This window comes from Caloenas nicobarica, chromosome 1 (genome assembly GCF_036013445.1).
Source record: "Caloenas nicobarica isolate bCalNic1 chromosome 1, bCalNic1.hap1, whole genome shotgun sequence".
NCBI classification, from domain to species: Eukaryota; Metazoa; Chordata; class Aves; order Columbiformes; family Columbidae; genus Caloenas; species Caloenas nicobarica.
In genome coordinates, this window is record NC_088245.1 from 200,716,485 (window position 1) to 200,860,663 (window position 144,179).

General features: G+C 40.7%; 2 protein-coding genes across 2 annotated transcripts; one reads left to right on the forward strand and one right to left on the reverse strand.

Moving 5' to 3' along the window:
- Positions 1–7,860: 7,860 nt before the first annotated feature.
- Positions 7,861–47,760, reverse strand: CEP126 (centrosomal protein 126). The gene is made up of 11 exons (XM_065655791.1): positions 47,666–47,760; positions 46,636–46,761; positions 34,703–34,848; positions 33,259–33,364; positions 30,231–30,429; positions 18,032–20,162; positions 13,728–13,846; positions 13,339–13,426; positions 12,616–12,885; positions 9,864–9,928; positions 7,861–8,032 (listed from the first exon to the last, which is right to left on the reverse strand). Exons 1-11 carry the CDS (start codon positions 47,758–47,760, stop codon positions 7,928–7,930), a joined length of 3,450 nt encoding a protein of 1,149 aa, XP_065511863.1. The 3' UTR covers positions 7,861–7,927.
- A 4,299-nt stretch (positions 47,761–52,059) lies between these two features.
- On the forward strand, positions 52,060–65,224 carry ANGPTL5 (angiopoietin like 5). The gene is made up of 8 exons (XM_065651579.1): positions 52,060–52,211; positions 53,912–54,059; positions 54,997–55,100; positions 55,648–55,741; positions 56,657–56,757; positions 61,530–61,650; positions 62,712–62,897; positions 64,096–65,224. Exons 1-8 carry the CDS (start codon positions 52,113–52,115, stop codon positions 64,413–64,415), a joined length of 1,173 nt encoding a protein of 390 aa, XP_065507651.1. The 5' UTR covers positions 52,060–52,112; the 3' UTR covers positions 64,416–65,224.
- Positions 65,225–144,179: the final 78,955 nt, after the last annotated feature.

The following is a 144,179-nucleotide window of genomic DNA, read 5'->3' on the forward strand; positions in this document are numbered from 1 at the left end:
CACTCTTATAAGCAGTGCTAATTACTAAGGATTAAGAATTTGTTTATATATGCCCTATATGTCCATCCTTCTAGAAAACAAACACACATGTGTAATAAGATCACTGAATTGGAAGGCTTAGTTGTGCCTGCAAAGGCGTATTGTGTGTGCAAAGCCTCTGTGTCCCACAAGACCCTCCAGCACATTCTGCTTCAGAAAGCAGATCCCTTCTGACCATCTCAGTCAGAGAGAGGGACTCCATCACAGGGTGGGGGTGGTGCAGTAATTTTGAGAGGTCTGAAGGACATAATTACTTTCACATTTTCACCCAGCTTTCTAACAATCCAAAGAAAAAAAACGGGGAGGGGGAAAGTCTTACTATATTTTTTACTGGCTTAGGTGCCATATGGAAATCCCAAGCTCACTTGTCAGCTCCACCAAATGCAGGGCATTATGTACTTAACATAAACGTATGATCTTTCTGGTCAGCCAAGTCACCTTTCATTCCTGGTGGGACTCAGTCTACGGGAAGGCTCTGCTGGAAGGGGAGCAGGTTCACCCCTAGCAACCTGTGGTCTGTCTCCCCAGTTCTGTCTGCTGTTAAGAGCAATATAATGGAAGACGTGTAAATATTCATCCTTCCCCTTGTAACCCTGACAGCTGAAACCTCCCTGTGCTGGTCTTAACTGTGGAGAACATCCGTGTTGGTACGGCTACAGCAGCCGTGTAAAGCAGCGCTCTACAGCTCTGTTCCCCAAAGGGAGACTGTGGGCACAGGCTGATGAGAAACACAGAGGTAAGTGTTGTAACATGAGTAACTAAGAGAAAATAAGTCCATCAAGCCAACCATGTGGTCTCTGAAGGCCATTTTCTCTGGTGCCAAACCCTTTTACTATAGCTGAGAACAGAGTTCAAACCTCTTGAATAGATCATGCAAATATTTTTCTGATTTTAATTAGGAGGCTAAGCTGAGAAATCGGAAGGGGAAATAATTACCACTTGCAAGAAATTATCAAAATATTTAAATAGACACAAAACTAAACTTTTCAGATAGCTTTTGACTAATCTGATTAAGCTAAATTTAGTCTCAAAGCCTTATCTTGAACTGAAAAGTCAGTATTTTAAATATAAACAGAAATATTTTAACTTTACTGATTTTTTTGTTTGTTTGTTTGACCAAAACTCATTATAGGAGCATTTCCTTGTTTAGAAATAAATGTTTTCATTTATTTCAGCTTTCTTAATGGCACAGTCCTTCAATGACCATCAAGTAACAGACGTTGGTCCCTTCTATTGGCATTTTTACCTAACTGCATGATGGGACAACCTTAAAGAGATTCAGCATCTTTTAGAGTCCTATCCCAGCACCAGCAGGAAAGATTAAATGTGAAGAAACATTGCTGAAAATGCGACCAAAGGCGTATGAAAGTGTTTTTCTCTTTCTTCTTTTTCTTGTCCTCTCCTCTCCTCCCATCTTTCTCTTTTTCTTTCTCTCTTTTTCTTTCTTTTTCTTTTTCTTTTTCTTTTTCTTTTTCTTTTTCTTTTTCTTTTTCTTTTTCTTTTTTATTCTTTTTTCTTCCTTTTTTTCTTTCTTCTTTTTCTTTTTCTTCTTCTTTTTCTTTTTCTTCTTCTTTTTCTTCTCCTTCTTCTTCGTCTTCTTTCTTTTTATTTTTTTTATTTTTTTTTCTGCCACTGAAAGAGCATGAACTATTGGTTGCAGATTAAATTAAAATGTTGAACAATTCCTTCCTTCTCTAAACAAAGTTAATATTACCAATAATAGAGACTATATATGTAGATTTGTGCACCCACGGCCACTTCTGTCACCTGGATCATTGCCACCATTGTTGCTGGCTTAGGATTTATATTCAATATTGAAGGAATCCTGCAGCTACTATTTGAAATGCAATTCCAAAACCATTGTGGAGTCATCTGTAGTTATATGGGGTCAAATTCACTCTGGGTGCATTCTCTTTCAGAAAAGTAGTGGTGTTAGAGCAGGAATAATTATGAGCCAGACTAGTATGAATATTATGATGAGGACAATTAAAGGATATGGAACCTTCTGTCTACTTGATCAAGCAGATTTAAGTATTTCAGTGTATTTGGTGACAAGTGAATCTGATTATTCCCACCACCAACAGCCACATTTTAGATGTTGCTCCTCATATTCACTTTGCCCATATTTTGCTGATTTTTCTAATGTGCATTGTCATTCCCATTTTGTCTGCAGAATTTGACAGCATCGGTCAGGTTCTCCTCAGTAGGAGCTTTACCACGGCTTCTGTCACACAACTCAAGACTTGTGTACTAAATACTGGCCTAATACAGATTTCAGGAGCATCTTTTAGTCCCAAATGCTTTGAGGTACCCTCAGTCCCAGTACCCGGTGGTTATACAGAATGTACGTGCTCACTGCTGCAATTTTACACAAAAGTTGGCTGCCCCCAAACACTGTCATGAAGTAAAGGTTTACTTGTGCTCCTTTTGGCTGCAAAACATGCTGTTCAGAATGTTTGAAACACGGAGTACAGCTGTCAATAGTGGTGCTGCAAGGGCTTTCATCCCTTCACAAGGCTGCAGTTCTGTTTTCCCGTGAATCCGGTATCTACAGAAAATACTTTTTCTCCATGAAAGCAAATTGGCCATGAACAGTGGCTGGAGGAGGAAGGAGGAAGGAGGAGGAAGGTCTCTGGCATCTCCCCGTCGCACTCTTCCCTCCCATTACCACTGCAGTTCTTCTCACCACCAAGACCTGGCTGGCAGAAGGCTCCAGAAGAGGATGGAGAGTAAGAGTCTTGTCCAGAAACCTTGGGCTGCTATGGCAGCTCCAGCTGTAGCCCAGCCAGCCCTGTCTCCCTGCCTGTCCCCACTGGCACTGAGGACATGGCAGAGTCTCCATGGGGCTGAAGTTTCACCCACAGCACCCTCATGCCTGTCACCGCTGCCGCAGTGCCAACAGTGGGCAGGGGCCCGTCCCACCCTGGCCTGGAGGCCTCAGATCCATTGCCTGCTCCACCCCAAAGCCTTGCTGCAGGTGCTGTGGGGGGTGGCTGTCAGCCTGTGGTGCCCTCCCCGATGTGGAGGTGGATAATGTTCTCCCTGGCAGTGGAGGCTGCTGCATAGGAGGTGCAGGAAAGGGTGGACCTTGGCAGGGGTGCTTTCACATCCTGCAAACCCCTGATGGGGGGTAAAGATTGTGTCAGTCTGAGCCCCCTTCTTCTAACCCTGGCCTTCTCCTGGCCATGTCTGTGCTGGGGAGGCCATTGGCAACGACACCCTCCTCTGGCTCTGCGCTGGTGCTGTTTGCAGCCCACTTGGGACGTTCTCCCTGGCTGGTGCCTTGTATTAGCGGATGGGCTGAACACAATGCTGTGTCTACACCACTATTGTGACTTTTCCTGAGTACAGCTGGAATGGGCTTGTCACTACACACGCCATACAGCCACAGAGGGGTTGTGGAGATGCCATCTCATGCTGAAGTCTTGCCTTCGTTTGGCCCTGGAGACTTACTGCTTGTTTGCAGGCCTCGAGTTTGTTCAGTGTTCATCACAATCACGTTCACCAGGGCACTGCAGTAATGTAAGTAAAATATTATAAAAAAATAATTTCTCTTATAAATCCATGATTTATAGATGGGCCAATTTACTGAGTGTGTCAGCTCAAGTAGCCAATTAAACTAGGAAGGAAGCTGAGTGTAAAGCAACAGCAAATTTCCTTCCAGGAAGAGGAACATATTTGCTTTCTTGAAAGGTGGAAGTTTAGTCTTATCTATGAAAAATTCATTTTGTGCTCTAGCTCTCTTGCACGACTTCAAGTGACTGTTGGCCATTAGCCTTTTGCTTAAAGTATACCTTGCCACATGGGGAAGGATATGTACTGAGGACACATGGTTATTCTTTGGGACCATTTACATGACAGTCACTGCAGAAGCAGTGAGGTGCAGTTGTACCTGAAACCACCTCTGTTGGTGTTCAGTCAATTTGAAAACCAGGCACATAGGTGCCTATTGAAAGAAGCTGTGTGGGGCTTTTGCATTTGGGCTTGTACAGGGCAGTGTAGGGGAAAGGGACCTGGGGGTCCTGGTGGACAGCAGGATGACCATGAGCCAGCACTGTGCCCTTGCGGCCAAGAAGGCCAATGGCATCCTGGGGTGTATTAGAAGGGGGGTGGTTAGTAGGTCGAGAGAGGTTCTCCTTCCTCTCTACTCTGCCCTGGTGAGACCTCATCTGGAATATTGTGTCCAGTTCTGGGCCCCTCAGTTCCAGAAGGACAGGGAACTGCTGGAGAGAGTCCAGCGCAGGGCCACAAAGATGATGAAGGGAGTGGAGCATCTCCCTTATGAGGAAAGGCTGAGGGAGCTGCAGCTCTTTAGTTTGGAGAAGAGGAGACTGAGGGGTAACCTCATTCAGGTTTATAAATACATAAAGAGTGTCACGAGGATGGAGCCAGGCTCTTCTCGGTGACAATCAATGATAAGACAAGGGGTAATGGGTTCAAACTGGAACATAAGAGGTTCCACTTAAATTTGAGAAGAAACTTCTCAGTGAGGGTGACGGAACACTGGAACAGGCTGCCCAGGGAGGTTGTGGATTCTCCTTTCTGGAGACATTCAAAACCCGCCTGGACGCCTTCCTGTGTAACCTCATCTGGGTGTTCCTGCTCCAGCGGGGGGATTGGACTAGATGATCTTTTGAGGTCCCTTCCAATCCCTAACATTCTGTGATTCCGTGTATTGGAAACCATAATTTTAACCTGGTTTTCATGTTTTCTTTCCATACTAAAATTTTAAGGTAGAAAGAACATGGATTAATTTCTTTTAAAAGCCACAAAAATGGTAGGCAGAATGAAGAGTTTTTGAAAGAAATCTAAACCACACATTTTAAGATGTACATGTCTAAACCAAACTTGTTGATTTTAACATAGTCACTTCTCTTCATACTTCAAAAATAAGGTTAAGCTACTAAAAAAATGTTCTGAATTTCTGTGTGATGAATAGGAAAGCCTGGAAACACCAGTCTGAAGAATAACCATCAACTAAAGGGATCACTTGGGTCCTCACAAGTGCTCAGAATCCAGCAGCTGCCTCTGGGCCCAGTATTGTATTGCACACTCCTGATATCCAAGAGCCATGCTGTTTAGACACCTAAACAAAAACTTTACTTTAGTATTGTCAAAAGAGTCGAAGTCATCTAGGAAACAAGGTTATTGTCTTTGAGGTGAAGCCTGGAACCTTAAATCAAATAACCCATTTGAAAATGTTTTCCTAGAAACTTAAATGCAGGCACCTCTCTTGATGTAATTAAGAGAGGAAGCTGACTCAAGGTCTTTGCTTTTACCACCTAAACCGATTAACAGGAGAAGAAACCTCGTTAAGCTGGTGCTCTGGCTTGCTGACGAGCAGGGTTGGTTTTGATCCATGGCCTCTGGTATTTGGATTATTTGCTTTCCCCTTTCTTAATCTCTGTGGGGAAACTTTAGGTCACTATTTAAATATTAAATCCTTGCCATACTGGAATGTCACAGTGTACTGCATACAAACAGAGATGTAGGCTCAGTATTTTCAGTGCAAACCAATTTTGAGTTCCAACTCAGAAGGCCTTTGCTGATTTGCTCTGAGGATACAGGCACGTCTTTTGCTGGGAATTTTACATGTATTTGAGCACCAAAGACCCACTAAGTACTAACACACATTAGAATCCTGTAAGCTCATGGACTGCTGCTAAACCTTCCCCTTTCTTACAGCACTGCCAGGACAGATGGCAACAGCAATCATAAGACACCAAGTTTCTACAATTTTGACGTTTAAATACAGTTTGTCTCAAAAGGCTCCAGAATGAAGTCAGCCCCTTTGAGCCTACCAGATTATTCCTCCAAAGATGCTGCAATGCCCAACTAGAGGAGAAAGGTAGCATTATTCCATTCTTCAAAACATCATTTTGAAAAAAATAATCTTTCCCTAAAGCTCCTTTGTGAAATTTCAGTTGCTGACTGTTTGCTACATACGTAGCTCACCTTAATCTTGGCTGACACCAGGCACCAGCAGGTAGCTCTAATCCCCTGATAAAGTGCCCATCGTTATGATGGGCACGTTTTCCTCTTCTCTCCTTTTTACAGGCTGGTTGCCTCTTGAGCAATGACAGCACTTATTAAAGATGATTGTGGTATGATGGGTAATAACATAATTTTAAAAACACTTTTGCCAAATAATAATTTGGTTGCCTCTTTTGGGAAGACGCATTTTTTCCAGATAAATGCCAGTGTCCCTCTGGGTGCAAGTTCCCATGGTTGCACTGGTGCAGCACTGAGCCCGCTCCTGAAATACAACTCTCCTGAGCTCCCATAGACTTCAGCGAAGACGAGCAATAGCGCTGCATGGGGTTCAGGCACAGTTCTGGTGGGAGCACTGTGGTGCTTAAATCCCCAGACTAACCCCACAATTCTTACTGTATAGCTATGAACAGAAAAACCAGGCATCTAATACAGAGTTAAAAATCCAGACATTTAGTAAATAGCCTTTATTGCTTCTTGAAGCTAATTATCAGCTTAGATTTGTTGACTGATTATGTGCATTGTACATACCTTCTACAGCTTGTTTCAATGTTTATCACCTTTGTACAGAAACAGCAGAGGAAGAGTGAAAGAGAGAAGTTAAAAAGTTACCACTGCCTAGCAATTAACTAACTTCACAGATTTAGGTATCATGCTAATTAACTAAGAAAAGGCCTTTAATCTAGAACTGACATAACAATGCAGACAGGTTTATCACCAAACTTGTGAAATTTATTGATGTGTTAATCGTCATGCTACAGATGAATTTAAAGTCGAGGAAAGAGTGCACAGTCTGCCAACCCAAGACTGCCAAAACCAACCTGCCTCTCCAAAATAAACACTTGCAAAGACAAGTGCATCTAGCTCTGTAGAAAGATACTTAGATGTGTTTCTACACTATATATGCTCTTATGCAGAATACTTGGCTCCATCTGGGTATCTGAATCACAGGAATGGAGTACTCATCTCCAGGCATGTTGTCCCCACTTTGCTTCCTCTTATATAGAGATTGTGTAATATGGATTACAAAGGTAAAGCCTATCAGGAAAACCAAACCCCAGCTTTTTCTGATGAGCTAACTCGCTGCTTATGGTTTTGTGTTTCTAGAATACTTGTTTTAAACTAAAGCTGACATTGACGTAGAGAGGTTTCCCTATGTGCTTTGGTGAATCTACGTACCATGAGTTGTACCTTTCCTTCCACAGCACCTTTCTTTCTCATTCCCTGACAGTTTCTGCCTGGGGTTCTTTTTGTGAAGAGCTGAGGAAGAATTGCTTTTTAAGTGCAAGTGTTGATAAATGTTTTTGGAAAAATCTGGAAAACAGGAATCTCCAACAGGCTGAACAAGACCTGCAGGAGCACATGTTAGGAGAACTATGATGTTGGGAGCACAGTCAGTTTTAGAACCATTAGATGTAGCTACTGAATAAGGGCAACACATAATCTGCAGTAATTTGTAATAACACCATCAATATAAAGATAAAAAGTGAAACCCCATGTATTATTTACTTATAATTAAATCACTTTTAAAATATATCTTTTACAACTGTAATAAAATCTATTAGTAAATCTTAAAAAACTAGAGAAGTTAGGAAAGTAGTTTACTTATAATCTAAGTACCAAAATATTATTTTTTCCTTTCACTTTAATGATGGGTACAGGAAATTTACACAACCAACACAAACACTAAAAATGTGAAGTATTTTAATTCTTGAAATTTTACAATACATTGCATAAAAAATAGTCTTAATTGTCCTAAAAATGCTTCCCAGTCAATTGACATGCATTATCTGAGCTACTGCTTTCATCTTTATTTTGTTGCTAGTTTTATAGTGTCAAATAGTATACACATCACATAGAAAGTACGTAAAGTTGCAATATCCTGGAGCGGACGATGTCAGTATCTCCTGTACAATCGCAGTCGATTGCTGGCCAAGGCATTCTGGTGCTGCTGTGAGGGTATTGTGTTCACCAAAGTGGGGGATATACATTGCTGAATACTCTATAAAAAATTGAGAATAATGAGATATACATGCATATAAACAGAAACGTGATTATGTATAACATTCAAGAAACATCATTTTGTGATATCATGTGAATTGTTTTCCATTATATAAACAACTGCGCTCCTTCACCTGGATTTAGAGGTTGGTATGACAGGGTACAATGTCATTCACGTGAGCTACTGAATGAACAGCCATACTTTGTTTGGGTGCTCTGAAACTAGGAGACCTGAAGCAGGTTGTTTTCTTGGTGAAGTAAAAGTTTCTAATCCCATCACTTCTCATAGCAGAAGATTTGATGAAATCTTGGTCATATATACTTTTTCTGCAGCTGGAAACTTGTACGACAGTTGTTCACTCTTACCATCAAGGCGAATTCCAAGCCAGTGCCTGAGATCTGAATGTGTATCTACAGCTGGACACATGTTTAAATGCTTAAGTACATACTTGTAGGGAAAGAAAGGTCTTAAATGTCCATCAGAGAACTTACAGTTCCAGAGACTGGACAGCCTGAGTGACATCTAGTGTTTACATCTTATTGATGAAACAAAAATCTTGTAGATAAAGACATAGTCAGAGAAAGCTTGAAAGCTTTGGTGTGGACCAGCCAGCCAAGAAGTCTGACTACTGAAAGCCAGGAAAATGCATTGGTGGGGGAAACAACTTTTTATTTTTTTTTTAACTTTATTTTTCTTCCTTAAGTAGGACTGGCTATAAAGAAAGCCCTAGAGAACATACAAGCTCAAAAATGCTTTAGTAAAACACAGATCTGATAAAGGTAGCTATGCTACACTAATTGCTGAAAAATAGAACATTTACATGTTGTTTAGGCATAAAGAATTAAATTTGTAAGACAGGAGGCAGAAGAGAAGAATCTGAGTTTCCAAGTCACACCTACAACTAGAATTCACAAGAAGAGAGGTAATGATGTGCTCTGTGTTCTTTTCACATCCCCACTTCAAAACCAGGCAATCATTCTGAATTTAGGAGATTGGATACTTTCTGGGGTTTTACAGTCTCAAACTCAGTAAGTGGCAAGAACTTTCTGAATAAAGATTATTTTCTCTAACATTTTTGGTAGCAGTTTATCCAGTAAAGTATATGAAGTATATGACAGTATATAAAATATTTGAAGTATACAGTCATCTGTCTATATTTTTTCCTTGGTACAAATATATAGTAAAGGAGGAGAGTGACAGTACAGAACTATAAATACTATTGCATTATAAACCGAACATCAGAACCATAAATTTTGTACTTCGGACATTTATCTGTCTGTTCAGTTCTTTTTATTCCAGGTATCATGACCATTTTGTTTCAAACTGACAAGATCTAGAATATATGAAACAAAATAAAAACACTTACTGAAGGTAATACCTATCACTTATGGAACATGACATATCTGCAGGTCAAAGTAAGAATTGATTGTATCACCAATTATTTTATGTACTACCACGCATCATTCCCCCTTTCATCTCTACATTATTAAGAAATACAAATTAATTATGAGCCAGATATAGTTCAAATGGACCCTGCTAAACTGCTGTTCCTTAAAAGTTCTTGGAACTTGCTGGACTTTGCAAGTGTCTCAAGATTCCAAAAGGAAAATTAAGCCAGAGGATGAGGCAGTCTCGTATAAACTGTTAAAGCCTGTTTACAGTACTATAAAGTTCATATGTGTATTTTTTTTACATAAATAGAAACCTGAAAATCTGGCAAGCCAGTTGAGCAGATTGATGTCAATATTTTCAATCATATTTTTACTATAAAATAAGCCATAAGGTCAGTTTGTAGTAATTAAAGCTGAACATATTTAAAGTAAATACTTACTAAAGGGGTGATATTCTGCAAAACATTTGAAGCAGATGGGTTTCTGGTAATGGCTTCTTCAACATCTAAAATTAGCATAAAAGTACATCATAAACATTATGTAAAACAAATACTACAATAGAAATACATTTCACAGCCAAATATTCAGTGCAAAACTTCCCAAATAGTGTGGAAATGTACTTCAATAGCACTGTTCTTTTTTACCCTACCAACAGCTGCTAAAGTATATGCTGGATCTGTATTTTTTAAATTTGTAGCTAGATATTATTATCTGAACAAAAAATTTAGTGTCAGTAAAGAAATATAAAGCTAGAGAAAAGAATGGCAGCTACTCTAGGCTGGCAACAACATTTTTCCAGACTTAGACTGGTTAGTGACTAACTGTTATTCACTCAAAAGACCACTGTGAAGGTACACAGTTTTAGTCACTTCATTTGGTAACATGTGAAAACAAAGCCAAAAAAAGGGGTTGGAAAGGTCATGGTTTAAAGGAAACAATTTACATACATGACATTAAGTACTTAAAACATTTTACTTACTTACAGGTACATACTTGCATGTACTTACATGTCCTGTAAGTCTACCTGTAAAATTTCACAGCTTCTTATTACCAGTTTTAATTTCCAAATAATTAGGTAAGCTAATTAAATTTGTAAGATACATATATATAGTACATCAATTTCAATTACTTAATTTACCATAAGTTAACTCCTATCATTCTTTCATTGTTTCTATCATATTCCTTATGTAATTTTCTTACAGTTTTCACAGAATCACAGAATGTCTTGAGCTGGAAGGGACCCACAAGGATCATCGAGTCTAACTCCTGTCCCTGCACAGGACAACCCCGCAGCTCACACCGTGTGTCTGAGGGTGTTGTCCAGTCTCTTCTTGAACACTGTCAGGTTGGGGCCGGGACACCTCCCTGGGGAGCCTGTTCCAGTGTCCAGCACCCTCTGGGTGAAGAACCTTTTCCTAATGCCCAACCTAAACCTCCCCGACACATCTTCCTGCCATTCCCTCAGATCCTATCATTGGTTGCCATAGTTTTCCTTTTCACACTTTGCAAACTTCAGCTTTCTTGCTCCCAGTTCTGTTGCTGCATTTACCTTTGCCTCTATTTCTTTGTTATTTCTCTGTTATTTATTTTCTATTTTCTTGCATTCCTCTTTTCATACCTACTTTCTTAACCCAAGCACATCATACTAAAATGCCTCTCTGACAAAAGATGGAATTCTTCACTTCTATTTGCCTGGAAGCAATAACCATGAAGTATGATGTAATGAAATTCTGAACCATTGTTTGATGGGAACAGGAATTGTAAGCTACTGCTGCAGAAAGTTTCTAAGCAGTTCCAAAGAACTTTCATTCTGCTGTTGTAGTTTACAGGAAACCGAAGCCTTTTTCCTCAAAGTCAAGCAATGTGCCATTTGATGGAGAAATGTATGGACAGTGTTCAGGAGATTAATAAGCCCTGGTTTAGTTTGATTCCAGTCAACAGGGAGGTAAACTTGGGTAACCTGACCGTGAAATGGTGCAGTCCACAAGGAAAAGAAGTAGAATAGTAAAATAAAATCAATGGACTTCAAGAGAGCAGACTCTTATGAACTCAAATAATTGGCACGTAAAATTTTGTATGACAAAAGTCCAAGGAAAACATAAAATTCAGGAGAGCTGGCAGTTCCATAAAGAGGAAAAATGGCAAGCAGAAGTTACTTCAATAATATGGAAAGGCAAACAGTCCAGTGAAGAGACCACGGCCACTAAGGCACAAGGTCCCCGTTGGTTTCAAATACAGGACGGAGCACACCAAGGGCAAATGTCAAACTAATGAGAATTCTTCTGAAAGACCTATATGATCATGTAGGTCAAAGCAAATACTAACCATGAGATATGGAGCAAGAGACCCCAAAAGTAAGTCTGTTCTACAAATATTTTAGTTACAACAGGATGACGAATGAAAGTGTTGGCTACCCAATCACTGGAGAGAAAAAGTCATCAAGTATAGACTTCTTCTTCTCCACATTCTTCAATAAAATGTCAACTGTGATGGGACAGCTCATCTAAAAAGCACCAGTATAAAGCAGGTAAGAAATCAGCCTGGCATAGAGAAAGAACAGGTTAGAGAATGCTCAGGTGAGTCTGAAATTTTTTAAATGGTTGTGCAAGAGATATATTCACATAAACATTCAGATTTGGCTGCAGCAACCTCAGAACCGTATCTGTGATCTGTAAGAATTCATAAAGAAGAGGAACATCCTAAATGACTAGAAGGAAATGAAAAGCCATTCATTATAGAGGGTTGTATATGCAAAAATATATGGTGTATAATATAAAGAGTAATTATTTGCAAAAATAATTGCAAAATATCAAGATAGACAAACACTAGAACAGATTCCTAAGAAAGGCTGATACATCTGTATCTGTACACTTTAAAGAACGGTTTTGATGAACATATATTAGAAACAACAGCTACAGTTGGGCTGAGACAGTTTGTGAAGGTGTCTTGCAGTCATATTTTGAATGATTTTTTTTGACCAAGGCAAAGCCACCATTATTTTAAAATAATTTCCTTGACTCTAAGACAGGTTTCATGATTTTGATCTTCTTTTTGCTACATTTAGTAAAGAAAAATAAGCAGAAACATATTTCTAACACAGGATTCGTGTTTTAAATCCAAACTAATCCATGACAACAAAATATAAAGTTACTTAATCACTTGATGTAGGATCCGATTTGTTATCAAACTTACTCTGCAGCCTTTGATTGAGACGGTCAAGAGACTGGATAATCTTCTCTTCTTCTACGGAAAGTGCCCTCACGGCTGGGCAGGGAGCCGGGCTCGGCAGGGGCTGCTGCTCGCCTTCCAGGGCTGCCAGGATCTCAGCTGCTGCAGCGTGTGTTCTCACCGGTTCTCCTGCTGTGAGAAACGGAACAGCACTTTCTGAAACCCAGGAGATTACAGGGGTAACTTCGGATGAGAAGAGGTCCTGACATTTAAATATGCTGCTCACTGCCGTTACTGTAAGTCAGTGAAACACAAAAAAATCGCATTAAAAGATCAAAAACGTGACAAACTCAAGAAACTCACGTTAGAAAATGACATAATTTTAAGATCACTAATGCATCTTACAGTTGCAAGTTCCTACAGAGCGAGTTCTACTGACTTTGGAAACATACAGTGATAGCAAGCAATACCTGTCTGTGTCATCCAGATATGTATGATACAAAAACACAAACAGGAATGGAATGAAACTTGACTATATGTTGTAACGCATTTATAAAACCATCACTATAATGACACATGGTATCTCATACCTTTCTTTTAATAAAAAAAAAATAGGTCTACACAACAAACTATGCTTGCTTGCTTAGAATCACTGATGCCAAAAGAGACAAGTTATGTTACACAGTGGATTTATGATGTCACTACTTTTTGTATAACAAAGAATTGAAATGAGATGTGTTGCTGTACCTTCATCAGACTGAAAGGTGTTTTTCATATTTTGTACCGGATCAAATGCAGATTGAACAGGATTCAGCTGGACAGTACAAAACAAATTCTATCAAAAACATTGTAAAAATATTTTAAGTGTAATTTAAGGTAACTATACTACTTCCCGAACATATTCATTTATTATTTCATATTACTAAATGTTTTCAAGTGCAAAAATATTAGTGTGTACTAATACAGTAGATGTAGTATAGTTGCTTTTAGTATTTTTATTAGTGGTTAATAGCAAGGTGACTAAGCACATTTATTCAAAATATAGTGACACTGGAAAATTTTTTTATATTCTTGAAACTCTCAATTTTGAGGATAAATAAGCTTTTATTATTTTTTAAATAGTATTTAATATTTACCTGTGCATGATGACCAGGCTTCCATCTTTTAGAGGCTACAATTTGCCTTCTGTATTCTGAAAGGTGTTCATTTTCACCACTGTCAAAAACCTGCTTTTGTCTTGTAACAGGAACAACACCTTAAATGAGATGCATCCAAAAATAAACCAAAAATGTGTGAAAACATGATAAAGCTACTAGTGCCCAAACCAGTAATAGTGAGTAAATCTCTCTGTCCAAATTTAAATGTTTACCTTGTGTATCTTTACATCTGATCTTGCTAAATCTATTTTATTATAGTGAAAAGAGAGAAACTGGCACTTCTAAGTCATATTTAATTTCATGTTAGGATAGGACTATAAAATCCAGATGTGGATTTTATGTAGACATTTATAAGCAGGTTAAGTGAAGCCTCACTTTGAATCCCAGTTAATAAAGGTGGTCTGTACAAATATATAAGGTGGTCTTACAAAGTGAGGAGAACGAACAGGCAGTGAACTATGATAGAACAAATACCAAATAATGTGCCCAAAACTAATGTTTTAGAAAATTAGTTACATTTAGAGAATAATCCCAAAGTCTAACTGTCCAACACAGCAAATGTCTGTTGCCAAGATGCTTTATCTTATACCTTAAAGGATTAAACATTTATTAAGAGTATCACATAGAATCATAAAATACTTTGGGTTGGAATAGACATTTAAAGGTCACCTAGTCTAACCCCCCTGCAAAGAGCAGGGACATCTTCAACTAGATCAGGAGGCCTCATCCTACCTGACCTCAAAGAGTATTTTGTGCCATGCAGAAAACATGTAATAGTTCACATGGTTTATCTGATTCACAGAATCACAGAATGGCTGAGGTTAGAAGGGACTTCTTGAGGTCATCTGGCTAAACCCCCGTGCTCAAGTGGACCATCTAGAGCTGGTTACACAGGACAACAGCCAGATGGCTTTCAAATATCTCCAAGGAGAGAGACTCCAGAAAATCCTTGAGTAACAATGTGCCAGTGCTCCATCACTCTCACAGTTTAAAAAAAAAAGTGTTTCCTGATGTTCAGAAGGAACCTCCTGTGTTGCAGTTTGTGCGCATTGCCCCTGGTCTTGTCACTGGGCACCACTGAGAAGAGCCTGGATCCCTCATCTTTGCACCCTCCCTTCACGTCTTTATGGACTCGATGAGATCCTCCCTGAGCCTTCTTTTCTCCACGCCAAACAGTCCCAGCTCTCTCAGCCTTTCCTCACAGGAGAGATGCTCCAGTCCCTTCATCATCTTCATGGTCCTTTGTTGGATTCTCTCCAGTTTGTCCGTGTCTCTCTTGTGCTGGGGAGCCCAGAACTGGACACAGTCCTCCAGGTGTGGGCTCACAGGTGTGATTTCAATGTAAAATCATGGGTTAAAACCTTAGTTCTACAGTTTGGGATTTTGTAGTTAATCTTACTAATTTATACAACTAATATACTAATTTATACAACTGTATACTAATTTTAGTGAAGACAGTACTGCTGTATTTTCCCTCAGCTAGAGAGGCCTAACATAGACACTGTACCTCAACTTTATCTCAGTTTTGTCTCATGCATACAACATTTTCAATATTAAAGCATCAAGTTTCAAAATCTAAGTTCTCAATTAAACTTTCATGTATACAAACTGGACATGCAAATCAGCATTTTAATGTGCAAGTCAGGAATCTGCACATCCAAGGAGATATTATATTCTCATTTGTAAATGCAGCTACTTGATTTGTAAATGTAGTTACTTGATTTATACTTGAGATGATAAATTACCTATTTACCTAAAAAATATTTACATGTGCAGTTTAATGTACTGTTCATGATTAGACCAAGAGGTCCTTTATTGAATTTAAAATAATTTTATTTATTCAGTTGCTATTACAGTGATATTTTACAAAGCAGAGCTCTTAGCATTTCTGGAAAAATAAAACAATTCATTCATCCTAGAAGCAGATTTGAAACTACTCATCTGGCTGCTGCCATCAATAGTAACAGGGGACACATTAGCTTTAAAAGGTTGCCATTTAGTTGTGTGTGAATTATGGTAATGTGACACATAGTGCTGAATAGCACCTGAAAAGGAAAGGAAATGTGAGCATGTTATACAGAATATGGGGGCAAATTTAAAAAGAAGCAAAGAAGAACCACCTTGTTGTATTAGTAATCAAATAACATTTTTCTGAAAAATAAAATGCAAAGTTGCTCTATTGATACGCATCAACATTTAATTTAATTAGTTTGAAAGGCGTGCTATATCTATGCCAAGGAAATAACTCCTTCGGGAAATCTAAGACAAATGTAATAGGCAGTAGTCTCTTTAAGGGCATGAGATGCTGAGCAGTCCACCCCTGTTTAACTACAAGCCTGTGAATGAGCCCTGTATGTGTCACGGGCTAAACGTTACACACATTTCTAAAGCATTTTACTGATTGATCACCAAAGGGCCTAAAATAAGTCTAATATCTAGCTACAGAGAATAAGGTGTCAGTCATAAGATGTACCACTTGATGCCTGGAAGCCAAAGTAAAGGAAGATCCTCATGGACAACAATTTTATTTATTCATGTTGTTCTCACTTATTCTTTCACTAGCATACATTTGGCCAAGCATTGCAAGAGATCACATTTTCTACAGGGTCCTTACAGACCCCCTTCAGCTCTGTAATAGTGCCACAGCAGATATTTTACTCAAGAACAATGCGGTATTCAATCTCTCATAGCAAGCACTTCAGGACAAAGACTGTGATCTATGTGCATTTGCAGGCAATAGAACAAATAATAGCTGGTCATTAAGAGTTATTGAGAGTGTTAAAGAAGACTTTCAAAACACAAAAACTAAGCGGATACTGAGAGAGGGCCACCCCCCCAAATTTTAAAAAGGGGTCACTCAGCTCTTCCTCTCAAAGAGCTGGAGCTGTGTGACACTGGGGACGCAGCATTTGAAGCTGCAGTGAAGGCAGCATTTCCAGTGCACACAGCTTTGCACCAGCGAATTTCCCGATTCATTGATCTGATGTGCAAATAAGGACATCAAGAAGCAAAGTATCTCTGCCGGAGGCGAGGCACGGTAATGCAAGACTTCATTCATCTCCAATGTAAAATCAAATGGGTTAACTTCAGTCACACGTATCTCAAGCTCATCTGTTTGACTTTGAACTGGAATGGGCAAGCAGATAACATTTCTCATTTCCCGCCCTTGCTTTAGGCCAAGAATATTCACCCACCGCTGCTCTTACACAACAGAGCTGTTCTGAATCACTCCATAGTTAACACTGTGCATTTCTGGAGATAAAACTAGAAATGTAGCTTTTTGAGTGATGGGAATTACTTATTTTGCTAGAAAGTGTCTTTGAGCTGCATGGCCGATCCCTGGGTTGATCCCAGTGCGTGAAGCCATCTGGGTACTGCTGCATAATCCCTGACGGAGGGTCTGCAGGTCCAGGAGCTCTGCAGGTCCAGGAGCTCTGCTCCAGCTGCAGCCCTCGGCAGGCAGCACACAACATGCACCTTACGGGCACAAAGATGCCAACAGTGCCCGCAGAATATAGCTCGGCTGCGGAGGAGAAACAAGGCACACCAAAAAGCATGAAACATGGTTTGAAATGTAAAGACCAGGAGATTCAAGTTTATTCTCCCAAAATTTCTCATGCATCTTTCCTCTGTCTTACCAATCAGGCTCTGCATCACATTGTTCTCAAGGTTAATTTTTAATAGAATGCAGGACTGGTCCTAAAATTTCTTATAATTTTTTGTAAATCAGACATACTTTGCAACACAGCAAAATTTGTCTGGTAGAGCTCTTTATTTTTAACTTTATTTTTTTAATACATTAGTTGCATTACTGGGACTAAAACTTAATAATTTTAGGCATTTACAGTGTCAGCTCTTTAAAAACATGGTAGATATAGATTTCATTCACTCTCAGGTGGCAGTGACTGCTGGACAACAAGCTATGACTCCCAGTTACCTTGTAAAACTTGCTCGTATAAAGCTAGTCACTTCCTCCTATATCATTATTTAGACCACCTGTCACATCTGCTCATTAGTTCAGGACTATAATCTCAGGGAAAATACTTCCTTTTCATTTAATATTGTAGAGAGCTATTAAAGATGGGGATGGATGTTTGAGAGGCCTCTGGGCACCACTAGAATAGAAATGACAATGACAAATGATGAAAACTTGTTGAAACTTGCTGTGTTGTGTGAATGCATGAAAGGCTGGAGGTTTTAACTGAAAACAAATTCGTGATGTAATTGAAAAAGACTTTTGGCTGAACATCCCCGCACCCCAAACCCAGAAACATGACTCTCACCAGCAGCAGAGCCTTTCGGAGCTCGGGCAGCATGTGCTCCTTGCCAGGAGGTGCTTGTTTTCCCAGCTGCTGGGATATGATGGAGACGTAATCCATTTTCTGCCTTAACAGGTCTTCTTTCAGCACAGATTACTGGATGATCTTGACAGGCGCTTGTCTGAACACTATTTACAGAACAAGTATTTTTTGCCCAAGGTTCGCGTTTGGCCGTGCTGTAGCCAGGTGTAGACATCGCAGTGGCCAAGTCCGAACTACAAGCACCCTCACTGTTTTCTGTGCCGTCGCTATTTAAAAGCTGGTCTGCTAACAGAACGTGCCTTTCACTTAAATCGTTCCTGCTTGCAGCGGGAGCGTGAAGACGCGAAGGCAGCAGCGGCTGACACCCAGGGCTGGCCGTGTTTGTCCCGCTCCTGTCTCCCGGCAGAGGTGCGGATGGTGGGTGAGGTGCCACCAAGGTCCCTGGAGCTCTCAGCATTTTGTTGGCTTCGGCAGCTGACTGCGGTCGGATTATAGTGCCTATTCTCTTCTTGGGCATAAAACCTGGCTGGGCTTTTACAGATCTTGGTCTTCTCGTCATTTTGGCCTTATTTTTGAGATGATTAACATCATTAATTTTAGAGTTATTGCTACATACCAGGGGTTTACTTTCTTCATCTTTTGATACCATCCAAGTTTTTTTAGCAGAAAAGGATCCAGTTGACATAAACAGATTCAGAGACGTGCAGTCTTTATTTGATTCTTCTGTATTAACATTTGGTTTTGATATATGAGTGTTTTCCTGATGATTTTTTATGAACTCGGGGTTTGAAGGTTGAGCAACAATACTTAAATTAATCTTAGGAGCATTATTTGTAGTTTGAACATATTGCAGCTGTGCAGAAGATCTTTCACTGGTGTTTTTCTCATAGCATTTTTCATTAGTTTCTACTGTTACGTGGTTAATTTGATCACACCATCTTAGCTTCCTATTGTATTTTTCATTTTCTGCACGTTTCTTTTTTATTTTTGCCAGTTCTAAACTGTCTCTGATAGAAGACACGGGTTGAGTTCCAGAACTGATCCCGTGGTTCACAACCACAGCTTTGAAATGACTGGTTTCATATTTAGTTTCCTTCTTTAAGATACTCGTGAATAATCTTGCTCTTTTTCTTTCAAGAATATTGTTTTTCAGGGTTTTGTGCTGTGCAGGAGTGCTAGGATTTAACTCCGTATCAGACACTAGTGACATAGTTTCTACCATATTTCCCTTTTCTTCCTCTCTGTTATTCTGTTGCTTAAAATCACACAGAACAGAGGCATTTGGTATGTCCTGAAATAAAGATGATCCTCGATTAATGTCATCAACACATTTAATATTTTCTTCTTTTGCTTCAGTCTTTTTTCCTGGGGTATTTTTTAAAAACACTGTACTGATGTTTTTGTCCTTTGGTAATGTATCAGCTGTGCTGGGAATGTCAGTGGAACATCCCTGATTAGGAAATAAAACTATAGATGTTGCAATAGGTTGACTGAGGTTTTGCACAGATATAGTTCTTTTTTGTGGGGTCATTTTAAAACTCCGATCTTGCATCAGATCCTGAACTCTTTCTCCTGGAATAAAGTCAGGGCTGGCCCAGGCTTTGCTAGGATTGAAAACAGGATGACCAGTGGCTGGTGTGCTAACAATTCCAGAAAATGGCTGGCTTCTTTCTTCTTTTACCTTTTGCAGGAAAAAAAAAGCATTTTTTATAGAGCTTTCTTGCTTACTAGAGGTAGAGAACTCTGCAGGTTTTTTCCCAGATTTGTGGGAAGCATATGATTCCTCTTCTGAATTGTGCACATGCTCGGCAGGAGTTAGAACATTATGTTTAGCTAAAAAATCATGAATAGGTAAGTTGTGGTTGTTTTGTGAATCTGCATTTCTCAGACAATTATTTAGATGCACATTTTTAGAAGTACTTTGAGCTGTATAAAGCAAACCATTATTCCTAGCCTGCGATCTTGCTGGATTGTACAGGGCACAGTCACACTGTGTAGCCAAAGATGATTCACTCGGTGTTGTGTAATTTCCATTTTGTTCTCCAGCCTCAAGACTGTCAAGGCTTGACAAGCTGTCTGAATCATCTGTTTTCTTGACTTCTTGATGAAAATTCTGAAATACAGGCATAAAATCAGACCGTTATATTTAAGATTTTTTTTTGTCTGATATTATTTTTTCATTATTGACAGCTCAGGCTAAAATACAATCCATACTGAACCTGGTGTTTTTACACCTTGGGTGTTTCCATCAAGTCAAAATTTACCCGTGTTCAATTGCAAAAGAAAATTATGTGGTTTGGTCATGAAATTCAGAGGAAAGAGCTGCAACAGATCCTAAGTTTTTATATCAGTTTTACAATATCAAAAAAGGAACAAGATTTGTCTAAACAGCACTACAGTTTCTGGATTGCCCTACGGCACAGAATGGTTTTTGCAGTCTAACACATACGGGAGTTTACCAAATGAAAGAGAATCCATAAAAATGCAGATTTGACAGTGAATCTGCCTTAAACTGGATTTTTTCCATAATACTAGACTGAATATTTTCATAGAAAGTGCCACAAGTGATGAAGATTTAATCCTTGTCATGGCAAATACAGAAAACATTTCTCCACTACCACAATTACAGTGATTAACACCTCCCCGCAGCAAACCCTCTTTTCTCATCTTTCAGAAAGAAGAAAATATCATCTGTTCTATGAGGATGGATCAGGTCTAAGAGCATATGGGAGTCCCATCCACTCCCCCAACTTTTTCATTAAACTTTAATGTAGCGATGAATAAGAGCGACTGGCACCATCTGAATCACCACTGGGACAACTTTATGTATGTTCTATACAGGCATTTTCTTCACTGTTACTTCTCCATCCAAACACTGCCTGACATGGTTGAAAATACCCTTTTCAAGTACAAGATTTCAAAAGACGCACAAACATGAAGGAAAACAAGCATATCAACTATTTTCACAATCTCGTACACCATCTCTCTGCTGTTAAGTTCATTTCCACACCACTGAGCAGTGAAGTAATTTTAAACCATATGTTGGAAAAAAATGGGATGAAAACCTAAGCAGCTGCATTAAATATGCAGCCTTATGCAATCAAGATTTTTTTTTCATTAGTGACTTTAAATGAAAAATATTTCAATTAGCAAAATCTGTTAACCGAGGTAAGTGATTATATATACCTTGGCAATTACAATAGAATTAACATTTTGAAAACTTACCAAAGAACGCATAAGATTAACTAGTGAATAAGAACATATTTTTGTAGCAAACCTTTTTAAAAATTTTAATAAAATTGTTATACCATAATATGGCATAGTATATAACGGCACAAATATTTTAAATTGCAGAATAAAAAGCTTAGTGAGCCCTGAAAGACTTTTTATTACTGTATTAAATCTTATCTTGCACTAAGTGTTCAGAGGTTGGTGTGGCCTTCCATTAGAGTTATGATCTGAGATAAAGAAACTAAATAGAAGAACAAAGAACCGAGTGTAGGGAAAGATCCCTTTAGGGAACATTTTCAAATGAAAACTATACAAATCAGTGTCTTTCTAATAGAAAAGAATAAATAATGTTTCGTTAGTGATTTATTAACCTTTATGTTTGGCTAAACTAGATTGTTAACCTCTGTTTGAACTTCACCAAACAAGGAAAAGGTATATGCTCAGAGTTTTCTGTACCAGGCCAAATTTAAGAACTAAGGTTGAAATTTTCAGATGGGAAGAAAACAGTAATAAGAAATTATAGGTGTCAGGCTTATTTCTTGTCTAATTTGGAAACTGCACCTGTATAGCTGAACTTGTGTTTCTAAAATGACTATGTTAAACACACAGATAAATTTTCTAAGGATTGATTTTAAAAACCCTGTTCCAATAGCAGGCTGGCTTAAAGTGGTAACTCTGGAGGGTGCAAGGAAAGTTGCAACTTTTAAAAAGTGAGATCCAAAAAATTTTACTCAGTTGTGCTCCAGAGGTTGAAGATAGACTTGGTCCTGCATTATATATAATTTTACTCTCCTTGTAAAACAAAACCTCATGGGAACACAAAATCTCAGTTGAGACAACATCCAGAAATAAGTTACGAACTGAAGAATAAAGAAGGATTTTTCATATAAACACATACATGCTTCTGCTTAGTTCATGAAAATTTAGTTCATTTACATTTATTTTGTTGCATCATACAATTTCATCATTTCACACATTAAAGATGCTTATCATTCTCATTAAAATATTTACAGATTTTATTTCCCTTTCTAGTCTACTCTAATGAAAATGAATGTCACATTTTCTTGTAAAAATGCATAACTAGAACTACTTCTACACACCTCAAAAAACATTCAACAATTATTCTTTCTTAGTGGTCAATAGCTAGAGGAAAATAAACCTGGAAATCCCAATGTTTTAATTGTATTTAATCTGTGAGAATATTATAGGATGATACGGAAACAAAAATATTCATGTAGCGTACATACTTTTTATTTTCTGGGTTTGGGTATTGTTTCTGTTTTATAAGTACAATTTCTCATCTTGCCTGCATTATCTTATGTCCGAACACATGAAATCTAAATCCAGCCCGTCCACAAACTTGGTATTCTAGGAGAGGGAACACTTACAAGGAATTAAAGAAGCCACTTAAATGTCTTAAGACTTAGAACAGCTGTGTTGAGCAATTTCATTTCAGTAAAGCACTAAAACAAAGAGAAAACATGAGCCTAAGTAATGTTTCATGAGGCCAATGAAAGAATAACATTGCAACAAGTAAAATTTTAAGAGAACCCGACAAGTGAATTTTCTGCCAAAGAACTGTGTCAGAACGCTGTTACACTAAAGAGCTGCTTTATGTATATTTGACATTTTCTGCAAAAGAAGTGCTGACTGTTCACAGTCCCAAGAGGTGAATGGGAACACTCTTCTGAAGATAAATGCTGGGAAAATGCTACCTCCTCTGAAAACCCAGGCCCCTCACATCTCACACTACTTGCTATTTTTTATAATTTCAACTAGTTTATTTATGGGGCTTTGTTATATGTGGGCGCATATAACATTATACTTCACATTCGTTGTGAAGTAAAAGACATCAATGTTCATGCAGATACAAAGCTACTGCTCAAAGTCAGGTATCTAAACACCTTCACTGATTTTGAATTTACCAGCTATGGAATGGGAAAGTCCTTTATCTTTCTATGCAAGTTTGGAAAACATAATGTACATGGCACCACACAATACTGATTTCACAGAAGATTTGGGCAGACCCAAGAAATCCAATATCACTGAGAAAGGGTTTTGGTGCTTATATTACAGAAGAAATCCATTATACTGTGCCAAACCCAGCAAAGAAGCTGTGGAGGTGTAGCATGACCAGAGAAATGCTTCCTACCAACACCCCTGTCTCTTTCCTAGGGTTACTCCTTGGTGCCCAATACGCCCCCAAGCTATCTAGGCTACAGAAACTATTATAGCTATACAGAAACCACTATAGCTATCTATGAACACGAGTATTCAAAAGAGCCTAATTTGCCTGTTTGGGAAACCACAGGATGCTAGAAACACAGGCTCAAACTCCTAGGTATAAAAAGGAGTCAAATTTCCAATTTTGTGTGCACTCGGGCTCTCCAGTAAGCCACACTGCACGGAAGGATTTCTAAAGTGATCTGAGCACTGAATATCAGGGTTTCAAGTTCTGACTTCCAGTTTTAATGAAGTCCCATTGCAAATGTACATAACTGTGTAGGAAATAGGTTTTCAGCTAAGTGTTTGTCTCTGTTGCTTTCTATTCATTAATTTAGCATCTCCGTACTCAGAGTGTAGCTTCTCAGGATTCCTGTTCCAGGTGCCCAGCTCTCACAGACTAACCCAGCCATTCAGCTCCAGAAGTGGAGTTAATAATGCTATTAAAATTATTAAATCATTAAATGTTGAGGTATTGAGCACCACAATGCACTGGTCCCTTTTTTGTTTCTAATCCTTTAGTGAATTTATTTTGAGCCGGCACCATCTAACCCGTACATTTAAGAGATGAGGTCATGTAAAAATAGTATGGGACTGCATAAGTGAAAACTGTCATAAGGCAAATGGACACGGAGAAAAATTTGGTGTGCATATATTATATTAATATAATATTATATATATTAATTATTTAATAATTAATATAATTATATATATAATATAATAATAATATAATATAATATAAATTTTAGAAATTTCTAACGGCTTAACTAATAATAATTTCGATGTTATATATAAAATGCAATGACATAATATAATGAGCAAATTCACCGGTATTTACAATCTATGTGACATTCAATGTCATTTTGGTTATCCCAAGAAAGGAGAATAGAGATCAGCTCAAACTTATCAATTTTCACTTCATTGGCATTTTCAAATTGTAGGAGAAATGATGTTTCAAAACATATTTCACAGATGAAGCCATTTCTAGACAATACTTTAGAGACAGAAATGAAAGGGAAACAATGCTCAGAGATTTTTCCCATTTTAAAGCAAAGAAATAATCCTCTCTCTCACTGATGGTTAAGGTCTTACTGACGATACTCAAAGCCCTGAAATCATAATTTTCAGAAAAGCTTTCCAACAAAGTCTGATGTATGGGGAAGAAAGAGAAGAATAACTGATGGAGGAAAGTATTTCTTTGTCTTCTAGAAAACTCCAGAATCTGTCTTTCTGGTTTATTCTTATTCACAAATACACAAATAAGGCAAAGCATTGGGGTTGACAGATTTCAATGAACTGGACCTGTAGCATCAGACAAATTATTAATACTATTTGAGCAGCACACACCTCCTAAAAGACCCACAACCATACAGTGTGTGAATATAATTTTTGAAATAGTCCGAAGTTCGGCTGAGGGACTATCCTACCAGATCTCTCTGGCTTGCTAAAAAATTAGTATACATTTTTGCAGTGTACAAAAAGCATTACTTTTTCTTTTAGCAGTGTAAATACATTGTGAAGATGGAACAGTTTTTAACATATTTTAACTCTATCTTGTGCACTGCACAGCAGCAACTGAGGCAGAGGGTGGATTAATATTAGGAAATCCTCAAGGTCAGATACAGAAATACTTTTAGAATCAATTCCTGAGTTGGAAGGGACCCACAAGCATCATCGAGTCCCAAGCCTCACTCCACACAGGGCAACCTAAAAGTTAAACCACGTATCTAAGAGCATTTTCTAATAATATATATTTATACCTCTCTAGAAATAAGTTTATCTAATGAAACAGTTTTATGCAATTGCCAACATTCACTGCATGTTTCATTAATATAATCACTTGTCTTGAAAAAATACTCAGTGACTGTTACATGTTACCTGTTTTACAAATTCAGCTTTTCCGATCAGATATTTTTCAAGACCTACATTCCTCTAAAGAATTTTACAGACAAGATTTATCAGAATATGTACAAGATGTCAGCATCTATCTTGCCCTAAACAGCCTACTGAATTTAAAGGCTGGTATTTTGGTTTTTTTCTTGCCACTGTTTGAAACAGCGTAATTCTTTAAGCTGGTTGTCACAAGATCTTCCAGTCTCCTGGGCCCCAGTTATTCCCTGCTTATTCCTGTCTCTGAATTCTGAGTGTCTGGTTTAATGCTTTATTTCCGAGTTGGTGAGCCATTCTTCCTTATGGAGATAGACCAGTACCGAGCACGAACTGCACAGCAAAGCTCAAGCTACTAAATCCCACAAAACTGCTGCTGGGGATTTATAATAATTAATGCAGGACAAAATTGAAAAATAGTGACTAAGTATCTGTGTGCCAAGGCTACCACGAGCCTGCTAGGACAGAAGCAGAATACTGGAAGAAAAGAGTAGTTAAATTATGTTTTGCTTTACATTTCACAAAGAGAAGTTTATCTCTTAAAAAACCAAAACACAGCTCTGCCATCTTCAAAGGGATAGAATTGCTCTGGACAGCGATACTTTAATCTTGATGAGAAAGCAGTAGATTTCCTGACATCCCCTTGAGACATTAGTATATACTATCTCTGACAATACCAAGTTATTATAATATAATATAGCATCCTGGCAGCGCAATGTGCACAAACTCTTGTATCTTCCACTCCCTTCCTGCAAGCAAACCTTTTATTATTACTATAACTGCAGTGAACTAAAGATCAGATACTGCTACTTTTTACTCCATTCATCTCCTTTACATTTATGAACAATTTGTTCTGTTCCAGTAAAACGAATCACTCAAAATAGCTATGAAGTATGGTAGAAATAATTTAATGCATAGCTACACATAAATATTTCATATATCCATATATATATGGATATTTGTATATGAATGTAAAACCAACAATGGAATCATGTTAATATGTATGGTCATTCTTATGAAAAAGTATATGCTTGTAAAGGAGAAGCAGGTATATATTAGATGCCAGTTCTCAGTTTCCCTGTTTCTGTGGTTTGCAAGCTACGCTGTTTGTGTAACTACCCGAGTTTACCCACAGGCAAAGCCTTATTAATGTATTAACCTACCTGAGAAACAAACTCGTTTGCACTGAAAATGCTGCTTCAGCTTCAATGCTACATTATCACCTGTTCAAGCAGGGCTCTGAATTGAGGCAAGACACTCTTCAAATGACTGAACATCCAGATTGCCAGATATGAGGTTGTAATGCCAGTTTATACAGCACAGGTGTGGAATAAACCACTATTTTACATAAAAACCCCTACTCTTGAGGAATACACAATCAAAACAAGTTCCAGTATTTGGGAAAAATAATTTAGTCTGGAGATACATTTCAATTTGCCTTTATTGCAAATGTGAATTATGGATTAGTGAAATAACATGGAAGATAGTGGTATGTCGAAATATTGGTTGAAAGCTAAAAGAACCTGAATCCCCCGATCTTGCCAAAAGGAAAATGAGCAGGGAAATCACTCAAGTTTGTCATATAATTTAAGTGGTCAACAAAAGAGATGTTACATTCACAGTTGCAAGTAAAAAACGGCCAATGTTTCTTGTTGTAAGATGACCACTGAAACCTATTTCAAATCTCTGAATGGTCTCTTCAAAATCAAGTCTGACTGCAGTTCCAATGTCACTCTATCCTAACCCTCCCCTTAATCATCTCTTTCCCCACTAACCAGCCCTGAGCCTTCTCCAGGTTGTTGACACTTGGCAGAGACCGTACGCGGACACTCCTCTTTCCATGCTGGTCTTGTCTGTGCCTCACAAGAGTTGGAATGATACCGTACGCCTAGCAGAAGGTTATTTAACTCTTCCCAGTCATACTACAAACGCACTTCAAAACTAATTCATTTTTTCCATCAGTTACCCGAAACATCTCTATTTCACAGAGTTCAACCTCAAAAGCACAGTAACACAAACAGCTAATATTCCACAGCTCAACTCATCAAGTCAGGCGATGCCCTCGCCCGTGTGTTCGCAGCTCCTGCTGCTTTCATTCAGTGTAACACCACCTAGAAAATATTCAGCGTTATTTCTCAGAGATTTAATTCTATATGTAATATGTGTGTCCCTGCTCATTGCAGGGACTTGGACTAGATGACCTTTGAAGGTCCCTTCCAGCCCAAACTATTCTATGATTCTATATAAACACACACAGAGTATAATAGGATACAAAATTTTATTGTATTTGAGATAATATACCAACAACTCCGACCTCATGGCTTGAGTTGTAGTTTATGAGAAATAATACCTGTGTTCCACCCCATTTCAATAAATATTGAAGCATATTTTGCCAAGGGGAACGGTATCCATAGAAAGACCGATACTGAGTACTTCAACGGCTGCACAATATTCTTGGAAAAAAAGGAGAGACAAGGTAAAATTCCTGCTTGAATTCAGTCAGAAAGGGATTTAAATTTTGATTTCATGGATACCATTTGAATAACCCAGTTATGGTTATATAAAGGAGGTAAGAGGAAAATACAATCTCCATGTGGTAATTTATACCTATTTTGTCTGTGAACTAGCTTTTGCTTCCAAGCATTTTGTTTAAAAAGTGAAACAGTGGAGATAAAATGTTACATCAATCAAACAATTTAATTCAACCATAATGTATTTTTTCTGGAAGAGCATAAAAATATTGTACTGACCAAAACAATTTTGCATGGCCACCAAACTAAAGAGGTAATGAAAAGAAAAAGACAAAAGATATAGGAATAATACTATTCCTTGACACAGTTGAGCCATTTTAATGGAAAATTTCTAAATTATTCAGTTCAAGGCACGTGCTGGAAATGGAAAATTCAACATAAACAGTTAGTATTTGGAAGAAATGATAAGCACTTGGAAGTAAGGTCTTATCATGAAAATCTGCATGCAGCTTTAGCTAAAGACATTGCTACCAGCTCCACCTTAAAGATTTTATTTATTCCTGCAACAGAAACAGGAAAGAACTGTGCAACAAAACCTTTAGTTGCAAATAAAGTTAACAATATTAATTTCTTCAAAATGGAACATACTTATGGACGCATAAAAAATAGTAATTTGGTTTACTGGCTCAGACGTAACTGTTGCACAGAATCAAGTCCACTGCCCTCAATATTTTAAGCAAAATAAATTTGGAAAATGATAGAAGGGTCACTAAAAACCTTGGCTTACTGCCGAAACTATTATACACACATTTTTAGGAATGGAAAGCAGGGGACACACCAAATCTATTGGTGAGGGTCTACAAAGAACATTATTGCCCTGTAGGAAAGAAAAGAATTTTAGGAATCTTTATAATCCTACAGGGCCTGTAAAAACAGAAACAAAGAGAGGTCAAGGGATCTCAGTGGACGAGTAGACTGCAAACTTTGTGCACAGTGAAACACTTTAACAGTTTCAGAAAAGCAAGTGCTGCTGAAATGACTGGACAACAGACAGTAAGAAGACTACTGCGGCCTATTCATGTCAGTAAGAGTATTATAAATAACCATAAATTATAAATTTTATTAGCAAGAGTATGACAAATACTACTTCACATCACAGGAAGTCACAATGCACATGCTCACCAGCACAGTCCAAGTATTAAACTTGCAAAACTCAACCCTTAGAACAATGACAGTAACTTTCTTGACTATTTTTCTAATCAGAGTCCAAAGCATGTAATTTCAAGAAAGAAAATCCAAATGTTTGAAGTACAAATACTTATAATTTGAAATGATTTATCAGAGGGAAGAAGCTGAGCAACACCTAGTGGTAGCAGAAGAATACATTCTGGAAAAAACAAAAGTTTTTTACAGGACAAAGCGTTTAAAAATATATTAATTTTTAAACACAAATTCCTGTATTATATGCAGTGTCCAAAGCTGAATGATAACATTTAGAAAAAACTACAAGTAAAAAATCATGCACGAATCACATCAGTTTTTCCCTAGAATTCAGTAAGTATGTAAAAATTGTGTTGGATAAAATACTCTACAATATAGCTGTCTTACAATATACTAAGAAGAATATTTTTATAGATTTTTCTCAAAAAGACTGCATTTTTAAAAGAAATTACTTTGGAGCTCAGTTCTTCTTGATTTCCACTGTGTTTCTAACGTGACTTTTCAAGCAGATTTGGGGTCCAAAACTTAGTTCAGGCAGAAAGTTCATGAGATTGTTACTAGAACACCTGCATCTATTCCAAAGATGACAAAAAAGGATCTCAAGAGATTTGAAGTCTATCCCTAAGAAATCACCACACGCTGGGAAAAAAAAAAAACAAAAACCAAACCAAACCAAAAAGCAAAAAACAAATCAAGAAACTACAAAAAAACCCCCGACATTGGATCTATTGTAATTATACTGCTATAGCAATTTGTGCTGAGCTGTAGCAACCAATGAAGCAGAAATTCAGTGTGAATTGTGAGCCGCCAATTTAAGCGTGGAGGTGGCACAAGGCTCCTGCGACAGACTAATGTCTGGCTACTGCAGAGCCAAGCAGTCTGACACACAAATTTTACGTTCACAGAAAGACAACATGACAGATATCTTTGAAGAATTCATGAAAATATTCTTCCACCATTTTGAAAGATCTCTGGTTTCTTAATTAAAAAGACATGTAATTTTACTACAAATAATCTCTTAGTAAGGCATAGTACAGTGTGCCCTCAGGTAAAGTGTGCTTAACAGACCTTTCATTCTTATCACACTCAAGAAACTTTCTATTACATTTAAGAAGCATCATTTAATGAATCACATGAAAATATCATACCTCCAAGTTGCTGAGATGCTGTTTTTCAAGGAGTAGTTGCATTTCTTTCAGATTTTTCTGGAAGAGAAGCTGGTTACTATCCATGTTTGTTCTACTGCTCTCTTGTATTGCTTTATCCCAGCCAACCATTGCTGAAATCTGCTTCTGATGGAAAGAACCGTTTCTAGATGCTGATGAGGATGAAGTGTCATCTGTGGCTCTTGATACAAGCAAATAACTTATTACTTTGGCTTATTTCTGTGCACTAACCGTACACTTTTAAACATGTTCCTCTCAAAAGTATACATCATCGATAAATGCCTGGCAAGTGAAGGACATCTATACTATATGTGACTACAGGTGGTGCTGTTAGTACTCTCTAAAACCGTCCAACACTTTCCATTTTAAATCCTCTGTTATTTATAAGTAGTCAGACTTTCCTGATTGGGTTGTTGGGTGACTGCCTCAGGCTGAATTACTCTGGAAAATGTCAGCCAACAGTATGCTCATTTACAGAAATGGATCATGGAGGTTTTTTTTGTTTTTTTTTTTTTTTAAAAAAAAGGCAAAATGGCTTTTATTTTTCCATAAGCTTGGCTTATATAGAGGATAACTATATATCGATGTTGTCAGATATTCCCTTACTTCAAATAGCGAGAAGGCTTTTTAGTGTATCTAGAGAGCTCAACTTCACTGATGGTGTGCAATGTCAGTAATGTGGTACATTAAAGAATTTGTATTTGCTACCCGAGGAAAAAAAAATCTTTGGAGTAGCTAGTGTAGGTGGGTACTGTGGTCAGGGTGAGCCCAAATTAAAATAGAGGAAACTACAGGTTTCTACAGGATAAGAATTGGCAAGAACCATGGGGCTGGTTGGCACCCAGGAACCAAAGAAGTCGAGAACCATGTGAAGCCAAATGACAAGGAAAATGTGCAGTCAGAGACTAGGAAGGTAGGAAGTGCGGAACAAGGTATGTTCAAGAACAGAAAGCAGATGGAACTGGAACAAGGCCGGGTAAGATCACTAGGAATAGGAACTAAGCTTCAGAAAACAAGAAGCAAGAATTAGGTAGATATCAAGGATGACAAACCCAAGAAACAAGCAGCTTTAACCAATACAAAAGACCTTAAAAAGGGCAAAAATAACCCACACACCAAAACCCACCAGCTCATAGGTAGATGAGTTCTTCTGGAACTGTAACTATGACCAGGTTGGCAGCAATGCTTGACTGCCTGGTGGAACAGCTTAGCGAAGGACACTGATCCTGTTTTTTAGCTACAACCTGGTTCAAGGGCCCTAAAATCCCTTAGTCTGGCACTTAGAGAAATCTCTCACTAGACCCAGGCTTTGAGTTCTCACATCTGTTCAGCTGAGCCAGAACACAGTTGATTAGAAAGCCAAGCTTATGTCTCGCTGGTTTAGGATCAAGTATTTGTTGTACTCCACAATGACTACAAATGGTGGCAGAAGGAGAACAAATCTTGGAAACAGATTATCAGTATAAACTTCCAGTGCAGTTATTTGTAGAATGGGTATACCTTTACGAAAAAGGGGAGATCCAGCTTTTATTTTACCAGGTTGATTACGTCCAATGCTTGAAACGATACTTTTATCTCAGCAATCGCTGGATTTTGAGTAACAAACCAAACCTTATTGTCCATTTAATATGCAGATGCTTTCTAACGTTCCCAGGATGCATGTCTCATATATAGTTCCTTAGCAGTATCAACATGATCCCTTAAATATTGTTCAACTAGGTGAAGTTGTTTAGCTAAATTTGTGGCAAAAGGAAATGGTAAGTGTCCCGAGAGAAAGCTGTGAGCCTTTGAGGCACAAGGAGCAGTTTGAAGAAAGATGAAAAATAAAGAAACAAATGATAAAGGCAGTAGGAAGAGGCACTCAGCTGCTGTCCTTAATCGAGCCTATGAGTGAAATGACACAAACGATCAGGAACCTTGAGACAGGGTTCAGAAATATCTACAATTTTTTGCCATACTTTCAATTTCTATTTAGCAGGTATATTTTTGTTTGTTTGTTTTTATGGCTGCAATCCTCCTTTATTATGTCAATCCAGTGTAGTAGCTGCAGCCCTATATGCATGTTAACTGGCAGATAGTGTAAGTGTTTAGCTCTAAGAGGTATGAAATATTTTCTCAATTGTCCAGTTTATCAGCTGCAAACATGTTTTAATCAGCAGTAGAAATGTAATCAAACTACATATTAACATCACAATGAAGAACACACTGAAGGTCAAGAGTAGGGAGACCCTTTTTAGACAGAGTTTCTCTCTATTCCGAACATCTGCACAATTTACAGCATGTAGAAAATAATTATAATAATAGTAATAAAAGCAACAACAACAGAAATAAAACCCTGAACTGAAATGTTAAAGAAATGAGAGATTGGGAAGGGGATAATCAGGAAGGAGTATCAAATACAGCAGATAAACTATGCATGAAGAAACATTCTGTGATCAGTCAAGATATCTTAAAAAAGTGCTTGGCTAGAGTGAAAACTATGCAATTCAAATTGCACATGATATAAAATCAAATTGCAGGCTAAATTGTTATCAGGATGCTCAAGATACATATAGAGGATCAGAAATTTAAAGGAATGACAACTGGAAAAAATAAGATCGTGGGATGAATATATGAATGAAACTACCCTTGAATGTCAAAAGGAAAAAATCTGGATGAGAATAAGAAATCATTTAGACAGAAAACTTTATACTTCATGGAACAGCGGATGGTTTGGTAACTATGGTAGTGTGAGTCGGGCAATAACTGAATGGGGGCCGGGTTAGCCCCGACTATTCCCAGAGTTATGCTGAAGTGAAAAGGTTTGTGTCATCTCCTCTTTGGTTTTACCAAATGGACACAAACAACTCAAAGAAGATTCATAATGGTTCATTGGATCAGTTAAAAAAAGATGCTTTCCTTGCCACTAGAGAAAAGGCCTATAATTTCTTAAAGAGGAATTGTCTGCTGTTTATTGAGTACACCAAGCAATTTACTTCCTTTGATCATCAGAGTAAACAGAAATGCTTACCTGAAGTTGGTTTTATTTCTGCTGGGCAAGTACAGTCCTGGTGTTAAAACTGATCCTTTAATTTGTTCAAGAGCTTCTTCTAACTGAAAAGCTTCCTTTGTCTTGACTAGAGGGTTTAGAGTAAAAAACACAATGGATGATTTTTTTTTTTTTTAATTTGAATATTTTACCAAAAATGGTTTGGTTAAGTTTCTGAAGTTTGGAAGCCTAAAACCAGACTGTTACAATAAACTGAGTGGTTTAGCATCATTAGACATGCTGGAGCAACTCTAGTTCCTCTGAAACCAACTCCCAGTCTATTTAAGTGTTTAGAGTAACACACGTATTCAACAGTTTTGCTACTTGTTTTTAGACTGCACTGTTGAAAAAGCACGCGGTTAAGCAATCCAGCATTAACTTTGTTTTTATATCATGATTATTCCACTCATTCCCTAAGCCAAAGTTATGGCCTGCGGATATTTTATAGGGGCCAAATTGTGACTTAGTAATTGAATCACTGGAGAAAGAAAGAGTCCAGACAGGCACAAGTTGTTGCCTCTTTCAAGTAAGCAAAAGTAGGGTAGAAAGTGGCAGAGACAGAATTGCTATAAAGGATAACCAAGGAAAAAAAATTGTGATGCACTATATTGCTACACAGCCTGGGCTGTCAGTAGAGCTGTGAAGAAGCCCTAAACCAGTACTGTTCCATTTTGTTATTTTAATATGACATTTGATCTTGAAGTCAGAGACATTACCTCACAGCTGGCGCAACTGCAGTTGGGAGAGTAAATCTGTTAAAGAATACCTAAGTATTATACCATATCTTAAGAGTTTCAACGCTGGAAAGTTGACTGGAAATCAGACTTGGCTGATGCTGTTAAAAACTCCTGCCAATCCGCACTGATTCCAAGAAAGCAGGAACTGAGTTGAAGTGATCATTACTTCCCAGCAGCAAGAGAACAGCTTAAAAAGCTGACTAATTCAGCAAAAGTTATGTAATACATTAATACATGCTACCACTGCTCTTACTTAATGATAAACAAATGCATATTTGTGAATATTCAGAGGTTCAAATAGCGGATCATTATACTATCCTAGTAACTTCCAGTGTCCGTGTAACACCTTGCACCTGGCTGTGAAAGCAATGTTGTAAGTGATAAGCACACTGCAGTGAAAAAGATGGGGAAAACCCAGGAAGCCGTAATATCCCAAGGAGGTGATGTACTTACTGTAACTGGAATACAATGAAATATCTCACAATAGAATTTTAAGGAAAAAAAATTTTTTTTAATTTCCTCTACCTACTTTTGTCATTTGTATCAGACCTGAGCTTCTGGTCAGTTACGTTTAACTTATAATAATGAATTCAGTTAATCTGCTTGAACTGTTCTGTTTGCCTCAACTATATTCTATTAATAGAAAACCACTTGCATTGTGAATAATGGCTGAATTTTCATTTACGAACCTATCTGCTTGTGCTGAGAAAAAGGCAGATGAGCCCGCTGGAACTTATCAGTTGCTTCCTGGAGTTTAATTTTCCTCTGCTGCAGAACTCGTTCTCGAAATCTTTGTTCTTTTTCTTCTTCTCGTTTCCGTCTTTCTTCAAAGGCTCTGTATTTAAGAAGCAAAAGTAGACGATCCCTACATTTTCTAATTACATTTACTGAAATATTAGTAACTTACTTGCTTATCAATTTGAAATTTTAGTAAAAAAGCTTGCTTGACCACAAATTAAATACTATAAACTTCTGCACAGCTGGATTGTTATGCTGTGTCTGAACATATATGGGACAGCAGGTGATCAAGAAGAGACACACCATAATATTTTTATCTTTTAGCCTCAACCAGAGATTTGATTCTTATACGTGAATTAACATATAGACTCAACCAGTTCTTGCCACCGATGTGACTTTTGCTGCAGTTTTTACGTCACCATGTAAATGTATCACAGTGGGCAGATCAATAAGGCGAACTGCAAGTGCTCTGTGTGTGTGTGTGTCTTTGACAAGCTGTCAGGGAAACAGTAACAATTTAAAAGTTCTGATTCAGAAATAACACAAAGGAGCTACAGCTATTCAGAAATAACACAAAGGAACTACAGCTTTTACCTATAAATATTTAAGAGTTAGTATCAATTTGTAGTTCTTGAGAAGCTTACAGAATGACAATCAGATTAGCGGCACAAAATGAGATAAAACAGTAACGCGAAACTATGATTGAGAGAATCAGTTGTTAATATCAAATATGTTAAATGTGTCCTCCTACTGGCTGGAAAGCAACTCAGGCTTTAATCAAAAACAAGCATCATCACAAAGCTTTCCTTTGGTAGGCACAAGCTTGATGAAGCTACATGGAATTTTTATTCCTGCTGACAAAATCATCAACTCTTGCTGACAAACTTAAATTAGCCCCTTGAGTGAAATATACCCTCTACCAACGAAGTTATTAGCACAGTGCCTATGTAGAAAAAACAATACTTAATACATAACTCATCAAGTATAACTTCTATGCCTCCCAGGTAAGGATCAGTACAACTGGAAGCTTTGTCTCTAAAGTTCTCTGTGTGCTAGAAATGTGATTTAACAGGTCACTGGCACACTAGGTAGGGTCCCGCTCCCAGCCAGCATTAGTGGGAAGGTAGCGGTGTTTAGCCAGATGTTCTTTGTTTCTCTCATCACAATAAGATGCCTTCCCATAACTTTAATCACAGTTGCTTCACAGACCTTCTTGCTTAAGGGATCAAAGCTGCTACTTAACAGAGCTACTCCTTAACTCAAGCTATTTTATTTATTCTTTCCTTTTCTTCTCAGGGGAAAAATTCAAACTGAACTATTCAACTTGACCCTCCCTAGTATCCCTTCAAAGTGCTGACTGATCACCTCTGAAAACAACCGGAAAACTAATTTGAAAGAGGTACTTTTTATTTTAGAAAGTCTAAAGGCTGTAATTGCACAATAATAAAAAGTAGGAAAACAGCCAACTAATTCCCAAGTACACACTTTTACAGGAATATCCACCGTAATCCACTTGGAAGCCAAAGCGTAGCAGACAGAGACATAAAGAACTTTCACTATTTTGAAAATTCATATATACATCTTTGTCAAAACATCTTGAAACTAATGACTGAGATTTCTCAGTTTTATGGACAAATCATCGCATTTGATTAATAGAAAGTGAAGAGAACATATATACGTTTTTGAAGTGGAAATGTACTCACAGAACCCATGCAGCTATTCAACACTTAGATCACAAAGACTACATACTTGCATTTCTGCCGTCATTGAGTGGACCTTAAAACTCCTCCCCACATCATCAGGGGCAACTGGACGTTGTGTTCCACCTGATCTCCCTTTCTTCAACACTGCATCTCCAGTACTACCTAGGTTAACCTCAAGAAAGACAGTGGCGGAGCATATGAAAGGAGACAAAATATGCAAAGGATCCACTGCTTTTGCTAACATATATAGCACTCTGCAATGTTAATGTCCTCCAAGGTCAGAAATCAAAATTCCAGTGAACAACATTATCAATTACTGCTTCTACTTTGGAAGTACATTCCCCTCAGCTGGCTCCATGTTTCCCAGCAGCAATATTCCTCACAGTTGTCTCGGATCATAAGAACTGCTGAGACCGCATCCTGTAATGTTTACAGATGGTCACTTACATTTTATTTTAACAACCTATTTATTGCAAATATTAGAGAATAGATGACACTTAATCAGCTACACTTTCAAAAATTCAAGTTAATTTCTACAATTCAAAGTAATGCTTCTTCTAGAGATGAAGTTATAAAACTCTACAGTTTCAAATGAATGATAAGACAGAAGATTGACTTATGCAAAGAGAAACAATTAAATTAAAATATGATTCCAACACTACAAGATTCATTTGCAAACTTCAGTTTGTCAGTAAGCAAAAATAGCTTCACTTGAGGCATGAGGTGAAGGCAGACAAGCAGTTAACCAAAACAGAAAAATTCTGCAGAGACCTCTATCCACATAAAGTGTTTTATTGCAATTTGCTTAAAATTTCACAGAAACTTTAATTGTTCATACAATCCAGAAGTTAGAACTAAAAAAGTAGGACTAGAGTTAATTGCCAACTTCCAGTATTCCTGTATTTCTCTTACCTTAAAATCTGATGCAGAAATATGTAGTATTTTACATATTTATCCTGACTAAAGAAATAGGAAAATCACTATGGAGGAAACAGACCTACTTATCCTAGTAAGTTCTTCAAACACATTCTTCTTGATCCCCTTAGTATTTCTAGAAGCTGCTCAAGAAGGCCTTTAGTTGAACTGTAGTTGTTAAATTCAGACATGTGGGAAATTCTACAACTTTGCGCCTGGAGTGATTCCAGAGCATAACTCCAAAAAGGAAAGAGTAAATTCTGACAGAGCCTTTACTTATTTATTTATTTTAAAAATGATTTTGGTGTAGGCCTTAGCTGTACTCTTCCACATTCTTAAGAACTGGCACAAAAAAAGGACTCTTGTTCCACGTTCCATATAGCTGGAAACAGGAAAGTCCAAATGCTGATGCAAGAGATCTTTTTCACCACAGCTCATCACAATCACTATTTGGTTTGGATTAAGACATGAGGGAGAAAAAGAATCTAATTTTAAGTGCAAGGAAATGCATTAAAGATAATCAGTGAATCATTAACTTCTTGACCTCATAGAATGTAAATTGTGACACCCAGGCGTGTTATGTAAAATAAATAATTTTACAAATGCACATCGACATCTTACAGAAAAACAGTTAAAGCAAATGTTTGTTTGTTCACTCTCCTTAAGCCACCAGCTCAGGTTCGTATCACAGATGTAACATTGGCAAAAGAGTATGGCTTTAAGATGGAGAGTCAGCAGAAGAATTTCCTGACTACTGTTTTTTTAACCCAGTTTTTCTGTCTACTATAAACAACCCAGCAGCGCAGCAATTTTTGAAATGGCTGCCAAAATGTTTATAGTGAATTTGGAATACGAAACTTAAAATATTTAGCAGTTTCACATATACAGACATTATGTGGAAGGCATTTTTATATTAAAACCAGTATGAACAGATGGTGGAACTATTTTCTGGTTAATTTTTTCAAATTATCTTCACAGTGAAGTGATGGATGCTACACTCCCAGGTGGACCAAATGCTTACTACTACCTTGGATGAAAATGAAATAGGAATGTCTACAGTGCATTTGGAAAGTTACGAAATGAACCTTTTGCTAATTACGTTATATTATTCATCCATTGACATATCATGTTTGCAAAACAGTGCACAATAAATTTAAAATTAAGGTAGGAGGGTACTTGTGTACTTAATGACTACAGGAAGATCAAGAAAAGGCTAGAATGGCATGCCACATTCAAAATCCCTTCATGGGCAAACAGCAAATACACCTTACATCTTAAAATGATCTGTGGAAGCTGCCCATAAATCAATTTTTTTGTTTGAGATATTTAGCAGGACGATAGGGACGCATATTAAGTTTACTCCCTCTTCCTCTCTGAATGTCAAATGCTGAAGACAAAAGCACGGCCCCAAATTGCAGTAACGGCTTCAGAAGGACTGACCCTTACAAGGCCACAGGGGCTTACAGAGGGCTGTCCTCCAAACCGCCCCAGAGGGTCACAGCAGGGCTGCCTGCACTATCCACCCCTTGTTACGCTCCCAAACTTATTCACAGGCAAAAAGTAAGCACACCTTACATAAAGCAAATAATGTTTTTGGTTAGTGTAATTAAAATCTCAAGAGTGTATCCCCTATTAATCCACATGTAACGGTTACCAAAAAGTAATAATACAGTTACAGTTACTTCTATACAGAGAAAGCCTCAATAACAGTGATAATACAGTTTGAACTGTTGTTCGCACACTGAGGTTCTACCCCTTCTCCTGACGTTCACACTGTCACTGCTGTTCTGTGTCCCAGAGCTGGTTGTTTCACTCTGGTGGTGCTGAGGTGTTGGGGTGAGCTGTCAGCATCTGGAGTCCCTTCACCAGGAGCAATACGATATTCATGTTAGTGCTTCCTTCTTCACCTCAGGATCCACTTGGAGTCATTTTTATGTTTGCTAACACACTTTTATACCTCGAATCCTGTGTTCAGGTTTGGGCCCCTCATCACAAGGACATTCAGGTGCTGGAAAGGGTGCAGGGGCACGATGAAGCTGGTGAAGGGTCTGGAGCACAAGTCTGATGAGGAGCGGTTCAGCCTGTTCAGCCTGGAGAAAAGGAGGCTGAGGGGAGACCTTATCGCTGTCTACAACTGCCTGAAAGGAGGTTGTAGCATGGAGCAGGTTGGTCTCTTCTCTCAAGTAGCAAGTGATAGGACAAGAGGAAATGGCTTCAAGATGTTCCAGGGGAGATTTAGATTGGATATTAGGAAAAAATCCTTCACAGAAAGGGTTGTCGGGCATTGGAACAGGCTGCCCAGGGAAGTGGTGGAGTCACCATCCCTGGAGGGGTTTCAAAGATGTATAGATGAGGTTCTTAGGGACATGCTTTAGAGCCAGAATTAGGTTATGGTTGGACTCAGTGATCCTGAGGGTCTCTTCCAACTGAAATGATTCAACGATTCACAAATCTGCAGCTCTACAGTACCTCCAAATATTCCATGCATGGTGCCTTTTACATGTACTACATATTATTCCTTTGTTTTCTTCGTTACCTCTTGTCCCGTCCCAACAGATGGGATGAGGGATGAGTTAACTCTGAACATGACACACGCCCTGACTGAACAGATGAGATCAGGTGTGAGTTAACTCTGGGTTAATTCTGCGTGGTTATGTGAAGTGAATGACAGACAATCACTTCAGGGGTCCAATTCAATTATGAGTTTTACTAGAAGTACATGCTGGTATACTAGTTACAGCGAATAGTGGTTTGGCAAAAGTATAACAGCAAAAAGTCCTTCTACAAGCAATGTATTGGCAACCATTAGTAGCTATAATACAAAATTTAACAAGAAGCTGACAGCAGAGCGTAAGATGATGTTACTCTTATATGTTGAAAAGGAAAAGAGAGAAAGAGAGTGGTAGAGAGGGAAGGAAAACTAAGGTATGAGAGAGAGAAAGATATAAAGAAATAGGGGTATAGAAGAAAAAAGAGAGAAGGAAAGAGCAGAGGGAAAGGAAGAAAGAAAAGGGTGAGGGATCCAGCCACTCTTACGGCTCCGCAGTGTGGCTGACGAGACTCGTATGATGATGTGTGGCCCCGGTGTCCCACGGTGAGGATGCTGGGGTTTGTAGTTCAGGAGCGCAGCGTCCTCCGGTGTCTGGTCCAGTTCCCGCAGCGAGGCTGCTGGCTGGAGGGTCCTCAGGGTGGTGGCTTCCCTACCAGTGCTGTTTTAGGTGAGCTTTTTTATAGCTCTCTGAGTAGAGGAAAGTTTGGGGGGAAGAGATGATTGCGAAAGATCGACAAGTCCTGGGCCATGTTGAAGGGTCTCAGCCTTTCCCCTTTGTGTGCCAAGCTGGGCACATCAGAAGATGGAGCTGTGTGCCCTCCAGCACATCCCCCACCTCTGGTGTTGGCCAGCCAGCCTGGGCTGTGGCTCGTTAGCTTGTTGTTGATATGTAAATTGCAGTTCACCCTATACTGAATGTGCCATCTCCTGCTACAATGTTTGAGGCATGATGCCTGTGACAATCCTGGGGCTGGAGGAACTAGTTTTGCCACAATGGTTTTGGCCATGATCTTTATCAATACACAACACCTCTAAAGCCAGTTTTGTCAGATCACAGAATCACAGAATGGTTGGGGTTGGAAGGGACCTCTGGAGATCATCTAGTCCAACCCACCTGCTAAAGCAGGTTCACCAGAGCAGATCACACAGGAACGTGTCCAGGTGGGTCTTGAATGTCTCCAGAGAAGGAGACTCCACAACTCGCTGGGCAGCCTGTTCCAGGGCTCTGGCACCCTCAAAGTAAAGAAGTTTCTCCTCAGATGGAACCTCCTGTGCTTCAGTCTGTGCCTGTTGCCCCTCATCCTATCGTTGGGCACCACTGAAAGGAGTCTGGTCCCATCCTCTTCACACCCACCCTTGAGATGTTTATAAACACTGATGAGATCCCCTCTCAGTCCTCTCTTCTCCAGGCTGAACAGACCCAGCTCTCTCAGTCTCTCCTCATATGAAAGATGCTCCAGGCCCCTCATCATCTTTGTAGCTCTCTGCTGGACCCCCTCCAGTAATTCCTTGTCCTTCTTAAGCTGGGGAGCCCAGAACTGGGCGCAGTACTCCAGATGCAGCCTCACCAGGGCAGAGCAAAGGGGGAGGAGAACCTGCCTCGACCTACTGGTCACACTTTTCCTAATGCACCCAGATCTAGGTCTGCATTTCTTTAACCAGCTACCAGTGAGTCGCTTATGGCCATGGGGTCTCCAGCGCCCAGCCTGTGCCCCATCTCTCGCCACCCCTGCCTGTTCTCTGCTGCGCCGCATCCCGCACCCCCAGCTCTCCAGCCCCCGCGATCGCACCGGGCCTGCACTGCCTACGCTACAGCTCGGCGATAGAGTCGTAACTGCTTGTCACTGCTATCAACGTAAAACTACAGCCATACCACACAAAGATACACAAAGGCAAAATAAATTAGCCACAGACACCTGGTCAATTAGAGAAATTGCTGTTACAGCTAAACGAAGCAAAACAAAGCTGTGGGCGGGTCAGAAGTTCAGTGAGAGCGAGTTTGGAAAAGCTCTGGCCTAGGGCCTGGCAAACCCGGCACAACCCTGCAGCCCTGACCAGAAACAGCAATGCTGGATCGCAGGTCTGCCCGGTCACAGGGACCACTACTCTTCACAGCTTCATTATGATGTAGAAAGCGACACTGTATTCGTAACACTTTGCCCTCCCTGTTTACATAGCGCTAATGTTTTCCTCCCATTTCTGGCACTAGAATGCTTTTTGCTCTGCATCAATAACACTGATTAATACCTTAAAGAGCTTATATTAAATAATCAGTGATAATCAGCCAGTAGGTGGAGCACAAACCTTGTGCATATGTTGAAAATAAAACATTTCTGACAAATACAGCAGCAATGTGAATCCATTGGAAATTGATATAAACTGGGAAAGCGTTTCCTTCCCCAGTTACAACAGATGGATTAGCTATTCAGATTTCAAGGTAATTTAAAACGCTGAACCAATATAGCTGACTGTAATGTTTATTTTAAAAAGCACATAGACAACTCTATTTCCAGAATGAACCAACGACCTGCAGCCAGTAATGCCACAGTAAAATGAGAGAGACATTTTGCATTGAGCAATAACAGCAGGATGGCTGCAGTCCCCAGCAAATCGGCAGCTGGCATTTAAAAATATTGCAGTATATAATCACAAAATATGATATCCTACTCATTTACATCAAGTATGTGTTTAGGCAGTAGCTCTTACTTCCAGAATACTGTTATTTAAACAAAATATCTCTCAGGTACTGCCCCAGACCATATTTAATTCTTAAACTGATCTTGAATTTGCAACTTCTTGTATCAGTGAGACAATATAGGAAGGACTTTCCTGATACTAGGACAACTTCCATACAAATAACCAGTAGGCTAGTTGTTCACTGTGTTGAAGCACTGCTGTTAACAAAAAACCAAGGAGCTTGGGCAATACAGGAGATGCCAAAAAAAAAATGATGGCATCAGATATGAATACGGGTTCCTCTAGTTATTCACTATGAAAAAGATCTGTGACTTAAGTTACTGTGACTTTGCTTTCCAAAGCTATACTTGCCCTTTTCTGTGCAAGTATTGGTTTTGTCTTTTACCAATTAACCAGTTAACTGAGCACATCTTGTCAGAAGTTGAGTATTTTTAATGCTGAAGCTGCTGTGTTTCAGAGGTATTGACAACAGATCAATACAACACTGTCAGGGAAAATTTCATTACAAATACATTTAGAAAAGGTTGAAAACATAAGAACTCAATCTGCAAGCTCTCTGCATATGCAGTTCTCATTAGCTGGGTACTAGGGGCCATCAGACTTGAACTCAGCCTTAGTATAACCTTGTTTAACGGTAGGCTGGTGGTGATTCTTCAAAACATACACACACACAAAACATAACAAAAAACCAAACAAAACCAACAAAAAACTACAGAAAAGTTTTCCTCCACAATGCAATGCAAAGAGGATGAACCTAAACGCCACAAGATTGAGAACAGCGCAGAAGCTCTGATATATCTTCCCCAGATCTATTTGCTAAAGGAAATTCACTGCTATTACTTTTCAGCAGAGGCTTTATAAATTTAGGGTTGACATTAAATTTGGTCATGTTTGACCAACTTGATAAACTTCTTCGAAGAAATGACTGGCCTGGTACATGAGGGGAGAGCAGTGGATACTGTCTATGTGGACCTCACGAAGGACCTCATTGTGGACCTCATTGATACTCTCTGCCATAAGATCCTCATAGACAAGCTGCTGATGTACAGGTTGGATGAGCAGACAGGGAGGTGGATTGAAAAGTGGCTGGATGGCCAGGCCAAGTGGTGATTAGTGACATGAAGTCTGGTTGGAGGCCAGTAACTAGTGGTGTACCCTAGGGGTCAACACGGGGCCCTGTCCTATTTAACATCTTCATTAATAACCATGGATGATGGGGCAGCGTGCACCTTCAGTAAGTTTGCAGATGACACAAACCCAGGAGGAATGGCTGATACATCCAAGGGTCCTGCTGCCATCCAGAAGGACCTTAACAAGCTGGAGAAATGGGCTGGCAGGAACCTCATGGAGTTCAACAAGGAGAAGTGCAAAGTCCTGAACCTGGGGAGGAACAACCCCAGGCACCAACACATGCTGGAGGCCACCTGGCTGGAAAGCAGCTTTGCAGAAAAGGACCTGTGGGTCCTGGTGGACACCAAGTTAAACATGAGCCAGTAATAGGCACTTGCTGCAAAAAAACCCAAATAGTACCCTGGGCTGCACTAGGCAAAGCATTGCCAGCAAGTTGAAGGAGGCAATCCTTCCCTCTACTCAACACTGGTGAGCCCACACCTGGAGGACTGTGTCCAGTTCTGGGCTCCCCAGTACAAGAAAGACACGGACAAACTGGAGAGAGTCCAACAAAGGACCACAAAGATGATGAAGGGACTGGAGCATCTCTCCTGTGAGGAAAGGCTGAGAGAGCTGGGACTGTTTCAGCCTGGAGAAAAGAAGGCTCAGGGAGGATCTCATCGAGTCCATAAAGACGTGAAGGGAGGGTGCAAAGATGAGGGATCCAGGCTCTTCTCAGTGGTGCCCAGTGACAGGACCAGGGGCAATGGGCACAAACTGCAACACAGATGTGTCCCCCTGAATATCAGGAAACACTTTTTTTTTTTTTTTAAACTATGAAAGTGACTGAGCACTGGCACAGGTTGCCCAGAGAGGCTGTGAAGTCTCCATCCTTGGAGATACTCAAAAGCTGTCTGGACACAGTCCTGGGCAATGAGCTCTAGGCGGCCCTGCTTGAGCAGGGGGGTTTGACCAGATCACCTCAAGACGTCCCTTCCAACCTTCGCCATTCTGTGTGAAGGTTAGAAGTAGAAAACAAACTGTCATATTTCTACTCTCCATATGTTGAAAGGAAAAAAAAGTGAGAAACAATTTCAGCTTTGAAATTATAAAACAGCAGTGCAAAGAATAACTTCTGGTACATGCCTGTAAGCCCTGTCAGGGTGAATGTAGGGTGCTGCCAGGTAAGAATGTGGAGCTTAAGGATGTCATGCTACCCCTGACAAACCATCATCATAGCTAACACCTTTACATGTGTTACAAAGCTAATAGATCTTGGCTCACACACAGATTTGAGACATGAACTGAAGGCTGATCCAGGCAGATAAATCACTGCCTCCCTGTATAACTGTCCAGAAAAAAACCACTTAATTTCAAGGAACTTTTTATTTCCAACTTACTTTCCTCCATGCAATGACACTTCATTTTGAATTATATTTCACAGCTTATTAATGCTATATGCACTTATTACCTTTCTAATACTAGACAACTAACTCCTTCTCAGTTATTAGGGTAAGACTTGTCACCACAGACTTCCATATGAACCGCTTACTATGCTTATAGTTATGCCACTCTCAATTATCACAAATGGAAACTATTTCACTTTATGAATACCACACCTAAAATTTTAACTGGCCCACCTGAATAACTTGAATTGATACTGTGTTTCTTAAAGCTGCAATGAAACTCATACGGAAATGTATTTATGTATAAATGAGTATTAATTTAACTATACCAGTCTATCAAAAATACGGAGGCTGTCTGGTATTTGCTTTTACATTGGAGTATAATATTTCAAGACAAGTAATACAATAGACAGTGTTCATCTGAGAGGGGTAGTGTTACAGTGGTATTGTTCCAGAAAACTAAATAAGATATTTAATCTTTCAGCTGAGACTCAGTTTATTATCTGTGATGGTTGCACATGGTCTTTAATCACTCCCAGGTGATTATACTTCCTTTTCCATTTTTCTTTGCATTTCAAAACATATACTGACAGCACATCTGTCAAGCTAAAATGGCAGTATAAACAATATCTACTGCCTCCCTTATGAGTTATCAACATATTTCAATAAGTAAACATTACACAACAGAAATCACGAGATACGGCAACTACAGGGGGTGAGCATTAGTGAGTGAACGCCGGGCAGGGGAAGCTGGTCTGAGGCTGGGGCTTGCTCCGAATTGTCTCGGGGAGGAACGCACCTGCCTCTCCTGTCTGCAGAGCCCAGGCTCCTGTACTTGCAAGTACCACTTCCCTGCCAGGGAAAAGTCCCCTGTGCCTACTAAAATACTCACAGCGCTTCACTGAAACATCTCGACGTACAGTTTATTTAATCCTTTCGTCACAGAATGTTTCATGACTTTGCATTGTCATGTAGGCAGAATACTCAAAGCTCCATTTAGTATGTCAGTATACAGGATAACTTAATTACAAATATAATCCTGTACCAGAAAGCCTCTGCGTTGTGTTTATTGGGAAGTGGGAGCACCAAGCCCCCCGCGCAGGGAAGGCCGTGTGGCTGTCATGCCGTGCCGATGGGCAACCAGACCCGTCAGGAGGCAATGGCAGCGGCCGGCCCGCTGGCCCATCCTGTGCATGAGAATAATACAAGAAATGCAGATCCATTAAACAGCAGCACTTTAGGCAAGGTGGCTACAGTGAGTTCCCAAAAAGTAGCGAGTAACTCAGAACATTGTTCTTTTTATATTTCACTTGTCCCATAGCAAGAAACTGGATCGGTGAAACTTTTCAGCCTAGATTTCTCTAGAAAAGAGCAGTGAGGCTATTTAACAACGTGAATGTGCAAACAGGAGAAATATATTGCGTTGTTCCAAGGTTTTGACTCACTTTTTTTTTTTTTTTTAATTTTTACAATCTCCCACCAAAGGAGCCCTGGTTCCTTACCTTCTTCTTCTGTTTGTCTCTATCGAATATTTCTGTGCCCTACTCCGACATATTTTTTGATCTTCTTTCAACGCCCGACGTTCTTCTTCTAAATCCCGTTCAAAATGAAATGTTAAAGCTCTGTTCCTAGCATTGTGTTAAGGACAATGGCATCTGTACCAAACAGCTCATTAAAAGCCTGTATGATTGACTTTACATACCTATTTGGGAAAGGGCAAGCTTTACCCATGAGATACAGAACACTGATATGCCTTTTGATTAAGTACACAACAGTTGGTCCAACAAATGTAAATTGTCGTCATACTTTACGTTTACCCAGGAAAAAATGTAATTGCATTTTACTGTTTACAGTGATTTTGACAGAGGCTTTGCACTCATCTCTCATGGTATGACCAAATGAAAAATCTCACCTTTATTATGTCTATTTGAAGATAGATCTTTCTTTTATTACTTTAATCTGTAACACATGGAAACATCTATCACACGGAAAATGTTTCAACAGGGAGGCCCCTCCTCTCGCCCCAGTCTAAAGGATTAGTTGTTTGCACTGAAATTGGTTAATATCGCCAGATAAACGCTGCCCAAGTGCAAGATCAGTCCTGCCCCACCTCAGTGCTGTAAGCAGCACTGCACAGGCGCAGATTAGAACTGGTGTCAGTATGGCTTAGTACCTAAATGAACGAAAATAAGGATCCCCAAGTGAGGATGGAAAATACAGTTCCCAATGGAAGTATCCCTAAGAGCGAAAACAAAGAAGAAAACTCCAAAGTTGCGTGAGAAGCCAACTTTTCCACACCGGTTGAAGAAAAACAACGCGCCGGTTTCATTTCAGGCCGCCCCTGCGGCGACCGCTCCCCAGGGGACGAGCCGGGCGGGGCTGCACCGACACGGCCCCTTCCCCCCGGCCCCGGGCAGCGCCGCTCCCCGCGGCGGGGCGCAGGGCGGGCCCGGGGTGCGGGGCGGCCGCTCCGCTAAGCCCCGCGGGCAGCCCGCCCCAGCCCCCTCCGCGGACGGATACGCGGAAGGATACACAGCGGAGATCGGGCTCCCCCCCGCGCAGTCCCGCGGCACGCCGGGGCGCTTCGGCCCCCGCGCCGCCCGGCCGCGCTGCTCGCCGGGCTCCATCCAGCGCCCCGGGCCCGCCGCCCCTGCACCGGAGGTCAGTGCCGAGCTCTGCGCCGCGCCGCCGCCATCGTAGCAACCGGAGACGCCGCTTCCTTCGCAACGGGGCGGGGAGCGGCCGAGGGGCGGGCGGGGAGCGGCCGAGGGGCGGGCGGGCAGCGGCCGAGGGGCGGGCGGGGAGCGGCCGAGGGGCGGGCGGGCAGCGGCCGAGGGGCGGGCGGGCAGCGGCCGAGGGGCGGGCGGGCAGCGGCCGAGGGGCGGGCGGGCAGCGGCCGAGGGGGCGGCGGTTTGTCGGGCGCTGCCGGTAGCGGTGCTCAGAGGCGGCTCGAGGGGCGGGCGGGTGTCTCCGCTGCGCGGGGGCCGCTCTGGTCTCCGGCCCGCGGGGAGCCCCGTGTGCGCGCCGCGCTGCGGGCGCCCCGCTGCCCGTGTGTGCCCCGCTGCCCGTGTGTGCCCGGCCCTGCCGCACTCCGTGAGGCGCCGTGCTTCGCTCCCACCGGGCTTTCCGTGCTCTCCGCGGTTTTATAAATAATAGGATGCCTTTTTTTTAAAATTTAAAAAAACCCCTGGTATCCGAACAGACGCGTTTCTCATCAGTTTTGCAGGGCCAGCGCAGCAGCTCCCTGAGCCCGTTGCCGCCTGTGGGTTTGCAGAGCTCTCTGCGGTGTCTGCTGCATCTGTTGACGGGAAAGACTTGGAGTTAGCAGGAGAAACATTTCTTTTTAACCACTGGGTGCAGAAATCACAATGCAAAAAAAAAAAGTTAAACGGTATAAGATTTTATACAAAATTATAAGTATATAAAATGTAAATAAAGTTACTCAAAAAGAAAAAAAAAGTAATTATGTAATTTCTTTGACTGAAAAACTTCATTTTTTTTTTCCAGGCAAAGCAGGGTGTGTTGCCTTGCAATATTGCCATGCCTTGGATGAGCTGTCGGCAAAAGGCTAAATGCCTTGGTGATTTCCTGGCGAGACGGTTCTTGGCTGTTGTATTTGAGTTTAAACCAGTTCTTCTCTTTTTCAGTGTGCAGCTGTTCTATGTCTTTGACTAGGGGGGTAAAAATAGTACTCAGCATTTGTAGAATATTTTTCCCCACAGAATCCCCCACATATTTGTAGCACAGCTTGTGAAGCAGGTGCAAATAATACCATTTTACAGTCAAGACCACTGATACTCAGGTTGCCAAATGTGCTTAATATTTAGAAGTGTATTTAGAAGACCCTAAAATGGAAGTCTTTCACCTCCAGTTCAGAATACTGACCCCAAATTCAACTCTTTGCCCAGTCTGAACTCCTCCATGTTGCAGATAGAAGACTGGTTGTCACTCTGCCACCTTCCATGTGCTTTTCAAGCCACAGACACTTTTAACATCCCAGTCTGGCTGTTGAAAAGCTGGGTTTCATTTAGGATACAGTAGAAGACTTTATCAATATGGGGAGCTGAGTCACCCAAACCGGACAGAATCAGAGCTGGGGAACAAGGGCAGAATTAGAGCCCGTGTCACACCTAGGACGAGCCAAGTTCATGGTGAATTTACAACGACAGAATCTGAGTTTTTTCAGACTTCCAGTGCAACTTCCAGCCTCACCTTAGATGCCTTCTGAAATTTAGAATGAAAAATAATTTCCTCCCTCCCTCCCTCCCTCCCTTCCTTCCTTCCTTCCTTCCTTCCTTCCTTCCTTCCTTCCTTCCTTCCTTCCTTCCTTCCTTCCTTCCTTCCTTCCTTCCTTCCTTCCTTCCTTCCTTCCTTCCTCTTTTCCCTTTTTCCCTCTTTGTTTTGTTTCTGTTTGTTTGGTTTTGCGTGTGGTTTTGTTGTTTATTTGTTTTGGTTTGGTTGATTTAGTTTTGTATAGCCCTCCTTTAGGGTTACCTGGTGTTTCTTCTGTTTCTCCTGCTGGTGTTTCTCCTCCCTCACACTGTGGAACGAGGACCACATATTTCAGAACTGTATGGTTATTCTGGGACAGCAAGCAACATGACTTCAAGTGGTTACAAAATGGAAGGTCCCACTCTGGCTGCTGCTTTGAAAGAAGTTTCATAAATTTTACTGTGGGCTAGAGACTGATATTCCAGTGAAGCATAAAGATCAGCTCTTAAATCTGTGGGATAGATTCCGAATTTATTTGAAATCTTATTTGAAGGCTGGAGCATAGCTGTGCTGCGGCAGAAACACATTTTTCTTCTTGTTCCAGGGAGGATTAAGCTGCTAATGACCTTTAGCTTTCCTCCAAGCTTCAGTTTAACTATGTGGGTGACTGCACGGGAGAAAGAGCTCAGCCAAAGTTCTGATCATCTAAACCTTTCCTTTCTGAAATTTGTGTCCTCTTCCTATTTCTGTGCATAGGAAGAGGAATAAAAGTGTTAATTCCCCCTTAATGTTATCCTCTCCCTCTACTCTGCCCCGTTGAGGCTGCATCTGGAGTACTGCGCCCAGTTCTGGGCTCCCCAGTTTAAGAAGGACAAGGAATTACTGGAGGGGGTCCAGCAGAGAGCTACAAAGATGATGAGGGGCCTGAAGCATCTTTCATATGAGGAGAGACTGAGAGAGCTGGGTCTGTTCAGCCTGAAGAAGAGAGGACTGAGAAGGGATCTCATCAGTGTTTATAAATATCTCATGGGTGGGTGTCAAGAGGATGGACCAGACTCTTCTCAGTGGTGCCCAATGACAGGATGAGGGGCAATGGGCATAGACTGAAGCACAGGAGGTTCCATCTGAATATGAGGAGAAACTTCTTTACTTTGAGAGTGATAGACACTGGAACAGGCTGCCCAGGGAGGTTGTGGAGTCTCCTTCTCTGGAGACATTCAAGACCCGCCTGGACACATTCCTGTGTGATCTGCTGTAGGTGAACCTGCTTTAGCAGGTGGGTTGGACTAGATGATCTCCAGAGGTCCCTTCCAGCCCCAACCATGCTGTGATTCTGTGATACGGGTAGCTGTGAAAATCTTCATTTCTTACCTCTTTAAGACTATACTATGGATCACAACCTGCACATTTTGAAGAGAGTATCAACTAGTGCAGTAGTTAAACATCCTGGAAAACCATAATGTGCCATGTGGTACTTTAGAACAAATTAAAAATTTAATTTTGAGAGATGCTGAAGAACCAAAGTTCTTAAAAATTTCACAGGCAATTGAATGTGCCCCTCTCAAGAAACAGATAGGTCCAGGTGCATAGTGCCCTTTAGCTGTTACTTTGGAAATAAAACATTGGATTGAAAACTGGATTAAAATCTGAATCTAAAACTGTATTAACCCCACTCTCCCAATAGCAAAAGTTATTTCCAATATATTCCATCTTCAGATGGGGATGAAAATGAACCACAGTATCGAGACAAATTTGGAATGTTGTCTGGATTTACCAGTGTAAGGTGATGTTGAACAGTGTATTCGGACGGTCCTTTAGACAGCCTGTCTCCCAGGGGTACATTAGAAGCTGAGGTTTCATTTACTCAGCCAGATCACAAATAATTTAAATTCTCTAATGCGCAAGAGGAGTTGAAAATTTATTGGACCTTTATGGACTTTCCCAAGTAAACTTTCCAAATAATTTGCTTTTTTTGGTTAAAATGTCAGATCCAGTTTTTAAGATACAAAAATAGTGTATCAGAATGTGTGAAAACTGTAAGTGCCTGCTATATAGCTTTAATTAAGTTTCTGCGGACTACATTTAATCATCTACTTTTTCAGGACGTTTTCTTGTACTATGTCATTTTTCAGGGTAAAAATAATTGTATGTGAATGATTGTCCCACTCTCAACAGCTCTGCTCATAAGGATGGGCTACCAGTGAGACCAAGAGAATGTTATTGTCCTCCTGCTAAACAATTTTCAATGCAACACAAAGTATATTTTAAAGTAATATTTTTCAGTTTTCTATTTTGAATTTGCTTTTAAGATATATTCTAAAATGCCTCCACAGCCTGTTCTAGTGCACTAGCACCACACCAATGTAAATGACTTCATTTTAATGATAAAAACCTTTGTAAAAAGATGAAAACATCGATTAATACTTATTTTTCAAGTAGCCCACACTACTCAATACCAAATATATACCACTGCTCAAAAATAGTGTATAAGAAAATCTGTCACAGTGTTATCACAATGAAAAAAGTGTTTGATGTGTTATGTAAAGGTGATAAGCACTAATTGCTCTCAGGATACAAGCAGTAGTATATAACATCTACTGTGCAGTTGAAATGTGGTTTATTAAATCCAGGCATTAAAGGAGTGATGTGCTGGCTGCTCTTCGTGCTGTAGACATTCCCGAATAGTTAGCTCAGGACTTCATAGTGTATAATCCTTTCCACAGAAATTTGAAACCCATGAAAACATTTGCATTTCTTCAATTCAAAGATGAACTGCTTCGGGGTAACTTCATTGGTTTGTCTTAATATTTTTTTGTTCGGCTGGGGAGAGACTATCCTAAGTAATGTCAAGCCTTGTTCATCTAAGGTAAGATTTTAAATTACTTTGCTTAGATAAGATAATGGATGTAACTGAATGATGTCTCAGAAAAGTGAGATGTTTTTAAAATGTAGATTGCTTCGTTCAGGATAGATATGAAAATAAAGAAGAATCAGGTACTTTCAGATAGAGAAGAAATTACATTGAAATTGGAGGAATTCAGTATATCAGGACATTTTTGTCTTCCTGTCCTTCATCACAGCTCAGTTGTTAGATTATATTTTAAATCTCATCTGCATGACTGTAAATGCAGAGTAACTGTTGTGTTTGGCAGAGTCAGAGTTTTTGCTTGAACTGCCGAGGTCAGGTTTAAGTGCCTGTTTCACGTTGGCTTTTGTTAACCATAAATATTGGTTAAAAATATTTGCTTGACAGTATTTAATTGAACATCTGGCGAGTAGCTGTGATAAAGCCCTGGAACAAACCATAGTTTCAAGTGATCTGTTTATAACTCTTGTAGAATTTTTTTTCATTTTGTGGTTATTTCAAAATTAAAGAAACATATTCTTTTAGTTCTCTAGCATTTATATCTAGACACAAAACGCAGTTACAGTAATAATTCAGAAACCTTTTTTTTAAAAAAAATCATCTTAACAGTTTTATGTAATTTTTACTTTCACTTTTTAAAGCAAAAATCAGGAAAAAACCGGTTCAGTATTTTGCCAGTGTTGTGCCAATATCACAAAGAGAAACCTGAAACAGGAAAGGAAAAAAAAATCTTGACGATACATGCAAGTCTAAATAAGTTTTCTTTTTCATTAAAATTTTTAAGTTTTCTAAGGGTCCTATTTTCATTTGAAGATACAGTCTGTGAACATACTACAATGCTTTGCTGAGATTATGGAATCAACAAACAGACTAAACTGAAAATACATTTCTTAGCCATTTTACAATGACACATAGTTCAGGAATTGCTTTTAGCATTTCTTCAAGTGAGGAGTCAGAGGCATTCCCTTATTTTATGTGAAATAGCACCATGGAAGAACAAATATTAAATATGACAATATTATTGTAAAAGAACATTAACAGGTGTAACTACTTTTACCAATGCTTTTATTGCTACTATTTCAGATAACTGTATGCCTGTGAATAGTATCCCTTATTCTTTCCTTTATAAGAGCATTTAAAATATTTTTTTAATGTTGGGTTTGTCTGCAAATCTGCTTGGGATTGCTTGTGTGCTTAGATTAATAACTTGTGCAAGTATTTCCATGATCTGAGTCTAAGTAATTAGAGACTTTTAAGAGTGAAAGTGTTTTGCTAATAATGCGTGGTAAATCCAAAAGCCCGCTCCTTTCCAGTGGAAATCACTTCGTTAGCATGTGACATGTCTGTTGGGTGTGGTGATTCCTAAAATGTGAGTTTCTTAAATGCAAGATTTGCAAGTTCTTGCCTCCAGTTCACAGTGCTCACAGGTAGAATACTTTACCAGAAATGTTGTTGGAGTTTTTTAAATTTGTAGAGCTTATTGTTTACCTCTGAAACTCTTTATTTGGTGAGGTATGGCTAAGTAGAAGACACCTAACAGGCTTTGAGCTCAGCTCTGTCTATTATAACTTGATAACGCTTTAAAACCCCAGGTTTTGAAGGAAGATCCATGGAGTAATCTACTTCATTTTGGCAGATGGAGCTATTTTATTTGTGCTTTATGATCAATTTATTTCCCCCTCCATTGTTTGGTACAACAGGGCACAAGGAATGTTGGAGCTGTGGAGGAACCACTCAAGGCAGAAGAGAAAAATAAATCTGCAGATATTTCAAAACAAAAAGAACAATGCGTTGTACCGTGTGATGTTCAAGCTAAAATTTTACGAGGGGAAAAGCATTACATGTGCAGTATGTATTCATAAAGAATACTCTCAGCGACAAGCTATGCCATGCCATGCTATGCAATCCTCTGCTACGCTACGCTATGCCGTGCTCATTTATTTTTATATCTTCTTGAGCAAATGTGACAGCCTTTGATCCTGCTGCCCAGCCTGAGTCCTGTTCAGCTAATTTGGGGTGCTGTGTTTTTGGGGTGCAGCTGCTGTGACCAAGTTAATGATGCTCGTTTCTCTCATCACGGATGAGGACAGGCAAATCCAGGCCTGGGTTACCCTCGGAATGTGGGTAGCTCTCTCCATTAGACAGAGAGAGTAGGGTGTCTGTCCATCATTTAAGCATCGTACTTATGTGTGTGAGAGTTAGTTGAGAGGAAATCTATGCTTCAGCTTGCCTCTTATAGACAGGACATTGTCTATTCACTGCCTTGACAACCTATGCAGCAAATGATGTAATCAGCCACAGAAAAAATTGTCAAAATTCTTGTCTTTCCCATATGGTTTTTAATCTGTATTGTTAATTACCTGACAAGTTTACTTTTTGTATTTTTAACATCAGGGCAAAAAAGCAGGAGCATGAGTAAGTAGCAGAGTGAATGGGTAAATGTAGGATAACCAGAAACATTATGTATTTGTCTTTTATCATTTACATTTGCATTTTTGTGGTACACATTAACTGGTTATCCAAGTTACTCAAGGAAAACATGAAATTCTTCTTCAAATTTTAAGAAGATACATTTCTCCTTAAGATGTCTTCACTGCAACCAGTGAGGCTGAGGTTCTTAGCATTTTGGATTTAAGCTATGGTCTCTGTACTACTTTCATTTAACTTTTAGGTACCCTGAGGTTAAGCACCTTCAATATCCACTTATAAATAAACATGTCATTATTCAGTCAAGAATACTTCTAGATTTATGATAACAAAGTGCACGAACATCTTTCTTTTAAAGGAAATTTGCAGAACTCTCTTGTTGAATATGCAAGAAGTACAAAAAAACTGATAAGAAACATGATGGATGATCAACAGTCTTCCTTGGATTATCTTTCCAACCAGGTACATTTTTCTTTATCATTAAGATTTTTAATATTATTTATCACTAGAGATACTGTGTAATTGAGGAAAACAAAGCATTTATATTGCCATTAAAACCATAGCTCGGGTAAGATATGAGTTCCGTGTCTACAAGGTGTGATTAGCACCACCTGGTCCATGACTTGGTGGCCTGCATTGCAGTAGGGCAGGTGATGGGCCATTCCTCCGCACTGAGTGCTGCCTGCAGTGCTGTCGTGTTTGTGTAGATGACATTTACATTATCGTGAACTCTGATAGTAGTTTACAAGCACTGTGCACTCACTCAGTACAGATAAAAAGCCTTAATCAAACTGAAGGACTTTTCCTGGATCAACCGGAATTGTGTCTAAAGATGGTTTTGGATGCAAGAAGTAAAAAATTTGGCAAGTTCACCTAATGAAGGTATGAATCACTAACCCATCACAAAAATTAACTTCAGATTATATTTATTAGGAATCAAAAAGAACAACTTTAGAACGTAAAATTCCTCATTACATCCTATTTAAAGACGTTTTATTTGAATTTGCAGGTAAACGAACTCATGAACAGAATACTTCTTTTGAATGCAGAAGTTTTGAGAAAGCATTTGGATCCAGTTTCTTACAAAGCAGTTCAATCTCATGGTAAGTATTTTTCAGGTTTAGTCTTGACCTCTTCTGCTTTTTATCTTTGTATCTTGATGAAGAACTAATTAAAGCAAAAGCAAGCCATTATAATAATTACAGTATTTATTTTGTGGTGGTATGCACATATAAACTCTGGAAAATTTGTGAACTGTTTAAGAATGTCATCATAAAGACTGCTTTAAATCATTTGCAACTGATGATTTTGGGTGTCTTGCTGATTTTTATGCAAAATACCAAGTATGACCATCAGCTTACAAGCGGTCTGATGTTGCTAGATGGGACTTCCTTTTGTAAAGAAATAAAGTGTCCTCAACATTTGCAATACTGTTCTTCAAATGAGATTGAAGTCAGTTGTGCACTGGACAGTTAATCTTTGTAGTGTCCACCCCAGCTAAAGGAAACATCACCTCTAAGCAGTCCTACTGGCCGGAGAAACTGCTTGCTTGAGTATGGTTAATGCAGACCTGGTTTAACACTTAGAAGCAAATGGGTTTTTATGCATACATGATGCTATAAATGCTTTTACAGGTATAAACACAAATATTTGCAGGACAAAGACATCTTTCCCCAGATAATATGTCTTTTTACTCAGTACCAGTGTTACCCAAATAAAGTCTGTAAAATAAGACCCAGATAAATAATTTTCCATGTCTGTATCGTATCAGTTAGGAGTAGAAAGAACTTTTCTCTATACAATGTAACTTATGCTTCTTTCTGAGCTTAATGGAGTTCAGGGAATTTTCATTTGTAAGGTAAATTCATGACAAAACATTATTTTAAAGTTTGCATGACAAGAAAACGTGATATGAGATCATTCATACATTACCAAGAAAAGTAATATTCTATGCTTAAGCTGTATTTATTTTTTAATGTATTTTGCTAACAAACTTCATCAAATACTTTATTCTCTAGGGTTGGATTGCACTCATATTAAAGATACTGTTGGTTCAGTTTCAAAAACTCCAACTGGTCTGTACATTATCCATCCAGAAGGATCAAATTATCCTTTTGAGGTAATAAATTTATCTCTCGGGGTAGTCACAATTTGCTTGAAAATATGCCCTTAGAATCTATTTAATAGATTTAAAATGTTTTCCTTGACAATTTCTCAACAGATGAATAAGAAATGTATTAAATCATCCAAATGTGTCTGCCATTACTATAATTTTGACAAGTTTCTCAGTTTCTACAAAGAAATTTAAGCTTTGTAATAAGATCCCATCATCAGTTTTCACATACAGTGAAAAATGTACCAAAGAGGAAAACCAAAGATACTTTCCAGCACCCCTTTTGGACATTGAGAAATGCTGTTCTTTTCTATTTTAGAGTTGGAAAACTGAGGAGCCAAGAGACTGATCCACTTGGCTCCTAAAATGGGACCTTTGGCTTTTTGAATTATTCTGCTGGATGACTATGTAGCGTTGCCTGCTCTTGAGAGGTGACTCTGCTGATGCCTATAGCTTAGCCCATGATATCGTATAAACATCTAAATATAGGTGCAGATGTATATTAGTTTGAGGAGTAAGTGCTTAGTTCTTGCCTGAGCATCATTATAATTGTCTTGATGCAAAGAGGCATCTAGACTTTTAGTCTTTATACCCAGTTTGCAGGATGTACATTCTTCAGACAAAGAAGACGAAAGTCAGCATGAAGTGCAGCAGTCACCACCAGCTCGGAGTTGCTGTAATTGCTCAGAATTATAGTGCTTATCTAGGAGAAGAGAGTTTTGGGTTAATTTCCTCAGGCTCAGGACATTGTGATCCATGCATAAACAAAATACTTCGTTTTGTCTGTTTATTTCCTTTCAGGCTGTTCTACTTAGGGAAGTCCTTATGCATAGTGGAAAGACAGATATGGCACTTTCAAACCTTTAATTTTGCAGCACGTGCTGGGTCTTTAGTTTTTAGAGAAAAAATGTGAAGTTTAAGCCAGCTAATAAATAGCAAAATTTAATATCTAACTTTATAGTCTTCCTTTATATATAACAAGGGATGAATCCTTTATCTCTAGCCAATTGGAACCCTACAAAATGCTACAAATAAAAGACCTCAAACTGATTATGAAAAGGCTTCAGGAGTATGCTGGGATCTCAAAAAAATGAACCTTATCATTCTGTGAGCTCATGGAAAAGATCTGTAACTCATCAGCAAGTTCCTTCCAGGTAAACAAAAGGTAAAGACAGGTAGAAGTGTTCACAGAACAATCGTATTTATGGTACGAAGAAAATGCTGCCTGCCTCACCCCCAGCTGAACCATAGCACAAAATGTATCTGTTTAAGAACTTCTCCTGGATTGAGGGGGATTATGTTGAGGAAATATTCATACCTCACCCAAATTACTTTTCCTGAGAGATGATATGACTAATCTATGTGAGAGAAGTGATTTCTCAGGTCACTTACAGCTTTTGGCAAATAAATGTGAAATTATAAAACTCCTTTTACTTCAAAAGTGGTTTTGGTACTTTTCCACATTTAAAGGTACTGCCAGAATCTGAGAATCAGATATGAGTGGAAAGGTTCCTTAAGGAGAATGAGAAACAAAAGGAAAAATCATAATAATTCGATTAAAAACACAAGGTAACAATAAATAATGAGAAGAAACATCTGCACTCATGAAATGAGTGTCCAATTTCTTGTCTGGTAGATGTTACACAGAACTGAAAAGATAGTGCCAAAATGTTATCAGAGAAAAATATCTAAAATATGTGTTCCATAATTAATGCTATTTTAAGGAAAACTGTTTAATGCAAATTCTTCCATGTCTTGAAGCATAAAAAGGGTACAAGAGGAATGATAGATGAATAAAAATATCAAGATATTAAATCATAAACAAGAATTGTAATGCATTTTAAAGGACTAATAGCCAAGAGTTCTGGAAGTTCTGAAGACTAGCAAAATATGAAAAATACAAAGAGGCAGAAAACCATAGTAAGAAAGTGAAAACCAGAAAACAAAGCCAGCATGAAACAATTTATTTCAATAAGGATCTTTTCAGCAATAAGCTGCCCTTTAAATGTAACTGAATCTAAAGCAAAATTTCTTTAGAATCATTTACATAAAGATATAAGTGAAGAAAATAATTTTGACAACTTGATTTTGTTCTTATGTTTTCATGTTTGAAACCTCATGTTTTCAAAAGTGAGTATTGATTTTTGATGCATAACTGGGGCTAATTGAAACCTGAATTCTGGGTCCTCTAAGAATAGCCAGTTTCAGTGGCAGTGACAGGTTCTCATCGCCTCAGAAAATCAGTCCCAAATGGGTTTTTGTCTGAATACTCAAACATGAAGCAATTAAAACCACTTTTGCTTTCAGAAAATTGAATTCTGATCACTTTCTGATACATTTTTCAATCCGTAAATTTAGATCGATGATATTTCTAAGCTGGGTCAGACAAACTAAACAGCTGTTTGGAATATACCTCTTACACACACTCAAGATGGAAAGGGAATAAATATTCAGTAGATACATCCTACTGCTCATTTAACTTAAATTGTACCTGGCACAGTAATGCCCCTCATCCTTCGCACAACATGAGACATAGAACAAGCTGTAAAGAGGATTAACTATTATTATGCTTTAAGAAAGAAAATAGCATCATTTCCAGCATATAAGGGATTAAAGAAACTACACAGCAATGACTTTTTAATATATCTGCCGCATATTCTTAGTTAGCTGGTGTATGTTTTGGTGCCATATCTAAATAATTGGCTGATGACCTTTCCTGTAGAGCCAAATCTGCTCCTTCTGAGAACTATCAACACTCCCACTGATTTATATTGGACTGAAGATTGCTGTTGTGACCAAGTGGGCTCCTCTTCGTATTTCTGACTCATAGTGAGAGGAGCAGCCAAGCATGCAATCATCTTCTCAAGACAGTGGATGAGGCAATGAGATTATTTTTAATGAGTTTTTTGTCTTTGCATCTAAATATTAATTTTGGGATCTTTTGTATTTCTTTTTATTCCAGTTCTGCCCTCCTTGGGTGACTGAAATAAGCATGTGGTTCTCCAGGGAATAAAGCCCATAATTTTCCTTCATGCACGTGACCATTACTATAATTCATTCATTATTTGTGTTGCAAGGGTTGCTAAATGCATCCAATGGCCATGACTGACTTGAGAATCCGAGATTCCCCAGGTTATATTAGATCACATTGCAACTCTGTACTGTTGCTTTCCTGTCTTTCCTAGAGAAGATGTTGTCAAGTCACAGAGGTTGTGAACATGACGTTGAGGTGTTCCTTCCAAGGAACAAGTCTCTGGGTGGTACAGGCAGTGGGAGTGCAACACATAAAGCACAGACCACCACAATTTTTGGGGGGTTAAACTGACTCCCACCTAAACTCTACTTTTAGCAACTGGCTAAGTCTGCAAATGTCTCTTTTCTGAAACATATTGCATTGTGCACATTCCTTGTAACATAAACAAAAACCCCTACTTTACTCCATCACCTGTGCATCTGCTTACTGTTATTATTTGGTGACAGGCAACATCATGTTCTGAACTTACTTTTGTTATCACAAGTAGCTTAATGGCTCCATAGCGATAAGCATGTTCCAGGTTAATTCTCCTGATATCATTGGGAGACACTTACAAATGAGCCTGTTTTTGAACACTAATTAAGCATAGTATCCCCTAGAACTACTTCAAACAGCCTCGGTAGTGCAGCGTCTAAATGTGCAATGTGCATTAGGATGCCCAGACTTTTTAATCCCCATTAGAGTTGGTCGAGCACTGGCACTGGGACGTACTTGAAAAATCCCCAGAGTGGCCTGGATACATTCCACCTGACTTTAGGCATTTAGCTGAAATCCCTGGGGAGCAGCCAAGGGTTTTGGGGGCCCTTTCATAGGTGGTGGAGGTGACTGACACCTGCAGAGGGTGATTTAGATCTTGGTTTTGCAGAGCCACACTATGAACACACATTTCTCTGTATAAGGGGGATTACAGGGGAGACAAGGGCAATAAGACACCCAATTTACGGAACTCAATTACGCATCTAAAATTAAATGGGCTGAGGAGGAAATGTGCCACATAATGTGATACTCCATAGCAGAGCAGAGGGCAGCTGGACTGCTGCCATTTGACATGCTGTTGGGCACCAAATCTAGCGAAGACTCGTAAAGACTCATAAATTTGAGAGCTGATCTCATGTATTCAGTGGCACTGCTCAGTTGCAGGCTGTTAAATGTTCACATTGGGACTTTCCTGGATTGGGGCCCTTTATGTGGAGTTTTTTTATTGCTCCAGCATAAATTATGATATACTGGGTTATTGCTATTTCTTTTTCCATTCCCTCACCTTTATTATGGGCATTTCTCAGGCATCACACTGCATTTCTAGTGGTAGAAGGTATGATGGTGAGAGAGAACACATAAAAAGCTGTTTCTGTTTTGCTTTGCTGAAATAAAGGTATATTCAGTGTTAGTGCCTGTATCTGTAATATTTTGCATGATTAATACATGACATTGCATGTTGCTTCCACTTCATGCTATTATTGATACACAGTAACATTTATCAAAGCTTATTTATTATATATGATATGAGCAGACATTTGCACATAACACTTTCTACTGCTTGAGGAAATACCGAAATCAAGCAGTCCAGCAAGAACATATAAGAAAATACTGCAGCTTTATTTTTTATTTTCTTTGAGGTTTTTGTTAAGATATTTGAAAGTTATGTCACTTGGCAAAATTCTGAATAGTCCACCTTATTTAATTAAAATGTTTTCCTCATAACAGCTGCTTCAAGAAATGTTAATCGTATCTGTGTCTGTTTTAGGTTTTGTGTGACATGGATTTTCAAGGAGGTGGATGGACTGTGATTCAGAAAAGAACTGATGGAATCATTCCATTTCAAAGACCATGGTCTGAATATCTGGATGGATTTGGTGACCTTTCTGGTATTAATTTCAAATACTCTAAAGTGCTTTGGACCCAACATTTCTGCTGTCTTTATGTGAGCTACTTTCCACTAAATTGTGTGGGATTTTTAGTTGTATAGAGAGTAAAGTTCTTGTTTCTTAAAGGTCTTATTTATACTCAGGAGGTTTTTGATAAAATCTAATGTGTGATCTTCTCAATAACAACTATCACACTACTAGAGTTTTTAGCCATTGCCCATCCTCAGTCTCACAAGGGGTGTTTAAAATGTTGCAGTGTTTTATTCCTGAAATGATGTATTCATTGCATGTCCCTCTTTTTTTTTTTTTCCTCCCTCCCCACCTCCAGATTTTAAAAAAAGCCTTAGTTGGTTTTAATTGCATTTGCAAAATATTTCCTTAAAGCAGAGAAAAATCAGTAATATTTCACCATAGGGAATGCAAACTAGGAACAGAATAGAAATATTTCAGTAGCTAATACCAACACACCTGTGATGTTACTTTTTTACTGCCACCTTTCATCCAGCAAGTCTAAAACCAGTTGCTTTTCCAGGAATTTATCTGAGCTTGCAATGAAAGCACACAACTATTCAACTACACAAAAAAGCACAGCTCATATGGGGCAACCTTTCATGGAATAAAAGAGTGATTTACAGAGGCAGCAAATCTTGAGAACAGGGTTCGAGTTTTGTTGCATTTCATACAATGCTAACATCTGTCCTTTATCAGTATTGCCCTTGGGAATGCTACTGAATTCCGCTTAATCAAGTGGATCTTCAGCACATCCAGTTTTTGTGGTCTTCTGAGGTGTACTGAACGCTTGAAAGTTTTCATGTGGACAATTTTCTAAATACGTCAAAGAGAAAACAGAAGATGCACACATGGGAATTCTTTCCATGGATTTCCCAATGAAGTAGGAAGATTACTTTGTACCTTCATTAGTCCTTCAAAGGAACATAAACTTATCAGGCAACTTTTATTACACTTGGTTCAGGAAGGAGAGTAGAAAAACTAGAAGAATCCGTTTTTTCTTTTACACTTTCCATTTCTATAAGTTTATTGACTATATATTTGTGTTTTAGGGGAATTTTGGCTTGGACTGAGGAAGATTTTTCACATAGTAAATCAAAAAGCCACTAGTTTCAGTCTTTATGTGGATTTGGAATCAGAAAATGACAAGCATGCCTATGCATCATACAATGGATTTTGGATAGAGGATGAAGCATGTTCTTTTAAGATCCATTTGGGGCGTTATTCAGGAAATGCTGGTAAGAACTTCCTTCTTTGAAGTATTTAAAGCAAGCTACTACCTTTCTCAATGTGAAAAAAATGCATTCAAAAGATCACTACTTAGTTAAGATAACTTTGAAAGTATTTATTTCTGTTTTTCTCTATTTGGTGCATTATGAACAAAGATAAATGGTTAATGATGTAGTGATTGGTTATACCAACATCGATCTTTACATAATAAGAAATCATTTTATTCTATTGTTTCAACGTCTTCAATGAAATAATAATTGAATAAATACTCCTTTAATAAAGGAAAACAATAAGGAAAAGAAAGGAGCTTTAATGGATTCTAGTCCATGGAATATATCTATAAAATACATAAGGGATTTTGTGTGTGTTTGTGTATATCTATGTAATGATCCAGTTCTTTAGATGTCCACTATCTCATCCCAAATTTGCTGATATTTGTGGAATTCTTCCTGATGTTGTTGCTTTGGTTAGTTCAGAAGTGCCCAGACAGTGGATAGAGAAAGAAATAACTGGTACAAATTAGGCCTACAGTGTACAACAGTTACTGGCTGATATACAGATAGAGATTATTTTACAGTTCCAGACCTGCCTTAATACCATAGCTATACCAAATGTGTAAAGATTTGTGTTAATTATTACACCATGTCTTACCGCTTTTTTTTTCCCCTCATATTTACTAATATGCAAGAATGTTCCGTATTGCCAACGTAACAGTTATTCTCTAAATGTGTTGGTGTTTTACTCTACCTGTAATTGTAAGAAACATTATTTCTCTAGTAAGACACCAGAACCAGTAATCACTGACCTCTGTGTTTTCACAATTCAATTTTATGTCATGACTCACTCTGGAGCTTTGGGCACATCACTGGAAAACAACCATTTTAATTTTTTATATTTTCTTCCCCTGTCTTTGATGACAGAAGCCTTTACCTTCATAGCTGGTGTGTGTCAGTAAAAGCAACAACAACATAAAGATGTTTTGTTGAATTTCAACATCTTCTGTACTTCTCAGTATGATTTACCTTTTCTTTCCTATGTCTTTAACACATTGCCAGCTCATTATTTGGTGCTCTTCAGCCACATCTGAAGAAATCTATTTTTCTAATGAATTCAGAGGAAAATTTTGTGAGGTATGCAACAAGTAGGAAATGTTATGTTTTTCCATAACAAACTCTTTTATCTTTCTGTTTTATCTGTTGTACTTAGGTGACGCGTTTAGAGGATATAGAAAAGAAGACAACCAGAATTCAATGCCTTTCAGCACTTTTGATGTTGATAATGACGGCTGCAGGCCAAGGTGCACTATTAAAGACCAGCCTGTGAAGAGCTGCAGTAACTTCAGTGATAACACTGGGTGGTGGTTCAACCAGTGTGGCCTCGCCAATCTTAATGGCATTCATCGCTACACAGGCAGATTTCTTGCAACTGGGATTCACTGGGATACGTGGACAGCGAACAATAAACCAGTCAAAATTAAATCAGTTTCAATGAAAATTCGGAGAACCTATACTCCATATTTCCATTAAGCTATGACAATAGAAATGTATCTCTTTTTGCAATTATATGGGATAATTGCATCATAAATACCTTTCATTTTCACATGACCAGTTCAGTCTTAGAACTTTATTAGATATTTCCATAATACAGTTACTCATTTTTATTATGAAATGTCAGCATTTGTAGTGTTCCTGCTTGAGTAACAAGGTCCTAAGAAGAACAGGGTTTTCAGAAAACGGATGAAGCTTAGAGTTTGTCACCTTTTATTCAACTGTGTCTTACGCAATCTCAGAACCAGCGGAAAAATTATAAAAAGGAGTGTAATGCTAACTTTTGAATGTGTTCTTTCTATGCTCTCTGCATATCCGAATTGCCAAGAAATTTCACCAAATTTTCTTTAAAAAAGCCATAGACCTGCGATTTCCACCATTATGTTTTGGACGAATACCTTTTCTTCACCTTAGGGTAATTTTCCAGAATCAGCTCTTCTCTCTACATTCCTTATCAGGCAAGATAACACTGACTTATTTCAAGACGTCCAAGGTTCTGAATACTCTTAGGGCCTGATTTTTATACAAGTAAGGTAGATACTGACATGCAAGAACTATGGTCTGTTTTGTATTTAATTTTTACACTCAATGTGTTTCATAATCAGATTTTTACTCTACCATTGTCTGTTTCACAACTGCTACAAAAGGACTTTTTTTTTCAAAGAAAATTATAACATTTCATGGAATGTTTTGAGTCTTAATTTTTAGGTATATGGGCCTGATCTTATGTTTTTCATTCTTACTGGCATTCACTTTGTCAATGATCATGTGGTAATGAATAGAACCAAACTGAGTTGTATAAATACATTTTAAATTATGTAGTGTGTATTGTTTTAATTTTTGTCAGTAAAAATAGAATAATATCAATAAAAATGTGACTACTACAGCAGTGCTTCTGGAACCCGGCATGTATTCTGTAGCAACTAGGCATGGTATTTCTCACCTCTGCTTCAGTTTCAGTAGATCAGCTCTGTAGTAACACGTGGAATTAAATCAGTTAAAAACTCTATGGGTTTCCTCTTCGCGCTCTCTCACTTTGACCAAGCATTAACACAGTGAGCAGAAACCATCACCAGTTCAGAGCCACTATGTTTTAGAACTTCTTTCCAAAGATGTATGTAGCTATAGGAGGAAATGAAGCTTCTGATAGGGCATCTATACTGTTACAAGGTTAAGGGAGAGAATCCTTTCCTCTTCAATGCTTGACTACTTCTTCACAACTGGAGGTAAAAACTTGCTAAACACAGAAGTTTCCTCTCTGCTAAGGAGCCATCACAGGCCCTGTAGAAGGACACAGAGAGACGGGGTTGCCCATGCTCTGGGGGGACCGAATTCTCTGGGCACAGGGGGATTTTGTTGTCAGACCCTGTAGTCTTTGGAACTAGAGGTCGAGAGATAGTATGAACACCATCTTTGGCCCCCTTTCTCACTCCAGACTTATTAGGCATATAATCCCTTTCTAACAGCAACATAGACCCAGCAGACCTATAAAGGCAGACACTAAAATGAAAGAGCTTCCACAGTAAGATTAATAAGCATTAGAGCAGTATGTGATTGTTTAAAGAGCATTAATTCTGGCAGCAAGCCTGGATGTTGTCACTGTTTTATGGCTATTATGTCAGAAAGAGTCCCCAGGCTGCAGTACAACAATCCTACTGGAGAGATGCTGGTGGCTAAACCTCACAGAAATTTAATGGCTTTGATGAAAACCTCAAACTTCGATGGTGGAACCTCTACTTTACAGCCAGGTCCAAGCCTGAGAGCAGAAAGGAAGAGTCTAAGTGGGGAATCTGGGTGCTGAGTGTGGAGCCAGAGTCCACTGACACCCTGAGGCTCCTTCTGGCTTTAATAGAATCTCTGCTTAAAAGTGAAAGTGGAAAATAAAGATTGTAGATCTGTGCTGGCAGACATTACCACATTTAATTACCAGGTTTAACATCTCCTTTGTCAGCGTTGGTTAGATTACCTGGCCGTAAAAAATCACGGAGGAGGTGGGCCTGAAAATATACGTGAAGCTTGAAGGATCATTCTTGTGCATGGACACTGCATCTTAAGGTCAAGTCAAATTGTAAACCTATATGAAAAATGAGTTGAATTCTCCATACCAGTACTGGGAGGCATTTGAATACTTACTGTTCCTCTGAAGATAAAAACATTTCCAAGACTATTTTCAGAGGCTACTTTGAATGCAATACATATGCTTTAAAACCATTAAGTACTGCTTTGCTAGCAAGGCCACAGGTAGACACTGTGTTCTCTGTGGCTTAGAGTTCCTTCCCTTTGCAGATAAAATGAATTCATTTTGCCCCAGGCTTGACTTGCATCTTAGTTGTGCTGTGAGAGCTGGATCTGCAGTGTAAACTGCAAATAGGGTGAAGTCCAAATGGCAAATACTAGACAGGTTTTAACTGCTTTAAATCATTCAGGTCTGAGTTTTCAACATAGTGTTCTTAAGCAAAAGATGGACAATGCTTTATTCCTTTTTCAGATTAGAAACTACATATGAAAATAGAGATTGTTATGAATTTCTCCTCTTGTATTTGCCATATTATCTACTAGTCATAATCACACTTAGTGCTTCTGTAGCAGCAAACAAGTAATTACATAATAATATAATTTAATGATTTTATTTCATTTCATTGAGTCTAGCAGCTGAGATGATAAGTTTTCTATGAAAAGCTTTTGAGCATGGGAGTCTCATAGCTTTATCATCATTTGAATGTTCTGAAATGTGAGTATTGGTATAGTCTGTTTTAAAATTTAGTGTATGCTTAGAAAAGCAGAGTGCTAGAAATTAGTTGGCAACTTGCCTGGTGCAAATCTGAAATGCAGCAATGACAACAGAACATTTTCCATGTGATAGATGGCTACTGCCTTCAAAGGTTCATTCCATTTCCTCTCTAAGAATAAAACAACTGTGAAAACAAATAATTTTTTAGTTAAACACAGAGAATTCACAAGGATATTAAACTGATTCCAGGAGCCTACGTTCCATATTTACAGCTGATGGTTCCCAACCACCATATATAAGATTTTTGTGGCCATATATTTAGGACTGGTAATCAGCTGGTTATTGCCCAAACAGTCTTGTTTCAACTAAATAAAAAGGAACATGTAGGATGTAGCATACTAAGAGAAGCTGCTTGAGTGTTCCAAATAAAAAGTAGCTTAGTTAAACTACACTTAATATCTGTTCAAGGAATGATGCCCCAGACTATGAGAAGTTGTCTTTAAAGGACATGTAATCTCTGATGTTATGAAACGGCATTTTTTTGTTTTCTTTTTCCAAAGTATGTCTTCACTTTGTAAATCTCAGTTTGGTGAACTCAAATTATTTTACCCAGTTTATGACGCCGCAGTAATATAAATAAATGACAACATGGTTTCCACAGCCTGAGTACTACTGACGTGGCAGTGCAGCATTCAGTGTATTAGACATCTGGAAATAACAAAACAGTACAACTAAAGGCATTTTACTTTCCACTTGGAAAATCCTTAATTGGGCAGTAGAAGATTCTCTGAACTACTTAGATTACTTTTTTTTCCTTTTTTCTTACTGTAAATTCTGGCACATATTTAAAACTTTATAATCAGTCATTTCATTAACTTGAAAAAACATTTTTCTTTTATGACTGGTCTCTGTTCTGGAACATATTTATGAAAAGTTGTTCCAGCACTGCATTGTATTGATGCTTCACTACAAAATACACAGCGTGTTTATGTGCATCGTACAGTACTCCAAGTTGCAAGTAGGCAACTTTGATGCATAGCTTGACTCTAAATTGCAGCTGGTTGCATGCAACAGTTTCTGTAAGTCTTTCCAACTATTTAAGGATCACTAATGTAATGCACAATAACATTCAATTATTTAAACCACCATCTCAAGAACTCTTGCTTGAAATCTATTGTGTTGGATGTTTTGCAAATGTTGCCAAGAAATTCTGATGCACGCCTCTGGCGGGTTAAAGCAGAGCGCCCTACTCCACTGCCAACGCACAATGCGATAATAAAGTACAAAGCTACATTAAGAAGTTTCTGAGACTTAAATAATATCTGCTTTTCCCTCCTCCCTGTCTGATACATAAAAGATAAAATACTAAACTACTAAATGCAGTAACATGGTTAAGTTCCCTTTAGCCTCACCCTAATCTCTGCAGATTGCCTTGAACAGAACCTGAGGTGGTTTCAGCAGAAATATTAGCTCTTGGGGATGCAGAGCTCAACATGAACTCAACCTTGTAGCAAGCAAGGAAGGAAGAATGAAGGGTGAGATGAGGCTGGGCCTATAGTTTAACTTGTACATGACTCTGTTTGGAGGACAAGAAAGAACAAGTAATGGCAGATAATAAAAATTCAAGATCTCACTGCCACTTGCTTTGAATGTCCAAGCCAATTATTCTTTTCATGAAGGCTGTAACTATCAGTTACATCATGTAAATGACCACAGCTTCATCTGGAAACTCCACTGAGTGACTGCTCTGTGTAGAGTTGGTTAGTTTTCCAGCTTAACTGAAGGTATACAAACTGAGCCATAGGTAGTCCGATAAGCTTGGGCTCTCATTCTGTCTGATCAAGGTTGCTGGATGATCCAGTAAAATAGAGACAGTCCTGACTCGTCCTGATCTTCACAGCAAATTACGATCCTGTTTTGTACAAGTCATGCAGAAATACCAGTGCCAACAGGTACTTTCTTTTATCAGTCTCTACCTTTAACAGAACCCGAGAAGGTACTAGAAGCTCATCGTAACTTGTGTGGTCAGACAACCCCGCTGGGTCTGTTTAAGGGACCAGACTCCACTCAGGCTTATATAACGCCAGTGTAAAGAGCTGATGTCCTTTAAAAGATTTCTGTGCGTGCGCGCATGGTGCTACATGTATTTTGATGCTTTAACACATATTTTCTGTGAACCTTCACTATAGCCCTTATTCTCTCTCATCTGTCCTAGCTGTTCTAGTTAAATTTTGTTATGGTGCATGTAAAGAACATAGAGAAAGAGGTATTCAGTATATGGGATTATAAAACGAGGTAAAGTTCATAGAATCATAGATGACCTCCAGAGCTCATCTAATCCAGCTCCCTGCTAATGGCACATCTAATCAGATCTATTTGAGTCTTGAACATCTCCAAATATGAAGACCCCACAATCTCTCTGGGCAATATGCTCCAGTATTTCACCACTCTCATGGTGATCTTTTTTCTACTAAAATCTGAGTGGAATTTCCCATCTTCCGTCTTGTGTTTGGTACCTATTGTCCTATACTGACTAACTGACTTTTTGTGTATGTCTGAAGTGTGTTAAGTGATCCCTAACTCTCCCTTCCTCTGCTGTGGATCCTGCTCCACTCCCAGACTGTGCCAGTAGTAATTATTAGTCATTATAAACCCCTTTCTTCTTGTCCTTCACCTCCTTCGCTAGTTTCACCTCTGGCTGAGCTTTGGCTTTGCAAACTCTACTCTGATATGTGCATGAAAATTCTTTGTGTTCCTCTCAAACAGCTGTGTCCAGCTTCTGGGTCCTTCTTTGTGTCTGAGCTCACGCAGGCGCTCCACGTTCATCCGTGCTGGCCTTCTGCCATGCTCCACTTCCCGTTCTTTGGAATGGATCAGAACAGGTATGCATTTTGGGGTATTTATCTGGATTCTAAAGCTCTCCAACGATGATCTTTCTTATTGGGTGGGGTTTTTTATAGCAATTATTACAACAGAGCAGGGATCGTGGCCCAAGGGCATTACTACATTTCAACTACAAGGACTCTACTTTTCTAAGAATTGATTGCTCCCCTTTCTGGAGAAAAATCTGGCTCTGTGTAGTATATACTACGTCTTTAGTTAAAAAGCCCCTCAAGTTCATTGCAGTGCAATTATTTGTTACAAAAGTGGTGACATCATCCTGGTTACAGAACTACAGACCAACAGCAAACAATAACATCATTCTTAAGTCAAGTTTCTGCAACGTCTCCAATGCATAGGGAAACACACATGAGCTCTTCCTGTTATAATGGTAAACTGAATGACTTTGCCAGGAATGAAACAGGAGGACAGGATTGTTCTCTTCAAATTTAAAATTAAAAAATCCTTAGAACTTCTTCACATAATTTTATTTTTCCCTACTTCTGAAGTTGAAAGGTGACTGAAAAGTAGTGGCAATGGCAAAAAAAACCCAAGCCTTTAGCATACAAAATATCCACCCTCTAGAAATTAGGTTCTTCAAGTAAGTACTAAAATTGCAGTGTGATTTTTTTTTCTGAATCTCTGCCTAGACTGGGAACTTAAGGTAGGATCCAGTGTCCAGAGTGCAGGCCCAGATGCACCTGAAATTCAGCTGCGTAGTCCTCAGCAGTGAGAATGATAGGGGTTTTTTTGAGTACTGTTTCAACTTCCGATAAAATCAATGGAAAGAGATCACAGAATTACAGAATCACTGAGGTTGGAAGGGAACTCTCAAGATCACATACTCAAGCAGGGTCACCTAGAGCAAGTTGTCCAGGACCCTGTCCTACTGCATTCTGAATATGTCCACAGATGGAGACTCCACCTCTCTGGGCAACCTACTCCAGTGTTGAACCACCATCACAGTAAAGATCCAGGTCAGGAAGTTCCTAAACATCAAACTTGTGAAAGATGGGAAGGTATAAAGGAAAAATCACTCTTTAGCTGCTCTCATCTCACACTGATTCCTGGAGCATCTAAAACATTCACTGCTGGCCAAGTCAGAGGTGTGATATCAACCTGGGTATGAGCTGTGCATGGGGTCTGGTGCTCAGTCCAGAAGAGTGATGGATTTTCTGTCTTGCAGCAGGGGAAAGACCTCTTTTTAACAAGGAAGAATTAAATTTCAAAAGGAGACATAAGTAGCAATTCTGCCAAGCACTTCTTTGGAATAAGTGAAATTCCTGACCTGAAAGTGTCAAGAATAAGTAAGACAATGCGGACAGAAGAAGAACACATGCTGTGAGGGATAAGACAGAGGAAGAGAAAACTGATGCCTTTTTTCGCTCTGAAACCAATGAAGGTAAAGAGGGTGGCAAGGGTAAGCGTGCACACTAAGCAATTTATTATGAAATGCAAAGGGAAGCGACCAAGGCAGCCAAATCACCATATTCTGTGGCTTGACTGAAAGAGACCTGTGAAGGCTACAGTGGCACGTTCTTGTATGATAAAAATAAAGCCACCGTGTAAAGCTCGCAGTCAGCACTGATAGGAGATTGCAGTGGGTAAGGAAGTTTTGATGTGTGAGTCCTTCTCCTTGTGGGCAAAAAGAGTGAATTCCCTTAGAAGAAGTGAGATGAAATAAGCACACATTCATTACATCTGGAGACCATGTAACTGGAATCTTTCCAAGATTAAAACAGAACCAAATCATTCCTTTTTTGCTCAAAACAGTGATCTGACCAGGTTAGGTCTATCACAGTCTTTTTATTGCAGAAAAATGATATAGGAAATAGTGAGATAGTTCTCTTTTGAGCAGCTGCTCCCCCAATATGAATAATAACAGGCAGCATTTTTTAAACTTGGCTTTAGCTAGATTGGTAGGAAATTATATGACTTGGAAAACAGCAGATAAGAAATTGTAGAAGAGAGAAATAATCCAATACTTTCCACACGCAAAGGTCAGAAAGCCAGCCTTAACATAAATTAACCAAGTTTTCTAAACTTGCATACCTCAGGACAGGATAATATTGCTTATAGCTCATGACTTTGTATGTGTCCAGATTATTTTGTGCTAGTAAATAATAAGGAATCTGCATTGAAGTGGTGCTCCTCCAGCACTGCACCTTTGCTTATGCAGAGGTTTCCATCTGCAGGTGCCTGAAGTCCTTGTCGCTTACTTTCCGAATTTGTGAACAGTGCTCAGGCTCAACAAATAACCACCTGAGCAGCCAGAATTTCATGCTAGCTTCATCACTGGAATTAAAAAAAAAAAAAAAAAGGTTGAATTCTGATATGCTGAGACTTTTAACTTTGGGAGTTGAGTTACTCCGTGCTCCCCATCTCCTCAGTGCACCAGCATGCACATGGAGAGCTTGCACCAGACCTTAAATGGCCCGCAGGAAAGTCAAGTTGTCTCTGTTGATTACACAGGGAGCAAAGGAAAACTGCACTTCTTACCTGAGCTGCCCTGGAAAATGTCCAGAGCTCATCAGGTCAAAGCAAGTCCTAGGTGCATGGAGAAAGGGATTAATTTGCCTACACAGAGGCATCAGAGCCCTTGGAAATGTTCTGCCACATGTGGGATGTCTCACACAGGTCCCATAGGAGACACTGGCTACCCTGGAGCTGCAGCGGGGGCCAGACAGGATACCCAACAACACCTCAGATGGCTTGAGATGCCGGAACCCTTCCCAACATCCTGGCAGGGCAGGGCAGTAGGAAACAGGTCACCATGGCAGTGAAACTGAGATGAAACTAGAGATGAGCTTCCAGCTGTCAAACTGCGTTGAGCCATATGTAATCAGGGAGTTACCAAGATGTTGCATGTACGCCAATTCTACTTTTGACTTAGACCCTTTCTAAATACAGCCACTGCAACTAGGTTTATATTTACTACACCTAAACTTGAAGAATAGGAGCTATTTAACAGTTACAGTCAGTGAATTAGAAACCTTTCCGGTGACTTTAGTTTTGTTTTGCACTGCTCCCTCTGGAGCAGGAGCTCCACCACCGACCCAGAAGGCAGCAGAGATGACCCATCAGAATAGGACAGCTGCTCTGTGCGAATTCTCCTTGCATGGCTGTACAGAGAACAGAAGGGAACATGCACACTCATTTCCAGGCTGGGTACTGATCTACCACGTGTTCTAATCCAGAAAGAACGTCTGCACTTCATTTTGCAGCTCATTGTAAAATGAGTTAAAATTGATGAAAGGAAGGCATCCTTGGCTTTCAGTGAATGCAAGTTTTGCTGAAATGTTCTATATTCATCAGCCAGAAGTTCAGTTCTTGCAACATGCTCTAATAAATCCTTCTTATATGGAACAGTGGAAGTTACACTGTACTGTGCAGTATTGCATAAAGATAAAACTCATGTACACAACGGAATAGTCCTTTTATTAAAGCTTTGTTGCTCCGTGAGTTCAAATTTTAGCATTATGTGTGCACGTGTGTGTGTAGAAATCCCATATGAGCAGACATACCCAGGTATGGATTTCTAATGCATTTCTCAGTAAGAGAGAAGTCTGGTAAGACCAGTAAAACACAGGCTTGCACTCTGTTATTTTTTTTTTCTGTGTGCCTTTCTCCATTGCCTAAGCTTTTCCTCAGCCTCACATGCTCTGACATTTTTGGTTTTTATTTTTGCAGAAGACTGTCCTTGGCAGGAGGCTTGCAGACAAGACTGTGTAACAAAAACAAGCCTTCAGAAGCAAATACCAAGCTCAGCTTTGAGGCCAGCAAGGCTTTGTTATAAAAAACATTCAAAACTTTTCAGAGTTTTTCCAGGTACAACTCTTCCGTCAACTACGAAGAACCGCCAAGTGCCCGAATTCCACTCGGTTTCAGCTCCCAAGAGCGTGACGGGACACAAGGCCCGCCTGCTTTTGAGCCGGCGGTTCCAGGCCCCAGCGAAACCAGGCGGGCCGGGCCGGCTCGGGTGGCGGCGGCGCCACCTGCCAATGCCGCCGGCTCTCCCGCCGCGCCGCTCGGCCGCCAGGGCTTAACCCCTGCGAACGCGGGGACTAGCGGCCCCCGGCAGGCCCTGGGTACCCGGCGGGGCCCCGTGGGACGCGCCTCCTCACGCCCGAGCGCCGCTGCCGGGGGGCGGCCGGGCGGCCCGGGTAACGCGGGTGCCGGGGGCGGGCGGCGCTGCGGTCCCGTGGCCCGGGCGGCAGGGGGCGCCAGAGCGCCGGGCGCGGCGCGGGCTCGTGCGGCCCGTACCGCCCGGGCCGGCAGCTGCGGGCGGCGCTGCCCGCGGGAGGCGGAACGGGAGCGCTGCAGCTGCAGCGGCCCGGCTCCGCGTCCCCGTCAATGCTTCGCTTAACCCTTTCTCCTCTCCTCTCCTCTCCTCTCCTCTCCTCTCCTCTCCTCTCCCCTCCCCTCCCCTCCCCTCCCCTCCCCTCCCCTCCCCTCCCCTCCCCTCCCCTCTCCCCTCCCCTCCCCTCCCCTCCCCTCCCCTCCCCTCCCCTCCCCTTCCCTCTTCTCTCTTCTATCTCATTTTATATTTTATTTTATTTTATTCTATATTATTTTATTTTACTTTATTTTATTTTATATTTTATTTTGTTTTATTTTATTTTATGTTTTATGGTTTATGGTTTATATTTTATATTTTATTTTATTTTGGTATTTTCACCCTGTGCATATTTGGCACACAGGTTCCTCCAGCTGTGGTGTCACTTGTTACCCACCTGCACTGCCTCAGCGCAGGATGCAAGGTTCAGGAGGCTATGCCTGCGCTGGGCTTCCCTTGTAGCCCAGGTCTGCAGTCACTGGTGTTTGCTTTCTGTAAGAAAACCCTTAGAGCCCGCCAGAGCTTCCATGCACTGTGTTTTTTCATGCATCTCCTCTTTCTTTTGTTATACTGGATATTTTTGTATTTACTCTGCAGTGCCATGTAATGCTTTACGGGGTATTTTATATTTAGCACTAGGGAAGAGGGGCTCATGTCAATGAATCTTTTCACATAAAAGTAACTGTACCGAGTTCTGTGCAACTCTCATGTAGCACAGGCACTGCAGGCACAAGTGTAGTTGCACTGGACCTTTCCAGGGTGTTCAAACTGTGGCAACCAAAGTCACTGAGACACCTTCACAGGGTCCATCCACAGCACAGCACGGAGGCAGCTGCCTGCTTCTGGATGGAGCAAGGGCTTCCAGGGGCAAGTTCTAGAACACTTGGGGAAAAAAATGCATGACCCTCAGTAGGCAATATGACAAATGTAATTGGGGAAAGAAAACCCAAATAAAACAATCAAGTCACTCTCGGACTTTTTCAGAGCCCAGACAGAACCCGTGGTGGTGAGGCAGAGGGAAGAAAGGGAAGCCACGGGGTCCAGTACCCTCAATGTTCCTCTCTTTTGCGTAGTAGGACCAGAACTGAGGCAAGCTATAAATAAAGAAGATACAAAGAAAGAAGACAAAGATGATTCAAGCTAGGGAATGGCTTCCATCTGGAAGCAAATAAATAGAATAAGACTCTTCAATAAGTTGACCCTCTTGGTGAGCAGCGAGTGCAAAAGGGATCTATAGCATCTCTAGTGCCATGGGAAGGGTGAAGAGAGAACAGCTGTCATGTGTCAAGACCTAGCAAGTAAAATCAGCTGTTGCCAAGTTTGAAATGAACAAAAAAGCAGTTGTCTGCACAAAATTTATAGCAAAGCTTTGGAGTTTGCTAAAAAGACAGTAGAAGTTTGCATGTATCCAAAATGTCTTGGACAGATTCATGGAAGACAAATGTATGATGACAAGAAAACATTTTCTTTGTAAAATATTTTCTTCCCAACTTATTTTTCTGCTTTCCCCTTAACATTTTTTGCAGATTGTAATTTCATATTTTCTTTCAACACTCACTTGACAATAAACTCCTGACAAAGCTGTTAAACTGAATCAGGGATAGGGAAACTATGAGATATACAGGAAAATGCAGTAGTTGTTTGCAGGTCTCAGCTATTTTGTGCTATGTAGCTGCAGATAAAAAGGTCAAAACCCAATTAATTTTCTACAGCAAGCAGATGTTAAACAGAAGTTATTTTTTCTTCTACGTTTTTTGGTTGCAAAAGTAAATACATGAATTATGAAAGTGAGAACTCAGTACAGACACATAAGTATAAAACTAATAACTTAGAAAATGTCTTCATTTTGTATGTCTCCTACCTATGACAACTGTTTTTTATGTTTGCAACTATTTTTGGCTCACAGTACTACATAATTTCCTGCATTATTGCAAGGTTAAGTATTTTGCAAAGTTTTCTAGTTCTCTGATTTAATTCTGATCTGACCACGTAGATTGACAGTTGATTAAAATGCCAAGAAATAAACAGAACAGAATTCATCAGACCAGAATAAAAAAGCTGAGAAGGTCCAAGTAATATAAAATAATATTTTGATACAAAGCCTGTTAGATATTACAACTTTAATAACCTTTTTCTTATTAGAAAATTGCAATCAGAAGAAAAAGCACATTCTATTTTCTAGTGGAATGTCTGAAGGAATCCAGCTATGTAATTGTTCAGATTTTGCTTCACTTTTTTTTGCTAATGCCTTTTTAGATGCTTAAACAATTTTTCTCCACTTTCTTTCTGTCCTTTTTAATTAATAATTAAAAGGCAGAAGCAAGAATAACTCCTTCATTATAATGGAAATGAATGATTGATTAGTGCTTGTTATTATAAACCACCTTTTATTTAGATAATTAAAAAAGAAAATTCAGGTGTGATCTGTTGTACAAATCACCGCTTTGCCACAGTGTATATCAAACAAGCACTTTAATTCCCTGAGAAGTGCAGACGCCATCGAGCTGTAATAAAGCAGCCTGCTCAGTAGCCTGATCCTGACTTTGTCCGTAATTCAGGGAAGGCAGCACTCGATGTGCACCCGCCCCTGCACCGGAGCATTTCCCAGCAGCTCGGCTCTGGCCATGAGGATTAACAAACTGTGTGGGGTTACAGATGTGCTCAGCAGGGATCTGTCCTTGTGGAGACAGCACCTCCTTGATTGTCCTTATGCTGTCCCTGCTTTGGAAACAGCAGTGTACATAAACCCCCCTGCAACGGCATAGCCTCTGTGTACAAAACATAACATTTTCTTTGGTGGGAACACTGAGCTAGTGTGGCAAAATGCTGGCGCTTAGTGGTCTGGGAGCACTGGAAATAGGAAAGCTGGCACTGCCATTAGGGAGCACTCCATGGGCTAAGTGGAAGGTGTCAGTCTTGTGATGGGATGTCTCCAGGACATAAGGCACAAAATATGGGAGTTTTCAGTCAGTGGGCACAATAGCCTCCCTTTCTGGACATTGAGGTTAGTGCTTAAATTAGTCTAAAAATAACGGTTACATTTTTAATGACAGCAAATAGATGGGAGCTTGGCTATCTATAGGCCTGGCAGGAAAAACGTCTCAAAGGTGCCATATGAAAGAAAATGTAGACTCTTAGTCTTCAGTCAGAATTTTCAGATTTTTTTGAGAAAAAGCCACAATTTTATTTTCGGGGAAACATCTTCCTCCTGTGCTCCTCACACATGGTTGAGCAGACGAGCGTCGCGGGCGCCCTGCAAGGCTGCTACCCCGCCACTGCCGTCTCCCTGCTGGCTTGGTGGGATTGGGCGCAGTTTTGTGAAGTTCCCTGTTTCTTAACTTGAAGAATCTGTTTGCTACTACCGTAAAATGTTAGTGTCTTTTAACTCATTTGCTTTAGTAAAGAGAGGTACAAGACCAAGCAGAGACGTACCAGTGCCGCAGCTTGGGCAGAGACCAGAGGAGCCTGAGGTTACAGGAGTGAGGAGTAGCAGTCTGCACGTCTTGAGCTTGTGGAAGTATAAGTAACATGCAGTATAATAATGAATACGAGAGCATCAGCTGTGTCATCTGGGTCTTAGCTGGATAAAGAGCCAAGTAGGCAGTGGACCAGGCTCCCAGCTCTGGAGTCTGTAGTACAGAAAAGACATGGACCTGTTGGAGAGTCACAAAAATGATCACAAAAAAGTCACAAAAATGATCAGAGGGCTGGAGCTCCTCTCCTGTGTGGAAAGGCTGAGAGTGTTGGGGTTGTTCAGCCTGGAGAAGAGAAGGCCCTGGGGAGATCTTATTGTGGCTTTTCCGTACTTAAAAGCACCTATAAGAAGGATGGGGACAGATGTTTTTTAGCAGGGCCTGTGGTGACAGGACAAAGGCCAATGGTTTTAAACTAAAGGAAGGGAGATTCAGGCTAGACATGAGGAAGAAATTTTCTATAGTGAGTGTGGCAAAATACTGGCCCAGGTTGCCCAGAGAGGTGGTGGATGCCCCATCCCTGGAGACATCCCAGGCCAGGCCGGACGGGGCTCTGAGCAACCTGAGCTGGGTGAAGATGTCCCTGCTCATGGCAGGGGTTGGACTAGATGATGGTTGAAGATCACTTACAACCCAAACTGTGCTATGATTCTATGAATTGTCTTTTACTAGCAGAAGTGCTTGTTTTAAAGAAAAAACACCTGGATTTTTCTGTCTGTCTGTCTGTCTGTCTGACTGGATCTGAATGACGGCTGTCAGTCAGTGCCGTGTACACAGGGATGGGTGGGAGAAAGTAAACAGGCGTTTGTGTCTGTACCCCAGCCCAAGCTGCAGAAGGATGTTGGTGGGTACAGTGAGGCCATGACTACGCTGCAACCTGTGGTCTCTGAGCCATTGGGCTGCTGAGCCCCAGCAGGCTGTGGACAGACTGACATGGGTCTGGGGAGGCTTTGCCGTCAGGTCTGGCTGTGTGGAAGGAGTTACAGACCCTCCCAGCTGAGAAATTCCCCATGGTCTGTCCAGACCCAGATGGTAACGATGGACGTGTTGGGGTAGGCTGTGCTTAATCCACTCCAAACGCACAAGATACTTGAGCTCTTTTACTTATAAGCTTCAAATGAAAGATGACTATGGTCAGAACATTTCAGGAGAATTTTATGTTTGTAGAGAGAGAGGTCTGCTTTCAGATTGTCCACTGGACTAGACTGGGTAAGTTCAGGAGGTAAAAGTCCATTCTTAACCATAATAGGATTTTAAAATGCTATTAGAAACACAGAACTGAGAGGAGCCAGAAAAATACTCACCCAATTTAGATATAATCTGTGTAAATCCTCACTAAGTGCATTTTTTCCCAGTGACAGGTATTTTTTTAATGAGGAGTTTTCTCAGAAGTGTTCCCAATTAGCCTGTCTTAACTCCTCTTAGCATCTTTCTCATTACCTTGTGACTGTGGAGAGATTTATGGCCATTTTGTGCTGGTGTGAGGGTAGTGGATTCCGTCAGTTTGTTTTCTCATGCAGTACTTCTGATCGTCAAAGAAAAAGGCAGCACAACTAGGTACACAGGTTTTATAAAACAGTCTCCATTTAATTATTTCGTTTCTTAGCAGTGTCTGTCCACAACATACATGTGGAGTGGGACATGGGGTGGAGGCTCTGCAAAGCGGGATCTGTGTCTGGCCTGAAAAGCGATTGTCCTCTGCAGCGGTGGGCTGAGGAGCACCTGCAGCATCATCAGGCCCAGCAATAAATAATCATTCCTGGGCTAAGTTTTAAGATTTCGGGCCAGGGGAGATGGAGGGGAACACTATTGGAGTACAGATTGATAGGATATTAATACATAAGTTACATTTTTTAAGAGAACAAAAGAAATAGCTTGAGGCTCAGGACTTGTTTTCCACACCACTAAGAAAACTGGATGTGAATATGAAATGAATTGGAAGTGACAGGTAAATAGTAAAAAAGAGCTAGTTCAAAAACTTTGTCTCGTATTTATTTTGCTGTAACTGCAGGTGGAAATTTAGTCATGTTGCCTCAGTTTAATTTCTGTGACAAATGTGATTTAGCCATATGAAACAGTCAATGCCCGCAGCGAGCTGCATTGAGAATGTAACTCCTTGATTTACACATATAAAAATTTCAGTATAAATTTGTGGTGTGACAATTGTTGAGTCTTTTTGCTGTATTGCAGTTACAGCCCCCATCTCCTAAAATGAAACAGAAACCTGAGTAAAATTAAGAGATTAAACACAACCAGTAAAGCAGAGCCAGCCTTCTGGTGTCCTCTGGGCTCTGACAGATGAAGGTGGGTACATGGGAAGATGCTCATTCCTTCCATTGGGTATAGCTATATAGGGAATTTGGGGGCACCTGGACTTGTGTACCCTGGTTTTCTTTATCTGAGCCTGAGGAACGGACCTTCCCTCCGCACTGCTGGAGCCCCGCTGGGACCAGAGAGTGAGGGTTCCTGCACCCTCCAGGGCTCCCTTTGCTCCTGCAGCTTTGGCATCCCTGCCCGAACTGGCTGCAGGTGGAGTTAATTATATACGTACCACAATCAGTGTCTGGCATTTTTCTGGAAGATGAAGTCTCAGTTTAGGACCCAAGATTAGTCAATCAAGGCAAAAGATCTTTAGCTGAAATCCTTAATTAAATTTAGGATCAGACATATTGGTGCAAGGTGTTCCTTTGTGTTGCATTTATAGAGTGTACTTCAGCTTTGTTATAAAGTGATACCTCTGTTGAATCGAACTAATTGTGATTAAGGTCCTTCACAGAAGTAACTATACAATAATTTTAAACCTAAAAGGCTATATGTTTGTGTTGACTTTGAAGAAAGTAAGTGACAAGCTTTGATTTGGTGAGTTTGTGGATAACTTTTAAAGTGTTACTTTGAGAAAGCCTTGAGTTAATTTATTTTCTGGGCTGTAATGAAAGAATATTTAAACGGACAGGAAAATTCCACAGTTAATTCATAGACAAATACACTTTTATTGACTAGTTGATGTTGTTCATTATAAAACCTCTGTCTTTTCCTACATCACTACTTACAGAGTTACTGAAGACAGCCGTTGTATATATGAATACACTAATAGATATAGTTAGTGTCATCAACCGCATAGTCCAATTATTTACAAATTTCCTTTCTCAAATAACATTGGAAAAGGAAGTGCTCAAATTCTAGATTCAACTTTTTTAGGAGCCACCCAAGAGCAAGGAAAGTTCATAAATATGCTCCTCCTGTAAGGAATTTTTCTAAGTCAAGGATATAAAGGAGGGATACATGAATCTGCTTTGGGCTTGCTCCATGGTGCCTAGCAAAAGTTAGGTGTCTGAGTGAGTCATCTACAAAATAATATCAACTAAAAAGGAACATAAATTAACCACTGTAGAAATGCCCCAAACTGATCAGGGACCATCTGCCCCCACCGACTCCTCTTCCAGGCCTCCTGGGGAAGCCATTCCTGAGGGCAAACTGGCTGTGGCTGAGTGTATGGCTGGGTACAGAGCGATGGCGATGAAAACCCCTTCCTCTGCCACCCCGAACCTCCATCGGCCATCACTCACAGGATTTGGGGGCTGGCTGGGGTGTCAGCTGGTGCTTTCTGTGCTCCTGCTGGGGTTTACCTACCACGAGCTACTGGTGGGCCTTCTGGGTTGGGACGGACTCTCAATGCATGGTGAACTTGCAGTAAACTGATAGCACAATATGCAATGGAGTGACTAATTTGGGGCATTTATTTTCTCAAAGGCAAATGAATACTATGCAAAGCACACTTATGTATGCTGTCTATAGCACAGTGTATGCTTCTCTTGTGGCTTAAGATGTCCTGATAATGTGGCTCTTTTGGTGGCAGAAAAGTCTGTAAACTGTTGCTTAAACAACTGTAAAATTGTGTAACCGGTGCAGAGGAGATGTTGTTTCAGTCATGCTGGTATAACACTCATGACAGTTTCCTCAAACTTAAACCTGAAGTTGTTTTCAGAAACTCCTATAAATTCTGATATAACCAACTCTCCTTTCTGATATTCCTTGTGATTTAGAAACAGAGAAGGAGGAATATGTTATGCCCAAACAATTTCTGTATTTATAAGACAGCTCTTCACCTGGTTTGTGTCTTCATCTCATAGAAGAAGTGGATGGAGTAGATGAAGACATTTTGTCACCAGGTTTGTTTTGACCTGCCAAGTATTTGACTTATCTGGGGCTGTGTGTCAGTCAGACAAGCTCTCTCTCTTAGGGTACTTTCTTGAGGTTACATTTGCTGAGAGCAGAGATGCCATTTGACATGGCCTGCTGTGGAAGTGCAGCCAGCAAGTACAACTGCAGACATTGGTGACCTGTGTGTTAAAGAAGTAGGGCAGGGAAGCACAGTATATGCCTGGGAAATGCACTGGATATTGACACGTAATCTATTGAAGTCAGTGGAAAAAATCGAGTCTATGAAAAAGAAATTCCTTTTGTGAAGCAATATTAATAGGCAGATCTGCAAGGGTTATCATTTAGGGAAAAGACTGGCGTCTCAGAAAAGCAATAGAAATAGCTGATGTGATCTTAGACAACAGGAAAACTCAAAATAATGGCCTTTCTTGAAAGCACACTGAAGGGCAAGGGCACATCACCTGCTTTGAGCCATGGGCTGTACCCTCTCCAGACAGATGTTGGCAAGGGTTAAAGTGGGGCTTGTGATTGTATGAAGAACATCTGTGAATAAATATTAATCACTGAGGAAACCTTACAGAAATGTGTATATTTGGGAATGATTTTCCAGGTATCTGCTAGCAGATTTTGCGCTCACTTTTTAGCTAGGCTCTGTTTAATTTACATGTCAGTGTTAATTTTTATTTAGCAATATTAAATAGTAGCAAAGTTGATGTCTTATAAACTCCTATATTTTTGCTTCTGCCTGTGTAAATCAGGTTCATAGTCTGATTGTGAAAGAAAATGTAGTTCATTTGACAAGATATGGTTCCCTTAAAGCCATGCAGACTGGTATTTTGCTATTCTTATTCTTCTGTATTAATCAGATCCCTTGTAGAACTTGCTATTTTTCTGCCTGGGATTAACATCAGGCAAACTGTCATCTAATTCTGTCAGACAACCTGCTTGCCTTTTTTTAGTATCCGTACAACTTTTGCAGACCTTTAGTCTCCTGATATTTCAAGATGTATTAAACTTTACTACCAGTAAGTCATATTTCTCCTCATCAAAACTGTTGGTGATACGTGGATGCAAATTAATGAATCCTGTTGATTTAAAATGCTTCTGCCTGATAAATGCTGTTCTACCTCTCCAGTTAATAATGCTAGAACTTATTTTGCCGTCCTCCCATGATACATCTATTGGGTTTACCTGGAGCCAGCTTCATTTTCTCCCAGATGCTTGTTTGTTTCTGCACTGGGAAAATGGATGGACAAGACTTTCCGTGTCTGCATGTGTATGTATAATATGTATTTATTGTATACCATATGTGTACAATGTATATATATTTTCAGCAGATCCAGGAGCAGGTTGCTGACAGCCCTGTGAGCCTGGCAGTTCAGCCAACTTTCCATCCAGCTCACTGTTGTCCATTTATCTAGTCCATAATTCCTCAGCCTGTCTTGAAGGAGGCAGTGATGTGAAAGATTGCCCAAAGCTTTGCTGAAGTCAAGATAAACATCCACGGCTCTCCCCTCATCCACTGAGCAAGTCACCTCCTTGTAGAAGGCTACCAGCTTGGTCAAGCATGGTTTTCACTTCATAAATTTGTGCATTTTGGAGAGGTTCCCACTCTTCTTGATTTCTCAGAAAGGGTGAGAGCTTCCCCCGTTATCCTGTCTTCTCACTACTTCCGTATTTGTGTACATACACTTGAGGTGGGCCCCCTTCAGCCCTATTTTGCCAATTATGAGGTCGCTTTTGTCCACGTCAGCCCACCCCCTTTGCTTGCCACTCGAGGCCACCATGCCCTCACTTGGTAATGGTTTGTCATCTCCCTTCCCCCTCTCTCTTCGTTTAAAGCTCTCATCTCACAGGATACCCCTGAACACTTGTAATTATGGACAAGTGAAGCAGAGCAATTCAGATCTTCTGAAAATCCTCTTGGAAAAGAGAAAAAAAAAAAAAAAGTGCTTCCTGAATGGAAAAGCAGACACCCTTGCAGTGCACTGAAGCATGTAATCTTAGATTAAGAATTTTTTTTTTTTAAAGAAAATCTTCAAAAACCATTTTAACTAGGAGTAGAGTCTGTTTTTCCGTAGTTCATAATAGTCAGGATTATTCTGGAATCAGGTCTGCTGTAGAAATATGTGATTATTCTTGTTGCTAGACAGGCAGACCTCAGCTTATCTATTCGGACCAAGTATATTTGTAAATTGTATAAGGCTTTTTTGAAGACATTGATCTTCAGAAAAATTCAAGTTCCTTAGGTGTAAAGAAAACACCAAAAATATTATATAAGTTTTCGAAGACACTTCTACAAAATATCCATCATTTGAGTCCTTTACAGCTGTGAGTACAATGAGCAGGATGTTTTCTTCTTCTGAATTTGCACTCTACTGCAATGATTTTCTCCAGATATACTGAAAGCATTTTAAGGTGTTTGTTTGTTAGGCGAACCTCTGTACATTGTTCTTAGAGAAATAAAAAACTCATCTCTTTTACAGCTGGGGAAACATAGATAAGAAAATTTAGTGGAGCTGGTCAGAATTTTTTCTGACCAACAGTTTTCTACTGAAAAATGCCACTTTTAGAAGCTGTTGGAAGCTTGTTTGCTGCCTCAATTTCTATTTATTTGCTAGTTTTTCAGCTGGGTTCTCCGGCTGCTCTTCAGAAGCTCACTGTGACCTGAGGTCTGGGTCTGCACAGGAGATCTAAAAATCTCCCTTGGCATGTGGAGCGGGATCCCGCAGTTTTCTGAGAGGTGGCAACAGCACAGCGGTAGCGAGCAGGCCCTGCAGCACCTCTTCTGCTCCAAGGAACCAGCTGTAGCCCAGGAGCAATTGTCTGAGAGCTGGGACTGAACGAGAGCCCTGCTCCCTGTGCCAGGCCCTGTGGCCAGTGCCAGGCCCCAGCCCCTAGTGTCCGTGTCCCTGTCCCCTGGCAGCCCCAGGGCTGGGGGCTCAGGGAGCCAGCACCCCTCCGAGCCCCCCCCAGGCCCTGCAGCAGAAACCGCTTTCTGAAATGCTGACCTTGCAGTTGTTTTCCAGATTAATTTGACCCCACGTCCCTCCCACTCCCAGCATGTCCTATGGAAGAGGATTTGAGGAGGAGAGGCTGAATTGGAGCAGGATAAGATTTGCTAGAGCTTGGCATGGAGATATCTGGAGGGGAAAAGGAAGGAAAACTGATGGCAACTTGTTGATTCAGACAGGGTCATGGATCCCTACTTTCTCACATATATCATGTTTATCTTTGGTCAGTCATACTCCCTTAAATTATTCGCATTGGCATGAAGCTGAATGCGTTTACTAGAAGCCTAGCACCTTTCTATCCCAGGAGGAGCCCTCTTCATCTCTGTGTCCCCCAAGTGCTCTGCCAAATGTCGAACCCACCTGATCCACATCATCCACAGTCATCTCCTGCCTGTAGCTAGCTCTGCTGCTCGCCTTTGCTGTCTTGTCCAGTCTCTCTGGTTCATCTCTGATCTTAGTCTGACCCCCAAAGCCAGTCCATGCTCAAGGGAGAGCATGCAAGTGGTGTCTGGAGAAACAAGTCACAGGAGAAATGTGTCCACTTACGTCAGTGAGCTAAGGTAGGCTTTTCCTTCCAAGGTTATTGACCTGACCCCATTCTCAATACTCAGGTACTCTCTGGTATCCTCTCAGAGTGACTAACCTGGAAATTGCCTAATTCTGAATGGTAACAACCTTGGGATTAATGTCATGACAGAGAAGTCCCTGCTCTGAGCCGATGATGACCTCATTTGAACAAACAGAAGCCAGACCATCAGAAGGGTCTTATCATGAACCTGGGAGTCCAAGAAGAGTCATGAAGGCAAGACAGTGAATTTTTAAGGAACCAATATGGAGAAACAGAAAATTACCTAATGGAGATGGGCTAGGCATCTGTTCCATGTATTGGCAGAAAACAGGTACAAAGGACAGGAGAAGGTGCAGATGTAGTTGAGGAGAGGACTGAGCAGAAGGTGGAGATGGAGCGAGGTGGAAGATGAGGCAGAACTCGAGAACAGGCTATGGGCAGCACCGTTCTTGAAGAGTTAAGAAGGTGAGGTCAATAAGTCTGAATCTTTTGCAAAAATGAAGAGGATGCAAGTGCAGGCATGGAAAAAGGCAAGAGATGTATATATATATATATATATATATATTTTTTTTTTTTTCGTAGCTGTGGTTAGATTAGATGCAGGATGTTGTGATTTCTAAACTGAAGTTTTCACAGAGCTCCAGAAAAGACAGAACCAAATTTTGTATTTGCGAACAAAGCTTCGGTAGCAAGAACCCGCTGCCATGAAGATGGTTAAGCAACACAGCAGTGCCAGTTATACACGCTCTGAATTAAATGATATTCTGTTATGCTTTTCTTCTAATCTATGACAAACAAGTTGCCATTTTGAAAATTACTGAGGATGGGAAAATATTCCTCATAAGTTCTCATTTGACTTTGCACAAATGGGAGGGAGTTTACTGCTGCTGTTGTTTTCCTCTGATGATTGTTCTGTCCTGTCCACCAGATTTATGCCTGCTGTGAATAAAAGCTTTTTAATGTTCACTCACTTACTTGAACAAAACCTGCCATCAAATCCCAGAACGCTCCAGACAGCAGGATCATGTGAACAGAGGATCTTGTTAAAGACTTCCCAACTAATGCTGGTTTGTTAAAATGCCAGTGATAACTTGAAGATACCTGTACCTTAAGCGAGTCATTCCTAACTCAAACGAGTAACGCAACATCAATGGAAGGATTGATGAAACTTAAAAGCAGCAGGTCCCTGAAGCAAAGAAGTTAAAAAACGGAATTTAATTTTTATTGCATTTAAAAATTAGTACACAAATACATATATTCCACCTTTTTTTTTTTCAACTGTGCTTAAATAAGATATTATCTCAATATGGTATGTGTCATGAAACAGCAAAAATATGAGGTTCATTTCTCATAATTTGACTATTAAAGTGCTATAGGAAAAAATAGAAGAAATGCTTTCAGAACTTCCCTGAAAAGAAGCAGGGCTGATGCAAGAACCAGAAATGCTGCTGCATGTACAGGAGCTCCAGCAGAGAAAGCTTTTGATATACTAATAGCAATGTTATAGGACAGGAAAAAGAGAAGGTAGTTTTTAATGTTAACAGTCATTTTGCGAAGTGTTCCTATATATATGTATAGATAGATATGTGTGTACATATAAATAGGTACACATTTCTCTGTATGGTTATGAATGAATGTATATATGGATAAATATTTTCTATTGAATGCTCAAAGAGTGGGAAAGGTATAGAGCAAAGCATTTGTGCATGTGCATGACTAAATGTTTCATGACATGATCACGTATTCTCTTTGCAGAGGTACACTGCCTTGTTCAGTGCACAAGATAGACTGACTGTGTTACAATGAGCGGAATTCTGTTTTATATTAATTGTTGAAGCTATGGCCTTGTCCTTTATTTACTATATGTGCCTCTGAAAAGAAAACCCATCATTTCCTTGTAGTGTTTCCATGGAAAACATCATGGGGAATTTAAGACTTTCTAACATACTAATTTAGTTTCATAAAAATGGTGTTAGAGGAAAGGTTGTTTTTATCCCCATTGCACGTCTTGGGAACTGAGGCACGCGGACATGCTACTAAATATGAAGTATTTTCAGAATACTTTGTATTATATAACATGGGTGGAAATACTCAGTGCTTCAGGAAAACAGACCTTGGGGCTGCTTGTCAGGGATCCAGAAAACAAGAAAGAAGCAGTTTAGTTAGACCTAATGAAAATCTTTTGAAGTGAGTTATGCATAATCAAATTGGCATTCAGAAGCAGATCCAGGTATAAATCCATCTTTCAGAGCAGTCATGGAGCTGATCTCTGAGACCAGCTTTCCCTTTCCTCACTCAGCATCTGCAGCGCACGAGACGAGCTCTCAGACACAGGTGAGGTTCTCACTGCACATCCCTGGCCCAGCCTTGGGGCCGTCTCCCTCCTGTGCACTTAGAGAGGGTGTCCCCTCTCTGGAGCATCCTACAGCAGCCAGGAGGAAGGGGTGCTGAGGTGGAAAGGAGGAGGACTGAAGCATTTCTGCTTCTGCCTCTTTTTGACTGGTGGTCAAGGCTTGAAACCTTATCCCTGATTTGGGTGCTTTAATTGTCTTCTGAGCTATGGACAACTAGTTCATACTTGGTTTTCTGAATGGCAGATGCTTTTTCCAGGATGGACAAAGTGATTGGAGAGCTCCAGAAAGTAGGCTGCACTCTCCAGTCTGAGAGGCATCCAGCTCACATTTTCCACTAGGCGCACAATGAAGTTTCATGATGTACCCAAAGAGAACATTTCATATTTCATTAAACTTCTGTTTCAGCTTTAACTCAGTTACCCAAGGGGGCAGTAAGTAGGAGTAAAGTCATGGACTTCAGCAGGGGGAACTTTGGCCTCTTCCAGGCCCTGCTTGGCAGAATCCTGTGGGGTAGGGCTCTAGAAGGCAGCGGGGTCCAAGAGAGCTGGTTAATATTCAGACACCACTTCCTCCAAGCTCAAGACCGATGCATCCCTATGAGCAAGAAATCAAGTAAAGGGAGTAGGAGGCCAGCATGGATGAGTAAGGAGCTCCTGTTGTGATATCCTTCAATGATAAGGTCACCTGCCTAGTAGATGATGGGAAAGCAAGGGATGTGGTTGTTCAGGATTTCAGTATGGCTGGTGATACTGTTCCTTCACAGTAGCCTTCTGGACAAATTGGCCAACTGAGATCACCAGGTACTGGCCAGTCACCAGCGGTGTTCCTCACGGCTCAATTCTAGGGCCAGTTTGGCTCAATGTGTTTATCAAACATCTGGATGCAGGAGTTGAATGCACCATTAGCATGTTGTCTGATGATACTAAACTGGGAGGTGCTGTTGATTCTCTTGAGGGACAAGAGACCTTGTAGAGGGATCACGAATGCTCCAGAGTAGATATTAGGAACCACTTGTTTACTCAGAGAGTGGTCAAACACTGGAACAGGCTTCCTAGACAGCTGGTCGATGCCTCATGCCTATCAGTGTTTAAGAGGCGTTAGGAAAATGCTCTTAATAATGCGCTTCAAGTCTTGGTCAAAAGCTGCTGGCAGGCAATGTGGGACAAAAGGACCTGGGGTCCCGGTGGACACCAATTTGAGCAGGAGGCAGCAAGGTGCCCGTGCCCCAAGGCAGCGGCGAGTGGTACCCTGGGCTGCCCGGGGCAAAGCGTTGGCAGCAGCTGGAGGGAGGTGACCCTTCCCTCTGCTCAGCGCTGCTGAGGCCAGGCCTGCAGTGCTGTGCCGGCTCTGGGCTCCCCAGGACGAGAGAGACGTGGGCAAAGTGGGGAGACCCCCAGTGCCCCTCCCCCAGCACGGCGGTTAGAACGCGATGCTGTGTTGACCCGGCGCTGGCCCGGCAACGGTTCTGTGCCAACACGGAGCGGCACGGGCGAGAGCGCAGCTCTTGCCCAGCAGCGCTACTGGCACTGGGCGCACTCTGGGAGCTTCTCTCCAGCCTCCTGGCAGCGATCTTGAGCCCCACCAGTGTGTCCCACGGACAGCTTCTGTTCTCGTCGGGATGGGCCAGGTGAACTGCTGCCGCGGCTCCAGGTAGGTTGCCCCCAGAGCTCGGGGATAGCCCAGCACAGCCAGACGGCACAGCCAGACCCCACAGCAGCCGCTTTTCTCATGCCCAACACCCTCTGCTCTGCAGGGACGACCCTGAGCCCGTGCAGCAGTGCGTGCCCGTCCCGGCATCTGGCGAGCCACTGCTCCGGCAGCGCGTGCGGGTGACCCAGGGCCGTGCGACGAGGAAGAGGGACCTCCTCCTCTTCACAGACACCTTGGTCATCGCCAAGCACCAGTAAGACTCGCAGAGCCCAGCTGCCTTTCCTCCCAAGCCCTGGCCCTGGCACCAGGGCAGGGACACCCAGGGACCAGCCCCAGGCCCCCACACCCTGGTGCTGGATGCACCCATGGCCGTGCCCGTGGCAGGGGGACGCCAGGGGGGAGCCACAGGGATCGGCCACCTCCAGGTCACTCGCTGCCGCTCCTCTCTGCAGCTCTGCCTGGCCCTCGACCAGCTGCGGGTGCTGAGCAGCGGGAAGGGGGCAGCCGGCGATGGCACAGAGGAGGAGGAAGGCAAGCACACCACCTCGCTTGTCCTCGTCTGGCCCTGCGGCTCCTGTGTCATCACTTTCCGGTGAGTCTCGGTGCCACGTCCCACGGCAGGGCTGGGCAGCGCCTCTGTCCTGCCCCACGGGGCTTCGTCCTGCCCCTGTGGCCGTCCCCACGGGGCAGGGCTGTGCCGGCACCCGCCTCTGCCCGCAGGCTGGGGAGCAGCGGCACTCAGGCTGTTTCTCCTCTCTTTCTGCAGCTGCCGGGCAGTGAAGGAGCTCTGGGTCAGCGCGCTCCTTGGGTAAGCCCAGCTGTGTCCAGCCAACACCTGCCCAGCCCCGTCCTCATCACCGCCGCTGCTCTCCGCTCCACTGCCGGGTGGTACCCGGCTGCTCTGGGGCAGCTTGCAAGTGCTCTAAGTGCTGGTAGGGGAGGGAAAAGGTGGGCTGGGTGTCACAGAGCTCTTCTTTTTCCTCTTCCCCATGCACAGACCACCAGAAGGAGTGGAGGGAGCCCGGGTTACCCAAATGCCCTCCTTCAAGCAGCTGCTGAAGGAGCTGAGGGGCCGCAATGCTGTGAGTGTCCCTCCTGGCTCTGCTCTGTCCCCAGAGGCTGCTCCACCCCGGCACCAGGTGCATCGCTTCTCACCTTCTGCTCTTTTCCCCTTGCCCAGGCCATGACACTGCACGCCAGCAGCCTGGAGAGGCTGGTGGAGAACCAGGCAAAGGTGAGGATCGCTGGGGGTGCAGTCTCGATGGTGGTGAGAAAAGCGCTTTCTGAACACAGAGCATTTCTTGCAGGCTGGAGCAGAGCAGCGGCCACCACCTGTCGTCCCGTCCGGCAGTGAAGGTGGAGTTGGGCACTCGGCTGGTGAGTTTGGGGAAGACGGGGCAGGACGGCCCTTCTGTCCTCCTCTCGCAGACGGGCACTGGTGCTGCACTGGGGCTGCTGCTGCCTTTCCTGCAGGGCACGTCCATCCCCATATCTCAGTGGCAGCAGAGATCTGAGTCCCTGAGGTTTTTTTCTCCCAAATGATGCTTTTCCCCTGCGCTCGGGGGTGTGGGGACAGGACTGAGAGGGTCCAGGAGAGCTCCCCTGGCACTTCTCCTCCATGGCTCTTCGCTCTCTTCTCCTTGGCAGCTGGTGGGACCCACAGGAGGAGGAGGTGGCTGCCCTGGCCCTTCGGGCAGCGAGGGACCTCGGCTGCTGCAGAGGCTGCCGGGCCATCAGGCTCAGGCGACAGGGGGCTTCTGTTCGGCTGGCCCCTGGCAGCTCTCTGCAGCCAGGACGGCACGCTGCCCCAGCCCATCCAGGTAAGCAAGCCTGGCCAGGGGCTCCCCATCCCGCTGGCTCCTCTGGAAGGGCGCTGTCCCAATCAGAGAGACCCCAGATGGGTCTTGGGGACAAAGCTGGCTCCTGCCCAGCTCGCCCACTTCCAGACACTGCCTGTCCTGCCCCCTGAGAGCTGTGGAGCCATCCACACTCGCTCCTGTCCCCGAGGAAGTTCCCCCGACCCAGGGCCTGTCTCCAGCCCAGCAATGTCCTCCTCTGCCCCCGCAGGACCTGCTGGCTGTCCTGCAGGAGCACGGGCCGTCCACGGAGGGGATCTTCCGGCTGGCGGCCGGCGAGCGCGCCTCCCGGGAGCTCCGGGAGGCCCTGGACAGCGGAGCCCAGGTCCAGCTCGAAAGCCAGCCGGTGCACCTCCTGGCCGGCACCCTGAAGGTGAGCCCTGCTGACACGGAGCCCGGCAGCTCCCGGCTCTGGCAGCACTGACGGGCACCTGCCACAGCGGGAGCCCAAACCCGGGAGCTGCTGCTCAGCCCGAGCGCTGGGCTGGGGATGCTGCCTGTGCTGCCGGCGGCACTGGGCACAGCCTCACCCGCAGCCCTTGCCATTGCAGGAGTTCCTGCGCAAGATCCCCTCCAAGCTCCTCCAGAACGAGCTCTACCAGGACTGGATGAGCGCCCTGCAGAACACCAGCAGGCAGGAGAGGCTGGCGGGGCTGAAGCAGTAAGTGTGGCCAGCAGCCTGGCTGCTGCGCAGGCACTGCCAGAGCCCGGGACTTGCCTGCAAAGCCACGGCCTGCCTGAAAAAGCTGTGTTTTCTGCCAGCCAGCTCTCGCTGCTGTGGGGTCCGGTATTGAGGGAAAGTGGCACAGAGAAGCACTTCTTTCCTTGGGGCGATGCCCGCAGACATTGGGGGTTGCTCCACGAAGGGACTGTTGTGAGAAGGGCAGGCAGGGAGAGAGGTGGCCGTATCTCAGCCACGGCAGACCCTCTGCTGTGGACCAGGCATGGCCAGGGAGCCTTCCCTCGGGCGGGCTTGGCTGGGATCAGCCTGGCAGACCTATGTTGACAGCGTCTCCTTTCTTGATGTTGTGTTCCTGTTCCCGCAGGGTGGCCAGCAAGCTGCCCACAGCCAACCTCCTCCTCCTCAAGCAGCTGCTCACCCTGCTGCACACCACCAGCAGCAGCGCCAGCACCAGCAGGATGAGCGCTGCCAACCTGGCCATCTGCGTGGGGCCAAACCTCCTCAGCCCACCCGAGGAGGACTCGCTGCCCCTGGACGTCCTGGTGCAGGTGACAGGGAAGGTACGCTGTGTTTAAAGGCCGGTTACAGCCTGCCGGGCCCCCAGAGCTGCAGCTTCTGCACTGAAGGGAGGGTCAGGAGCGGGAAGGGCTGTTTGACCCATTTTCAGCCACCGGGCTGGAAACCAATGGTTTGCTGCTGCGTGCAGGTGACGCAGCTGGTGCAGTTCCTCATCGAACACCAGGAGGAACTGTTTGAGGAGGAGGAGGAGGATGGGCTTGCCCATGCATCGGCCGAGGAGTTGCCAGCATCAGGGGCAGAAGCAGAAACCCCAGAGGTATGTCAGGGCCACAAACAGTGCGACAGAAAAGCCTCCCCTCTCAGAAGGTGGGACTGCTGCCACAGGGACCAGCAAGGCCATCCACCAGCCTGCATCTCTGCAGAAGGGCAGAGTGAGGCTGATGCAGGTTGGCCGTTGCATTTTGTGTGGTGATCCCAGCAGAACTGGCACCGCCGAGCTGAGCAAACCCTTCCGAGGGATGTGCCTTTCAGAGCTGAGGGAGATATTGGGCAGGTAGGTCCCTGCCACCTCTTCACTTCCACATTTCCATTGCAGGAGCCTCCAGTCACTCTGGAAAGCGAACACCTGACGAGCTCCTCTGGGGAGAGCAGGTAACATGAGCTAGCTTTGACGAAGAGCAGAATGGATTCATGTTGATGATGGCTTTACCTGTCTAACAATACTATTGGATGGAAAGGTTGCCAGGCTCTTCACAAGAAGGCCGAAAGAGAAAAGCAGCGTGTGAAGAGCAGAGCGATGGGCAACCAGAGCGGAAGAGAAGAAAGCTGGCAGCAGAGCTCTGAGGCATGGGCATCTGAGGAAATCCAAGCAGGCAAGAAGAACGAGGAGCCCAGGTGTGTAGCAGACTCTGCTGACCGTCTTTCAAACCTCTGCCAAAGACGAGGCAGGGAGTTGTTGCAAGTAGCTGTAGGCCCTGAAATACTTCTTAAAAAGCTCGGATTTCCCCTGAGATAATTGAGGGAAGCCAAAACCAGACAATAAAAAAGCAGCATGTTTTCCTTCAAGCCTTGGTTTCTAGCAGGGGACAGCAAGGGATGCTGCTGCTTGGGTTTTGGAAAGGACATCCCAGCTCCCCCTGGCTCCCTGCCGAGCCCCACTGCCTGACAAAGGGGCGCTGCACATCTCTGACAACTTGCTGTGTCCCGAGGGTATCGCATGTGCTGAGAAGGGGCCAAAGCAACACCCAAGTCACTGACATGTTCTTCATTGGACTTCCTAAAGCACAGGGGATAAAGTCACGACTGTTCCTGCCTCCATGGTTTCATCAGCACTTTCTCTCACTGTCCTTGTAGGTGGAGATTTATTTTGGCTGCTTGGATTTCCTGGATGAGCTCTGACACCTGGGCTTCGAGGGCCACGATCCAGCCCCAGCACCACCTCGGCGGAGGCGAGGAGAGAGACACCGTGCCCTCCTGCTCTGGCCGGCACATTTCACTCGTGCACCGCCAACCAGAGCAGCCCCGCATGGCCCTCAGACCCATCCCAGCCCTCGCAGGAGGCCTTGCTGGCTCACTCATCAGCTCCGTGAGCAAATGCCCACCGGCTGTCACCTGTCCCCAAGGGCGGAGCTGGCATGTGAACTTGGGGTTACATGGAGCATGTTAGCATGGCGGTGCATATCATCTGCGAGGGACACGAGGGATGTGCTGGACGGTGTGTTCCATCCTATAAAACCTCCAGGTTTTATCTCCAGCTCCTCATTCTCGGCAGACCGATGCTGAACCAAGTTGCTCAATCCAAGAAGGGAGCACCCATTGCTGCTCTGTGGCCAGTGCAAGTTCTTGTATGCAGCACACAGCAGAATGCTCTTTCTTATCATTGGTGCTCACACATGACTGGCTTGCAGTTTCCACCAGGTGAATAACTCCAGATCAGCTACATAAAACATCCCTTTCTTGCTTCTTCGGCAGATCAACCCTTTCTGGACTGAAGCAAACACTCCCCTTTCTGTCAGTCATCACCAGGGTTTTGAAAGCAGCTTTTACAAAATCTGCAAATGCTTAAGTAGCCTCTGTTGCTTTGATCCTTGAGCCCTGTGTGATGTCTAATGGGGTCAAGCTCCTTTCAGCGGGGGAAACACAAGTGCCAGCCAGGACAGGGGAAAGAATGGCAGGGCTGATCTGCAGGTCTTGCAATGATGTTGTAGGAATCAGCAAAGCATGGAAATTCAGGTGCAGCTTGCCCAGCTGTCATTTGAAGTGTTTCAGCTGCAGTGTCATCTTTTCTTCATGGGCAAAGCCTCACTTGACACCCTCAGAAATCGCTGCCCTAAGCAATTACACTCCTAACTACTGCAAGATCTGCACTGTCGCAAAACCAAGGGGACTTAGAAAAAAAAAAATCCCCAAATACCTTTTGAAAACACAAGAAATCCCTATGCACTCAAAAGGGAGAAAGACAGATCTCTAGACCTTAGTGTGGTCTTTCTTACCGTTTACCTGCCTTTCATTTACCTGCCTCTGTGGTTAACAGAGAACTGCAGATGAGCATTTTGTCCGGAGTTACTAATGGGAGTCAATGGTGCAATTGTACACACAGTTGTATATTTGCTAGGGCTTTACACAGACTTAGAATCTCTGCTGAAACACTGGAATACAAATTTGTACTTACCGCGGATGTCCCAATGTATGTTGGGACACTTTAGAAATAAAGGATGATTTAAATGTCGCTAGGACGTGACTGCAGGCACCCCAGCCATCTGCAAACAAAGCCGTCTCAAATCTGAGTACTGATAGAGTGATTTGTTTGTAATTGGACTGAATGACCGGTCCGTGCCTCCTCCCCTTGCCTTTGCTGGGATACATCGTATGGACCGGTTGCACTTCTGAGTGTATGTATGTCCTTCTAAAATTTCTTACTATTTGTTTACAGAAATAAAGTGTCAAATGTAGACCTGTCCAGCATCAGTATTTGGATGAGTTCTTTCCCTTCCCTTTTAATTCTTGTCTCCTTCAAATGACAAAACTTTAAATAAGATCTTTACATTGTGTTCCTTGAAGCTTGCCATATTGAGATGGTTAGAACAAGAAACAGCAAAAATGCATCCAGTCTAGGAATGGTGCTGCTGACTGGTTGCTTTAAAAATGTTCAATAATGTTCAGTTCATTGTATCTGGAACCTGTAAAAGGATTCACCTCTGCTGGTCCTTAATCCTGCTTATAGCAGTAAGTTGGTGCAGGGATGCAATTGTTTACCCCTTCCACTCTCCGTGCAGGCAGGCACTTTATTCTGTCATCATATCAGTCCAACTGTTGTCACTAATAAGCATCCCTAAACATAGATGAGACCATGCAGGAACACTGTGGAATGGATGCAGAGACAGCGGCTGTCCAGGTTCTTATGGCTCCAAGTTACTTAGGGCCTCACATCATTACCACCTATAGCAGGAGCACAGATCTTTGTCAGATCCTTGATGATTAATTCTGTGTGGACCTTGCTATTCAAATAGTTTTGGGAACATCTTGCTACATCATTTGATTACTTTTCTGTTGCTGCAGAATGGGACAACATAGATGATACTCAGTGGGAACAGACAATATTTGGCTTTTGGTTGCTTTTGTCTGTATTGTATATGAGTGATTTCACTCCACCTGGTAACTTATTTAAAGGAAAAGCAGTGATAAACATACATGTAAACTTGAATTTGTTGCTTGGTCACCTGAACTGTCCCAACTGGAAATGAAATACCTATTTCTTGTGTAAGAATCTAAGCCAGTTCTTGTAGTGACAGAGTACCATCTCCCCAGTAACACATCAGTAGCACATCTAGATCAATAAGATGTTCAGTGAGAGGGCTTTAGGTAAAATTTCCATCAAAATAAATGTGAGACATCCTCTTTTGCCCTGCCTAACATTGTACTGTGCACTAGCTGGAGGAAACATCTGAGGGTGGCCAGTGCTGGATAGATGTCCTGCTGTAATGGTTTGCTAACGTGCACCATGGAAATGCACAGGACTTGATGCTGATCTTCGTTGTTTTTACAGCGATTTAAGTCCATAGTTCTTAGTGTTGCTGCAACAGTTTTCCTAAGAAAAGAGAATTAATAGTACTTAGGGGATACTATCCTTTGCTTGTTCTTCCTGTAAAAGAAGATTAAAAAAGGGGTGTTTTTAAGTCTTAAAAAAGTGTTCCTAGTATTACTGGTTAAGATGCCCAAGATTTATGAAAGATTTACTGGACCTCTGGAAATTGTAGGATTTGATTACTGGTAATGTCTTGAGAATTTTTTTGTGCTCTGGTAAAATTTGATTTCCTTTCCAACAATAGCTGTTGTGTGTGCCCTACTGTTTACTTGCTTTTAACTTTTACAAGGTTACCTTCATCAGATTCATGTTCTAAATACTTCTCTTGAGTAATTCTGGTCATCTCACACTTCTATAAATTTTGCTTAACCAATCAACAATATTGGATTGACCACTATCCTATTTCATCATAATTATGAAAAACTGCACTTAGGAATTTGGTCAATGCCTTAATGAGGCCCCATTTCTTGCTAAGTAGTTCCTGAATATACCGAATTAGTACTACAGAGCATTATTCTTTGCTTTCACTTCCTGACAAGAGTAGCAATAGCGTAATTTTATGAAGACTGATACCCAGTGAACTGGCTGATTTCTAATTCTGCATAATAATACCTACTCTGATTTACAGTGAATTACTTTATGATTTATACAAGTATCATGCTTTCTCTAATTTCCACCCAGAACAGCAGCAACACATAAGGCTGGAGGCAATACAAAAATAGTGGTTCTTAACAGATGTCTTTGATTCCTCCTGAGTGAATGTTGGACAGTAATTCAGTTTTTAAGAAAAAATTGCTTCAGAAGGACATCTTTAATTTATCTACATCCAAGTCTTTTTATTCTTTAAGGCTATACTACTGGTGAGTTTAAACTGAGTAAACTTTTATGTCACATTGGTCTGACTCCTGAAGACAGAAGTCTTAGTAATATATGTGTATATGTGTGTATATATATAAGCAAACACACAGAGGCTGTATCACGCAGATGAAATATAACAAGTTGATAGCAGTATTTCCATCACACATAGAAAAAATACTGCTGTTACAACAACAAACGTATTAGCACTTGGTATCTAATATTATTTTTTAAACTCTGCTTTTTTCTTTTTTCTTGGCGGAGGATGAGAGATTTTAATTCAGAAGAAAAAAACCCAGTGAATCAAACTACTAAGTCAGGGTCAGTATCGGGAATACTATTTATGTTTTATAGGTATTTATATGGCCCTCCTTGCTAGGGTAACATCTGAAGGCTGTTCAGATCTTAATATGTTTGTCCTTACCTATAATATAGAGGAATGCTATCGTCTACAATTTACCAACTGGGAAGTCAAACCACAAAAAAAAAAGACCAAACACTGGATTTTAGAAGGCTTAAATTTCTCTTAGTTGTCTGATCTTAATATCATCTCCTGGATGTCTGTGAAAGCCATCTGGCCAGCTAGAGCCAAACCACTTGAAAATTAGCCCCAGGGAACTGAAGCTGTTTGACTGTGTCCCTTAGCTACCATCTCATAGAAACTTTTGGTAACAACAAGGACTCAGACATTTGTTTTCCATGTCATGCTTTTGTCACTGGATCATCAGACCTAATTTTGACCCAAACAATGGGAGACACACAATTTCATTTGATCCAGGTTTCTTATTCAGCTTACTTGGAGATTTTGGGTTGTACACTTAGATTTAAACAAAAAGATCCTTCCATGAATGCTGGAACTGATGCAAAATTGTGCTTGGAGGCTGAGCTGCTGTGCGAGTACTCAGATATGTAAACCAGACTGAGCCTGTAGCCATTCTCTCAACATAGGGAAATGGGAATGATAGTAAGCTCTGAGAAGCCCTAATATGTTCAAATAAGTTTAAATTAGAACCTATTCTTATAGAAATGAGAGTTTGAATACAATTTGTTTCCCTGGATGCTTCAACTTACTGTATTTGTGAGATTCTTATTGTAGTTGAATTTGACTGAAGTTGACCAAAGGGTTTAAAAATTTCAGAGGACAGGGAGAGAAGAAAGGAGAAGATGACTGGCAAGCTGACAGAGGTCTAAACAGTTAAATATTGTGCATGCACAAAGAAGAGCTGGGCACCAATGCTGCAGAACAGGATGCATTGTTTAGAAGAAGTAATAAACTACCTACAAGTTAACAGTGTGATATCACAGCATTAAGCCTTTTTATGAGGTCTAGCATCTATGGCATTAGTAGAACTATCCTATGTAAGTCACCACAGGCTGTCATACCTATTGTGGCTAGGCTGGCCTCTTTCCATCTGATATACTGTCACCATTTGGCATGCTCAGAAAATAGATAAAGAATATGGCTCCTTGTGTAAAATACAGAATGGAGAATGAGAGAACTGAATCACTTGAATCTCTTGAACCTATGGACTTATCAATAAAATGTGTGATATTAAGGCCAGCCAGGGGACCCACTCGGCCAGGATAAGCCTCAGCCAGGGCTTGAAGGTAGAGCAGTGGCAGCGCCCGCCTGAGTGGACAACTCTACCCAGAGGAGGAGAAAATGGTGTAAAACAAAAGCCGAGTGAGCCACACAGCGATAACACCACTTCCGAGGCCAAAGAGACAGACACGAATTGTTCTTAAGAGAATGCTATGTCAAACAGAAAGGAAGGAAAAAGGCCCTGGAAGGAAGGTGAGAGGGACAGGGCAGGTTTGGAAGGATTGTGAGGAATTTTGTTATGTTTTTACTACACACAGCATATTTTTCCTTTTTCCTGGTCTCTTGTTGGCACACTGGTGTACCTTAGCCACAGCTGAACTTAGGGCAATCATTTCATGTCTGAGAAAAGGATTTACTTCCTATTCCCTTTTTCTTTTGTAGGGGAAGTGGTCATCTTCAGGCAAAATGCGGCATCATTGAACATGTTCCTGTCCCACGTTCCCATCATTCTTCAGCTCTACTGAGACTTTTGACCAGTGTCTGCTACCAGTGGGTTTATGGGGAGGATAGTATGGGTGGCCAGTTCATCTGGCCATGGGTATTTTTATAAAGAAAACTCTAGTGTTGTGATTTCACCGTTGTTTGAGCAGTGGAGAATCAGAGCAGAGATCACATTGCTGAATTCCCTACTGCGAAGACAGTTTTGTAGCAGTTTCTTACCTTCTGTGCATGATGGTGGCACAATTTGCCTTCATAGCACACCCCTAGGGGTGGGAATGGAGTTGATATTTTCTGTAATTTTCTATTGTCATTGACTTTCAGCAGATGAAGTGGGAGAATCTGGTCCTGATCTTACACTGGTGTCACATCAGCAATTCAAAGAAGAGACATTGATGTAAGATTGGTGTGGTTGACTAGCAATTCAGGATCCTGCTTTCCATTTGTTTGATAAGAAGTCAGATATGAGAACTTGATGTTATATGTAGACACCAGTGTAAGAGTGATTAGTAATTTTATGTGCAAAGATGGAAAATTTTAAATGATTTTTCAGTTGGAATAAAAAAAAAAATGAACCTTGATATGTATGTACCACCCAGAAAGCTTGAGCTCTAGTAGCTACCAGAGACTGAGGAAGAAAAATGAGGTTATATTTTGACATTTTGGAGTGAGATTATGAAAGTACATGTTTCCCATCACAATAAAAAAGAGATTTACTTTCTTAACATAAGACATGACTTGCTTCGTTTTGTATTGCTGATAAACTGGAACATTCTTGTCCGGGTGATTCATACTGCATGAATAGATGGTCCTCATTAGATATTCTTATTTTGTCATTAAAATAAAAACATGAGCTTGTGTCACCCTCCACAAGCTATTTAAAGAGTTTCTCAGTATTTAAGGTCACTGAATTTCAAACAGGAAATGGAAGCATGCTGTGGGAAAAACCTCTGGTGTAAATGTTTGAATAATACTGACATAGTATAAAAATCAACTGCACGCAAAGGAATTAGAAGTAAACTCTTAGCATATGTACATACCAATGATACAAACCCCACATCTGTTAAGACAGCAATTTAATTGTTATTATGATTCTTCTGCCTGTTACTATGATTCTTCTCATCAATTAGCCATTCCCTCAGTAAAGATCATAAGGATGTATGCTATCTTCTGCTCTTATTTATTAATATTCTTCATAAGGCTGCTGTGTAGAACAGTATTCTGATGAACTCTTGAGTCACCCCAAGGGACGTCTAACCCCACTGCTGCATGCCCTTCATTCCTTTGCCAAAATCACTTGATCTGAAATGGCTGGGACACTGTTCAGAGAGGAAGGAAAGATCCAAGGGGCTGGAGACAGACAGAATAAACAAGAGGAAGCTTGGCTCCCAGGCCTGGCAGATGGGGACTCCCCAGGGAGACGAGTAATCCTTGTTTTCATTCTATCTCTTACTGCTGACTCTCCAAGGAAAATGCCTCGGCAGACTGAGGAGAAGGGATGGCTCTTAGGGAGTTTCCATCCCAGTACACTTCTGCATTCGGTCCCTACTATGTGCTTTTTTTCAGTTTCCAGGATTTTTGCATTGCTCTCTGTAGCGTTGTAGCCCACTTGTTTCAGCAATCACTCTTACAGAGCTGCTCTGCAAAGTGCTGTCTCAACACCGCTAATGGGGCTACAGGCTGTGGCACTCAGGAGGGAGGAGGTGGAGACGAACATCTTCAAACGAATTGTGAACAGCAAACCCTCAGATCAAGCGATCGGAGTTCAAAAGGTTCATTTCCCCATCACTCTTCCTTGGGGATTTGGTGCAGAAAGCTCAAGCTCAGGAAGCTGCCCTTGCTAATGAGATTTTGTATAGGTGCAGAGAGGCACTTCCCTGACATCACAGCTTGTTAAGAGGTAAAGAGGAAGGTTTCAGTATCATCTTCAAGATCAAAGTTCAAAAACTTTATGGACCCTGTTGAGACTAGCCAAAGGACACCAAGTGGCAGCACCAAGTTGCTGATGGGGGTTATGTCGTATTTTGCAGCCAGCACCAGTCCTGAGCAGCCAGTTTCCACAGCAGTTAGCATGGTGGCACTGGCTGCACATCTCTGACAAGGCCTGTTATTGACTTGTCTCTTGGACATCCACCTGTCACTTTTCTTGAGGATAAGAAGTAAATTGGTTGTTTTCCATTGGTGTGTTAGTATCTCTGCTCAGTCCTCGCTGTCAGAGTTATAGTTTCATGTTCCTTCAGCATGCTGGGATAAAGGTGGCCCAGTTTATATAGTTAAAAATCCATCAAGTGAATGCTGAAATTTGTTTCCACCTCAGTTTGGTAATTTCTGTTGTCTTCTCATTCCCACTAGATAACCTGACTTTGCCTCCAAACTCAACTTTGTAACTATATGTACAGGTAAAGCAGTTATTGTGGGATCATGCAGAGATTATTATCTGCTCATCATCATTCCTCAGAACTCCCATTTTTCCTTTTTCTCTTCCTTTATACTTGCATTTCTTGCCTTCTTTAATCATTGATATCTTTCACAATCAGCCCTTTTTTTTTGCATTCTATGTAGACTTGCCGCTTCCATCTACTGTCTTTTTGGTTCTCAAGACTGCCATAATATTATTTTTCTCCTCTTACCTGAGCTATGAATTCAAGCTAGAGCTTGCCTTTTTGGCTTGTTGATTAGGCACCTGCTATCTTTTTAACCTGACATCAAGTATCTACAGACTTTAGAACATAATTTGAGGGAAAAAATGATGAAAGATATAGAAGTGAGTGAAAAATGGGTTAAAATGTGCCATGGATTTACCAAAGGTACATTCTACCACATTAGCCCAGAATCCTTATTTGAAGAGAGTAACTACTGACTATGTAAAAGAAGTGATATAACACTGTGGAAATTATTAATTAAATTGAAGACGGTAGGGATTAAGGCAGAAATTATAAAGCAGCTGGTGAACTGACTAAGTGCAAGATGACAATATGTAGAGCTAAAACGGTAGGAATCAATGTTGAGAGATTTTACTAGTGGAGTTCAGCCATCATGAAATCTTTTAAGACTACAAAAACTCTGAGTAAGTTTTACATGAATGTATTACACTGAAATGCAAATCTCAAAAAATCAGCTTCTATAGTTGAAGACAGACACTAGATGATGAAGTCTAAGGTGCTACAAAGGAACCCAGAGTCTAATACAATTTCAAGCATTTCCATTGTTCTCTACAGTTAGAAGAACTCAATATCTAACATAAAATTATGTCAATATTGCAGCTTTATTCTTTCCACTCCTATGCATATCTTCCTATTGTTATGTAAAACAAAACATAACAGAGAAAACTACAAGAAGCTTAATTTATCCAATTGACTTGACAGGAGCAACGTAGGACATCAGAAGTACCACAGGGGCAAAACTTTTTTTGTGTTGCTCTAAGGAAGTTTTCACAGACAAAAGATGTACACTGAGTAATTCAGAATCTAAAATCTTCTTATCCTTATTGATAATTTTTCTAACTTTTGAATCATGTGGTCATGCAAAATGCTTCCTGGAAGCCAGTAGCTTTCATGAACACACCCAACAGGGCAGCTCTTTAGATGGGAGGCAGATGCAGATATAAATATATTCTGTTATTTGATGTTCTACTCACTTCACATCTCTGATAGAATTGCTTGCGTAAGCAGTGATTCAGTAACTTAGATCAGTGTTGATTTACATCAGTTTAATTCATTCTGTGTATATTCAGCATGACACGGAAGTCCTTAAATACCCTTTCAGATCCATAGAGGCAGTCCAAGAATGCACAGAGCATTTAGTGTGCGGTTTCTTACATGTGAAGGATACGAAAAAGTTTCCTCGTGCATCCCTGCCTGCTCTCCCCAATGCATTACAGCAAGGAGAAGCAGCAGAACGGCTCTTGTAACCTTCCTGGCTCGCTGGGGCCTGAGAGGGCAAGAAAGAAACTTGTCACTTCTTCAGCCAGCGAGAAATGAACCAGTGCCATTTCCCTGAAACACGGATTAATTCCTAGTGGAACAAATTTTAGACTAATGGTCACACAATCCTTGAGCTAACAAACAAATGAGCAAGCACAATAGCAACCAACGTTGTCATTAACCAGGGATTTAAAGAGCTAGGAAGACTCTAAAATTGCTTTGTTAGTTTCTTCTCAAGGAAATTTTTGTGCTCCGAAGTAAATTGTTGTTATTTGGTAATGAGAAGAGGCAAGCATGTCTGCAAACAATTTGGTTTTGTGCAAAAAAGAAAATTGCATCAGCACAAACAGTGGCTGTTCCACATTTTGTCTAATGTGTCCCTTCCTGTTTCTAATGCACTTCCTGGAGTGCAGGTTTGATGAAGTTAACTCCTACTCCAAAGACCATTTGCTCATTAGCTTGGATACCATCAACAAGACTGCTGAGAGCTTGTACTTTTTAAAGTGAAATATATACTCCACAAACGTCAGCCTTTCTTCTCCAGCTAATGGGCACAAAGGTTTAATTCTGAACTAATAATGGGCCCTTTCTCTGCAGAACCACCCACTGCTCCCATGGAGGCTGCAGGAAGCAGCGAGGTCAGACCTGCTGGTTCTCCGTGGTTCAGATGCAAGAGTGAAACCCAAACACAGACCTCTTGTACCTGTAAAGTAGAAACAGGTTAAGGAGGATTTAATTAATATTAGCTTACTTTGAATTCATACAGCATAACTGGTAACCAAGGCATAACCATTTTTGTACATAGTGTCACAGTACAAATAATATCGTTGGTTGTAGCAGGACACACACCTTATGCTGTGTCATGTGCTAAGGGTGCTTTATGCTAACTACACAAGCCCCAATCTGGGGTTGTTGCCAGCTTGCTGTGAGAGCTTGCTGTGCGAACTGGAGCTTCGTACCTTGTTATGACATGAAGTTGCGGCACAGGATAACAGTGGAGGCCTTGAAAGTATGGGCACGTGTTGAAAAGAGAGGCTTGAGAGCTATGGACAACTAGCTGATGGTCACCTACTGGTTAAGAGCTGGCAAGACTGCTTTTGGTTTAAGACAAGAAGGTGTAGTTAAGCAAGAAAATAAAACAGCGAAGGACACAATCAGGTACCTGCTACAGCCTGGAAAATAAACTCACCCAGACATCACCCAGCCTGTAGTTCAGGAACATAGGTAAAGGGCTCCAAACCATCCGGACACTGAAAACTCATATGAAAAGTGGTCTCAGATTTCAGTGTGATGGTAGGGGAGAAAGACGAGTCCTCTTGCAGGTCCCACTCCCCTTGTCAAAGAGCTCTTAGGCTTGATTAACTCCACCTGGGTCACTAAGACCACCAAGGACCATACCCACCAGCCCTGACTATGTCGCTTCAGCGTCATTGTATTGTATAGCAATGTATATTTTAATCAGTGTCAGTCCAGTAACTTCTGTTTTGAAGTTTGATTTATCAGTCTTTTGAACACTTGCATCACAGCAATGTCCAATTTGTAGATAATATATACATATATTCAGTTGCAACAATAGGCAAACAATGAAGACATATTTTGGCAGATATTGTTATCTGTGTACTTTTTGTTGGAAGTGCTAGAAACTCCTTACTATGATCTTAATCTCTAAGGTCAGATGAGTATGATTAGTTGCCACATACTGTGTGAAGCATCAACCAAACTGCAACTGCCACTATTGTTCAATGTGATGTGTTCATCGGAGCAGGTCTGTCTTACAACAGTGAACTTCAGCTGTTCTTTGCTATATTTTAGAAATGAAAAATCATATCCATTTTACCCATCCATTCCCAGCATTTTGCAGAATAGATTATTTTTATGCTGATCTGCTTGGGTTTTTTTCACTTGTCTTGGATCTTACCTTCTTTTTGGTGGACTGCAATCACAGTACAAAACTCTTTCGTAAAATTTTAAAAACACAGAAACCTAAACGTTCCTTCTCACATACACACACATATTATCAGGATAGCATCTCACTTTCCTTTTTTTTTTTTTCCTTTCTGCTTTTGCAGAAGCTGCTAATGGTATTTGTTTGTGTTTGATGACATCTTTTCTTGCATAGTTTTGCAAAGTCCATGGTACCACAAGTCCTCTTTACCTGGATCATTTAAACATTTTATCTATGGAGTGCTTAATTGTAAAGATCTGAATGCAGGCACTGGAAACTTCTGCTTTCTGGCTGCATTACAGACTCAGATGTGCATTCCCAGTTCCCACGAATCTGGTAGCCATTACCGCAGAGTCATCCAACTGCAGCAGAAGGCATGGAGAGCATCATTCTAGCCTATTTCTTCACATCCACAAGAAGTTTAATATCCCATTTCAGTTTTTCAGTGCTCATGTTTAAATCTTAAAATATTGTAAATAGTCTTTGGGGTAGCAGTTTACTTTTCTAAAAAATAATTAATGGGCAGATTCCTATGGCTAGATTTTTTCTAAACCTTATATTCTTTTGTCTTTCTGATACAGTTAGTTTATTGTATCAGCAAATGGCTATGCTTATTCACATAAGCTATGCTTATTCACATAATTTTGCAAAAATTAAAACGATACCAACACTCAGAGTATGGAATTCTCCAACTGTCAAATCCTTTTGAAACCAAACAGTAAACTTAAAACCAAAATAAATGCCATATATTTGCAATTGCTGCACATTGCCCAAGGTGCTTCAACCTTTTGGATTGTGAGGGCCTTCTACTGCAACCCTGCAGTACACTTTCTACTCTCAGCCCCGTACACTTTCACCCAAGCTGCTGGAATGGTGTTTCCCAGAGCCTCTGAGACAGTGCTTTCCCTTGTTCTCATGCTGTTCTCATGCCCTTTCTTCCTTTTCCTTTTCCTTTTCCTTTTCCTTTTCCTTTTCCTTTTCCTTTTCCCTTTCCTTTTCCTTTTCCCTTTCCTTTTCCTTTTCCCTTTCCTTTTCCTTTTCCCTTTCCTTTTCCTTCTTTTCCCTTTCTATTCCACCTCTCTTTCTGCCCTGTGGTGTTTTTTTTCCCAACAAATAACTTCCACTGACAGAGTCTATGTAAACCATGATATACAGATCCCACTAAGAAGTATTGATGAATGTGAACTTGTCTCAATATCTTTTATGCAACACCATATTGTTCTTTTTTTTTTCTTTTAAGATACCTGTACTATACATGCATGTACATGCACACGCACTTTATCCCTTGATTAGCTAGTTCTTTGTAATACTTCTCATTGCACCTTCTATAAGACATTTTTCCTAGAATACCTTTTCAGGACTGACTCTACATCCAGGACTGTGAAGAAGATGGAACCCTGAAATAGTTATTTACTACTGGTTGCCTTTCTCTATTTTTCCAAATTTTAAGTAGAGTTTAATTGCACACATCTCCCCCAGGACTGTTCCTTGAAGAGTGTTGTGAAACCTATGCATTCACAAAACACTGACAGGGAAGAGGGGAAGAGAACACATCTTGTTAGGAAACATGTAAGGACTGGCAATATTTTTCATTGTTAACCAAAAAGATTCTCAGCCTGAGGAAGAACACTGAAGATCTTAGAGAAAAGATCTGAGCCCACAGTTAGAAACACAGCATTTCAGAAACCTCTCTGAAAGAGAAATCTCCTCTAGACCTCTGTCTTCTTTCTATGACGCCTGTAATATTTTTCCCTTGGTAAGCAGTATGAAAAAAGCAGTCAATGGAATTACAAAGAATCCTTTAGTTTCGATCCGTTAAAATTATTTCCATGATGTAATGAGCTGAAATCTATAGTTTTTGAGGCAGACAATTCATGCATCATCTGCATTATGGAAAGGCAGTAGAGTACATGGTCAAGCAGGACTCAGCCAAATCATTGGTCATCAGAGATTGAAAACTGATGTTGCTCCGCAGTTCAGGCTAATACGTGTATGACACTTTCCATCATTTATCACCAGTCCTGACTAACCAGGGAGGTCACAGTTGACTAGAGGTTAGCAAATGTGATGCCCATCTACATGAAGGGCCAGAAGGCGGATCCAGGGAACTACAGGTCTGTCAGGCTGACCTCGGTGCCAGGGAAGGTGTTCCCCCGGGCTCAGTTGAGGCCAGTTCTGTTTAATATCTTTATCAATGATCTGGATGACAGGACTGAGTGCCCCCTAGTAAGTGTGCAGAGGAGACCAAGTTGGGTTGGAGTGTTGATCTGCTGGAAGGTAGGAAGGACATACAGAGGAATCTGGACAGGCTAGATCAATGGGTCGAGGCCAATTGTATGAGGTTTAAAAAGGCCAGGGGTCCTGCACTTGAGTCACAACAACCCCAGGCAGCGCTACAGGCTCAGGGAAGAGTGGCTGGAAAGTGCCTGGCAGAGAGGGATCTGGGGGTGTTGATTGACAGCGGCTGAACATGAGCCAGCGTGTGCCCAGGTGGCCAAAAAGGCCAACAGCATCCTGGCTTGTATCAGGAATAGTGTGGCCAGCAGGACCAAGGCAGTGATCATTGCCCTGTACCCAGCACTGGTGAGGCTGCACCTTGAATCCTGTGTTCAGTTTTGCGCCCCTCATTACAAAAAAGACATTGAGGTACTGGAGTGAGTTCAGAGGAGGGTGGAGAAGCTGGTGGAGGGTCTGGAGCACAAGTCTGATGAGGAGCAGCTGAGGGAGTTGGAGCTGTTTAGCCTGGAGAAAAGGAGGCTGAGGGGAGACCTTATCGCTGTCTGCAACTACCTGAAAGGAGGCTGTAGCATGGAGGGGGTTGGTCTCTTCTCCCAAGTAACAAGTGATAGGACAAGAGGAAATGGCCTCAAGTTGTGCCAGGGAACGTTCAGATTGGATACTAGGAAAAAATTCTTCACAGAAAGGATGATCAGGCATTGGAACAGGCTGCCCAGGAAGGAGGTTGAGTCACCATCTCTGGAGACGTTTAAAAGATGTGTAGATGAGGCTCTTAGGGACATGGTTTAGAGGTGGACTTGGCAGTCTTAGTCTAATGGTTGGACTTGATGATGCTGAAGCTCTTTTCCAACCTAAATAATTCTATGACTGTATGAATCTATGACTAAGTAACTGCAACAAACCCCTTCCTTTAAAGGAGTTGTAATGCATAAAGACAAACTCCCAGTCTTTAACACTCCTCCAAATAGGGAATTTGAAGAGTATAAACTCTCACTAAAATCATTGGCAGCAAAAAATGCTCAGCATATTTGTTCCTAACAGTATTAAGCATCTTAGAAGCACACCATACCTTTCAGAATTACCTATTGAATTGGACAACCGACTTGCAGTTTCTCAATATTATATTTTCTGAGTAGATAATGAGGAAAGAAGAATGGGTGGATTGTGCTGCAGGAATAAAAGAGAAGGCTATTATTACCAGATGATGGAAATTATGGTATTCCTTATGATATTTCTGGTTAAATAGTTGTCTTACCTTTGGCTTGTACCTCTCAAGCATACCTCCATACAGAGTTTTGCCCTTGAAAGCTGTTGACAGGAATCATGACCTTCTCAGTTCCGCTAGTGCTATGCTTTAATCGTGACACCTTTTCATACTTCAATTTTCCTAGCTATAACTTTTTTTTTTTCTGAAGGTCTGTGACGCTTCATGTGTTAATCTGAGTACTTTGAGATCTTCAGCTGAGAAATATGTAGGTTGTTGTTTTATTACTGTTATTAACTCATCTCAGTTGGAAATTACTTGCTCCATATTTTACAACTCTTTCAAAACATGCTACACTAAAAGCTGCCTTAGTATCATGAGAATCAAATGGTGAATGTAAAGCAGGAAAATGCAGAAAAAGAAAAGCAGAAATATGCAAAGACATATAATTTCATTTAGCCTCTGATTTTCTATACCCTCATATTTCATATCCAACTTTTTTTTTGGTGAATAATTGACAATGAAAATTGAGATATTTGTACATGGAAGAAGTAGTTTGTGTCTGCAAGTACTAAAAAATATACAGCAAGAGCATGTGTACCTTAAAGAGCAGTTCCATTAGAGGTAATCCATTTTGATGTGTCTCTGTCCATTGACACCCTAGCCTTACGAAGCTGGAGATCACATACGTCTCATGTTTACTTGTTATTTGAAGAAGAACAGGCAGTAGTATCTTAGAACTTGTCTGCACTTCCATTTTTTGTCTCACTTCAATTATACGAGATCTAAATAGTAAACTTTCTGCACCTGGAAGTAAGTAAAAGCATTTTATACTGGGACAGCAATGCCTACAGGAAGAGAATACAGGGCTGTTGGGAGATGTTCATTCAGCTGCATGGGCTGATGGCATGTCTGTCCTTCTGCTGAAGGTTACTGCCCATCCAGCTTTTCCTGACAAGTTGTTCGTCTCTGTGCCTTGCACCCTGCTTCAAGGAAAACTCTTAAACAGTTTAACAAAGGGTCTGGGTTATTCTGACCGAATAGACTAGGGAGCACCCACATGAACCACTTCCTTGATGGAAGCTGTAGGGACAGTCACCTTCAGTGGGGAGGGGAAGACAGGCATCTGGTCGCAACTAAGCCGTCAGTGTCACAGCTGGAGATAGGAAAGTGCTGCCTGCTTTATGCCACACCACTGTAAAAAGTCTAGGACAATCAACCTGCGTTCACCTGGATGGGATGTTTCTGAGGGTGAATTCCTACGGGTGGTTGAGATGGATCTGTAACTGAAGGGGGATGGATACAGGGATAACTTGGAGAAATTGATTGCCATCTCTGTTCTTAGCTGCTTCAGCCATCAGCCCAACTCTGAGGTCTGCATTACTATTGCTGTTTGTCTAAATACCCCAAAGACTAAAAGCTTCCCCCCAGTATGGAATATTTTCATTTTTCTCTGACTCCATTTTTAACACCAAAAGAAGTTGAATTGACTGCTGCGTGAACAAAAGTACTGGAAACTGGTGTGTAGCAAATCTGTAGCCTCGAATAGACCAGAAAAAGCAAACATAATTATTATCAACTTTATTTAAAATAACAAGCCTGAAATAATGCCTTGGCTTTACCAGCCGTTATTTCCTTTAAGCTAATTTAAAGTACTAAACCTGCTATCAGGCATTCATTCCAAAGCATTTTAACTACATTAATGGATACATGCACAAACGTATTGGCTTGATATTTACTGTCTTGCGTCAAATGGGGCTTGTAGGGGGTGTGCATGAAACATCACTGCTGCTAATGAGGACTGTAATGCTCCATTGGATTCTGAGGTCCCCAGTGCATAGTGATTGTGTAGCTGTGAGCGGTATTGTATGGGTTGTGCTTTAGTATTACTGCCAGTACTAGGTACATTAGCAAGTGTTTTGTATCTCTTTTGTGTTTGCTCCTTCTATTTTCTCTGCTAAGGAACTGAGCACAGCCTCCACTGATGTAAATTAAGTTAACTTTCATTAGTTTCGGTGGGAGCAGGCCCCCAATGCCTGCATTTGTATGTGCATGCATCTAGCATGTGTCGCTAGGTTTGGCAGAGAAAAGGGGTGTCCAGTGGGCAGCTGGAAAATGTCAGGTTTGTGTGAGCACTGCTGATGTGAGACCTTTGCATCAGAGGCCAAGAGTAATTGCAGAGGCCCCAGCGTCAAAGTCAAGCTGGTGACAGTACACAGGGCTGTACTGCAACAAAGTGAGTCAGTGTGCTCTCTTGTCTGTCCTCTCAAAGCAGAGGCACATGATTGCACATCTTTTGCTCACTGATGATTGTGTGTGAGACAACCCAAGTGCGTTGTAGCTCAGCAGAGGACCACTTGCAGTCATTGCAGTCACGCCGAGTGTGAACCTTGTCAGGAGCTGAGCCAGCTCTGCACCTCCTGGGCTGGGCATGGCTGGAGTATATCTCCATCCATGAGGGCAGTCAGAGCTTAGTTCAGGCCCACCCTGGTGCCAGCAGGATGGAAGAGAATGGTTTGGAGGCACCTCAGCTGGTTTAGTATGAGCAGGTACAGACCCGCTGTAGTATAGCTACAGTCAAGCAGCATTAGCCTGATATTGCTACCGAGCTTAACACATATGCCAAGAGCCAGCATTGATAGTAATTGCTGCCTGAGCACAGCAAACCTATAGCTCGATCTTCACTGATCAGTCCTCCTGGCAGTGCTGTGCTAGTACAGAGATATCTGCCACAGGCTCCTTTTGCAGGGCAAATAAACTCCTGTCCTTCTTCACCCTCTGTGCTCTCATGTTGTAGTTGCAGTATTCAGCTCTCTATGTTCCCATTTACAGAGTAGGCACTGTGTAGCTTTTTAAGAAGATTTTTATTTTAAGGTTCCTGAGAAGCCCAAATCATCTGACATCTTGAATTGACCACTTGCAAGTCCCAGTTGACAGACAGAAGCTGAAATATGCAGGAGAGTGAGCCCAATGTCCTTTCTGGAAGTTAACTTAGTTCATTTGATTGTGTAGTAGGAAAGCAAAAGCTAGCTTTTTCCAGCAGACTGAGTTGTCAGAGAAGGATTTAATGTCTAAATGGTAATAGCAAGTGATGGCCTTTACTGGTGAACACTGCTTGGAAACTGGCTTCCAAAGTAAACGTAACCCAGGAAAGAGAAAAAAGCAGGACGTAGTCAGCAAATTGTTTCAAACGCTCACTAGCTGCGTGGCGATGTTGAAGACTAAAAGCTTTTGATAACCACTGAGTTGAATTATTTTTGTTGATATCATCCTGCTTCTGCCAAATGGACTGTGCCTGGCCTCTAAAGAGTATAACCATGGTTCGCAGCATGTGAAGTCAAACAATCACTGCGACTGCCTGGTTTTCAGTCTAATAAAATACACTGGGTTGTTTTGACTAACAGAAATCTATCTTAAGGCCGAAGGCAACTTGTTTTTGGTAAAATTCTGTGAGCTGATTGTCATCAACTTCTGATTCCCACATACAACTAATTTCATGCTGCTGAACTCTGTCTTTGAATTAGCAATGTTATACTCGGTGCTAAGTCTTTCTCCAGTGCAGGAGAGTGAGGGACCTTTGAGTGCATCTTAATCTAGGTTAGGAGTGCACTTCACAAGTGAATCTCAATCTTAACAACTCCAGTTCTTTCTGAAGGAACTGAAACTACGAGATATGCTCCAAGATCTCATCCAATGCACTCTGCCTGTTAAGGGGTGTTAAATTCCCAGGGCCAGACTAACTCCAGTCTGAAGTTAAACCTCCCAGTGCGCAACTGTTGTGCACACTAGGCCCTCGTTACCAACCGACCCACTTCCACCTCAGTCCACTGCCTTTTAATGTAGGGGAAGCCTGAGGGTAGGATCCAGTGCAGGAGCAGCCCTGGTCCCCAAGGCCAGCAGGGGAGGCACAGGGCTCAAAGCAGAGCCATCAGGAGCGAGCGGTCAGCTCTGCTCAGCCCAAGAGCCTCCGTCTGCCCAAGAACTGCGGGCCAAGAGCTTTTCTGGAAACGAGTGCCCACATCTTTTTCTTTTGAAAACTAGAGAAAGGGTCAGTCTTCCTAAAATATAGCAAAACAAAAACTGGCTGATGTGCCTTTGCTGATGCTCTTTTTCTTCAGCAGCTGGGAGGTTGGAAAATACTCTTGTCTTTCAGAAGATTTTTAAGGTGGGAGTTGAAAGTTTTCCTTTTTGCGTTTTTAAGTCAGATTTCTTCTGTGTACTTTTGTATTAAATTGCCATGGAGAGACCATTGTGTGCCTGCATTGTCTATTTCTTTTGTCTCTGCTGAATCATGCAGGAGAGATAGCAGGCAATATTAAACATATTAAAATTAGTATTCATTCAATTATTACACAAATTCATTCTATACCTTTACTACTAATTTATTACTTTAAATTGCAATGCCATTACCTGAAACTGTACTTAGGGACACCTTCATTTTGGTAAAAGTCTAGAAATATAGTTTAAATAGCTGGGTGACTCTTTAAATAGGAATATAGCTTTTACTTTCCATGACCTGTCTGTATATTACATTGAACCTGGAGAGTGTTCCTCTAGATTTTCTTGATATCTTTTGGAATCTCCATTACAGAAAGTGGAAATAATCTACCACTTTGGGTCCAATCCCCAAAAAATGTTCTGAAAACACAAAAGCATCATTTTAGCCTTTCAGAATACAGGACTCTCAGAAGGCGATGCAGTTACATGCTGCTTCATGCCGTGTTTCTGATAGCTGGTTATTCTACAGTAACCCATTTACAAAGTTTTTTGAAATTACTTTTTCAAAGATTTGAATAAACCTGTTGTTTGCAGTTTCAAGGCTAGGAAAAGCAACTTTGCAAGGTATAAAAACTTAAAACAATAACAGACTAGCTGGAAAGTGGGTAAAACATCTTTTCTCTCCTCTTTTTGCCTGAAGAATAACAAACCTCCCTCTCCAAATAGGTTTCATAACAATACTCAAAAACCAGAGCTGAGTGTCTCCTGTCAGTTGAATCACTAATTTCACTATGTGGAAAAAGTATCAGTGGCATGACAACTGAATCCAATGCTTTTTACAGTTCATATGCAGAGGCAGAACTAAACCAAAAAATCTGGATTATGCCAATGTAGTTTATACAAAGCTTAAAGAGAGCTGTTTTAAGGATTTGTATGGACTTTGTTTTAAGCCAGTTTCAACTCATTCACTACTAACCAGTCTAACATTGGAAACCCCTTAGGTTAAGTTAGCTTGAACTTAAATTCAAATGTGAAACTTCAGACACTGTAAAATAAAATATGATGCTTGTTAACAAGAACCTTAGTATGCCAAAAAGGTCGAGTTTTTCACTGCCCTGGTGCAAACTGCAGCCAGCTGCTCTAATTTCAAACACCATAACAACGTTAAAGCTGCTTCAAATTAGTTACTGTGATTTAGAAAATGTTTCATAAAACCACTTTGATGAAACTTGTTACAACATAACTTGAAAGAAAGCCTGATTTTGACCTTGTTTTCAGTAATGAATGAATATCTCCCCAGAAATCGATGGTTACCTTTGCAGAAATATAAATGAAAACAAACCAGCTCCATTAAGTACACATTTTCAAGTAATCTGTTACAAAAAGTACCATGAACCAAAATCAAGGTCCTGCAATTAATAGAATAATTGTAGAAATGCAGCATGAATAATATGAATAAGGTTACATATTAAGAATGGGGAGGAAATTACTTATCTACCTCACAGCAAATTTTGAAAAAATGGAATCCTATCTGAAAATATCTTTAAAATTCTCAAGGTTTTAAAGAGTTAGACTTAAAAATGTACTGTGTTTCAGACAGTAGAAACGTTACCTTTGAATTTAACACCTCTTCTAAAATTTTAACGTTTTAAGCTTAAAATACACTAGATTTTGTAATAGGAATGATTTGACTTAAAAGCAAAATTCTTCAGATGTAAAACAGGTTACTATGACAATTATGAAATGATTAGGCGACAGAAGCACAACATAATTTTATTTCAATCAGTTTTTCCATTAAATTCATGGCTAAAATGAAGAGATATATTTTGACAAAAAGCAATCTTTGAAAATTCCCTAATCAATTCTGTTATATACATTCCACTTTTAGAATACCGATGATTTGATAGGTCAGCGTGAAAATGAAATACAGTTATTTTCCAGAACCTAATTTCACATTCTATGTTTTTATTTTGTTGATTCTACTCTTCTGAAGTATCAACGTGCATGACTTTCATTGTCTAAAGTCTCCAATGACCACTGTGAAGTACCATATCAATGTCTTCTTTGTGCAGAGACAATGCTATTGGGGGAGCAAAAGGATAACCAGCCAGAAGTGTCTTGTCTACTATTAAAAGAGTTGAGGAACGATGGGCAAATGTGCAGTATCTGTTTTATTTAAATGCTATCTTTTGATCTTTTGAGGTGATTTTCCAGTCAGTCTTCGTCTCTTTAGTTTAGTACAATTTAACCCAGTTTGAGCCCAGTTACCAGTTCTGAAGCATCCAGTATAAAGTTGTGGAGCAATCACTCTACATAGCTGTAGAGTAAAACTTGTTCACTTGTATTAAAAGCACTGTTCATGCATGTGGAAACATTTAAGTGTTCCTCAGGACAAAAAAATACATATAGAAGTCTTGCAGTTCTTAGGATCTCTGTGTTAGATAGAAACCACATTGCTCATTTTGAACGTATCTCCCAAAGGGAAACTTGTGAGGAAGACTGCAGAGATTGAAGTGAACCATACTGATATTGTCAGGTTATCTCCTGCAGACCCTGTGGTCAACAGCAAAACTTCTGTGACTGAGATGTAGCTCAGGAAAAATTAATACTATGGCCAGACCTCTAAACAAAACATCCTTGGTCCTTGGGGCCAAGTGGCCTGGCAACATGAAATGTCTTCTTTGTATTGGTGTAAGAGCTATAAAACCTCCTTATAAATAAGTATATCCCCTGACCCATTTCTCTCTGACCCATTTCGTATGTCAGTTCTGGCTGAATCATCAGATCTTTCACTGCTCACAATCTGTGGTTAAATGTGAAGCTGAAGACAGACATGGTGTTCTTACCACTCAATACATGTTTATTTTTACCAAATGCAGGATTTTACTCTGTCAAGTTCCCTTTAAGTGGATGGGATTTCTTTTCCTCTGATTTCAGTCCAGCTTCACTTAGGACAAATAACAGTCTATGGTATGATATGATGGATTCTCCTGTAACAGAAAATAACTGCTATTGCTGCTCTGTGGAAACATCCCTAGTTTGGGAAAAGGTCAGAGAAGGGCCTCTGTCCAACACAAGTCTTGTCTTTATGGAATGTCACAAGGAATGGTGAGATATAAACCAGATATTTTTTCTGGATACTCGTTAGTGTCACCTTTTTGGTTTTAATGATTTGTGTGTAATTTGTTAAGTGATAACTTCTTATTAAGCAATATAATGTATTGGTTATCCATCTCAAATACTCCATAAATAGCAAACAGAGAGACACGGTAACTCAAAAGGAGTAATCTTGGCATCCTGAGTTTCCTAAGATTTTTGGGAGGTGTTTCAGTGTGACTGGGATTTAGGTTTTGGTATTTAGGCAGTGTTGATGTGCCTTACCACATGTCCTGTAATCAAACTCAGCTCTGTTGCTTGGTTTGTCACATCTTAGATTAAGAGCTACCTTTTATTTGATCACAAAATAACAATTTAATGTTTCCCTCATAAAATACCTGGGGTAAAAACAGGAGTGAAAAGACAAATGAAAAACCCAAAATTTTGGGGAGAGCTGGCCCACTGGTCCTTGTAATGTTAATAGCTAGAAATTTCCTCTTTCAGAAATGTCTTACTTCATTTTTTGAGTATTAAATATTCATCAATTATTTGGAAAATTGGCTGAACGTAGCTGCAAGGCAAGCCAGAACTCTTTAGTAATCAGCTTTGTGATTTGCATAGTAGAGCATTCAGATACTTGCCAAAGCCCTTGAGTTATGGAGCCACTGGAGTCACTGGGAATAACCCCTATATAGTGTGGTTGCATTTCCCAAGTGACTGTAGAAACCAGGGAGTGGTAGCCTGGAGAAGGTTGCCTTAGCTGTGACTCATGGGTAGCAATATTTGACTGCCTGCGTGTTCTTACCTCCTTGCAAATGTGAGGTAATGTGGAATAGCTACAGTATGCTTCATCAGTATGTATTATCTTGTTTTCCCCAAACGTGATTCATGACTACAGTTTGTGAAACTGGAGAAATCTTTCTTGTGTCCCAGGCTTTAGATAGGAGGTAACTGGTGGTCAGAGTCCTTCAAGATGAGGTGTCTTACCAGTGCTCCCTGCTCTTCCTCCCATATTTGGGGCTAAAGGACAGAAATCTGTGTACAGCCTGGGGGAGGGGATTTGTTTTATTTCAGTACTGACTTCTGCTGAATGTGCTAAAATGATATTTAGGTGGCTTTAGGGCAGAGCGCTCTGCTCCATGGCCTCTTAAGTGCATGGGTTAAAAGAACCTGCGAGAGGTGAAGAGCCTGTAAAATGTACAAGTATTCCTGTGGAGGAAACTTTGGGTTTGAAACTAGACAAGTATCAGGCCTATATGGTACAGTTCTTCCAAATACAAGCGTGACCTTTGTTAAGAAAATGTTAGATTCTGATTAACAGTTATTGTACCTTTTATTCCCTGAAAAATATGGAGCACTGTTGATCTGGGCCATTTTTCAACCTCCATGTAAAGGTAAAAAAGTCAGGAGAACTTGTTGAACTTATACCGGCCTGCATTGAGAGCAGATGGAGAGCATGTTCTTTGGAAGTAATTTGTTCAAATGACTCAATTACAGGATCATTAACCTTATGCCATAGGCCACAGAAAATTTCAAGAGAATCTGACTAAGCCTGTAAATTTTACAGCATGCTTTCATAGTGGCCTTTTAAAACTTTCTATGAGCTGGAAATAGTAGTGTTTCACATAGAAAGGAAATGTACAGTACACTTGAACAAGAGGATCACAGTAGGTCGTGGAAACAAAGACCATATAACCCAAAGGAGCAATTCCACTCTGGCTCACAGTCTCTATTTGTAAACGGCATGTGGCCTGGATGTCAAACCACTTGGCATCTCTGCTTTGAGTGATTTGTCATGATTGCTTTTAAAGTTCAGAGCTCTTGTTCAAGGCCTCTCTTGATAACCCACAATAAATATTATCGTTGGAGATGAACTTGATGGTCTTTGAAGTGGTTTTGATTCTAAAAATGGTAATAGAGCCTATGTGCAATATTTCATTTTCCAAAATTAAGACACTTGTATACTTACAGCACAAAAATTATGTACAAATCCTTTTTTTTTCCACCAGAGATTTATTACTTAAGAAGTACTGTGGCAGGCTGCGCTCTGCTAGCAATTTGCATTCCAGTGTGATGTTGTACAGGGAATTTAGTTCTGGATGGCAAACAAGATCAAGTGCCCGATTCTGCAATATTAAACCCCAAAGCCTTTACAGGTAGGCTTAGCAGAAGCAATATCAAAGCTAAACCCTAGGTAGTCCTTTGGTGGCAGGACCATTGATCATAGAATCACAGAATCATTTTGGTTGGAAGAGACCATCAAGATCATCGAATCCAACCATAACCTAACTCTAGCACTAAACCATGTCCCTAAGAACCTCGTCTAAATGCCTTTTAAACACCTCCAGGGATGGTGACTCCACCAGTGCCCTGGGCAGCCTGTTCCAATGCCTGACAACCCTTTCCACAAAGAATTTTTTCCTAATATCCAATCTGAACGTCCCCTGGCGCAACTTGAGGCCATTTCCTCTCATCCTATCACTTGCTACTTGGGAGAAGAGACCAACTCCCTCCATGCTACAACCTCCTTTCAGGTAGTTGCAGACAGCGATAAGGTCTCCCCTCAGCCTCCTTTTCTCCAGGCTGAACAGCCCCAGCTCCCTCAGCTGCTCCTCATCAGACTTGTGCTCCAGGGCCCTCACCAGCTTCGTCGTCGTCCTCCTCTGAACTCTTTCCAGCACCTCAATGTCTTTCTTATGATGAGTGGCCCAAAACTGAACACAGGATTCAAGGTGGGGCCTCACCAGTGCCGAGTTTTGGTTTTTTTTTCCCCTAAGACCAGTAGAAAGAGAGGTATAAGCCTGGAAAGCAGAACAGTGGGAAGACTGATTAGAAAAGCCTCAGTTTCCAGAAGGAAGTTTGATCAACAGCCATTTCGTGCCTTGTGATTGCCAATATTTCTAGTTCTGAATATTGAACGATGATGAGAAAGGATCTTACTCATGAGAATGGCTTTAAAGTCACATTTTGTTCCAAATGTTCACATTCATATGCTAAGCTTATGCTTATCAAACTTAAATAAGAAACACCTTTATGGCATCACAGGAGGTTGGAAACACTACATTTTCTTGAGATAACCAAGTTACATTTTATCCTTAGTACTTTTTTTTTACCCAATCTATTTTGCCATAAGGCAGCTTGAATTTCAAATACTATCTGAGAAAAAAGTCTCAAGGCTGCAGTCTAATCTTGCTAAGTAAATGAAAGTGAAATATTGGTGCTATGACTATCTAGATGCACTTTTTTGCTTCTCATTTGTTTTGAACTAACTTACCAGGTTTTCTTGTTTCTTCCTGTTCTTAATTTGTTCTGATTCTTAGAATGCTTTCTTTACCTTTGTCCATGTTTAGTTTTGCTTTTTATTACAATTTTGTTTGGTTTCATTAAGAGAAATAATTCTATCATTCTCTCCTAGTTTTGAAAGTATTTCTGCTTTGTTTTGCATGAAAGATGCTATATAGAGTGAAGCTGCTGTTTTGTACGATTTACTTTCTGGAAGTACTGGTCAATCTCAGTCTGGCCTAACCTTTCTGTCACATATGTTTAAATAGTAAAAAAAGGCTAGTTTAATTTCTAAGGATTTCCATTTTAAAAAAAAATTAAACCAAATTAAAACAACTGGAACTCATGTTCCATTCCAGACACTAAATTACACCTTCTGGGTACTTCAGAAAAAACAACACTCACACACAGATAATGTTTGTAAAGAAACACCTTAAGGAAGATAAATCTCTCCCTTTATCTGAGGGAATAAAACCAGAGTTCTAATATCACAGCTGATAGAATTAAAAGTGAGAAGGACTGGCATTCTCAAAGAACTAGTGGTGATAGTGTTCAAATTAGTTCTCTTCCAGCTGAGATTTACTGATGTGGTTAAGGCCACAACCCTTCTTTCCCTTCACACCCGGTGCTCATTGCCCAGCTCCTACTCAGCTCACTCTCCTATTCGAAAACTACTACTTGGTTTGCCTGCATTTCTCTTGCTGCTCCTTTTACTGCCTCTGACCACTGTTTCTATCACTGTTTCTAGTCACGGCTTTGCTGTTGCTATTCCCACTTTGCTGAGCACCTCTCAGCTCCACAAACTTTCTTCTCCCTTGGGGTACAGCTACATCAGGTGTGGGTCAAAGCGCAGGTCTGAGCCCTAGCCTGTGCCTCTTGACTTTAAAACCCCAAATCCAAGTTTGTCTACAAGCAGTTTGAGTGGGATTAATCTCAGATAACTTCATTGGTCTCTTACAAAGACACTTATGTCTGACCTAATCTTGCTGGGCTCCCTCTACAGTTAAAGAAGTAACTACTTTTAGAGCATGATGCATTTCATCCTGATAGTGATGCTTAAAGTAGGTCAGGCAAGTTTCACCAAATGCATATTCCAAATGATGGGATTCCCAAAGCGATTTTCTCAGATGTAGACATCTTTGTTGTGTGTATCTAAATTTAGATGAGAACTGAATCAGGAGAGTATTAGAGTGAAGTAGCATACACCAATATCCTGTTCTTTTTCTAACAGCAGAGGATGACTAGCAAACAGAATGAGGATGCTTGCCTAGATGGGCTTTTTGTTACATTCAGTACAGCCGTTCCTGTGTTACGGAAGAAACTCACCTTTTGTGCCTAAAATTACATTTATAGTGTGTATATTCAGAACAGTAGCTGCAGTGGTCTAAACTGAAAGACCGTAGGATGACCTATAATTTGCAGAGTGAGCACACTGCTAGGAAGGAAAAAGTGTCACACAAGCCCTTTATTTCATTCTTCCTGTTGACAGGGAAGAGTATTTTTTTTCTGTTGTTTCTTACCTTGTTTTAGGTTTTCATTCTGCTCTGACAGTTATGTCACTGTTTAGTGTTACTTCTTCACCTCAAGAATGGAGCAGGATGTCCAGCAATCTCCTAAATAAAAATACAAATATTATATTAATCCCATCTTTAAAATGTCAGATTTCTTAACATAAATGACCCATAATATATGTTATGTATAAAAAGTGAAAAAAGAGATAGAAACTACAAGAATTAAGCTAATATTAGTCAAGCCATTTTCTCTTGTCTTAAAACCATGAAATATCAACCAAACAAAAATCAGGCCAAACAGAAAAGCTGATACCAGATGAATTTAATGAAATGAATGAAATATGTAGTGATCTTAGAATTTACTCAAATCACTTCAGATATTCTTGTGAAACTATGATGTTTTTCTATTTCATTCAAATTGAATTCTATTTTCATCTCATTTCGGATTCAACAATTCAGAAAAATCAAACATATTTTGTCTGCCAGTGAATAGGGTGGAGATAAAGAGAATGAGGCAGTGGTCAAATGGAGATGAGTAACAGAAAGCTAAGTAAAAGAAGTCCATGGAGAAAGGATTTGACACCATACATGGTTTCTTTCACACAAAGTAATAATATTACAATGACAATGGCATGGTTATAGCCTGAAAGTAGTTTTATCAGATACACAGAATGGCTCAAGTTGGAAAGCCCCTCAGGAGATTGCCAAGTTCACCACCCTGCTCAGGGCAGGGTCAGCTAGAGATGGTTGCCCAGGGCCATGTCCAGTTGGGTTTTGAATATCTTCAATAAAGGAGTTTTCAAAGACTCTCTGGGCAATCCGTTTCAGTATCTAACCACTCTCATAGTAAAAAAAAAAATAAAATAAAAATCCTTATGTTTAAATGGAATTTCCTGTATTTCGGTTTGTGTCTATTACCTCCTGTCCTGCTATTGGGCACCACTGGGAAGAATCTGGCTCTGTCTTCTTTACTCCCATCATCAGGTGTTTATATCCATTGCTAAGATCCCCCTGAGCCTTTGCCTCTCCAGGCTGAACAGTCTGAGTTTTCTCAGTTTCTCCTAGTATGACAGATGCTTCAAGTCCTTAATCACCTTCATGGACCTTCACTAGACTCAATCCAGTGTATCCCAGTCTCTCTTGTACTGGGGAACTGGGCACTGGACCCAGACCTCCAAATGTGTCTCAGCAGTGCTGAGCAGAGGGGGAGGATCATCTCCATTGACCTGCTGGCAATGCTCTGCCTGACGCAGCCCAGGAGGCCAGTGGCCTTTGCTGCAAGGGCCCATGGCTGGGTCATGGTCAACTTGTGCTCCACCAGGACTTCCAGGCCTCCTCTGCAAAGCTGCCTTCCAGCCAGTTGGCCTCTTGTTGGCCAGAGCTGGTTGGCCATCTCACCAGCCCCCATTGTGGGAGTCTTCATTTCCCAGCCCGCTAAGCAGAGGTGCTGCTGGCCTCCCCCTCGGTGCAGCTGGGGTTAGGGCTTCTGAAACTGCAGGTCTCAGAGAAGATCCAGCCACTCTCTCCCTTGTCACTTTGATGCCACGCAGGCTCCTGGCCTCCTCCCGCTGTGAGGGCGTGTGGGTGGCCGCAGCTTCGCTCAGCCAACCTTTCCGAGCAGCGGCAAGCACCCTGGTGCTCCTCGGAGGGTTTCCCTGGGGTCCCTTGACAGTCCCAGTAAAAGTTCCCAGAAGATGCACTGGGTCTCAAAGCATTGCCCACGAACTGCTGCATGGACTGTGGTGGCTCTTGGCTGCCTCTGCCAGCCGTGCTGCAGGGCTCCGTGGGACCGAAGGAGAGCAGCTCCTGTAACGCAATGGTTTGGAGGAAAAAAAAAAAAAGGAAAAATTATGAGCATCAAGGAGAACTAACCACAAACAGAGGAAGACAAACTGGTCTTCTGCGGACAATAATACACACTTCTAAAAATAATTTAAAAAGGTCTTATCAGTCCTTGAAATTTCTGAGAATGTTTGACAATTTGATATATGAGTGCATTATTGCATTAAAGACCTCTAAAAACTTTTTTCTTTGAAAAACAAAGATCAGATTAAGTTATGATGTTGCAGAAACTGTCAGTTCTCATAGTTGATGTAAGTAGCTTCTTAATGGAGTCTTGTCATAAAGCTGAAATGCTTTGTTCTGCCTTTATCATGTTAACTTTTATATTATGATTTATTACAGAAAGCTTTCATGAAAAGAGTCTTTTGGATTTATTGAAATGAAAATCCAGATAATATCCAATATTTCTGAAGTGAACTTTTCTATAAATTTTGCCTCACAGGAGGTTTTGACTTTTTATTTCAGTTTCTGTCAAAAGGAAATGTTGAAGAACAAAATGGCTACATAGAACACAAATTCCAGAATTTGACCGTCTGTACACATTTTGAGATAGAGATTATGGTATTTCTTTCTTCTCCTGTCTATCCCTTTTATTTCATGTTTCTTATTGAGTTACGTTTCAGTAGTAGGATTGGTACTGGGTGAGCAGATTTCAGTGTGTGCTCTAATGAGGCTCATGTGGGAATAAGAAGTTTGTATTGGCAGAGTTTCTTGCATTTCTGTTTGCATCTTTCATGCTTCCTGTGTTTGAGCAGCACCACTACATAAAGTCCAGATTTTCCCTGCAGTCTCTTATGAAGATTGAATTGCTTTAGGAAACAGGATTAGTGTTGTCATTGAGAAACCAATAATTTAAATGTTTTTATGTCTAACAAATTCAATGTTTTCTCCTTTCAGACAAGCAATTAATTATACTGAATCTATGTTCTGTTACTCTTGACCATGAAACAATCAAAATACTGGAGCAAACAGATCTGTGTTCCAAAGAAACATTACATTAAATTCTGTGAATTGATGCTAGGCAGAGAATATGGGCAGAATTGATTACTCAAGCAGATGGCTCGATTTGGTATCTTCAGTAATTGTTCTGTTTTTCAGAAAATAATTTCTGATCTGCTCTTGCAATAGGTATTTTCTTTAAAATATTATTTATTGGAAGTACTGTAAATAGTGTTTATTCCTGCTCTAGTGTGAAAGGCCCATGAAAGTAGAATTAGATGTGAGGAAGATAATATTTAATGACTATCATATCAGTTTATACCTGATTCTTGGATCTAAATCCTTGAGTGAAGGACTATGTAAATAAATACAAGATTTTCTCTGAAATTTCTTTATCTTTCCTAATTATTGCCAATGCAGCAAGTAAGTTTGGATATGAAGGCTGTTTCCGCCTCCTTATTTCTTCCTCTATCAAACTTCTTATATGACTGCTTTCTAGTGTAGCTCTAAAATAAACAGCCACATCATGAGAAGTTGTCATTTCAATCTCATCCCTCACCCTGTAGAAAAACATTGGTATGAAAGTCTGTGGTAGGAAGGAAATAACTTTTAGCACTGAATAGATTCCAAATCTCTAGGAATTTTCTTTCTGTGATTTCCCTAAAGAGGTTCTTTATAAGGGCTCAATCATCTTTTATGAAGAAAACATGATGGGAGCTTAGGGACCAGTAGAGACTCAACAGCCTTTATGGAGCTCCCTGGGTGAAAAAAAGGGGAAGAGTTTACATTTCAAAGTTGGGATGCCTTCCTTTGTATGCTCACCTGATGATGTCTCACTTTTTTGACAGAGCATGTAGGAATCCAGATCAATTTGCAATGTGGGTGCCTGGATTAACTGCCTACAGCTCGATTTTTTGCATCCATGCCACAGCTTCCAAACAGTAACGGGGAAAAGGGCTGACACTTTGCTTTCCAATGCAGCAGGCATCGCTGGCCTTTATTTTTGGGTTAGCTGAAGGTTTCCTTTCCGCTGTAATGTGTTAGGTTTCAAAAACAATGTGATATATCTCTGCAGTCTTTCATGGTCATGCATCCGAGTCCTCCATGCCCGATGGAGGCCCATGAGTGTTGCCTGATTTTGTATTACAAAGGAGCATGAAGACAAGACAAAGTGACTGACTAAAGTTTCCCATAGCACTAGTGGGTCACTGAATGAGAGGTGCATAGTTGGTCTGGCTGGTGCTGACCCATCTCCCCTTCCATCCGTCCAGCTGTGAGGAGGTAATCGGTGCATCTCCAAGCGAAGGTGTCAGCGCCTAAGGACACACCACATAAAGGCAGACCAGTCTAGGCTGACCTCACAAGTACTTCATCTTGCTTGCAGAGGTTGCTTTATATTGAACTGCCGAGTAAGATGGTATTTTTAATTGGGATGCCCAAATGACAATAGTGGCAGAATTTCGGATTTAGTCATGTACCAACATTTAAAATCATTCTTTCTTTGTTACTACACAAATCCAAATTTTAAATGTATTTTATCCTGTTCTAATATTTGTTTTGAATATTTTACTGGCCTTGATTTATTTAGTATTCCTCGTATTCTGGCTATTTTTAGTGAGGATAACAGGAAAAAGGCTGTTTGTGTCTCTATTGTTTTGATGGCTTTTTTATGCTTTATCCTCAAAATCAAGAGTGGTTTGTTTAACTTTCTCACTTTCCTTGATTATATTCTTGAGTATTTACTGAGAGCTGAGAGAAATTAATGGGAGAAATGTTGTCTTGTTTCATTTCTGAAATACTTTATGGAAAGTCAATACTATTATTATGCAAAATGAAATTAAAATTTTTTTTAATAGAAAATATGCTTCATGTAATAAAAAATAAAGCATATTTGAGCCGTTCTCACCCAGATTCAAACACAGTATGAGCTGACACTAATTTGGAGTGATTTAACACATAGGATTAATCCTAGGATTAGTAGTGTTCCAACACATGCTGGAATCAGGGGCTTGATTCATCTTAGTTATATACTAAGTTATATAAGTTCTCCAACTGAGATCATGAAATGTGGTCCTGCCTGGATGAAAACAAATTCTGGGTTGCTCCCCTCAGTATGAGACCCCTTGTAACACAATTTTATTTATATGTCATGATAGTGTGTTTCAGACACATCTCTTTTCTGTGAATAGCAACCACATTTTACAGGACATCTCTACAAAAAGACTGCTGTGGGTCAAGGTCAAAGAATCACAGAATCATGGAATGGTTGGAGTTGGAAGGGACCTCTGGAGATCATCTAGTCCAACCCACCTGCTAAAGCAGGTTCACCTAGAGCAGATCACACAGGAAGGCGTCCAGGTGGGTTTGAATGTCTCCAGAGAAGGAGACTCCACAACCTCTCTGGGCAGCCTGTTCCAGGGCTCTGGCACCCTCAAAGTAAAGAAGTTTCTCCTCATATTCAGATGGAACCTCCTGTGCTTCAGTCTGTGCCCGTTGCTCCTCATCCTATCACTGGGCACCACTGAAAAGAGTCTGGTCCATCCTCTTGACATCCACCCTTGAGATATTTATAAACATTGATGAGATCCCCTCTCACCTTTCTTTTCTCCAGGCTGAAAGGACATATCTCTCTCAGTCTCTCCTTATAAGAAAGATGCTCCCGGCCTCTAGTCATCTTTGTAGCTCTCCACTGGACTCCCTCCAGTACTTCCTTGTCCTTCTTAAACGGGGGAGCCCAGAACTTGACACACTATTCCAGATGTGGCCTCAGCAGAGCAGAGTAGAGGGGCAGTATAAGCTCCCTCGATCAGCTGGTCACACTCTTTTTAATGCGCCCCAAGTACCATTGGCCTTCTCGGCCACAAGGGCACACTGTTGACTCATGGTCAACCTGTTGTCAACCAGAACTCTCTAGCCCTTCTCTGCAGTGCTGCTTTCCAGCGAATCAACCCCTAACCTGTACTGGTGCCCGGGGTTATTCCTCCCCAGGCGCAGGACCCTACACTTGCCCTTGTTAGACTTCATTAGGTTCTTCTCTGCCCAGTCCTCCAGTCTGTCCAGGTCTCACTGCATGGCAGCACAGCCTTCTGGTGTGCCAGCCCTCCCTCCCAGTTTGGTATTATCAGCACTGGAGGTCACTAGAAGGTCACTAGAATCATATCTCCCCAGGAGACACATTTTGAGCATCTGTCGCTTTGAGCATCTGTCACTGAGAGCCTCACAGATGTTAAGTTTATTATGCACTTCTCTTTTTTTTGGCACTATAATTTATTTCTCTGTAACCACCACAAAAAAAAAAAAAAGAATCCATTATCATTTCCAGCAGTAGTCAGAAAGTTAATCACTGGAAAAGCCATTACCAGATCATCCCACAATTCAGTTCACACCCAAAGCAGAATCATTACTACAAAGTTCCTCCCCACACCCTTCCTGTTTTGTGGCCGAGTCCTTGGGCCTCCTTTATCCCCATCCTTGGTTTTGGTGGGTGCGTGAGGACTTCTCCTTTTCTTGCTACCCTCCATGTCCCAAAGGTGTCCTGATGACCACCCAGGGGTATGACCTGCTTACATTTGTGAATTTAAAGTGAAATCTTATTTTATTTCCCGTGGTTGGTAGGGGGGCTGGAACAAAAGCCTAAGGGGGTAAATTTGCACTTATCTTTGGATAAACATTGAAAGAAATGAGAATGTTACTGTATTTTAACAGAAGCTAAAAGCTAATGAATTTATTTGCCATTTTACAAAATGGAACACTTGAAATTAAAAAAAATCAGAGTAAAAAGATTCTTATTTGGGAACATAACAGTTAAAACATATAACAAATTTTAAAACATTCAATCCCCATTCAGAAGAAGATGCCCATACCTCAAAATACCTCACAGGCATACTCTGGTGCTAAAATACACTGAACATCTTTTCTGCTACCAAATCCAGCAACTTCCACTATAAAGTATGACAGTACAATGATCTTTAAATGACTGTCTGGTAAACTGAGATCAAGAGTGACATCAGTCATGAGGCAGCTGCACGATGGGTGATGCCTGATAATTTTTTCAAGTAATTTGATTCTTCCTTTAAGAGCCAGATTTTCAAAGGAGTTCATAGCTCAGTAGCACCATCTGCAGCTCTAAAAGCTAAGGCCTGGCTTAAAATCTACCTCCCTAACGACAGTTTCTCCCGAAGTTGTGAAAAAACTCACTAGTACTTCACCCATGTGAACTGGTGAACAACTCAATCTAGCCGGGTGAACTAGTTGGTATCCCAGCTTTCTCATTGCTAGCACTGCCCTGAACCCTGTAAAGAAGTCTTTAATACAGTTTGGCTTTTGAAGAGGTTCTAGAAGTGGAAAAGCAATTATGTAACTCAAACATGAAGTGCATTAATAGATTTATGTGGGGAAGTTTTCACAGTGACTTTGCTCTCTGCCTATATTAGACCAAGGCTATTAATAGGGTGGAAATGTTTTGGATAAGTCCCATGAACTTTCACATCACACTGAGACTGAAACTTTTTTAAGTCTTGAAAAAACTCTTGTGTACTTTTCTGTGACTTGTTTTGCTTACCTCTGTGCTTCTTGTTTACTAGACAAAACAAGAAAGGGAAGGTTCAAAATGCAACTTGAGGACTTGTTCTCATGGTGATCCTGACCTATGTGGCAGCCAGAGCCATCAGAAATTGCTGCAGTACTTTGCTTTTCTTTGTAGCAGAAAGAGCTGAACAAGTTCCTGATTAGAACTGGTAACGACAATAATTAATGCAACAAATACAGCTCTATTTTAATTGGTAACCACTAACAACACATTCTGAGAGATGTTTTGATTGTCTGAAAGCCGGTGAATGCTCTAGTCAAAAGTAATGAGTATTGGAGATATCCAGGTTGAAATGTCTGAAATGTCAGGGGTTTGACTTATGCCAATGATTCACTGTTTCTGACTGCACGTGTTTCTTCAAGCATTCAGCAGTTTTAAACCAAATAGGCAGAGTATGGTAAATTGTGAGAAGTACTTGCTGTGGAAACCTGAAGTTTTAAGTCTGAAATTTGCTTTCACAGCATACTGACTCATCATTTTTTTCTTTAGAGCTATTATCATTAAATTGTTCAGCAGGTAATAAGGTATAGATCGTATGTGTAAATATAGTGCTAAGCTTTTATTCAGCAGTTTTCTTTATCCACAACAAATTATTCAACCCAGCAGTTCTGCCAATACATTAATGCCAGGACTACACTGCTGGGATTTGGTTCCCAGGTGTCATCCAGCAAGACAATAAACACCCAATATGGATGAATTTTATGAGAATAAAAACTGTGATCATTATGCCAACTAAGAAGTAGAATTAAAATAATGAAACTCAAAAGAAGTATGACTTTGCATGTACTGAATGTTCTCAAGCAGCTGCTTTGATCTGCAAAACTTTTTCTTTTGTTCCAACAAGATATCAATTTATGCTTAAACATCTGCTTGTTCTGGTGACACACATGCATATTAACATACATAAACACTTGCACATGATTTTATAGAGGAACAGCTATATAATGTTTGTTCCGCTCAGTTTATTGCATGAGCAATGGTCAGTATTCTTTTTCAGACATTTCTAGCTAGATATCTCTTACAGTCTCTTCCACTGATATACTTGATTATGATTCGGAACTAAAATTAATAAATTACTCTACTAATTCAAGATATCGATTTGTATCACTGTGAAGCATATGCTGCTGAAAACATTCTCTGTTCTCTTGTGCCTGGGGACACAATGGGATGGTCTTTATGGAGAGTCTTCTGAGCATCATTATGTTTATAAAACATTGTCATTCATATTCCCAAATCTGGACACTGGTGTATCCTTCCTTCTCATCCACACATCCATTTTAAGGTAAGGCTCATCTCTGAGACCTACCTTGTCCACAGTTTCTGAGTTATTTTATAATACTTTCTGTCCTGCTTTTTATCCATTCACTTGAAGAAGAGGCTCCAAGAGCTCCAAGAGCTTCTGCACGCATCCCAGTCTCTCGTATTCCATCTTCTCTATCTCAATCCCAACTTTGCCCCTATGCAGTTTGTCTGAAACACCATTAACACAGAAGAAACTGTCAAAAAGGAAAAGGATAGAACAGACACTATCAGACTGAACAGAACTACTATTTAGAAAGGCTTTAATTTCATTGCCATGATTTTTCTTCTTAATATTTTTCTATGTTTCAGATTATGTAGATTTGGTTTATAGTTTCTTATGTTTATTTTTTAATTTGAGAAGAAACTTGATGAAGCAATTTATTTTATTTGCCTCAGAATTATGTAGTTTTTTTCTGTGTTTCCAAAATTTTCTAATTTAGGTAGACTCTTGAACCTGGTAAAGATGAGCACACTATTAGTGAGTGGCAGAGTTAAAAATTAAAAGCTTCAGATGAGTGGTTCCAGTCAAAGTGATCTTTTGTAATTCTGATTTAAATTACAACGAGAGACTGACTGCTCGGTACAGGTAACAAGATACAAAAGTGTTTATGACCATGCTTTTTAAAAGTGCAGCATTACAGGGAATTAAGACATATATGGTAAAATAGAATTATGAATTCTCAGGTAAACACAAAAATAACACAAAGCCAAGAAAGAGCTAAAAGCAAGAACAGCACAGTAATTAGTTATAAATAGTCTTGATTCAAAAGACTTAATTTTCTTTCTGTTTTTGTGCATAATTCACAGCAGTGTATAACATGCCTTGAAGCACAATTGGCAGGAAACGTAGTACAAGGTCATGTAATGCCTGTTTTCAAACATGGTATCTTAGAACGCTGCTCTCGGCTGTCATGTAAATGTGTTTGCTGTCCCTCCAAGAGGTGACAAAACATCATGAGGAAAACTGCCTTGGTCCTAGTACTGTGTGTAGCTTTGTCTGTTGGCATAATCACCCTTGTGCCCCCAGAGAATCTAAGTTACCAAATGCTTGCGAGAGAGCGCCCATGGGTCCAGGAGGACAAGTCATGGGCACTACAGAAATACAGAGCAGCGTTTGCATCCAGGAGCCTGGTTGACTTCCAGGTGTTTTTTTCAGGATGATGTGAACGCTTGGCAATTGCATTTTGCTTTAGCTTGCCTATTAGTAAATAGGAAGCAGGAAATTAATATTGGTTTTGTTAATTTAATACACTGTCCTTAGCTTAGTACCCAAATAGCAAACCAGCTACATAGAGCAACTCTCATACATTACTAAGTTTCCTGAAATAAGGCTACGTGCTGCATGAGTCTTGCCTTTGTGACAATTTCCCTGTTTGTTGATATTAAAATCCTCTTCCCAGAAACACAAGCATCGTGCAGTTCAGAATGGCATGTACTAAGCACAAGTTCATACTGATTTTGAAGGACATTCAAAACAGCAATGGTAGCCCAAAAAAGTAATTTTCCATTTTTTTTTACATGTAATTACACTGCCATAAACACAAAAGAGGTATTTATTAAACAAGGCCATTAGTAGCTCAGTCCCAAGTAAAATTCTATACATCATGAATTTCAAGTTTAAATCTTGATTTCAGAAGACCCCCATTTTACCTGGGAATCAATGTAGTGTCTGAATAACATAAGAGCCCATATCAATAAGGAATGTCTTAGGAAAAGCGAAGAATGTTTGTGTGCTAGTAGGCTGTCTGATCAGCTCTTTATTAAGATATTTTTAAAATCTTATCAATCACACGTTTTGCCTGACAGTCCCTGCAACTATGTATGTCACTTTCCTAGATTTAGAATATGAACTTGAGGACCCATTTTTGCATTTATGACTCTATATAATTCCGACAACTATAGGATCCTGTCTAATGATTTGGAGTTGCTGATGTGTACTGCAGCACAAATAATATATCAGTGTTAAGGTGGTTCAGGGTAGCAGACAAGTTTTGGAGGCTTCTAACTCAAAGAGGAATCATTTAAATCACAAATAAGAATGTAATCAAAACACTCTAGTCAAATGTTTATAGCCCAGTGAAGTGTTTCATTTACAAAATACCCTGCAGTTAAAAGCAATCCCATATTTGTAGGGAGATGAAATCTCAAAATGCCGGACTTGTAATATTGGTTTGTTCATGTCTCTTGTTCAAAATTTAAAGAGACAAAATTAGAGCAGTTTTTCCATATATCAAGAGTGGGTTTCCCAGATGTCCAGCCACATGTCCCTGCAAAATCATTGCCCTAGGCAACAGGCAGGATAAAACCCATTCTGTACTGCTCAGTTCTACCAAGAAGTCCCAGAGAACATTGGCAGACGCAACAACAAATTTTCCTCTGGTCAGTATATTCAGGACTATTTTACACAGTCCTCCATTGTGTGGGGAAGAAGAAAGATTCTCGTATGATTACTCCATCATTTTGTCCTCCTCTACAAAACCAGTGCAAGGGTCCAATGTGCATAAATCATACTATATTTGTCCTCCAAATTATTTGCTGACACACACACTGTGCAAGGTCATTAACTTTTAGTGAAGAAGCAGGAAGCACATAACCTGGTTCAAGTTGAAATACACTACATTTTCAAGGAATAGAAAGAAATATATGATACTTTGATTCCTTGGGAAAAATACTAAAAAAGCCCATAAAGGAACAAAAACCTTTTGTCAATGCAGAGTCAGGTATCACTGTTTTGTCAGAGCTTCTAGTACATTTACTGTTCTGATATCATAGGCACATTCTTAGTACACAGGTCATGTGAAAATGACTTACAAAGCTGTATTTTTAGCTTGAATGAATACATATTTTATGAGAGGAAGAGTTTCCTTCGCAAAAAAAAAAGAGCTTGCAAATGATGTGAGACTTAATTTTTTCCCACAGACTCTCACACACATGTTGCAAACATCGAGAATAACAAAAGCTTTTAATCTGGCTAGCTAGGACAGCTGCATGAATTAAAATACAGCTCTAAGTTCATTGTTAGCTGTCTCTGCTACCAGATGTTCAACTTGTTTGCCGTGATACTCACCAAGAACTGTGTAAATTAAAGAATATCTGTGATTACATTATGCTCTGTACTCTATTACATTACAGATTGTAGCAATTCTTTCAAAAAGCTCCCCAACAGTTGAGGAACTAATTATAGCTCAACATATGCTGCATTTGCTCTGTGAACCTTCTTTTCTCATGCAGAAGATGGTTTGGTTAAGGCTGGCTAAATGGTATTTCTATTACCTCACTGACTCCACAAGAACCTTAGATCCAGCCTGAGGTTCCCCAGGTCACTGCAGTAAGTACATAAGCATTTTGACTCACAAATAAAGCAGAATCAGGTCCACAGATACGAGAGTACTTATAGTAACTTCAGACAATACAACACTCTTTCTTCGCCCTCCTTCAACAAAGGAAATAGAAATACTCCATAATATGTCACAAAGGAAATATAAAGTAGAGTTTCTTTTAATGTCACTTTCTGGTTTTTACTTTCCTGCTTGCCTTTTTTTTTTTTTTTTTCCCCAAAGCTCATGAAATCCTTCTCTCCAGGATTGGACAAAGGTTTTAAGTGGTAGAAAAGGAATAAAGGTGTCTGGCCCATGCTCCAATGTTGTCCTAATATGGTCACAGTGCCCTGGCTTCCCAGCAGTGATTTTCCAAACATCTAATATGAGAAATCCTGAAAATAAGCCAGTTTCCAAATAGACTTTTAACGAAGCCTAAGACACTGAGCACATCTACATAGAAAAGGTAGGTTAGCCCAGCCCATGCTAGGTGGCAGGATATTAAGCACAGTAAAGCACTTGAAAACATTACATGTTTTGACCAAGTCAGGGAAGTCAGACTATGATCCTAGCACTGAATTTGCTGCTCGATGTGAGATCTGTAGACATCCAAAGCTTCTTGCACTGACTCAGCTCCAGCAGACTGCTGGGGGGACCAGGAGCATCAGGGCACATGCGTTGGCTTCACTCACCTCTGCGAGCAGGGAAAAAATGCTTAAAGAGCTGCTAAAAGTTCTGCTGAACAGCAACACCTTCTGGGTGAGCCGAAGGGGGAAAACTTGGAGTGCAGTGACAAGCAAGAGGGAGTTCAACACGTCCGGGAGAAATGCTAAGCTCTGGGATTGAGTGAGCTTCTGAGATGACACTTTGTTCTGCTGTGCCTCAAATTAGCGTCAGGCACGTAGTTGCATGTCCCTGTACGGTATGTATGGTTACCGTACTCCACATGACCTCTCTGAAAATCCCTTCATATTGTAAAGTTTTGCAGGTAGATAGAAAGGAATGAACATGACAGCAGAGAGGGTGATTGTAAGACTGATAGGTGCATCAGCTCCTAGAGAATCACAGAATCACAGAATGTCAGGGGTTGGAAGGGACCTCGAAAGATCATCTGGTCCAATCCCCCCGCCGGAGCAGGAACACCCAGATGAGGTTACACAGGAAGGTGTCCAGGCGGGTTTGAATGTCTCCAGAGAAGGAGACTCCACAACCTCCCTGGGCAGCCTGTTCCAGTGTCTGTTACCCTCACTGAGAAGAAGTTTCTTCTCAAATTTAAGTGGAACCTCCTGTGTTCCAGTTTGCACCTATTGCCCCTTGTCTTATCATTGGTTGTCACCGAGAAGAGCCTGGCTCCATCCTCCTGACACTCACCCTTTACATATTTATAAACATTAATGAGGTCACCCAGAGATTTACTACTCCCATGTTGCAAATATGAACTCAGACGAAAGGCCAGAGGTTGTCTCCAGGAATAGAATATTACTAGACAGACAGGTCCCACACTTGCCTTATTTTTATTATAGTTACTGTTTGCAAAAAATGGATGAAGAACGAAGTTTCCATTCCTAAAAAATTTCACATTTTAGATGTGAAATGACAGTGAGAGAGAATCCAGTGAAGAATGGAAGGTGAGGGGCTCTGGCAATAGGATTATGTCACTGTGCAGCACATGAATTTTCAGGCAGTTTATGGGACTTTAGAAGATTTTTATTGCTTATCCAACAGTGTCCAAGAATTAAAACTTTCAGTGAAATAACTGAGGAAGAGTCAGTGGGAGAAGCAAGTTTCATGTTGCATAGATGGGAAGGGATTTTTGGCAGAAGAAGAGAAACTGCACTGATATTAGCAAAATGTAGTAGGAGCGTGATTTAATAAGAGGATGGATTTGGAGAGAGAAAGAGTTATGTGAAATATTGAAGGCAAGGACAGGTCATTTAAATCAGAAACAGCTACATGCACAAAATGTTGTGGGAATAGAAGTCTAAACTTGAGACATGAGTCCAATGGGTTGTTGTGTGTGAAGAAGCTGATTGCTTCAAACAAGGACTGAGTAGAGCTGGCTACAGAGAACATCTTTAGAAAAGCAGACTGAATTCATCAGGATTACATTTTTTAGCAGCCCTGCCTGTCCAGCAAGCCCTTTAGAGTCTACATTGTTGATCAGACTCACACATAACAAGAGGACGATGTGAGATTTCAGTGACATATTCAGAACAGGCTAAATCTGCTGTCACAATTCTCTCTTCACTTTGAACTGACACAGCAGGGTCTCGCATTAGTGACCTCTGCAGGCATGTCAGAGACTTTACGCTGAAAGGACTAACCTTGGTTTTATGACTTGAATCTTAGAAAATACTGGTCACTCACTGAACATTGAACCTGCCGTGTTAGACAGCCTTGTTTTGCCCAGCCTTTCTTCACGTCTTGCAAATGACAGGGAGTTGAGGAGAGGATATAAATCCACATATAATTCAGCACACAATGAAAAGTTGCACTGGGGAAAGGAAATCCTTACATACAGCAGTGCTGAGAAAGAGGTAAAGGACAAAATTAAATTGAATTGAAAAGTTAATTTTTTCAAAATAACCAGTGACCTTCTACTGTTGGAAATGACGAGGTCCCTGAAAAGAAGTTGCTCAGTCCGTTGCCATCCTGTGGTTTGCATCCCATCAAATTTGCATCCTATGATCCGACTTCCCTCCTTCCTCTCAGGGACAATCCGCTAGCATTGCATTTGGTTGCCCGTATTTCATATAATATTCAAATTGCCTAAATATAATGCAACATTAAATGCTATTGTCAAATAAATTCACAAGACATCAAAACAGTGAATATTTTGTGGTTTTTCTAAAGGAGATATTTTTATGCCGTAATACTAAGAACAAGTGAAAACAACTTGGAAACTCTACCATTCTGTAAATGCAGAACTATTTTTCTTTAATATCACATAATTTAAATTTTAAATTACTGTAAGTAAGGATTTTCTGTAGACCAAATTACTCTTTTAGTGTTAAGCTGTGAGAGCGAGCAATACCACAGGTCTCACTGATCGATTTTATTTCTTTACAAACAGGTTTGCAGGAGAAAAATGTTAGGATGGCAAGATACAGCTAATTTTTGTCTCATAATCAAGCAGCTACTGCTTGTATTCTACAGCTGGGTATAAAACATTTAGATGGAAATATTTTTTATAAGAGTTCCAATGGAGGAAGAGTATGACCTGATTATGGACATGTCACTGGAAGAAGATAAACTTTGCTCCTTAGTGCATGAATAATACACTAGACAGACAGAGAGAACTGGATGGAGCTTGGCATCTCTTCATGATTTTCCCTTATAATCACTGTTCTCTACTTATTCATTTAAACCAATACTGAGGCAAAGAGACTTCTTCTTTGGCAAAGTCTGTCTTTTTTGCTTTGGTGTTGCAGAGGAGGACTAGGTGTGGGGTCTGGAATCTTCTCTTTTTCTGATGGATTATTGAAGTTCAAGGATACAAAATGGAAATCTTTTTTGATTTGGGTTTATTATTTCCCCTTTACATATTCTTTATTGTGTGAAGAGAGAGCTAGAGAACATTTAGAGCTCTGGACTGTAGTTTTCTGGAAATGTTTGTTTCATCAGAAACATGTGAGTGCTTTTACTGTAAGTTGCAGGTTCTTGCCTTCCCAGAATCTTTAGAGAAATAGTCTAAACGCTGGATAACTTCCAGTTTAGATGTACTGTTTTCTCTGTGAGCTATATTCTTCAGCTAGGTTATCCTAGCTGGGAAGTCATACGAAGGAAATTATTATTTTATATTTATCCTGTTACTTATAGTCTTTCCTTCAAAATTTGCTGGTTTTCACTGTTGGAGACAAGATAAAGTGCTTGCTGTCAGCCTTTGGCCTGACCTCGCCAATCAGAAGTTTTGAACATGCAAAGCCACATAAATCTTAAAGTTTCTAGTCTCAATCTATAAATTTTTAAATCATCAGTCTGGGTATCTTGTCTTTTTTCTCTTCCAGTAACTGATGAGCAGAGGCACGAAATCTTTCCCAGGGTGTTGTGGAGCAAGAGAGAACACACTTGCCTTCCCAATCTTGCTTCTCCTCAATTCCATTTCTGTGGAGCTGTGTGGCGTGATGAAGCTGGTAGCTCTTTTCTTAGTGGAGTACATGGCTTGATTCTTCCTCTAATGGATGCATGGTTGAGCCACTCAGTACAAGAACACATCCCATAGATTCTGGTTTCTTAATGTAGGGCATGTTCACCATAATTTCGGCATATAGAAGCCATCAGGCATTCACATGTCAGAACTTTCAGTTTAACATTAAATGCAACCAGTCAGCCTAGATTAAGGTAAAACCAATCTCCATAATGAATTTTACTTCATAGGCAGACAGCAAATGAATAAATTCTTTCTTCTCTTTACTTCATCCTCTGTAGGTGTTAATTTAAATTTCACCAGTGGCAAGTGTTCTGTTTTTAACACATTTACATAGTGCCCTTTTCTTTTTCTTCTTGCTTTGTTATAAGTCTGTAGATCTCCCAATTTCCTTGGCATTTGACAAACTGCTAAAATATGAAGGAAATATTTTCTTACATTGAGGATCTAATAGGTTTTGCCACAACAAACTTCTCTAGTGACAGCAGTAGCCAACTTAAAGAAGGATTAGGGGAGGAAGGAAGAAATGTACAGATAAAGGAGCTTGTTGATTGCTGCATGACAACATTATGCAAAATCAACATAATGAGGAAAATCTCTACAGTTGTATTTGAAAGTTGGTATTTTTTTGGAAGTACAAATTTGGACTTGATGTTCAGGAATTCAAAAAGCGTATGGTTCATGTTGCTAGCAAGTCTAATTGTACAGCATTTTATAATGTAGTAATTGTAACTGTTATAGTCATCTTATTCTTATGTATGTAAATATAACTATAAATCAGGCTAAAGGTCCATCCAAAGCTGAGGACTCCACATTCCAACTTAAGGTCCTCATAAAACAGTTGACTGTTATACGATTTAGTATATAGTGAGAATCTCATTTTTCTTCCATCAGAAATACTTTAGTCATAGCTGCAAATGCAACACCTACAGTTAGGTTAGGTAAGGAAATATCTATTGGGGTTTAGCTTCTTTTCGGATGCTAAATTGTTTTCTCAAAGAAATTGCAAGCCAATTACATTTGGTAAATCTAACAGAATCTGATGAAAAGCACCTCGTCAAGTATATGGCACGTTGTCTTTATGTATTCTCTATTTGAGATAACTGGAATGCCTAATTCTTCTTTAACCTGGAGTCAGTTGTCTCCTTTTGTTCTTCTTTGTTAACACTGTGGTTTTCAATCTGTTTTCACTTGTGGAATGATAAGTGTTTTCCAGAGGGCTATGGACCCTGAATGGATGAATTCAGGCCATAATAGTATAGACTTATTTTCCTTAGGGTGTAATTGCACTGATCATTTTTCCAATAGGAAAAAGTGTTAAAGAAAACCTATACCTCCCCCACAACTGCTTCTTGTTTCTATGCTGCTACAGTTAATCGTGCTCCTCAACTTTGTTTATCTAGCAGATTATTGAGTCAAAAAAATGACATGGTTAGAAAATAAACCTAGCAGCAGAAACACGGGTTTGTTTCTTTGATTATTATTTTTCTTTCTCTTTTCACAACCTTGAATTTCACTTTTGTTTTCAGGAATTACCCTCTTACCAGCCTTGACACAACCTTCTAGAGATATGCCACAGATACCAAGACCCTTATGATTATCTCATGACTAAATTATCTCCCATGGTCTAAATATATACAGCTCTATTTTCCCTGTCATATCGTTATCAGCAAAAATGTACTAGCAAGGGTGAAGCTTGTATTAGTAAGACTGCAGCTAGCAGGTCCGGTGATCTTTCTCCTCTGTTCCACATCTGTAAGGCACATCTGGAGTTCTGTGTCTAGCTTTGGGCTCCCCAGTACACAAAAGACATGGACATACAGTCCAGCAGGGATAACTAAGATGGTCAGGGAGCTGGAGAACAAAATATATGAGGAGAGGCTGAGAGACCTGGGTTAGTTCAGCCTGGAGAAGGTAAAGATCTCATTGCTGTTTTCAGCTGATTGGAGTACACAGAGAATACAGAGTGTGACTTTTTGGAGGTGTACAGTGACAGGATGGAAGGCAATGGACACAAACTGGAACATGGGAATTTCCAATCGTATATCTGGACTTTTTTTTTTGCCATTGTCAAATACTGGAACAGTGTTCCAGAGAGGTTGTGGGATCTCCAGCCTTGGAGTTGTTCAAGATCAGCTGGACACGATTTTGAGCAACCTTGGTCTCTTCCAATCTAAATGATTCTATGATTCTATCCTAAATGAAAATTCATCTTTGAAAAACAGTTTAAAGGGTGAGACTTGTTCTACCTAAATACAGCTTTCTAGACCTGAGGGGTCTAGTCTAAATCAGCTGCCAAGGCTCCTCTATAGTCCTTGACGACAAAAATACATTTCTGTGGGGTGGTTAATCTCATCCTAAATTAGGTGTCTAAAACATGTGAGATCAGATACCTTTTGGAAGAATTTGTCTCCATTTCATTTGAAGAACCAACAAGTCTTGCTTAAATTGAACTTCTTATTAGGGCTCAGAAGGGTCCCACTCAACAATGAGAGCATTAGGACTTTGCCAAATATGGAGAACAGTGTTTTAAATAACACGAGGCTTTTTATTTGCACTGCCATAGTTCTCTCACTGCTTTAGATGTCATGTATCTGACGATATTTCACATGACATGAATACTCACAGCATTATAGCCATTAAAAACCACAAAAAGTTAAGGGATTTTCAGAAATTCTCTCAGTATTACCTGGTATTTATGTAGCTTCAATGATTAAAATAATGTGAATCACAAGCTACAGGTATTGTCACCTGTTGCCTTATAACCTTCCCATAACATAGCATGTGTCCACACAAAAATAACATGCCACAAAACTTTTGAACACTGACATCAGAACAGACATTCCATGGAGCTACTTAGATGTCCTTTTTAATTACTATTACCTGTAATGTAAAGCAATTGAATAATATTTTTTGCTATTCTTGAAGACACAGTCTTGAAAATAGAACACTGAAGTGATTGGTACAACGGTGTGTGACATAGAGCCAGCAAGTGTATTTAAAAAAACCAAGAAGGAAATGTCAAGACTATATGACTGACACGTGGGAAAAATACTCCACAATACTTCTGCTATGTGTGTCAGAACCTTGACTTGCCAAAACAGGCGACTCAGGCATGCATTATCCAATACAACATTTTTAACTTAGATGCAAAAAAAAAAAAAAAAAAAAAAAAAATTCCAGTTTTTTTGTGAATGCTGCTAATCATTTACACAACAAAACTATTAGTGTTCCAAAATAACTGATGTCAGCCAGCTGCTGTTCCTCAGTTAATTGCTGTGTTAATGCAGAGGCGATCATGCAGCCTGTGATGGTGCAGACTGGGAATGGAGAACTGCAAAGCTTTCCAGCCGGCTGTTCTTAGCAGTCACTAGCATGCTCGCCCTCGTTGCCAGACCACTTAATCATCTACAAACACTTTTTCTTTTTTCAGTGTTTACGCTGTCACCTGCCACTTTATGAAAGGGTGGATGAGCACGCGTGAAATGGGAAATCAGGCCCCTGTTGGCAGAACAAATGGTTCATCGCAACGGGACTTGTGGGGCTCCCCTCTGCTGCCCTTCTCTCCCGGCTGGAACTGCCCGCTGTCAGCGCCAACATTTCCGTTCCTGCTCCGTCCATCACGCAAATCTAGTTGGTGTATGGTTTTTTTTAGTGTTTCGCGTGTGTTTTTTGTGTGGTTTGTTATTGTTGTTTGTTAGTTTTTCTACTGTGTTTTTCAAGGTTTTCTTTGCAGTTTATCCCAGGCGCAGGGTGGGAATGAGCAGCCAGGAGGGAGAGAGAGAGATGGGGAATCTTATACCATCATCTCTGTCAAACACATTGCAGGCTTAATCCGCAGGCTAAGCACGGACTAAATGGCTCTGGAAAGATTAATGTAGAAAACAGGGAAAATGAAGGTACCTGCATTAAACTGGCCCACAGTTGTCCCACTATGCAGGTAAATTATTAACCCTTGGGGAACAGTGGGTTTTGAAACACAAGGGTAAGAGAGCCAGGGCACAGATTTGGGACTGTAACCAGTTTAATTGCTAATGAGATTAAAGCCCTGTCTGACTCAGATATAAAGACCATTTTATAGCTTCTTATTCACCTTCCTCTGAAAAACATAGCTTTCTTCCACGCTGCTCAGTTCTGTATTATGACTTTGCAGGCTAAAGAGGCAATGTTAGTAAACACAGGAGAATTTCAGAAAAGCTGGAAAAAGAAATGTATAGAAAAAATGTCTAATTAATTGAAATAGGTTTGTTTCTGATTCTATTCTTCCCACCTGGGAATGTGGTTAAATAAAAAATTAATTTACCAGTAAATACACTGACTTTGTAGATGTAGATATTTTACTGCTATAAAGAGCAACCAGAATACAGACGAGTTCCTTTTATATACAATTTTTAATTCGGTTTCCCTTTGAAACTGCACAGAAGAATCTTGAGGCCTTTGAATTACTAGTATCTCAGAAAGAATCTATCCAGCCTCAAAAATTTGGCTTATTTAGTACTTAAGACACCTAGCTCAAAAAAAGTTTGCTTGTGTTGAGCATTTGCCAATTCGGCTTTTCAGACAGCCAGAAAAGTTAATTTGCTTTGACAGATAAAAATCCACTGCATATATATGTGAACTATATATAGAGAGAGGCATCAAGAAAATTAGTGGATATTTTATTAAAAAAAAGTAATTCTCATACAAAGGAATTAATTTTCTTATTAGGAAATGTACAAATAACTTCTTATAGCTGCTTTTTTTTGAAAAAAACGTGGAACATATACACTCAAAGTAGGAGATATTTTCTTTTGGAGGACAGTTGGAAACATGGGTGTTAAGGGGCAGGCCAAACATTTGATGAGTTGTACAGCTATTTGCATCCTTTTGCATCTTTACAGATCAATAGTGTTCCCAGCATTTCCTAGAATTTATTAGGATATATAATTTTGGGAAAGATGGAAGATCCATTTTTAAATATTGGCTTTATTGAGCCATCTCTGTGTGGTGACAGCTGTTCTTACTCTGCTACAGCTTTCATTACACGCTGGCTATTTTTCACTTGACACATCTGCATAAATTCCATTAACATTAATGAAAATTCCGTGTTCATGTCAGATGGAGTCTAAATCTTGAAGACTGGAAATAATAGCTTTAATATTTCCTGCAAAGCTGTCTGTGGAGAACATAGGTTTGGTTCTAATAGCTACTTCTTCCTTCCCTGCTCATTATGCCCACGTATTTACCTCTTAATATAAATTGTTATTTTCAGAGCTACTGTACTTTTACTCAGATTATAAATTCATTACATTTAACCAGCAGCAGAATTTAGACAGATTCTAAAATATGAAACAATTTATAGAGTGCTTTGGGAAGTCTTAGAAATGTAATTTAGGTTAGAGAGATCCAGAATAATTCTGTAAGTGCATACAGATACAGATTTCTCAGAAGACATTACAAGGCTTGACCTATGTGGCATGCCAGGGCAAGTCCAGGTGTTGTGCTGCAATTGTGAGTCTCCTGGCTCCTCAGTTACTCATATCTGCAACTGTTCCTGACCTTATACTCCTTTGGGCACAGAAGATCAAGTACTACTAAAGATCTGTATTGCATTTATTTATAATTTACCTATGTAGTTTGGTTTATCAAGTTAGGTTTAATTATATATTTATAAATACATTATATATTATATTTCGAAATAATCTAGTTTTAATCCACTGCAGAAAGTGTGTATTGACAAAATTTTTCACATTACTAGGTGGCAAAAATATTTTTTATATTCACTCTGGATAGAAACCAGACCACCAAAATCCTATCTAATTTGAGACAGAGACCTAAATCAAAGCCATATGCATTTATCTAGACAGCAATCTAGACTTGCAGCTTTCAAATACCACCCAGTCATGTAGGCACTTACCTACTTAGCCTGAAAATCCTCCGGGTATCTACGTTTAGCTCTCCAAACATGCTCCAAAGTGCTTGCTCTAGGAAGATGGGCACGTATCTCCAGGCTATATTTCCATCATAATCCATGTTTACGCAGGTAGCCGTCTACAGTCTGTGCAGCTCCTGGAAGAAGAGGTTCTACATGTGTTTTTGCAGTAAACATTAGTAAAGTACTCGATAGCGCCTCAAACATTACCCAGTCTATGGTTTCCACTCGCTCTCCCACCTCTGAGAAAAGTGCCCTCACCATAGCACTATGAGATGTTGGGGTGGGATTGTGCCCTACAGCTCCTCAAGGAGCTGAGCCTGGGATTCTGGAGTCACAGGACTAAGGGAACAACAGACACGAGGAGTCTGAGTCTAACCTGGGTCTAGGCACTGCCAAGAGGCTAATGCTGGACTTGGTTCCCAAAGGTATGTTTTTCTGCAGCCCTCAATTTCTTTCTCCATTCAGTGTCAGGTTCAAAGCAGGGTATGTGCTGCACTAGAATTTACTGGTGAAAACCACCTGCACACTCTTGAAGGCTTTGAGCAACAAAATCTGATTCTACTGAAATGCCACTTTAGGCATCTGAAATTCTTCATCAAACTCAGGCTCCATTTTTAAACATGCTTTTGATTGTGATAGTTCTTTAAAGATGAACTGAAATTTTTTGCTCGCTGCTTTTATCAGCCTAGGTTTACCTATCGTATTGCCATGGTGCTTTTGCAATAGTTGAGATGCCACCACTGTGAGTTGTAATAGGTCATGAATCTGTGTTATTCAGAGTTTTTTTTGGTATAGATTGTAGCATACTTAGAGTTTCCTCTCATCATAGTTCTGATACTACTTGCTTTTGTAGCAAATGCTCTTCTGTTCTTCCACATCTTGTTAATCTTGCCTTCACTTCTGCAAGAACAAAACCAGCCAAACAAACAAAAAATAAAAAAAGAAAAGCAAAACGCAATAGCTAACAAAACCCACTGCCTGAGCAAAGCACAAGATAGCTATGATCTGGGTTTTTTTGGGAGGGGAGAAAAAATATTTTTGAGTAATGGAAAAAAACCAGGAAACACCCAAAG

Bases quoted from the DNA above. Each gene is read 5' to 3' on its own strand.
- CEP126 (XM_065655791.1), bottom strand. From the start codon at position 47,760: ATGGAGCCCGGCGAGCAGCGCGGCCGGGCGGCGCGGGGGCCGAAGCGC. The intron at 46,762-47,665 runs GTATCCTTCCGC...ACACAATGCTAG, and splicing joins GGGAGCCCGATCTCCGCTGT to GAACAGAGCTTTAACATTTC. The intron at 12,886-13,338 runs GTACAGCAACAC...ACTGACTTACAG, and splicing joins CACCTTTCAGTCTGATGAAG to TAACGGCAGTGAGCAGCATA.
- ANGPTL5 (XM_065651579.1), top strand. From the start codon at position 52,113: ATGAACTGCTTCGGGGTAACTTCATTGGTTTGTCTTAATATTTTTTTG. The intron at 52,212-53,911 runs GTAAGATTTTAA...TTGGTACAACAG, and splicing joins TCAAGCCTTGTTCATCTAAG to GGCACAAGGAATGTTGGAGC. The intron at 61,651-62,711 runs GTATTAATTTCA...TTTGTGTTTTAG, and splicing joins TGGATTTGGTGACCTTTCTG to GGGAATTTTGGCTTGGACTG.